Source organism: Megalops cyprinoides, chromosome 3 (genome assembly GCF_013368585.1).
Source record: "Megalops cyprinoides isolate fMegCyp1 chromosome 3, fMegCyp1.pri, whole genome shotgun sequence".
Lineage (NCBI taxonomy): Eukaryota > Metazoa > Chordata > Actinopteri > Elopiformes > Megalopidae > Megalops > Megalops cyprinoides.
In genome coordinates this window covers 45,853,143-45,997,321 of record NC_050585.1, presented here as the reverse complement: position 1 = coordinate 45,997,321, position 144,179 = coordinate 45,853,143, and the positions used below count along the sequence as shown (strand labels likewise).

Here is a 144,179-nt window from a genome sequence, read left to right as displayed (position 1 = left end):
GGTTCAGATAAACAGCAGGCAGGCAGGCAGGCAAGCAGGCAGGCAGGCAGGCAGGCAGGCAGGCAGGCAGGCAGGCAGAACAGGAACAAACGGCTTGTAGCGACACAGACGAACTGAGACGAACTCGCGATGAGACAAGAAACAAACAAGGAATATATAGGGCAAGGCAGATGACAAGATGGGGTTCAGGTGTGCAGGTAGGCAGGTGGAGCCAGTCAGATGACCAGGTGGGCGGAGACAGGGCGGAGAGCAGGGCAGGGCTGGAATACAGGGAAAAACAAAAGCACATGGACAGGGAAAACAAAAACCAAAACAAACCCGGCTAGGGAGCCGCAGTCCTGACATTCTCATCTGCTACAGGAGTGGACAGATCTTCATAGTAGCCAGCATTCCTTTTGAAAGAAAGCACCTGAAACAGAACTTCCAGGTAAATTCCAACAGGGCTAACATTACATATCACCTGTGGCATTTCAGTTCAGCAGAGCTTTCAGTAAAAGAGGGCCCCTACAATCTCCCAGGGCCAGTGCTGAGAAATACATTTAACTGTAGCTATATGGTTGGTTGACAGTTCTGTCCTGTCCAGCATTATAAGAATGCTTGCAATATATTTATATTAAATTCCCTGGAAACAATAGCCCGATCCCCAGCTGTGCTTTAAATTATAGTTCTCAACAAAACTGCCAATAAATAAATCAGAGGCATTTACCGAAACTGCTGATTTCCTGAAAGGTGCGTTTCTGCAATGTACTCATTGCTGAGCGTGGACCAGCAGGGAAAAACAGCATCATCACACTCAGTATCATTTCACAGTTTTTTTTTAACCCCTTAATATTTAAACTCTGTCTTCTCATTTAGGAGGAAGCCAAGTACAAATGGAGCATACTGTATGTCACATGCAGCACTGAATATGAAATGCACTTTGTGGTGGGGACAGTGTCACTTGAAATATTCTTGAGACAGGGCCGACAGGGAGGGTGTCACTGGGCTGGCAACCCTCCTGCTCACTCACCAGTCATCTCTGTCAGGCCAGTGCATCATTTCGCTGTCCCTTCGGTTTAGGCTGAAGAACACTCACAGCACATAGATCCTCCTCCTGTCTGTCTAATCCGTAGCAGGTCTGCTCTCTGAATGTTTAAAACTCATTTATTTTTCAGTGGCAGCTTCATTTGTTTGCCCAGTGTCTGCTGCCACCCCAGCACAGATGCTTTTCTATGGAAATTTATAACACCTTGCCTGTGGGGTTTGTAGCAAAGAATCTAAAGATGTCATTGAAATACAGTAGATAACCCTTTATTTGGTTAGGGACACCGACAGCAGTACGTTTTCATAGCGGTGAAATTGCATGCATAAATTGTTTAAGGACAGCATGAAATTGGATTTTTTTTTAATACACACAAACACCACCTATTTGTTGCTGGTTACATATTGATACATGTGCATTTTACCTGCTGTTTTAATTGAAGGTAATTTGAATAGATCACCCTTGTAAACTCATGTCTTTTCTTATTACCATTCTTGGGATTACAGGCACATGACATGAGACAGAATAAAAAAAAATGTTAGCAAAAATGTAAGTGAAATAATGCTGAAGGAACAAGCAATGTTTGTACGGGAAGTAAAGAATTTTCTGGGGCTTTACTGCTCAGGGGGCTCAACTCCCATGGCCTACTCATCCTTGCAATCAGTCTCAGCTAAGTTTCTAGTAATGTTGTTGCTCAACAATTATGTATGCAGACACATATATATTTTATATATTTATGTGTATATATTATTTGATATATATCAATATATCTGTATGTGTTTTCACATACAGATATATTGATATCAATGTTATAGCTAATCAAAGCTGGGTCTGGTGATTCTTTTGTCAAGTAGCAACATGGTAAGACTATCAATGCTATGCAAATAGGATTTTTAATTCTCTTTAAAAGTTCAATTAATTCTCTTTAATAGTTAACTAACAGTTTCATTAAAATGACATTAACGGTTAAGAATTTTTCTCAATCTCTTCATGTTTCCATGACACCGCACTTGAAAAATGCAAAGCAAAATACGCCTGCGTTACAATGAAGCTGCCAAATCAATCTCTCCACTAGGCACTCCTGTCAACTCAAGTGTAAGAAACCGACGAATCAAGAGAATGTATGGAAAGGAGAGTGATGTAGCTATTCACGAAAATACCGTCTTCCCTAAAATATCATTTTGATGAAATGACAGTGCTCCGTGGTTGAAGCAGTTGTGCTTGATTGCGGTTTCGCAAACTTTACCCTTGCTGGAGGTGGTGTTTCATCATCTGTTCATTTTTCATAACATGACCTGTAACAGATGGTGAAAGCTGATGAGTTATGTTTATTCGAGGACAGGAACGAAAGTAAACACTTTGCACACTGGAGTTTCATTTTTCTTTTTTCCCCCTTGTGTTTCCTCAGAGGCTGGAATCAGTTCTCTGTTTGCATAACAACCAGTGCCTTGAAAACAAAACCTTGGCCAACGCAAAAGTTTGTTGGAAACAAAACATGCTGGAAAAAGTTCAGCTTGGTGATAACAACAGTCCCCTCATACTAAAAATCATGGTTTGTGACTGCCAAGCCAAGAAATGCATTCATTTTTCTGGCATTATTTCCATAATAATTACTTGCAAAAGATTTTGAAAGGTGTAAAAGTGGTTTTAAACGTGACGGCTCTGTATATCTGGTGTCACGTGTGGCCTGCCCCCGATTGTCACAGTTTATTTACTCAGCTCCTGACACTTTTGTGTATCACTGTTGTATCACTGGTCCAGATAGAGTCACGTCTTTTTCCAACCAGCGCAAGGTGCGTGGTGACAGGGCAGAGTGCGTCATCAGCACACCCCCTGCATATATCTCATTTACACCGCCAGCCAGTCCCCAGAAACCCCTGCGACTCTAGAAATCGCAGCTTTGTTGCGCGTTAAAAATAAACCAAATGTCTCAAAATGAATCACAAAGACCACGCATATTATTTATGCTTCTTTCTTTTTTTTTACTTCGCATGGTTTACTGAGTAATGTTTTGAAGTTCGTGGAATTTAGCTACGTTCACCACGCAGGGCCCTGGCAGCTCAAGGGGGGGTACGGGGTGGGGTGGGGGGGGTGACCATTTTCACATCATACCCTTTCAAATTACAGTGAGACATCTGAAAACTTATTAATGACCATGTGCAAAAAAAAAAAAAGGTTGTGATGAAGGACAAAAAAAAAGCAAATCCTCTCTCCCATCTGTGTTTACTGTTCACCCGGCTGCAGCTCCTAAAGGAATCCCCCTGCCGGGTCCTCTAGCTGCTCCTCTCAGCGCATTAATTAAACACACTGCACCTTGCCACCTCAAATATCAGGGTACACGCGCAGGGAATTTTTTCACGTTTTTTTTTTTTTTTTTCCCTCTGAAACCTAGCAGATGTCTCGGCTGGCATTGTCCTCGCGGTGGAAGCTCAGGAGCTCGGAGCAGATGCGGCGGACACATGGCCGCGGAAGCCTTTTTTGCGAGAAGTCTTTGTCAATTCTTTATTTATTTACCACCACCACCCCCCACCCCCACTTCAGGTGAGAAGCAGAATGTAATTACGGGTAATGGAGTAACACCTCTCTCCTCCCACATGGTCTGCTCATCACTGACATGCTGATGTTGGCCTTGTTCACTTACCAATTGTACATGCATGTGCACACACACACACACACATACACATGTGTACACACACATTTAATCATTGAAAATATCTGCCTTCTTTCTTGAGATGGTGCTGATTGCTTACTGACTACTGCATGCAGGGCACATATATTAATCTGTGTTCTTTTTTGTACCTGCTCAGAAATAATGGTCTAACTAAGGGTACAAATGAAAAGAATCATGTTCTGCAACAGCAATTACCAGACAAATCTCTTCATGTTCTTTTTCTGGACATACTATATACATTGGACATGAGATTTCATCTAGCCAATGGTTGTAAAAATACCTGGGTACACACTAATTTCTACAGTGTGTTACAAGGACTCAGAGTATTTTATTTTTAGCTTTCCCTCCCTTAATTCAATTTCTTTTTCATTCATTATCCAGATGCTCAAAGGAGTTTTAAAAGCTTTCTGAATGAATAGGACTATTGTAAGAGAAAAACATCTGCTAACACAAATGTAAACTTAGTACGCCTATTGGTAATAGGAGGATTTTAAGATAATACATCTATTTTCTCACCCTTTTAAAACTTGGAGACTAGGTAATGACAATTTTTCTCCTATTTGAATGCCTCACAGTTATATTCAAGTTCGTCTTTCTCTGTTGTTACAATTACAAAGGGATCAGAATTTGGAACAAACAATGTATCAGAACATTACCCCAATGAATGCAGCAAGAGCACTGGACATTAAGCTGAATTCAGCTTGTAAGCACCTCTCTGTGGCGACACTCCCATTGGTCCAGGGGTCACCGGGGCAACATGAGGATGAGACAGAGGCAGAAGCGGGGATCAAGGGCAGGGCAAGGGAGATGGGCCAGTTCCCAAATCGGGCATGCAGGTCAGGTCTCCTCATCAGCTGTATAGATTGTAAGTGTCCCGGGGGAGTGGGTAAGGGGGGGGCCTCCTAATTCATCTTGAGCAAATGACCACAGAGTGGTAATATAACATGTCAGATTCAATCACTTCACCAACACCAGAAGTGGAGCAGGCCTTGTTTTACTCGACCACCTTCGATTGGGTTATCGATTCACACTCCCTTGTTAACCGGGAGGATTCACCCGGAGTGAAATAAATTTTAAAATGCCATCAGCTGCCTGTTTGCCTACGTGGCGCAATGCCAGGTGGGCTCTTACTCCAAGGGAACTAAAGGAAGACCTCTGACAGCATCAGGCCATCAGCAAGGGTACAGGGAGGGGCATATAAACATGCCACAGGTAGGAATGACCTCACCTGCCTCAGGGGTCACATTCCTAAACTTAAAAACTCCTGGAATTCATACCTCATTCATACCCCTGGGTGACTGCAGACTTTTGTGTAACTGCAGCTGAAGTGCTGTGTGTGTGTGTGTGTGTGTGTGTGTGCGTGCGTGTGTGTGTGTGTGTGTGTGTGTACGTGTGCATGTGCGTGTGTGTGCGCGCTTTTTATGTGTAATATCCAAGTTTCTATTCCACAGATGTTGTTGGCAGCTAAATATATGACATTATATTATATGCTGACCAGACACCTTATCAAGAGTGACTTGCATAACTTATGTTGTACATATGCTCCCTTTACACAGTTGGATATTTGCCAAAGCAGTGTCCTTTAAGTACTTTGCTCAGGGGAATAACTCCACTATCACAGCTGGGAGTTTAATAGGTAATCTTTTGGGTTACACAGCCTGCTCCATATCATACACTACTCTGCAATTCACGGGGTGAGTCGACACACTGTGAATCCGTCAGGGGTGGGCCACTCGTGATAGCAGATATACAAAATTGTCACTTTTAAATCCACTTTTACACCTTTTATAATCTTTTGCAAGTAATTATCATGGAAATATTGCCAGGAAATAATTTCACATAATTTATTGACGTATTGCTCGAAAAATGGATGCATTTCTTGTATTGTAGTCATGGAGTCATTGTTATCACTAAGTTAAACTTTTTCTGGCATATTTTTCAGTCCTACCTCTGGTGCATGTGAAACTTGCTTTCAAAGAGACACAGGCTGAGGTGTAATTTTTGCATATGCTGAAGTGAGACAGTTTGCCCTTTCTTCTTACTTCACTGCAGTATGATATTCTGGCCATGGCTATGCAATTTGTTCTCAACAATGACATTCAGGGAGGTAATTAAAAAAAAAAGCAAATTCCTCACTTTTAAGTGTTGTACACAGAAAGGCTTATCTTATCTCACTGCTGAAACAACCTATAAATAGCAGATCCTTTGAAGATCTCATTAAAATAATTGATTTTCTGCATTTCACGCGGTTCAGCTTTGCATTAGTGATTAATCAGTTCATAATTAAAGTTGCTTTTTTCTGTTAAGTTCTTAGGTAATTAGAAAGATACATATTTAATGTGCAACACCTGTGGTTTACCAAGACTGTTTTGGTTCAAACTCTGGAAGAATCTGGGGGTAATATCACTTTTAAAACTCACACATCTATTTTTTCCATGACTATCACATTCTGCAAATATACTAGCAGGGGATTAAAACTCTACTCTACTTTACACCTTTGTCAAGCTTGTTACTACCTGTATAAAGGGTTTAGATCCAATCCAGAGGCCATACAACTGGCTGCAACATGTCCTTAAAATGTTCCAATAACAATAAATCCCTTTCAGCACTATATATTCCCCTTTGGGCTATGCATGGCACCATGCTTAGCTCTAATAATCAGACCTAGGATTTGTGAAGCTCTGTGCTCCAGATAATGAGGCTAGTCAACTCTTTCAAGTAGTCAATCATCGACTAAAACCTTGCCCAAATTATTTGTGTTATTTGGAAGTCTAACCGATGGTTTCAGGAACCAGTGATTCATTATGTGCATAACAGGGAGAATTGCAGGCACTTGCCTTCCTTAAATTCAAGTTGAAACTGCTGAAATCAGTCTTGACGCCCAGCATTGCAAACTACAGTTACAGCTGAACTTTTGCTGGGGTCTCCAAAAAATTAACAATTGCATAATTTCAATTTAGCATTTACTCCCATGTTACACAAACTGAACCAAATTTAAGCTTTTGATATTCATGATATGATATTGGAAAATATCATAAAGGCTGAGACAGAAGAACTCTCTCTTTCTCTCAGCTGCATGGTATTTTGTTCCAAATTGTCAGTTTCTCCCAAGATAAGGAAGACAAATATCTGTCCATAACTTTCCCCTGCAATGTCTGCAATGTGTTTTGTTCTGGTAAAAGAAAACTACCCAGGGTGTAACCTCTACTGTTGTCATGCCATTCATTTCAATTCACTTGTATAGCTGCGTGGCTCATGTTGTTTTCGGAGACGTTGAAACATCAGATGTCGCTGTGGTTGTCACCACTCGCTCCCAGGTTTTCTGCTCACCAGCCCTGCCCCGGTGTACACGTTAATTTTTCTGTCTCTTCTGGAAGCCATCTGTTATGTCGATGACAGGGAGCGCGGAGTGCATGATTGAGGTGACGTCCCGTGACGCGGAGGGGAGGTCCCCTGTCAGGCCTCCCATCAGCTCCAAGAACTCACCTCATTAGCCATGGAGAAGGAGACCAATGGGGTTTGCGCCACGGAGGTAGTGCTGTACATGCAGATGAGATTACACTGCCAGATCTGTACTTGAATCGGGCTAACTGTATCAGTGACTTTATCCCTTTATTCCAATGGACAATACCTTTGCCAGACTATATATACAATGATAGCATGTTTAGGTCTATGGATGGATTTTATGTTATTCATATAGCATGTTCAGATCAGGGACAGGATGATCATCATCATTGGATACTATTGTACCTTCTATGACAATAAGAAAATGGGTTGTTTTTTATGTTTTTTTTTTTTGGTGTTGTTTTTTCCTAATTAGTACAAAGCAGTTATGTATTTAGAGCAATTTTCACTTCAGTTCAATAGGGGAATTGTGGCTACATAGGACCAGTCTAACTGGGCAGCTGTTCAAAGCTCTAATTCACTCAAGAGGCATGTATGACAGGAGGGGGAAAATTTGTCTGTGGAAGTGTTTTGTAACATGGTCAGCATGATTTTGTACTGATTGCAACTGCACACACTCTCTGTACAGAATGTGCGTAGGCTTCAGCCCATCATATCCTTTTCCAAAAATTGCCAGAGGTCTGTAGTGTGAGATACTGCCCATGTAAACAATTTTATTATGATGCCAATGAGTGATAATTGCAGAGGGGTGGGGGTTTCTAAGGGTGGGAATTTGTATTTTGCTGTAAAACATCAGTAAATTGAGCTAACAAACACCTACCTTATGCTGAAATATGGCATGTTTCCCTTTTGAAACATATCAAACATTGTTACATTCTGGCTGTGACACAATATTTTGAGTTTTTGAAACATTAGTTGTGTGTTTAAACAGGAGAAGCTTACAGTGTAACACCAACACACACACACACACACACACACACGCACACACACACACACACACACACACACACACACACAGTGTGTAGAGCTCATGACCAAAAGGATGTCGGTTTGATTCCCCATTGGAGCACTGTTGTTGTACCGTTGGGCAAGGTACTTAACCCCGAATTGCTTCTGTAAATATTCAGCTGTATAAATGGATAATATGTGAAACTGTCACCTATGTAAGTCACTTGGAATAAGAGCATCTGCTAAACGACAGTAATGTAATGTGCGTGCATGTGTGTAACGAATAAATGAAAAATAATAAATGAGAAAAATTAGACACATCAGATAAATCAGACACACCCATCAAAGCATTCTACCTCAAGAGATTTGCATTTAAAATAATGAAAGTTACTATCACCCAACATTTCATTTTCAAAAACGAGATGTCGCATTACTGAACACAAATGGATCTCAACTGCAAAGAAACATACATATATATATATATATATATATATATATATATATATATATATATATATATATATATATATAATGTAAATATATATTTGCCCAATGTGGCAAGGATGGCTCTTTAAATGAACTGTTTCCAATGTGTGCTTTCACAACCTTGGGTAGCGCCACAGGGAAAGAGAAATGAATGCTACCCCACACTAAAAGGAAGGAGTATAACAGCAGGGAATGACAAGGAGATGTGCACAATGTGTGACAGAATGTTACCCTCCTGAGTGTGGGGACCAAGGACTTTGCAGTGTGCAGCCATGCATATATGAATAATGTAGATTATATGCAAAATAAACATATGACAAGTTAGATAACAGGAGTGGGGGGTGTTATTGAAAATGTCTCATTGAAAGTGCCATGGTTCACTTCTTCTGCCAGCCTAAGTTTGTTTCACGTAAAAATCACTTTGTTCCCTGAACTCTAGTTCATACAAAGAGGTGGCAAGAGTTATTATTTTAATACAATCTCTTTGGGTTTTTCTGAGGTAAAATGAAAACACTCTCTTTTTTGGCAGAAGTAACCTTTAACCCATCCACAGACATGTTCAGTAGCATAAAATAGAAACACATTCATTCAATGTAGAGACTGTAGTGTGTTTTTTTTTTTTTTCAACTCATTTTAAAGTCCAGGGGTCCTTGACATCCATTTGGCATCGAGCTCCTCTTTATTTCTGCACACTGTTCAGTTTACCATGTCTACTGCACTGTTGGTCTCAAGGGGACTGAGTCAGAGGGTACTGCAATCAGTTAAAAACAATACCAACACACGATTAATGCAAACCAATGTTCCTGCACAGATACTTACATACCCACACATAAGCATGCTGCTTAGTATGTGTTATCGATTTAAACTGGGAGTGCTGCTTTTCTGCATTGTCAGTAAAAGAGCTGTCCCATGGGAAAGCCGTGCATTGAAATGTATGCATTTATGTATCAGTGTCAGTTCTTCTGTGCCACGGACAGTGAACACATTAACATGAAAATACAGCGGCAAGCTTATATGAGTGTTCCCCATTAGACGGGTGAGTGCAGTTCATCTGGGAGATTGACTTTGATTGCTTTTGTTTGATTAAAGATTCTAATGGTGAATTTAAATATGTATGTACATGTATTCACTCATGTAACTAAGAGGATTTTTCTGGATCAGTGGAGTGTGACCTATGCATTGCAGTGACTGTGGTGATCATCCCTTATTCGGGATTGGCATCTAGTGCATGTGAGAAGCAGATAATATAGGACCAGAGAGCGAACACATAACTCTGCTGGGGCAATAAGGCCGACCCCTTTTTTTCCTTTCCGGCATCATGGATTGTGTCTGTATTTCTCTGAGACTGAAAACATTAGCATATGCTGTTATCACCTAGAAAAGGTGCAATAGTTGTGCATATGTAAGCTGCCAGTGCTGTTTTTGGACAAACAAAGCCTGCCGTCCCCTCCCTTTTTAATTCAGGTTGTAATGTTTTGGTGGGAATGGATCAAGATGCTTTTCTTCCCCACATTTCCAGGCTGGTGGCTCTTTGAATACATAATCAGGCAGTATGCCTTTTCTAATTGGTAAATCCTCTCAGTGGATTGTCGTGAAAGAGCATTTTATTGTGAAGGAAGTTCCATCTGTCTATTAAACGCGGGCTTGATGTGCGTATTGTGGAGAAGTCTGAGTGTTCGCCTGTGCATAATGCACCAGGTTCAGGGGCAAGGCTAATGAGAGCATTTTTATGTACACATTAACGAATAAGTGAGATGTGCCAGTTTTATGAAAAGAAGGCCTTTTGATTTCTCTCGCCATTTCTCAGCACTGCAGCTGCGGTCACACAAATTTTACCTCGCAATAGTATGCATCTATGTGGAGCAACTGTGTTCACCTTTGAAAAGCTGCTGCTTTTGAATGTGACATACAATTAGACTACAGTTTAACAATGTGCAGTTTAACCTGCTGCAGGGTGGTTGATATTAACAGTTACAGAGCTGACATATAGCCATCTGTTGTAATAGACTTGCTTTACCTGATTTTTTTTCCAGAGAATATAAAGTTCAAGGTAATGTCTGTGGCAGTTCTTGCCAAAATGTCCTAAAGGTGATCTCTTGTGGAGAGTTTTGCCCTTGAACGTGTGGCGAGCTTGAAATAACTCACTCTTCAATACAAACAACTGCGGCAATTAAAGGCATTGGGTAGTTCTTATATGTTACCACATTTAACCGTATTACAACTGTCAATCAATTAAATCATTCAGCTGAACACAGCTCTAGAAGATTTACAAACAGCTTTCAACAACTTTGCTTAATTTCTTTTTCACAAAGCAATTTTACACAGAAATGAGCTTCAGCCAAAATGTGTTGTGTAATTACATGTCAGGGAAAAAGAGGGGTTATGCATATGAGAACTGACAAATAATCATCATTTAATGAGATTTTGTAAAAATGCCTTTTCCTTGTTTACTTAAGCTACAGTACATGGTCAATTTAATTTCTAAATTCCCTTTGATTCTCTCAGTAAATTTGAATCAATTCCCCGAGGTCAATCCCTCCCTTAAATATGCATAAAAAAACATTGGACATTGACATAAGAGAGATTAAACACAGTTAATGGCACCACTCTCTTAAACAAATTGCCTGTACTGGTTTTGTATAATGTATTTACCATTGGGACATACACAAGCCCAATTGTCTGTCAATATATTTGGCAGATGCTCTTTTCCAGCAGGACCTGCAGGACTAATATACAATAGCATGGAACAATAAATACCTAATAGCAGAAAAAACACAATAAAAAAGTACAGCACAGCTAGAATTATAATAGATATTAAATAGCATTTACAACAAATATCAGGTTACAATTATTACTGCAATCATTTAATGAAAAGGGATATCATCCTAACGGGTTTATTCTCATTCAAAACAGCAAAACTTGTGAATGGAAGATTTGGAATGAGTTCAGAAGGATTGATTTATATAACATCACAATATCTGTTTTCAGCCCAAGTATGAAGAATGAATCAGAAATGGAGGACAATGCATGCAACTGTCCTCTTGACTGAGGTGTGAGAATATACTGGATGGATGAATTTTGGCTAAAGCCATAATAGATGAAGAATGATTCCCATTTAGCTAGTATCAGAATATTAAAAAGTCAAATAGACACTATACTGATAATGTTTGCAATGGTATGTTTTTGATCAATTTTCAAACCACTCAGAATGTTTTTCTAAACTTTGTTCCTCATCATCGCTTTCTTTAAGCATTTATGAGCATGTTATTGTTTACTCTGTTTAACAATCTGTCGGCTCTCCTGACAAATTGTTCATTACACTAATGTTGGCTTTTTTCATGCACCCTTCAGAAGCTATTCTGGATGATCTAAACAAATGGAAAAAATAAACAGATGGATTAATTAGCTGAATTAATTACCCACACAAGGTAAAAAGTAAATTTTACTTTGACACAACATTTTGACCCAAAAAAGTAAAACGCTACTTGTTGTTTTTTTGTTTGATTTGTTTTTTTATCACTTTTTTTCAGTCACACAAACAATGGAAATCATTTTTCACCCAAAGATGACTGACACAGCAGCCATCAGCTGTCTCCTGTGCTCTGATTAGCCACTTAGACAATAGTGTGGAAAAACATGAAGGTGATGACAGACTCAGAGGAGAAAATTAAAAGCTTAGCTATACAAAAAGGGGCAGATAAGTGAAAACCCATCAGACTCACAGCACATCCATTGGCAGTACAATGGCCTCCAACTCAAGGAAGAAAAATCAGATGGGACTTTTTAAAGATGAAAAGAACTGTATGACAAAGTTGACCTATGCTTTTCACAGAAAAAAAAAACACAGAAGGTGTACAATTATCAAAAAGAATCAACTAAATTAAAGAAAAACACAACAGAAACCAGCCAGCTAGCCAGATAGTCAGCCAGCCAGAACGCAGCTAGCCAAATTACTCAAATGTATCTCCAGCTCAGCCACACACCTGTATTTAACAAGCCTCTGATTAAGCAGGAGAGGCTCGTTAACCAATGGCTGGTCAGCTGCAATTAAACTACAAAGACAACAATAAAACAATTATACAATTACACACTGACAATTAAAAACTTACATGTTTCATTGCAATTGGATGAAATGAAAGTACCAACTCGAAATACAACGATTCATGTTAACAAACATACATTAGATTAAAAAAAATACAATAAAACAGTTTTGGGGACAGGTGAAGGGTAGTCTTTTACATTTCCTTCCCTCTCTCCCAATCTCATGAACCATGAGATTGCAATTGCTGTGAGTGAACCCCAATTGAATGTGAACGTCCACACACACAGCAGGCCACGATAACTCTCTGGTCACTGGGAATCTCTTCTTTGGCCCCCTCTGCTCCCGGGATCATCTCTCCCTTTTAGCCCTACCAGCTCCTGAGAGTACCTAAGATGCTCCCTCTCCTGGGCACCACAGTTTATCTGAACAGTTTCCTTTCAAGTGCACTTCCAGTCCACAATGGTAACCTCACATGGATATTCACACCTCTGGCTTACTTGGCTTTGTGGTTCTCCTTCTGTCGTCTCTGAGCCTCTTTCACAAACTGAAACATGAACCTGAGGCCTATTTATCAATGTGTTTTTTTGTTTTCATGAGAAAAGTTAATCAAATCAAAATGGTAAAAAAAAGAAAATCAGTTCTGTACGATTGAAGACATCTCTGTACAGTGACAGTGAGCGGGCTGTAAATGATGTACAGACACAAAACACTCTTTTCGCACCTTCTGCCCATTAGTCCCCCCCCCTCCCCTATCCGTCCAGCCATCTAATTCCTTTGTGATGTAGGTCAAACTGTAATCAGCAAGAGCCTCCCTGAATCCTAAAGACACTATCATTTTCTCCCCGCGTATCGGATTAACATTGACTGCTTGCCACAGACCGGAGAGCAGATAAAGAGGAGTCTGTTTGAGGTGACTGACTCGCTCTCACCGCCGAGATTCACAGTTTCAGGTCGGTCTCAGCTGTCAGAATATTTGGCTCTGAGCAGGTGGTGCAGGGGGGTTGGGGGGGAGGCACTTAAACTCCTTTTACACTTGAACCGAAAATCCATTCTGAGGCAAAAAATTCAGAATTTTGCGCTTCAGTTGAACATAGGTCTTAGGCATTTTTCCTCAAACTTTCTGTCCTTTTGAACTCACGGTGGTTGGGGGGGGGGGGACCACAAATAAGAAGACAGAAAGTAAAGACTCAGGCATCACAGGTGATAGGCCATAGGGCATGTACACTAGTCAGCATTCAGCTATATATATGCTCAGGCTCATTGTTGCATTGTATTTCCCCCAGATTGGAGTGTGACTAGTCTGTCTAGGCTTATAGTCCAATCACATACTCGGCATGGCCAAACCAGTCTGAGCAGTAATACACATGTATGTGGCATGACAGATCAGGATGTTTTCATCCTACAAATAAACAGCTCAGCAAAAGTACAGTATATGTACCTTTTGTTTTATTTAACTACAGTAAAAAATCTCAAGACTGGGGAAATACCTTTGATAGGTGTTTGTGAGGCATTGGTGACATGCATTTTCATGTGGTTGGGGAAACATCATTCACAAAATCATTGCTGTTTCTTATTGTATAACATAACATAACTTTACTTCCGTCACATGCGTTCAGCACAATATATCACAAATTGAAGGCTAATTTCATGCAGTTTTACTGTAACCTGATTAATTATAATTTATATATGGCCACAGTAATTAATAATGACAAGACAAAGCAGGTCCTGCTCAAAGCGTATTCGGCCTGGGTTTGATAGAGCAAAAACAAATAACCTGTTTGAAATTTTACTACATCTAGCTCAAAGCACTGTGCATTTCACCAGAGGCATTCTGTCCTGCATAAAGCAAGGTGTCCTCTAACTGAGCTGTCCCAAATGAGCTTGTGACGGAGATCTAATTGTGTTTTATAATTCTCCGTCCCAAAGGTCAGCATCCGTCTTGCTATGAGGAAGCGAGGGAAAATCTGATCTATGGGGTGCCAACCTGCAGCTTGACCGCAACGCCAAAGAGCCTGGCCAGGGTGGTGACTGCTCTCGCCCTTCGCTACAGTGGTTCACACAGTGGTCTGGATTTTTTGTGGCAGAAAGGCTATAAGAAGATGTTACATGGTCTAACTTTAGTCTATGCGTGTGTTATTTTGTCATTTCATGTAACAGTAATATTATTGTATGTAACAGACCAAATATTATTGTGGTATACTGGTCCAAACTGCACTAAACACTTTCACAACAAAAATTCTATCTCCAGGTACTATTAACAACATTAATGTACATGCATTTACCTTCACATCTAAACATGAAAGGCATGTCTAATCAAACACTGTAGTGTAACTATACTTGCAAAACAAGAAATAATTTCCAATGGGAGTAAATGTTATGTTAGCATTCCCTTGCAGATGGCTGAAGTAAAATTGAGTTCCAACTGTGAATGAAAAAAAAATCAAATTGGCTTTACTTAAAAGCATCTAATGGTTGCAAATTGCTACAGTTCCATATTTATGCCTTTGCAAGCAACATATTGCTTTTTTACATGTTCTTTTCATAATTCTAATCATGGTCGTAACAGAAACAAGAACACAGATTAATCTAGTAGATTATTCAGTCAAGATGAGCCATGTGATAAAGCACTGCCCTTAATAGTGAGGGCTTTCATTTGAAAAGGAGGGAGAGAGACAGAGAGAGAGGAGAGAAAGAGAGAGAGAGAGATTTTCTCATAAAGCAGAGTGTTGAATTGAAAAAGACTGGGAGACTTCAGTATGTCATGGTTCTCTGCAGGTGCGGCATGATCCGTGCCTTAATCTCAGGCATAGAAATGAAACTCCCCCCACCCGCAAGCTGCCGAAGCCTCACATTACTGCCACATGCAATTGCTCTAATGGAGGAGAACATTCTATCGATTGATTTCTCATCACTTAAGGATAAATCAGCAGGACGGAACCCAGGTTTTCTCTCCCGCCTTCCCCTATAAACACCCACAGGAGGATTAGCTGCAGGCAAACCAGCTTCCTGCATTGAATGTACATACAGTATGTACAGGGTGTTTACCTTTAAATCTACACATTAAAACATTTATTTTTTGTTGAGTTTCTGAAACTATTATTTCTTTTATGATTATTTCTTGTATTATTTTATTTTTCCCTGAGTTGCATTGGGTATTGTCGCGTGCATCACATAGCTGCTAGTATAGTGTGTAGTGTGTAGTGTAGCTGCCAGTGTAGTGTGTAGTGTATCTGCTAGTGTAGTGTGTAGTATGTAGTGTAGCTGCTAGTGTAGTGTGTAGTGTAGCTGCCAGTGTAGTGTGTAGTGTATCTGCCAGTGTAGTGTGTAGTATGTAGTGTAGCTGCTAGTGTAGTGTGTAGTGTGTAGTGTAGCTGCTATTGTAGTGTGTATTGTGTAGTGTATCTGCCAGTGTAGCGTGTAGTATGTGGGGTAGCTGCCAGTGTAGTGTGTAGTGTATCTGCCAATGTAATGTGTAGTGTATCTGTCAGTGTAGGTGTAACGGGTGGTATCTTACTGCGTTGTGTATTAGATTTAATGTGATGTTACGTGGGTCGGCGAGCGAGCGAGTTTCGAACCGAGGTTCTTACTGCTCGCTGCCAACCCCTTAAAGCCAGCGTCGTTGCCAGTTGAGCTAAAGGCAAATTGCCGTTAGCCTGTCGGCGACAACGCTACTTAACCAGGTCTCAGAGGGAGTGACGTAGCCGCTGCAACCACTCGGCTACCTGCTACCCGCTACCTAAGGCTTTACGCAGGACTCACACGAGCTACTTCAGCTCCGCTACACTCACCCCCCTTTGACCTCCTCTGACTCCTCAGCGACCACTGGCGGCCAAGCTGTGCTTTAGCCAGTGATCCGGGTCACGGCACCAATGTAACGGGTGGTCTCTTACTGCTTTGTGTATTAGATTTAATGTGATGTTACGTGGGTCGGCGAGCGAGCGAGTTTCGAACCGAGGTTCTTACTGCTCGCTGCCAACCCCTTAAAGCCAGCGTCGTTGCCAGTTGAGCTAAAGGCAAATTGCCGTTAGCCTGTCGGCGACAACGCTACTTAACCAGGTCTCAGAGGGAGTGACGTAGCCGCTGCAACCACTCGGCTACCTGCTACCCGCTACCTAAGGCTTTACGCAGGACTCACACGAGCTACTTCAGCTCCGCTACATAGGGTGTATTATGTAGGGTAGCTGCTAGTGTAGTTTGTAGTGTATCTGCCAGTCTGGCCTGTGCTCAGTTTGCATGTGCATAACTTTGCCCACCTTGTCTTTATTTTATTTATAATGTGCTGCTTCTGAACTGACTATGCCACATAGACCACTGCCTTTCTTTTGCTAGATTCACATGAAGACGGTTGAAGAAGGACAATCAACAAAAAAAAAACCTGGATAAACTTGGTTTACGGAATGCAGAGATATGAAGATATTACTGGTAAAACAGTCTAGCTGCCCTGTTATCTGTCTGTTCCTATCTGCTCCTGTCTGCATTCATGTATGTGCTGTACGATTGATTTCATTTTCTGAAAAGTTATACTTTGATACATGCAGCTAGGTTTTAACCCACCCAAACACCCAGCAACAGTCTGGAATGGAAATGAAATATTACTTTGTAAGAAGTAGTTCAGAGTAGTTTTTCATTGCTGTCATAATCAAAATACATTTAGCTGACTTGCTCCAATAATCCAATCCTGTTTGTTGTGTGCTGTTGTGTGTTAGCATCCATGGTAACTTTTTGTCTGGGTCGTTTAGAACATCTTGACTGAATGAGTGATTGCATGACTAACACCTTGCTGTCACCTGTTATGAAACCCCGTGTTTGATTTGGGAGGTGTGGCTATGTGGAGGGAGAGGTACAGGTGAGAGTGAAAGGAGGTAACATGTATTGTGAGGTTATGTGGGAGTTGAAGCTGTCAGTTGGTCTTTTGGTAATGTTGAGAGTGTATACAGAAGGATCCCAGTGGCAAGCTGAACCTGGAATGACCTGGACCTCCCTGGATCCAGCATCACTCCTTGCGTTTGTGTTATCCTTGTTTGGCTTTAGTGGAAGTTTTGTTTAGGTGATGCTTTAAAGTGTTTGTACAACAGCACAGTTACACGTATTCCACACAGCTGTGAAACTGAACACTGTTTGTGCTCTAGTTATAAATGGCATAACTTGGAATTTGAACATGTCGACCCATGCAGTAGATTATATTGTACGGTATTTTAACTTTTAAACCACAGAAATTTAAGCCTGCAGTGCACAGACAGCGGCTTTAGTCCTTCCTCCCCCTCGATTCTCCTCGACCCAAAACAAAGGCCATGTGGACCTCAGCTGAGGGTTAACAACGGCTTTATATATTCATGGGTTTGTAAAAAGGCAGTTGAAGAATATGAAGAAATGGGATTTCTTTTCTCATTGAATCCGTGTATCCACTGTTCTCCGACTCTGTGGCTTGAATGAAGTTGTGTGATACTTTTTTCATATATAATCTGTGTGGGTGTATGTGTGTGCACGTGTGTGTGTGTGTGTGTGTGTGTGTGTGTGTGTGTGTGTGTGTGTGTGTGTGTGTGTGTGTAATTCATTCCCCATTTTGGAGGATACACAGTCTCCTAAACATCAGAAAGACACCTGCAGGGCAAGCCAATAATGGAGCTTCTCCATCCCCCGCTACCACGGGGCGGACATGGGTTTGAGGAAATCGCCACCCCGCTCCCAGTCCTATCCGCACGGGCGACTGGGAGGGTGATGAGAAGCACCTCCAGTGCCTGAGCTCCAAATTAACAAAAAAAAACGGGAACACGTCTCTCGTTTTCTGCAGGCTGCTGCTGGCACACGCAAGTAAACAGCGAGATTAGGCCTGGCCCAGCTGCGGAAAGCTCTTCCTCCGGGCTGTGGCAAAGTAGGCCACTGACAAGGACACCGCAGCGCCGTGCTTCCCCTCTGCATGCAAATGGCAGCTCCACGCCCTGGAAGAACAGGGCCAAGATGCCGCTAATGTGTTATTTTGTACGAGGGCTGTGATGGGAGCCAGATGTGAGAGATTACGCCTCTGGAGGTTTTTGCGGGCTCGAACGGTCGGGTTTTGTTTCTCAGGCAGGCGTTCTCAGACTCCCAGCGCTCTCTCTCGACTGCCTGCGCGTGACAGTGTGATGTGTCCCCGTAAGAGGACAATATGATGGGTCAATATGTTGCCTTCAAGAGGCGCAGGTCATTCTGTTTCACGTTTTGTTTGATTCATCCCCCAGATTGTAATTGTGTGTGTGTGTGTGTGTGTGTGTGTGTGTGTGTATGAGAGAGAGAGAGAGAGAGAGAGAGAGAGAGAGAGTCTGTGTGCATCTGTTGCATTAAATATAATTTCTTTATAATGTTTGGAAATTTGATGGTGAGAGGTCAGAGACAGACTTGGTTAGATGTTTTTTTTTGGACTCTGGATAACTGGATAAAGAATACATCAGACCTTCTGACAGGAATAAGAAACATGTTCAGCCCTAGATGCAGCTGTAAATTGGATCTGATGACATTATGGCAGACCAGCTACATGTATAAATGAATTTGTTCCAAAGCCAGACACACAACATTGTCAGCATATATGTATGGTAACAATATACATGGACTTTTTTAACCTCTTACCATCAAATTTCCAAACATTATAATGAAATTATATTTAATCATATTTAATGCAACAGATGTACACAGACACAGTGTGGGCAGCAGTGTGGTGTAGTGGTAAGGAACAGGGCTAGTAGCTGAAAGGCTGCTACTTCAAATTGTCAAGAGACACTGCTGTAGTACCCCTGGCAAAGGCACTTTGCCCACAGTTGCCTCAAAATATCCAGCTGCATAAATGGACAAAATTTTACGTCTGGATAAGAACATCTCCTAAATGACTGTAATGTAATACATGTCCCTGTTGTACAGCCCTATGCCGCGGCATAGCAACCACTCTTCTCATACATTCTCTCTTACATTCACACACCAGCAGCAACCATTTTTTTTGCACTGCAAGTTACTCAGGCCACAACAGTGAGCTAAAGAGTCAAATGGCTTCACCGACTTCATCTTTGCAACCTGCTGGCGCCTGATGTGTCACAGGGTGTCTCAGAGCGGCGAACGCCTGCTGACGCGCCCACCTCAGTCCCGGCAGCCAATTTGAGCCCTGTTGTGGGCTTGCAATCATTGATGACACAGCTGGTACATAGCACTCAGGCATTTCAGGCATTAAGAAACAGAACATTATTCGCTTAGCAGAAGCTCTTATCTGGAGTGAATTGCATAGCTTACATTTTCACATATTGTCAATTTGCAGTTGGATATTTTTCTGTAGAAATTCACAATAAGTACTTTTCAGCAACAGCAGTGTATCCACCTGGGAAGCAAATTAGTAACCTACGGGTTATGAGCCTTGCACCTTACCACTATGCCATACTCCTGTGAGATAAAATTGTTCTTTGTGGTTTCTTTTGGGGAAAAGTCTAAGAATGACATGTAGTAACTGTGTATACAGAGGAATTAGGTGGACGAAGGGAAGGCAGAGAGCTTTGAATCAAGACTGACAAACACTGTGACCATCACAATAAAAATAACAAATATAATTTCTAGAACATTTTTGTTTGCATAGTTTTAAAGGATAATTAGCTAGGGAAGCGCAGTAGACGAAGGCTTATAATTATCACGACACTTTGACTTTTCCTGTTTCTGTTTATTCTTAGTTGTCATCTAGTCAGGTTGTCTGGAATAGGCAGCAAAATGGCAGACGGTGCAGAGGCGAAAGAGTGCTGTAGATCAGCAGGTGGACATTTTGTTCCTCACATTGTATTATGGTGATGAAATGCATCTCAAACCTGACAGGAGATCGAAGTCTGTCATAAGTACCAATCAAGGTATGAGCCCAGAGCCCTTGGTGTGTCTTGTCACAGAGAAATCAGACAACTGAGTGGGAGTAGCACAACTAATGGCCACTGCAGCTGGCTATGTCTTCTTAAATGCCCCTCAAAGGTCTCTCAAGTCAGCTGAAGAAGTCTTAATGAGTTTGACTCTGTATTTCTGCTCAGACATTCTCTCAGATGGATGTGTTTTAATATAGTACACTTCAACAGTAAGTTGTGGATGTTACATTCTGTAAAACAAGATCTAAGGTGTTCAGAGGTGGGGAAAAACAGACACAGCATTCAATACTTCATTTATGAAGGTAGCAAACCTGACAGAGAATGGAGGGACTTTATGTTTCTGTTTTACACAATCTGAACATGCAGATTAGCCATTTGCTTAACTATAGCAACAAGCAGGAAGTTGCTGTAATTTCCTTTTACATGACAACATTTGAGGTTAATACTGTGTAGATTTAAATTGCTGAATTATTCAGCCACCAATAACAATGCGCTAAAAGTGACTTGATTATTAAGGAGGATAATAAAGAAAAAGACACACAAAGGGTTAAATATTATTTCAGCGATTGTGTGTCGTATTTATTGGTCCTTTGTGAAATGGCAGATGTGGCAAACTGTTCATTGGATGAATAATGGTACCTATTTGCTTCTGAATAAGGGCCCAGATCAACAGAGCATGAGAAGTTATCTGACACTTTCAGCTGTGGAGGGACTCTAGGGCTGTTTCCAATTACCAACACTGCCAGGGCAGCACAACACGTCAGCTGTGTCTTGTAATGATCTTCCTCCATTGACTCTCATGTAGCTTCATAAGTTTATTCTCAGACAATCCGAAGTTCAGGAACCTTTTAGAGTATTCTCTCTCTTCCTATCTCTCCGTCTCTCTCTCTGCTTCTGTCTCTGTCTGTCTGTCTGTCTGTCTGTCTCTCTCTCTCTCTCTCTCTCTCTCTCTCTCTCTCTCTGTGCCACACAGCACACACACACATGCACAGCTTGCTTGAGGAAAGCTTCTTTACTTTATCTGCATCCCACTGGCTTTGCATATTAGCAGCCTCACTCCCAGTTAACTTAGTTAAGAAATCTTGTAGAAAAAAGGAACAGCATTTGGGGAAAGTATTTTGTATTTTTCAACGGGTATCTTCTTCAGTAGGGTTTCTAGGAAATGCAAATATACTGTATCTACTGGTGAGCATAGAGCTTGGCTGTTTGTCAGGGGTATGGAACCAACTGTCATAGGCTTGGAGTCTCTTTAAGGGATCTCACCTGTTTGTTAGGATAAGGCTGTTAACCCATAATTTGGACATCAGAAACAGGGAGAGCGGGAAATAGCAGGTGGGATTGTCATGCTCGTAGATAAAAAAGCAGCTCATCTACATTTGGTTTGCTGCACAGGTCTGAAAACTTTCCCCCTGAGTCTTCATTTGGAAATTCAATAGTGGACATTTCATCTCAGACATAAATTGCATGTTTGTTGTGGGTGTTCATGCTCTTAAACAAGTAAAAACACGTTCATATGAAATGGGTCATGTTTAAGGTTTTGCTTTACAGTCTAAGCTTACATTTTTGTAGTCTTCATCATTGCTCCCAAATTTTTGCCTTCTCATCATCAATCTTACACTCTAAAAGGCTTGTGACCGATTATTACAATTAGCCTAAGGTTTAGTCTTAGTCTGCTTCATATGTAAATGCTATTCTGCAGTAATTTTTTTATGAATACAGGTGCAAATGTCTCAGTGGAACCACCTGGTTTTATATATTTGTGCTCTGTTATCAGGTAGCAGTGTGGTGCACGGGTTAGGGTGAATAGGTGGTAACCAGCAGGTTGCCATTTCCATCCCCAGTGGAATTCTGTCATTGTGCCTATGAGAAAAAGGCAACTTCAACTGTTTGAGACAACATCCATCTGAAAAAAATGGATGCCAAGTAAATCATATTGAATAACAGTGTCTGCTAAGTGGCATAAGTGTAATGTATATTCGTCTCTGTGATCATTGTCATTCCCCTGTAGCTTACTAAATTATGTTCTGTTTTATTGTTGAATTTCCCAATTCAAAAATTACAAATAGGAAACAAAATGGGGAGAAGAAAAAGTAATTGTGTAATTAAGGCTACAAAAAATACAATGAAACATATTTCTCACCCTTCTGTATATTTTTGATATTGATGACATAAGAAATCTATTTGCGTAAATTTGTTTCTCATTTGATTATACTGTATATCCTTAGGGGGTTGGGTTTTGATTTTCAGCTACAGAATATTCTTACAATGCTCCTTTTTTTCCTATGATACTGCTTTCCCTTGGACATGGGAAAGGAAATAAATATGCATTGCTATGCATATATAAAATTATTCACCTTAGAAATTTGATGGATAATTAGATCTTTTCAGCTCTTTATACAACCAGGACAACCTTTGTCAGCGTTCACTTTAGTGTGATAACCATGCTCTGCTTTTCTCAGAATTGTACGTATTATTTCACAATTGAATTGCTGAATGTTTCATGGATGTGTCAAGGCCTCGAATGGCTCCGATTTTTTCCTGGCATTGCTTCAACTATCAAAAGACTGCGGGTCTTTTCATTCCAGTGACAATCGGAATTCTTATGTCACCGCGAACGTGAGTCATGTCTATTTTTCTTCCTCCCAGCAGTTATAAAGTGATGCCGGAGAAGCGGGCTGCACAGCTGTGGTAGTGGTGGTGGTGGTGGTGGTGGTGGTGGTGGTGGTGGTGGTGGTGAGCGTGCAGGTGAGGTACGGAGCAGCTATGGAGGCTTATCAGATCTCCAGACTTGCATTAGTGTGGGAAGATAAACAACCTCTCCTTACCCCGTGGCTAAGAGATTCATTACATCGGAGGTGTTTCCATCGTCAGCTCGACCTCTTTGCTATGATGCCATATGAGGAAAAAATATTTGAGAACTCAATAAAGGCCCATGTCTCCAGGCCAAGAGGAAAAAAGAGACTCTATTTCATGGTATGATTTCAATGTAAATTTGAATGCATTTGCCAGAGTGTAACGCCTCAAAGTCTTTGCAAATGTATTGGTCAGGTTCAACAGGAGGATTGGTAAAAAGGGGGAAAAAGACAGAAACTGTTGAATTCCAAAAATATGGAGTGAACATGTATATTTAATAAACACATAATATTAAAAATAGACATTGTAAAATGTTGCTGATGATGCAAAGCTTTGCAGTCATAAATTCAGTCTACTGCATTTTGAGTTTTATATTACATTTTCAGGGCATTTTCTTGCCCTCCAAATCAGAGCTGGATGTAAAAAAGACAGTATGAAGGAAAGAAGCAGACATGATCAGGGGAAGCTTGCAAATGTGTGTGATTAACAGATCTATAGTACAAATGTTAGAAATCAGTTTTCTTTCCCCCAGTTTAAATGCTGTTGTCTGCACTCAAAGAATCAAAGCATTTTTCTGAAGTGCTTTGAGATCCCTGAAATGGGAAAGGAAGGTGTTATATAAATCCAGCTCGTTATCGTTACTATTAATGTTTGTTGAGGGTGGTGAGAGAGCTTGGCTGCAGCAATGTGATTCATTAGACAGCAAATACATTGCCTTATTTTTGCTCTCCCTGTGAGTTGTTTGGTATTGATGAACCAGAGCACCCTCACAAATGAGCCTGAGAATAGAATTCTATTAACCCTATCACACCAGAGATGTGCGAACAGCCTTCTTCCAGAGGATGTTTATTTGGGAATTACAGTACCAGTCAAAAGTTTGGACACTCCTACTCATAGAAGGGTTTTTCTTTGTTTTTTTGTTTTCCCACATTTTAGAATAATGATAAAGACATGAAATGTATGAAATAACACAAATGGAATTAGGCAGTAAACAAAAATGGGTTAAACAAGTCCAAAACTATCTTATATTTTAGACTCTTCAAAACAGCCAAAAAATATTTTTTAAAAATAAAAATTTTTTGGAAAGCAATTCATACATAGGCATCAACTTCACTATTTACATTTGCCTAAGAAACACATTTCAAACATTTAAACATAAGTCCTTAGATCAAAATGTCTTTAAGCGCAAGTTTCCCATAATCTTAATCAGGCGTATCCAAACTTTTGACCGGAACTGCATAAGCCTGGTTGCTGGGCCGATTCATACCCTGAGTTTATCCGAAGCTGGGAGCGGACTGAAAAGAGTTAACTGACAAACTCGCTCTCTCGGAAAGGAGAGCCGTGTCCCGGACAAGGCCGGCATTGAGAGCAGCCCTGTTTCAAGCGCACCGTGGGGAGCGGAGAGAGGATAAAAGGCCAGTCTGACGCTGTCCCCGCTGCAGCAGCTGCCATCGGCGGAGACAGAGGACCCCTCTCACCTGGGGTGACACGCTGCCGCTCATGCATATTGATAGGATTTCATGTATACCGCATTAACGCCCAGCGCCGTGTCTGTGAAGCTCTATTAAAGATTCATGCGCTGTTCTGGAGAGATAACCCATGACGGGGCTTGGGGCTGGTTAATCAAGGTTTCATTTAAGGTCTTAACAGGACATGCTCTTACTAAAAGATGCTTTCAGCGAGTGTTTTTGAATCAAAAACGTGTATACTGTACCCATAGCTTACACAAATGGACCCCATCTTTTGGTAAGACAGACATGCCTATATAATAAGGACATGGGTGGCCTAACGTTTGTCCTGGAATCGATTATTATCTCCTCTACACACATGGTATTCAAACTCAATCCAGAAGTCGCTAAGAATCCTGAGAGTGATCACCTCATTTTTGTGTACAAAAATAAAATATGAAAATAATTTAATAAAGTTCATTCTAATAAAATATGAATAATTTGAAAACGTTTTATATGTATATAATGACACTTTGGTGTTTACCCTGATTGTCCAGACAAGGAAAAAAAACAAATATTCCATCTTTTAGTGAGAGATAAGTGAGAATTAGTACCTCAGAACTCCCTCTTACTGCTTTTTAGGACAGTAACAGTGACTAGTGCAAAGTAAAAATAAGCTCCATGACATTTAGCTGCGCTTCTGAAACAAACTCATACATATTTATGCTCCTTGTTTGAATCACTCAGAATTTTAAACCCATATTTGAGACTTGATTGCACATTTCTGCACAGCCCAAAACAGGTATTGCACAAATTAATGCCTGTACTGGAACTACCGTGGTATAATTCATCTTACCATATTCACAGTGCACATGAAAAATGTTTGATTTCTGGGAGCCATATTTAGATACATTTGAATGTTTGGCAGAAGTATTTCTTCTGATACTCTCTGCAGAGAAGGAAACCTTTGTTAAAGACCAAGCTGTTGCTTTTGTGAGCTCTTCACTTTCCTATTTTGCAGGAATAACAAAATATCTCACAGTGTTTGAATCCAGTGACTTCTGCTAATGAGTCAGGTTTTGCCAGAAGAACTGAAGACTTTCCGTTTCACATTACATTATCTCTCACCTCCTGTGTTTCTTTCTTCCTGAGCCTTTATTGACTCAAAAGACGCTGGGTGTATAGAGGAGAGCAATCAATTTAAATGAAATGAAAATTGCTTTTGTAAATATCTCCGAATGCAGAACTAACCAAAAGCAAACGTAGGAAGCACACACCACAGAGCTCTAAGTAACATTTATTTAAAAGCTAAATACCTGCCGCATATTATTACATTATTACATAACATATTATTTGCAAAAAAAAAAAAATCAGACTGCAGTAAGAGGAGCTTCTCACTCTCTTTCTCTTTCTCTCTCTCTATCTATCTATATATGTGTATATGTGAAGCTTATCTATCCTGTGAAACTACTTTAAAGTTTCAGCAAATGCAATTACAATTTGATTCCCAAAATATCTGGCTCTGCCTTGACCCCCCAGCTCACACAAATCCCCAACATATTGAGGTACCGACTCAGATGTATCACTGTGTGTCACTCTCTCCATTGCACGGTGTGAAATGCCTATCACACCTGGCATAACAGCTGCGGAGACCGGCATGTTACACTGTTTTGTTCTGTCAGCGAGAGAATAAATTAGCAGCTCTGTTTCAAAGAATGCGGGTTCAGTGATTTAAGGTGCTATTTATATTCAACTGAGTACATTCAAAGTTGCGACAAACCTGAACTAGTGGGTTGAAAACTGAAACCTGGAAACACAGTTATCAAAAGAGACCCTGAATGTGTGAAATTGCTGAGCAGCCTCGTGGCCCGAGGCCATGACTGTCTATACCTGACTGAGAGAAGTTTTTGAGGACCTGCCATTCCCACCTGACATAGTGGAACTTGCCCTCACAAGGTGTCAGTGTCTCTTAGCCAGCAGAGATCACTTCTCTTCCCTCCTCATCCAGACAGGCATCAGTTGATTCTATCTGACTTGGTGTTTTGCCAGTGGTCTCTTCCTCTTCACTTTTTCGCTTTTTCCTTTTCAACATACCTTACTTAGAATAGAGGTATTTAATTAGACAAGGTGTGTTTGGGTGTTGATCTCCCTCTCAGCTCCCTGCATCTCCCAGTAATATGAGTGGGAGGGTGTTGTATCCTATCACCCTTTTGAAACATGTAATGAAGTTGTTAATTAAGATTACTGAGGATCTGGCCCATTACAGGCTGGTTTTTTAATCTTTCTTTTCCTTTTTCACACTGTGTTCCCTTTGGGTTCCTTTTCTTTTGGTTCTGCCGCTTATCTTGACCCTTTGTCTTTGTTTGGGGTCTCTGCTTCCTTTTCTCCTCATTTGCCTTTTTTACTCCGTTTTATTCTTCTTTGATTACACAGTTGGCAGCCCGAGAAACACTGACTGCCTCGGTCTGGTGAATCAAACACCGCAGCGTTTACCATGAAGCCCAAATTGGCTTGAAATGAGTAAACTGAATTCTGAAATAAGTCCTTACCTATTTCTCACCTAGATATTATATTCAGCTGGATGACTGTGAGGTAACATCCATAATCTGATTTTTTTTTTCTATCTTGCTGTTTTAAGCTTGTATGTTACAACATTAGCACACACCTCATACCTTAACCTCATGTTTTCTTTTCCAAAACTACAATCAATCCAGAAAAAAAAGGTGTCATAACACTTTTGAAGGCATTTTTCTTCTGGCTGTTTAGCCTCTTAAAATAGACTGTGACTTAAAGAAGACTGAGTGTGGTTGTGTGTGGAATACTAAGACTGCCAGTGTGTGTATGTGTGCATAATTTAGTAAACTAAAGCATAAATGTTTATGTGCATGTGCCTGATAATTTACAGTTTTGTGAATGTGCTTCGGCTGTGTTTTTAACCTGCAACATATAATTCTTCTATAATGGACAAAATGCCTGTTGTTGAGGTGCTGATTGTTATTGTCAAACTCTAATTATTTAATCATGGTTTAAATGACCTCTCAACAAGGCTATCAACTCCGGAAAGGCCCTTGAAAGTTTGCTTTAATGGGTGCACAGCATGCAAAGGCATATTTTTCACGGCCTTCACCTTGCTAACCGAGGAGATGCATTTATTTATCATTTTCCTTTGATGACTCAAATGTCAAGCTATCAGGTACACTGCATGTGCAGGATTAAAAATATAGGCAGAGGGAATGAGAAGCCATTAGCTTTTTATTCAGGATGTCATCAGCAAAAGAGAGACTTTGAACTGTGAGAATGTACCTGTACCTTCCCAGTGTCCCAGGGCTTAGCACTGGAGATATGGAGATTGTTGGAGGTGGGCCTGCCAAGTTCAGCTTTGATGAATAATAGATTGAAGCTTCAATTTAAAACACTTTCTATTTGATTTGAAATATTTATACCTTTTTCCAGAAAAGACAGGCAGGTAGGAGAACCGGGGCTGGAAGGCACTGAGGTGTTATTTTCTCTCCGGATCCTCTCTGTGTGCTAGGCATAATTAAACGCCCACAGACTGGTGTTTACAGAGGATGATGGACTTAACAGACAGGAGTGTCTCAGGTGAGAACTGAAACTCAGCCTCAGGAGGACTTATGGTAAATTCTAGACAAGATACACATAAAAATCTGCTAGGATGGATTAATAGTTTTACAATTTTAAAAATAAAATAAAAACATACAGCAGACAAAATAATTTTTACTTGTAATAATTTAACAGATTTAGTACAAAGTGCACATGATAAGACAGATTGTACTGGCATATACACAAATTGGATACAACTATACAAAAAAGTCCACTACGCAACTGTGCAAACAGTGTCACTGTATAGCACAATGTTACAATCAACATGCAGTTATATGCACAAGTGCTATTGTGAAGGGATATAAAGTCAATCAAATTTAAAAGCACTATTAAATCAATCACAAATTGCATTAGTGATCTAGAACCTTTGGCAGTAAATGTGTTAATGCTAGGAGAGAGGAGATTCTAGGTTCAGTGAGCTAAGATCTGAAGTTAGGTTTTTGGTTTTGGCAGGAGCTGGAGCCACTCAGTTCTGGCTAGGTTAAGCCTTAGATGTTGATTAGTCACCCAGTTTGAGATGCTACTGAGGCATGGCGGGATGCCTGACAGCCTGTCGGGGGGAGGAGGGAAGAGACAGAGCCGAGTATCATCAGCATAACGATGATAAGAAAAGCCATGAGAAGAAATAAAAACAACGTGTTTTATGTAAAGGGAAAACCAATTGGGGGCCAAGAACAGATGCTCGAGGGATGCCTGTCGAAAGGCTGTGTGGCACTCAGATGAACCCTCTCTAGATCACCTGGTTGGTGGGTCCACAGCGATATCATGAGATATCATGATAAAGTAATTCTATGATATGGTAAGATATAATGAGAGCAGTGCCTAGGCTACCCTCTCTGCCAGAGACAGTAAGATGATCTGATGGTCAGCTACTGAACTTGAAGCAGGCAGATCCAAGAGAATCGGGACTGAGGACAAGGGACAAGAGAGGCCACTTTTGAGAGAGGATCTATGTGGCCAGCTTTGAAGCAAGGCCTGTTGGAACCAAGCAGATTGTTTTACACAAGGAAGCGGGGTGCCCCCCCATTCCACAGGGTGAGGGTTGGCTTCATTGTCTGGGGTCGCCTCACTACGCCACTCTCAACTCCCTGCAACTTATCAAGTGCCTCAGTTTATTTCCGGGGAGATTCACCTCTCCATCGTTCAGTGTTCACTCTCCTGATGTACCGGGTTATTGTTGGTGTATCGGAGGCTCGCATTTGCCACACCCCCAGTGTTCCTGCACCGGTGCAGAGGATATTGCAGTAAGATAAGACTAATGCACAACTGGCAATGCCAAGCATTTCAAACATACTGTACATATGAAGACATGAATACGTCCGTTTCAGATTTCAAACCAGCAGCATTATAAAAGACTTGAATGCAATACACAATAACAGCAGGCTTGCATTATTTATGGAACCATTTATTTTGTTGAAAGACAGAATTCTTTGTTGCACATTTCTCATGAGACTCTCATGGTCATCACTGCTGCTTTAATGGAGCATGAATCACAGTCGCTTCTTCACATTGGCCATTTCATTGGCCATGTCTGCACTGTTTTAAGCTGCTCTTATTTCATTTCATCTGGTCTATATATATATATATATATATATATATATATATATATATGAAGCTGCAATTCACAGTCTTTGACACTCAAACATGTCACTTATTGCTAACTTTAAAAGTGATGGGAAATATCAACCTTCATACATATGCACCATAAAACTTTGCTATTAGGGGGAGGTCATTATAAATGCTTTCAGAGAAAATGGGGAGCGCTGTAGGAGTCCACTTGCTGTCATATTTGTATCTACCTCAGAAGGAGTAACTAGCGCACTTTGTGCCTATTAGGACGTTATCAAGGCATCACAGCATGAGGACATGATTGCAGTGGCAATGTGAAATGCCATTATGCATAATGAAAAGGAATTAGAACTCTGGTGTAACTTTGTGTCTTTCACTTATGCTAAAGTAAAGTTTGGACCCAATCATACGGTGCTTACTGCCATTATGAACTTCATCTACTTCCATGGCTTCTATTACTGCTGTTACAAGGTACTACAGCAATTACCGCTGCTGCCAACAGTATGTTAAAATGGTTGGACATCCATTATAATGCGTAATATATGTTTAACACAACAAAATAACAGTTGTTTTGCTGCAATATTTTATATCATACGACTGTGTCAATAGCCAGGTTTTCAACATCATCTAACTACATTCTCATTTGAAAATGGTTTGATTTTTGTGTTCATATTTTTACAGTGTCATGTAGTCCACAGGCTGGAAACCTGGTACTGTGTTACTGAAAACATGGTCTGCATTTGCATAATCAGTGTGCAACAGTAGCATGTGTGTGTAGAATTCTGTTACACCATTTTCCATTTCAGTGAAATTAATGAAATTCAGAGAAATTAATGGCACATTCAACAGGAAAGATTGTCATTGGTCAACTGAACTCAATAGCTCCCAGTTAGACTGCAAATTGAATATCTTCTCTTGCATTTGATAATGGTAACCTCTGAAGCTGTGAAATGTGTTTCTAAGTTTTTTTTTTTCTATTCCTGTTCTTCGAAGTGACTCTCAATTGTCTGTTTTGTCCCTAAAACCCTAACATGCATAAATTTGTGATGGATTGGTAGATGTGGGGCTCTTTCCCTTCTTGGATTTCTAATTGGACTGTGATAAGAGGGAATTATTAACCATACAACACCAGTGCCTTTTGTTTCCACCAAGTGTTGTCGTCGCTGCATCAGATGTTGTTTTTTTGTTGAGGGTAAACAGAGAGAGGAATTCTCCGTGCGTCATAAACTTAACACGACTCTGAAAATGACACAGTGGGAAACAACAAACAGAACAAGATGAAACGGAAGATAAAAGGTAGAAGACAGGAGATGGAAATCGGATCCTCCAACATGCCTTCCACACCAACAGGGGATTTTGAGTCATCTTACATGATAGTCACATGCGGAGTAGCTGGTAATTAAAAGGGCTTCTAAACCCAGAGGGTTGCCAGTTCAATTCCCTGGTGGAACACTGATGTTGTACCCTGGGGGCAAGGTACTTAGTAAATATTTAATTGTATAAATGGGTAATGTGTAAAAAATTGTGGGGTATGAAAGTTGCTCTGAGTGAGAGTGTCTGCTAAGGAACTGCAATGTTAGGTAACCGCCTCCATTGGTAACTGCCGGTGTTGGTGTCATGTGATTTTTTTCCCTTGATGTGTGATAGGCCAGTTTGGTGAAATTGTTGGTTGAAAATTTCTGTCCTACCAAGGTAAGAATTTGTCAGTAGCCTCATAAACTAAACCATGAACCTACCCCAAAATTGGGTGTGGCAAGCAATTCTGCTGTGGAAACACAATGTGACAATCATGGCTTTTATTAATAAAAATGCACTGTCACAGGCTAACGTTGCTAACTAACGTTGTTAGCTAACTATTAAGTTGCAGTGTGTTGTTGTGAAGCCAAGGTAAGACACTGACTAAAGGGATTTATTTGGAAGTGCAGAGTATGTAACAGTTGGAAAGAATGTGTGAAACTAGACTTGTTCAGGCTACCCTTTTCCAGTCATACACCTCCATCCAACCCTTCTCATTTAAACTCATTTATATTTACATTTGTTCATTTAGCAGATGTTCATATCCAGAGAGACTTACAAAAAGTGTGTTCAATACAGTAAGTCTTGCAACTGTGTAGATTGATTGATAGAGTGCCATTGTCTGAAATCATATGTGTCCAGAGTAGAGAAGAGACCCCTCCAGGAAGGAACAACTTTGCATTGTGAGTGTGACAGTGTTATTCTTGTTACTGCTTGGTAGGTTAGGTTAGAACCGGATCGTAGAGTTTTTAGAATTCTTGGCCATAACCGATAGCCAATGTAGAGTGATGAAGATAACATAACAGAACAGTATCTCGGCTGGGTGTTGATCAGTCGAACACCAACACCATCACATCTGGTTGGCATACATTCTGCCACTACATCTCCTGACCTCTATATGAAAGGATGAATATAGCTGATCCCCCCCACCTTTAAATCTGTCCTTCCACATAGCCCCTCCAGATGATAGCCCCCCCCCCCCCCCCCCCTTTTATGCAGGATGCACTGCTGTAATATTAATTGATCTCTTCACAAATAGGCCTCAATGGCACCATCTGCTATATCTTTTAATGTGCATTTGTTCTGAGACTGGTTTACCAAAAAAGGCAGGAAGAGCAGGAAGCAAGTGATAACTCTTGAGTGAGTGGCTAGGCAGGATAAGCAGGCTGACATTATAATTCTGGCTGGCTGATAACAGATCTCCATGCTCTTAGGCTCTTATGGAGTCTGTGCCATCCACAGGCTTTTGATTGATTTTTTTTTTTCTTTTCTAATGTCACCAAGCCCTTGCTCCTTTCCATTTCCTGTGCAGGAGAACTGCTTTCCTATGCTGAATAGATATTTCAATCCCGACGACTCCAATTAGAGAATCACGACTGAAAGACGCGTTGATCTGCCGGGGGGAAAATACCCAGTAACCCCTAATAAGGTTTAATCAAGCAAAAGACCCAGACCATGTTCGAAGGACATCAGCGGGCAGGCACATTGTAAGCAATGCTATTCATCTGCGAATTTTTTAAATATAACATATAAATATAATAAAAATATAATACGAACATAAAATCCATCCTCTCATTTTATAAAGGTTATTAGTACAATGAAAAAGTTTTTACTTTCTGTTAAGTTTTCAGAGAATGTGCTCTCCCGTTGTAAGATATTGTTTTAGGGTTTATCAAGTCTGTTATGACACCAGCACTCACACCAGCCATAGGAGCACCTGCCTTACAGTAATTAGGAGGGAGATGCAGTCAGTCAATACATACATATTTTCTGTGTGTCTGTGTGTCTGTGTGTGTCTGTGTCTGTGTGTCTGTGTGTGTGAGAGAGAGAGAGAGAGAGAGAGAGAGAGATGGAGAGGTGTGTATGTCATCAAGTAGCCAGGAAACAACCAGCCAGCTAGCTGATAAACCCTTATAAACTTGCATATTACACTCATCAATAGTGTCAATTTAACCCTTGACCATGACAATTCAGCATTAAAAGAAGTGTGTGACCCACTCTGAGGCTCCGTTTAAATGTGGGATGACTTGGTGTGGCCAAGTGCGTGAAAGAGGCTTTGTCCCCCTTAAAACAGGCTATTCATTCTTTTGAAGGAGGCCCAGTTTTAGTCAGTGCCATTTTGCCATGGTGAAAATGAGCCCTTGTTTTCTCCTCTCAGCTCCAGCAATACATGCTGATGTCTTCTGTTGTTCTAGTTTTTCACTCTTGTAATTCACCAATGCAGTGATTAATGCAGTTGTCATTTTGCTTTCGACTCGAAGCTGCAGGCTCTATAAAATCAGTAAAACACCGGTTAGGATCTTGTTCTTTCAGCATGTGACTCACACTTAGTGATGCCAGGCAACCGGACTGTGGATTTGTTTTGATACCACAAATTATTTTTATCATAATACATTTTCTCTTTGTTCTTTGGATTCTACACAGATCTCACAGTTGTTTTTCTATTGTTTGGTTCGCTAATTCCGATAACAAGACTATTAAGGATGAGGCTCAGAGATGGATGAACTCGTAATGGCATAGAAATTAAATGCTGTTGTATTAACAAAAATGCAACAAAATGTTCCCTCGTTGTTCCTAAAGCCACTTGTTTCTGAAGATCGGCTTGCAAAACGGTGATTTTTTTGCACAGTAAGGGATAATCCCTTCCTATTACTGGTCTCATTCAAAGTCCCTTGTATGACTCATCCCATTGTTGGTGTTCCCAGTGGCTACCTTGGTAGCCCAAATGCCTTGCGTGCTGGGTTTGAGAAGCTAGCTGTGACTCGTTTTTGACAGCTTTGCTGTAGTCCAGCAGGACACACTAAACCCCAAAAGATTTCATTCATTCTCTAAACCAAAAGGACTCAAGTGATTGAGAGGACAGTATACTTCATCCCAATGCATAGAAAATGTATTTTGCACTTGACCTCCATCTTCTGTCTTCCTTAAACATTCAAGCAGTGCCTGCACTATGCTAAGCTGAGATGCTCATCCATGACCACCATGAAATATGTGATTAGACTGGATAGCAATGAGTTGTGTGGGCTCAGAAAGAAAAACGAGGCCTTTTTGAGTGCAGCAGGCTGGGTATGTAAAAGCCTGTTCTTTTTTGAGCAAGAGATTCTATGTCTGGACTGCACTGACTGTTTCTTTATTAATTGCACATAAAAGACAAAAAACATTTCGCTCTACTGAACAAGCCTCACTCCTGAAGACATCAGCGCTGTAGATAGAAGTAAAAGTCTAAGGCTGAAAAAAGAAATTTTAGGAGACTGTTTACAAATGCTAACCATTGATTGCTTTCAGAGTTGCGGTTATAGATTCAGACCCTAGAGGAAGGTGTACTTTGAATCTTAAATTGTAAAAATGGATATGAGGGTACCTGAGATGTTCTTTTTTTCCGTTTGTTTTTCGTTATGCTTCTGCAGTCTCACACGGAGTAGTTACACTGACGTCTCATTGCCTCTTGAAAATGACCCACGCTGAAATGCAGCATAATTGTAACAATAAATAAGTGAATGCCAAAAGCAACAGTAGTGTATATGGCATCCGGGGAAATTATCTTGCATTAATGTTTGAGAAAAGTTTATTTTAAGACTATCAGTCAAGCGGAGGATTAAAGCAATAAAAAACCCTGCAACGAGAAGTGACAAGAGAAGGATATTAGAAAGCTCAGGGCGGTGGACGTTTCTACACGACTTATTTATAAGAGACACTCAGTGCAGTAATGAACAGTTCGCTCCATAGCCCTGTTGTTGGATAGAGAAGGTGATTGAAAATGTGGTGAACGACTAGAATTCATGATGAGCTCTTTATTACAATACAGTCAGGAGTCAGGCTTTACATGCTAATCACAGCTACTGCATGTGTTTCAAGGGTATGACAAAAACACATAGCTTTATATAACACACACATTACACTGGGTAATATAAAGCGCATATACATTCTGTATAACTAAACGTGCACAAGTGATGCAGCAATACAGCCTCTGTAACCTATAATTTCTTCTGCGAGAATCGTTATGGATGTTATCCAGTTGCAATGACTATGTTTCTATTTGATCTGCTGAAATCCACATCACCTCTGCTGGAGTTAGGATAATAAACCTGACGTTCGATCTTTGCTGGTACCCCTTGTTATTCCTGATAAATGTCTACAATGTAAATCATATGTAAATGATATGAATGGCAATTATGGAAGTTACTTCTGTCTCCACCTCATTCTTTACAATTGAAATTATGTCCCCAAGGAGGGGGGTTCAACACCCTCCTCCTTACAACCAGATGGGAATCCTTCCTCAAATTCCAAGTCTTGAGCTGGAATGCAACAAAACCAACATGCTTTACTTGCAAATAGGCCCTTTGGAATGCATTTCATTTTTCTGGAAATTGCTGCACTGAAATAGATTTTGAAGCGCAAACATCCAGTATCTTTGTTTATTGTTTCTTTATCAACCGCACTGTGGCTGTTTCGCCCATATTGCACTTATTCTCTGTGTAAGTACTACTGTACAATTTATCTTTTCCTTCATAAAGTTTTTGTAAATTGTCCTCTCTGCTCTTCACCTGAACGCAGGCACAAGCACATGGTCTACCTCCATTTTTGAAGTGTCCCTCACCTGATGTCCAGCTCTCCTGTCCTGCTTCCCACAAAAGTGCAAGCCAGCTCTCCCTGATCTGACTTTCACATCCATCCATAACATCTCTTTGATTCAGGAAGGCTTTGATTTCAGGTTCTAATAAAGTCTAATAAAGCATAACACAAACAGCAGCTCTGATGGATTAAGCCACATTGGGCTCAAATCAAAAGTCACGACTGTAGTTATTATGCATAATGAAAACCCTCTCATCCTCATGTACGCCACAGATTAGTGCGCACCTGTGCATGGTGATCTCACTCTGTCTGGAGAAAAGGCGTCAGCTGGAAATTCACAATCACGCTCCTTTGAAATGGTTTCGGCATTGAATGACAGGTTGTCATTGACTACCGATTATTTCCCCTTTCATGCAGCAGAGGTGTCTAAATGTGATATTTCCACTGCAATGTTTCTGACACCCCTGTTAAATGGTACAGACTTTACCCCCCCCCCCCCCCCCCCCAGCATCCCCCCCACCCCACCCCCCACCACCATGTATAGCCTTCATAATGTGAGGGACTGGTACCACAAAGGGATCTGATAAGCTTGTTTGTGCTTAGACCTCAGCAGTGCAATGCACACATCAGTATTAAAAAGCTGAAATTATCGGCTCTCTGCCAAAGGCGAGAATGGGAAACAGGAATGGTGCGTCACCCACTTCAGAACGCTCGCTAATCCTGCATCAGCCTCTGAAACGTGTCCAATTCTCACTCGTCTTAACAGCATTTTAGGAGCGTGCGCAGAAAGAGTAAGCCCTCACTCCTGGTTCCGCACGGGTGAATTTACGATATGTACACAGCGCCATGCTTGTTCATTTACGTGTATTTATCAAAATGACATCAAGTTAATTACTGAGCCTTGTTTGCATTCCATGGTGTTGGCCTTTAATTAAGTAGTGCGGTGGAATTTTGCCCATTCTTTTCTGGCTCAGGCAAATACGACTGTCAGATGCAATGGAAAAGCCGTGTTATCCTGCAATGCCACAGTGACAGTGACCCACCACTGCCACGGACTCTAACGGTGTTCAAACAGAATTCACTATTAATTTGAACTGGAAATGCATGTCATACATTTCAATTACTTTGAAAATGGCAATGCACTCTCAGTTTCGATTATGCAGGATTGCTCCATTGCACAAAACATAACTCAGAGGGGTAGCTATTAATAATCTCATTTTGCCAGTCACGATTCACTGCATGTAGAGACAGTGAATATGGGGCAAAAGATACAGGGCTTCTTGAGACTTTGATTCCTCCTTCCCTAAATGTGAATCATCGATTCCTCTGAGTATGGATCAAACACTCATCTTTCTGTGCCGTGTCACTCTGAGAAAAAAAGAGTGTCATTTATTGGGTGACGATCTGGATTTTACCTTTCAGCAGGATGGGAATTGAAGGAAAGCACTCAGTGATTTATGGCAAGGAGGCCCGGCCAGGGATTGTTAGCAATCGATCATTATGATAACTTAACTCAGCAGAAGAGGAGAACATGTCAGTGATGGTCTTTATTCTTTACTGTATGAGCTTTGTTAACTTTAAGATCCATAAAATCCTTGAGGCAATATGGATTTAACTCATGTGCACAACTGTATGCAGCGTACCCAAATCTCAGAAGCAGGCACAATATTTTAGGCTCAGTTCTAGGAAACTCAGGAGGGTGCCCATAACCTACTGTTGACTTTGAAAGGCACGAAGAAAATAAAGAAAGTTTCAGTTTTTAAAGTTTTACTCTTCACAAAATACAAAGAATGAAAGAGGACTACATTTCCTCTAGAGGCGTTGATAAATAAGTTCCATTCCCACCAAAATGTATTGCTCCCATTACCAGCCAGGGCATAATAACAAAACAGTGCTATAAAATTAAGTTCAGCCAGAACTATACATAATACATCAGCCTGGTCAAGTTCACAGCCCTGCGTTTCATCACAGAGTTCCTTGTTGATTATAACTCCGCCACAGTGCTTTCAGAAGAAATGTAGCCTTAGGCCTTAAACGGAAACTTAAGGCCATCGCGCACTCAGCCGGCGTTTCCCAAAAGGCAGCCATCAGCCTACATTGGACTCTTTGGAGTGGAGAGAGCAGTGCAATGAACTTCATAAGAGCATGCCACCAAGGCACTTCTGGAATAATGACAGGGGAAAAAAGTATGGAATAATAGGCAAGCTGTTGGCAGCTATTTCCCTCTAAAACAAATGTACCGCATTGAGAAAACCGCAGTTAAAAAATGGAGTTTCCTACAATATTTCTGTTTCCATTGCAGACATATGAGTGCAGTCTGCTAATTAAGAAAGCAAACCCACAGTTTGTCATATCATTTAGTATGTGCAAGAAGGGCAGCAAGAGGGAAAAACAGAACTAACCTTGTGTTGTGTACATATTTAATATGTAGGACAGACGTTGGAATAGTTTTTTGCTGATATTATAAGCTACTGTTCCAAGCTTTTCTCTCACAAATGAACAAACATGTGATACCTCTCCAAAAGCCTGCCAGTCTGAATAACACTTCTCCCTCGATGTTGAAAAGCACACGATAAAATGCAGAGGCGGCAGCAGTGGTGATAGTATGCATGTAGGTGGGCTGTTTTGAGAACGGTTGATGATCTGAAGATACCTTGATACATTATATCAATAGACATTTCACAGGGATCTTGAATATGTGCAGCGATTCAAAAAGTCCAGACTTTTATGTGAGGGCGAGAGGGCGGTTCCATGAGGCCTTGAATCTGTAGGCAGGTGCTGCAATGTATAATTTGCCCCTGACATTTTTTCAAAAGGATGCTTTCGGAAATGCTTCGCTGTCAGAGATGCTTTGTTATGAGACAAGTGAAATGTTGAAATTCACAGCAGGAAGATCAAAACATAGAAGACAGAGGTCAGTGCATTGTGTTAACAACAACAACTAGGCAATAGTATCAAATAACTAGTAGCTAGGTAGATGTTAATAATGGCAAAATGCTCCACACACATACATATTATACTTTGCATTATACATTCAAACATGTTGCAGGGCACCACCATAAATCATGATAGCTTGGGTACATCTGGATGCAATTAGTGACCATATTTAGGAAAAGTCATACATATTTTGTAAGCATGGATGTTTTTGCTATAACTCACACATTTCTGGCCCATTTTAAGATTAATTCATTGCAAGATAATGCAAAAGTCCATGATAAATGATAAACAGCAGCCAGAGTGCAGGAAAGGCATAACTACAGTGCCTGTAACATGGTGGAACTGGACACAGGAAGATTACCTTATGATAAAAAAAAAAATCTACCCAGTCTCTAAAGTATCATTATTAAGGGAATTTCGAAATCCACAGATTTTCAAACAGGTTGTCTCTGGCCCTGCCAAAAGGATGGTGGCAGTCCAACATCAGCCTGGAAGGTTGGTAGAATTGGAAATGAGTCCAGTCCTCAGGGGCATCCACTAAGCCATTGTGTTCATTTTTTATATTATTATGGGTAGCTTCCAGACCTTTCCAAACCAATCTCTCTTTCTTTTGGACCAATTCTTCGGCTTGAACTAACAGAATGATCTGTGGGGCACTGCTTATTTGGGCTTCCTTCCTAAAACCCACTTTTCACATTTCATTTACTACCTGTTTTCATGCATAAGGATTAAAACTGTTATGCTTTTGTGCTATTATTCCCACCACTACAGCACGCAAAAGGCTTGTTTAGCTTTATTCTGGTTTATTACATTGGGGCAGCGTTGGACAGTCATCGCTTTTTGGTAAGACTCCAGTGCTCATCAAAATTACTATTGAGTCCTCAGAACTGTGAGGCAGAAGTTCTTGTAACCAGAGGTCCTCTCACTCCAGCAGCAGCTACACAGACTCACTATGTTCACATCTGGTCTTGAGATGAAAGCTGCCATCAGAGCCTCCTCTACCTGTTGTTATAGCGACAGAGCAGTATGATGGCAGAGCAGCAGCACTCCAAATCTCTTCCAAATATTGTACATCCATCGTACTGACAGCCATTTTCTGAGTCCAAAACCAAGGTCAGAAGTGTCATTTCAGTGGTGAAACCCATTGATACTTGGAACATGGTATTTGTATTCTGTAGGGGTATCATCAGTACCTACAGGGGATCACACCTTCAGTCCCTTGAGTCTGCCTCAATGAAAGCATACACATATTTACCAGATATCACAAAACCTGGAGCTCCTGCAAGGCCATAAAGAAAAAATGTGATAACTGCCTTTGAAACTGAGACTGACAGTTTTATACCTTCTAGATACCTCCACCAGCACATCAGACAAATAAGAGTTAGCTACGAAGATGCAGGTCCCACAAAGACAACTGTAACTTTTCTTCCCCACTGATATTGTTCTTTAGTCGAGAAAGCTTATAAAACTCCTTGACTGGTCGTACTGTCCCCTGATTTTCAAACCCACCTGTGTGCATGTCCATCCGTGAATTGATTCAGCCAACAACTAAAGTCTTTGTCATTTACTTTTATGTCTCTAGCATTTATTTCTTGCTTTATTTTGGTTGCTGACCTTAACAAGTTCACCACAATGTTCAGTCATGGCTTTTAAGATAAATTCCATTGAGAACAAAAGCTACGCTCCTCAGTTGCACCAAAGCTGCACCAGCTTCCAGTATCCATTTATAAACTGCTGTAGGGTCAGCAGAGGCTACCCTTGTTTCAGGTACCTCCTCATTATCTGCATTTCCATGTTACAGTATTTACTTTAACTTTTCCTTTCACCATCAAACCTTGATGAATTACCACCTTATTTTCCAACTATTAAAAGTTTTTTTTTTTCATTTTTATGTTTGAAGGACAATTATTACTACCTTAGTTATACTTTTTTGAGGAGGCAGCGAGCCTTTTACACATCTGGAACTTATCAGTTATCAGGCCTGCAGTTCACCTTTATTTTCTGGGCAGCAGGCCAAGCCTGGTGTGGTCGCCCCGGCAACCCTGATAAGAGTCTCACTCTCTGTACCCTCGGCAGTTCTGAGACACACTGCAACAAGTCCTTCGCTCATCTCCTCACTCTTAGAGTCAGCCATTAATGAGAAAATCTAAAAGCAATGCAACACACTGTTATGATTTTCAATTCTTCTGTGTGGGATGGTACAGTGTGTTGCATTCTGGTGCTAATCTGTTTCTGGTGTCAAGCTTGTGTCTGATTACTGTCAACAAATAACAGATCAGACAAACATGTATCTGCTTAATAGTAAATATGAGCTTTATGCTACCAATTTGTGTTACCTGCTAATGATAGTATATCTCTGTATACCTGCTACTGTATATCTCATTCCTGACACAACTCAGACCTTTCCAATGATTTACCTAACCATCTGTATTAATATAAATGTCTGGCTCCCCTTGTGAACCACTCAGTTATCATTATTACTCAGTTGACATTACTAGGATGGACGGTATGCCATCTGCCAAGTTATGCCTTGGTGGGGCATACCCCATATTAATATCACTAGCAATATTGATATTACTCTTCTCACGTTCCTCTCAGTATTATAAAATGTGACATAACTCATGCCCAATGTTACGCATCATAAATGTTAGCTGGGGATTTCTGTGGGGTGTAGATTCATATGTCTGAGTCAAGACTTTGTTCAAACCAAAACCAAAGCTAAAATAATACAATACAACTTTTACTAGTGAATCACTGTAACACTTTTATTATTATTAAGTACCTTTACAACATTTAAATTAATATTTTAATGTATTTAACTTCAGCTTTAACTTCAATAATTTATTGAACTGCGGTTTTCTGAGACTGTGGGAAATAAAGTTGGCAACAATGGTGCATTACCCATCCAACTCATTCTACACTGGCATATTCCACTGATACAACTGAAAGATTATGCTTAATCCAGTCTCAAACACCGAGAGCTAAAGAACCTGTATTTCAGATGGTTGTAGCTTCATTGCTTCAGAACATGCATTTGACCGGGTTTCACGGATCCTGTGTAAACCCGTCAGAAGCATTTTCGACTAATGAAATCAGCTTGTAACACCCCTGCCAAGAGGCGGAAGCTTGGCATTTCAGTTACGAAGGACATAAAGCAAATAGATGGAACTAAATTCCTCCTGGGATTGATAATTCAAGAAAACATGACTCACATATTGATTTTGCATAAAACAAAACACCATCAATATTTGTGCAATTTGGCCACCAACGCCAGATTCCATTGCAGTAACATAGATTTATGTGTCATTGATGAGGCTCGGGAATGGATGTCCCTGCTTCTTCAAATTGTTACACCCCCTAGGTCTGGAGATAGTATAGTGATCTTGTTGTCTCGTTTCACTTCAGAAAAGATCTATCCATAACTGCAGAGAATGCAAAACAATGGTTCTCATCATGAAGGATACACACTTCCTTATTTTCTTATGCCTCAAAGCTTCGAAAGATTGGGGCTCCGATGCACTCCTCTCAGATATTTGTCAATGTTCTTTGCAATGCTGTGTTGCCCCTCCCATTCCCCTGGTGAGATCATAGAAAGCAGTCAGGGCTGCAGCCACTTACGAAAACATTTGTATTCATACACCGTGCTTACCAACGGTCAGCTCTCAGCATTTATCATCTTTCCTTTCACATAAACACCTTTCAGGCCGTCTCAGAGGCACAGGCAAAAGCGGTTGCTTTTACATTTAAACCACATTGTTTGTAGCAAATTTACTTGCAGGAATTGTTTAACACTGTATGCAGATTTTACTGTCCTTTTTATAATTCTCCTTGTTTGTTGTTTATTCTCTGCTCTAATGAGGTTCAGCATCTGCGGAAATCCACGTTAACAGCATCCAGTAATCTGTATTCAAACAAGACACAAATGCAAAGGGTATTCATATTGTATTATATATGTTATTTTTATAACATTGTATATTTCATACATCACAGAACCATAAGAAAAGTTTCCCTTCGTTTATGCATGTTTTGTTTTTGTTTCCTCATTGTTGTTGTTGTTTTAGAGTGTAGACAGACTCAGAATCAGAATCAAAATCAGACTTTATGGGCCAAGTATGCTTTTACACCTACAAGGAATTTGACTCCAGTTCCAATGTCTCTTGTAGTGCTTGTCAAGGTGTCAAGGTGACAACAACAAATACCATCCAACAGTAGTGGTACAACAAACAACAGTGGTGCAGGACACATACGTAGAATGAAGTAAGGATGGAATGAATGAGGTATATATAAATAAATATGAACAGATACTGAATACGTTAGCAGCTACTGCACAATACGTTAAAGTGCATAAGTGCAGGCTGTAGGTCTGTAGAGCAATTAGTTATAGACAGCTATTGCACTGTGTTATATACAGCTATTGTACAATGAGCATGAGATAAAGTGTACCTGAGTGCAGGCTATAGATGTGCACAACTGTAGTTGTACAGCTATTGCACTGTGAGCACACAGAACAGAGATGCAGTTGAAAAGTTGCTAGTTTAACAGTTCAAGAGCGTCGTGGCGTGTGGGAAGAAGCTATTCCAGTGTCGGCTTGTTTTGGTGGGTAGTGATCTGAAGCGCCTGCCGGAGGGAAGGGGTTCAAATATGTGGTGGCCAGGATGCGAGGGGTCAGAAATAATTTCGCCTGCCCGTTTCCTGACTCTGGTTTTGAAAAGATCTCAGAGTGTGGGCAGGTTAACTCCAGTGATCTTTTCTGCAGTCCTGGTGGTGCGCTGTAGTCTGTTGATGTCTTGTTTGGTGGCAGAGTGAAACCAGACTGTTAAAGAGGTGGTGAGGACAGACTCGATGATTGCTGTGAAGAACTTGACCAGCAATTCCTCTGGCAGGTTGAACTTCTTCAACTGGCGCAGGAAGTATATCTTCTGCTGGGCCTTTTTTGCAGTGGAGACGATGTTGGTCTCCTGCTTCAGGTCTTTGGATAGAGCACTATGCTCTATTCAAAATAAAAAAAATTAAGCGATTCAATTTTTTGTCAGTCTCTGTCTATTTATCCTTCAGAACTAGACCACAATATGCTAAAGTGATTTTGACAACTGCATAAGCACTGCACCAGAGAGTAGGACAGGAAGCGGTGATTGATTGATTGAACCAGATGCATGTCAAATTGAAGTATAATGAAAGAAAGAAAAATGCAGGAAGTAACCATGTTATTTTCATGAAGAGAACTTCTTTCAGCTATCTTGCAGGACTGATTGTAACTCGCTGTCAGGGGTGTTCACAGCCTGAGAATAAGCTAGCAAGATATTACAGCCAAAGATATAGTCAATGACAGACAGCAGGGTATGGAAGACCACACTTGGGTCACAACACATTGCCAAGATCAAAATATTATCGCACTACCCCTTCATGGTCATCACACTACCAGCTCCAGTGTATCAACAACAACTGAGAACAACAGAACAGGTCTTCATTAGCATAGCACCTCACATTGTTTGCCTACAGACTGGTCAGCTTGGTGAATGCCACATTAACAATTCTGTCACTGCTGTTGTTTAAGCTAAAAGTGTCATGGTTTCCTGGCTGAATATGAACAAGAATGTTCACATTCAGCCGGTCTAAGTTCATAGTCTAAAACAGAATACCTTCAGTCAGCATAAGGATATTGATAGCACCAGAAACTCCTGTTACTCCGAGAACTAATTAGATGAATAGATGGAATGCTGGAGTTAAATATCTTGTCATATTAGAATGTCTGTGGTAGCACCATGTGGTCAGTTTCTCATTGATGACTAAATGTGGAGCTCTCTGGGATCTAGACAATCCTGCCACGACCGTCACGGTTGGTCTTCCCCATGTACAGGTATGTCACGCACAACAATTAAAGGCTCATTCTGCGCGTCTTCACCACACTCACCGATGTCCCTCCAGGTGGTCTGCACCAAACCCTTCATTCATTGCTGAAGAGGTGTTGTATTCTATATTGTATTCTATCACCTGGATGAACATCGGGCTCCTGTGAGGTAATCCAGTCTGCACATGATGAATGACGCCTCAGATGTAATGACTGTGTGTAACGCCTCATTGCTGATGCTCGGGTTGTTGCAGCCCAGCAGTTCTGATGCAATGGAATGGGCAGTGTGTGAGGGGCCACAAAGTCGGAACAAGATGTTGTCTCTATCATGGTGATGTGTTGTGACTCCTGGTCTCCCATACCCTGGGCTGTTATTGATGATGTTATTGATGGCTGTAGTATTTTTTCGTCTTTGATATTTGTGGCTTTTGCCAGGTTTGATCCTCAGCGGGTGAATAATCTCAGCACAGCTGTCTTAATAATAAGGTAATGAAGTGCTCATACAACTACCACTGTCACTTCAGGATATCAAAGTCAATGATGAATGATCAATTAATTGAACTGAATGTATGACTGAAATGTAACTAAAAAAATGTAATCAATATCCAAAATCCTTTAGCTTTATTTTTCCAAAAATATACATTCATAAATAGAATGACATGTTTGTTTTGATGGTAAGTATATTTTGTGTTGTCATTTTAAGAGTTTGAAATTCAAAACTGGTGATGCCACCTGCTTGACAATGACTGGGAGCCCACAGCAGAAGAACAAAACAGGCTTTGTTCTACAAGGGACAGAAGCAAGTAGGTCGGCCAGGTCTCCTTTTTACACCACTCTCGGCACACTAAGACTCACTGTGCCTGTGAATTGCTTGGATGACATCAGTGGAGAAGTGCCTTTCCTCCAGCCTGTAGCTACTTCACTGTAGTGCACTGTGTCACCTGCAATGCAAAAAATAGTTGTGTTGGCATATGTGTGTATTGGAGGATTGCATTCCCAACATAATTCCACCCCCAAGTGCATAGGTTGCTGTGTTGAGATGAGCTTGGACTAATAAAATTGGTAATTGCAAAAACAGTTTGATGAAAAGGGGGGAAAGGCAAAAAAAAAAAAAAAAAACATAATCCTCATTTGTGAATTTATATTTCATCTGCAGACGTGCCTTGCGGTATGAAGAGAGAAGACTGCCTTGAGAAAACTCACTCAACGGTGACATGTCCTGTTAAGAACATCAAAGCGCCCATCCTCAATAAACGGAGGCTTCAATAAAGAGAACAGAGCGTTCATCGACACTCTGAGCGTTTGTTCAGCATAATCTCTCATTGGGCTGTGGTGTAACTGTGATGATATGAATGCTGACAAATTAAATAAATGATGAGACACTACTTCAGGTTCTGATTGGATCAAAGATACGAAACTGAGAGAGAGCCACAGGAGATTAAAGATTCTGAATCCCTTTTTCTCCCTCTTTCCCTTAATGCTGTAATGAGGAAGGAGCTATGTGAGAGGGGAAAAAAACAATGCTAAATGGTTAGAAATGATCAATTATTCCTTAAAAACCACTGCCTTTTTTATCCATATTTAATATCAATGTTGTTTCTTAAAAAAAACATATGTTTAAGACACAAACTAATTATCATCTTCGTGGTTTATAATTCATGTATTTGACATGCATTGTTTTTGGTTTTTTAGCACCACATATGACAGATTCCGTGGTCACTATTGTAAATTTTTGTGGTCTTCTCTGATATCCTGGACAAATGATCTGCCAGGGCAATCCAATCATCCCCCAGTTTAATTGGCTAAATAAATCCTTGTCTCCCCACTACAACTGATGTGTGGGCATGCATGCATGCATGTGACAGTGATAGTGCTTCACATTGTGGTTGAGGTGAGTTACCACCTACATCCCCTCCCCCACTGTAAAGCACTTTCCACTCAGTCAGTCAAGTAATTAGCATTAGCAATATCATGTATGGTTCATTGTCTCTGCTCAATTAAGAAACACGCTTAGAAGTTTCAGTTAGCATGCTGTCCTCAGCTTCTTTGTCCTCCTATTGTACAATGCTGTTGTTTATTTAATAAGCCGGGAAACATTTGTTTCTGAATTCATCTTGTGGGAATCTCAGAGAAAATATTCTTAAAATAATTGTTTTTCATAATGTTTCGGTTTTCATTTAAATTACAACCGCGCATACAGTACAATGTGCAAACTTTAATTTCTTCCTGGTTATGTTTTCTGATGAAAACAAATTGGATTATCCAACTGTCAAAGATTTGACAATCAGAATGTAATAAAAAAATGATTTATATACTGTAAATCAGAGTTGCGTCACTCAGTCATGCTTTGCCTTTGTTTTTCTGTTCCCACTCAGCTTGGTATGGGTGAGCCAGACTGCTTGCATCTCTGGTCCCAGAAAATCTGTGTTCAGTTATTCACACAAGACGGGAGCGTGTTATTTTCTTTTCCATTACACTGTGTAAATGTTAAGAATGAATTGGTTTCTGTAAGGAAGTCATTTTAATTGAATATCTGATACATGCAGAGTTTACGAAACGTGTTTGTTGGCAGACGGGCCATGCACTTTGAAGAAGCCTGACCCCAAAAGGTTAAATGCAGTCATATTCTCACATACCTACCCACCAGAAAGCTCAAGGCGCAAGGGGGTAACTGCTACTCGTTACCCTTTTGTTGAGCCAAGATGTGGGTGGAAATGATGGAGGTGCGCTGTCATAACTGTGACCTGCCCAGTGCTCTCTATACTACTGCTACGTCATGTCAGCATGGGAAATCCACCAAGCAAACATGTTCTCAAACATTAAGCAGTAGCCACGAGCAAATTAATAACAATAAAGTAAATATGTGTACTAGAGAAAGAGCTGGACAAATCATTTGTGTAATGCATAGAGTATTCAGATGAAACAAAACCACCATGATTTCACCTATACATTTCAGTTTCCTGTCAAATTCACCCGTACAGTTCATAGTCTGCACTCTTTTTTTAACACAGTGAGTTTCTGTGCCTAGCTGGTTATGTCAGATGTTTCTCTCTAATCATGTTCTATAGTACAGACTTCCTCAGTATCTCTATCTGTTAGTCTCTGGGATTACTTGACAGATGCCCTCAATAGCACCACAGTGACATTTTAGTTGCCGTAGCATATCACATCATAAGACGCTTTGAGTAGTTTCTGGCTTTCTCTACTTGGACAGTAGAATGGAATGGTCATTAAGGCTTGTTACAACGGCACGTACCCAAATTGCATCAGAAAATATCCAGCTGCATCCAGCTACATCAATGGATCATATATACAACTACGTCCTGTTTAATTTGCCCTGGATAATAGCATCTGATAATTAAGTAAACATGCAATAATCAAGGGACGGTCTTGTGTTTTGGCTGGAATGGACATAATACTGCAAAACCAACAGCAGACTACATAGTCCACACTCTGCACTGTTGTGTTGAAGGCAGTGCGTCACCCACTGTGTAGGCTGATTCTGCATAGATGTACAAATGAATTGAAAATCAGCCAAATAAAAAACCCACAACCACAATATTCGCCTTTGACTGACAATCATGTCTCATTGAAACAAGGTTTTAAACAAAGAATTAGCATTTCGCTCACTTGAATGGATTCTACATCAAGCACTGATTTATTTTTTTTTTTTTCAACCTTTTTTTCATTGAGTATGTGCATTCCGCTCACAGCCAGCCTGCCAGTCCGGGCTGTAACAATTCTATCTGTGTAATGTTTCTGTTTTCATGAATTATGGATGTATTGAGCCACAGAATAAAGGGGATTTACATTGATACTGAAACTCTCACCCACTGCATCATGGTGTCTTGATTCCAGAAAAGGGCTATAGAATCAAGGTAATTTTCAGAACATCACAGCACAGGAGATGTTAGCATCCCCCAAACAGCTGATCCATTTACATCTGATTGACCCTGTTTGGCTGTAGTCCATTACCTCTAGTAATCTTGCTTGGTTTAGGCATAGACTTGTTCAATATTAGACATGAGTGTCATCCTTACTCTCTGATTTATAGATAGTTGTCGAAGGTCGAGTTAATAACCACAAGAATTGTACATGAAATATATTTTATTCAGTCTTCAAACCTTTATTGCTCAAGGTCCATTAGGAGAGGCACTTAACATCTGCACAGTTATTTAATTGGCCTTATTACACTATTATTTTTCCTAAATGAATCTGGTTCATAATTTTTTCAATCTAAAGGACAAAATTAAATAAATTTAGGATTTTCACTTATTCTCAGCACAAATGCTTAATGTTGACTTTTTGATATATATTGTGCTGTGTTAAATTAATTAGGGTTATCATTATTTTAAATGTTGAGAGAGATTATTTTTCTGCATAGTAATTTTTACAAGAGGAGCATAATGACTTTTTGAAGCTTTTTGATCGTTGCCTAGGTGGCGACCTTGATCTTTCCAAACAGTTTTCCAATCTCCTTGCAGAGTGGGGCTTAGTGGGTTGCATTAGATAATCGGGAATTAATCAATTCCTTTCCTTTTGCAGTATTAGATTCAGACTTAATACACTGAATCGAATGTGGAACCACTGTATCATAATTCAGGGACATTCATGCATCAGCTAGCAGGGAGCTATCATCTTTCCTAATAATTTTCTTTTAGGTCAGGATTGTTTCAGGAAATAATCTGCTAGAAAGATCTCCACAATAAGTATTAAGTCATTCTTAATAATACCGTTTACCATTTAATAACTTCAGTTCAATCATTTTTTTTTCCAATCTATGGAATAATCACAATTTCATGGAGTCTGTAAAGTTGCACACACAATGCGTTCAGGAAAATCCAGTCCAGAGTCCAGCTGCTGCAACCGTTTGGCATGCCATTCCAAACGGCTTTCTATTTAGAAGACAGGCACGATGGTCCAAAGGGATGCCCGCATGACTTCGCTGATGAAATGTACCCTGTTATTTTCTATTTCCCTGACAACGTGACACCGTGATTCTCCCAAATTTATCTCCGCAAAAAAAAAAAAATGCTTTGAGACAGAAGACGCACGTAACACAGCAGATGTCCCTTTTGTTCTCGTGCGTACACAATTGGCCTGCTGGCTGGCTTTTCTATCAGAGAGCAATAAGGATTCTTAGTAGCCTGCCACTGAAGCTCCTGCAGCTGCAAATGAGGCCTAAAGGATATTATGCCCCCCTGTTACGGGTATGTCACATGACGTCAGGTAAAGGGTTTTAGGGATTAGGGGTTATGGGTCACATGACGTCAGGGCCACGGGTGGACGAAGGTGTGCACCTCAGGGGGGGGTTGATTATTGTGAGTACCAGTGTGGTATATTGTGCCAATCTAACCATTCCCTTGTATAGAGTTCAAGTGCAACAGTATGTGTAAAGTCCGTGAGACGGTGGTGTGTTTTGTCGCATCTTATTTTATAGTTTTGTTTTGTTGTTTTGGGTAGGACGGTCTATTGCAGACAGGCCAGCCCCCACCATTTTAATTCATTCTTTTGCGCACCGTACTCAAGAACTCATCTTTTCTCCACTCCACATTCCCTTCTTCCCCCTCTCAAACCTCACGTTCTGAAATTCTTGTGCACCGCTATCTCTTCTTCACCTATCTTTTCCTCAGACGCATAAAAATACTAGCTAGTCAGCTAAGACTTTGCAACTCTTCGCCACTGCATCATCTGTCCAGCTGGACCAAAACACTTAAGAGACCACCGTCGGCGTGTGAGCAGCTGGGTTGATTTTCTTTTATGTGCGGAGTATTTATCCTGCTAACTGTCCTGTGTCTGCCTGTAGTCACCTTTGGCAGGAGTCTGGCCGTAACACCCCTTATATTAAAATTATCGACAGCTTTGACCTGTGTCGAAGGATGTTTTCAACGTATAATACCACAATACTAGTGTGTGCTCTGTAATATGCGCTGTGTGCAACCTGTAATATTGATAATATATTATGGATATATGATATATTACAGCGCACATATATCATATATCCATAATATATTATCAATATTACAGGTTGCACACAGCGCATATTACAGAGCACACACTAGTATTGTGGTATATATATTTATATATATATGTAATATACTCTTCAACCAACTGACCTGCCACCTTTGCCTTGTGCTGCATGTTGTTATTGCAGTTCTTTATATTGTGAAATTCCACCATTTGCAGAGTTGCAACAGATCTTCGGTGAGTGAGCATGACCTTATAATATACAACAGATTCTGCATAATGTCAATTTCTGTGACTAGATGAGATGCATGTTACCTGTATAAAGATTGTCGGGCAAATATTGGTCAGGTAATTTCAACTGGAGCACCAATCACGATGCACTGAAATGCAGATATTGCACAATGTTGTGATGGAAGACACGTGTGTTTGAAAACGACTGTTCTGGTTTTAGTGCAAAATGGTCCACATAGACTAGAAAGGAAGAAGGAATGCAGTAATAAGCATAAAATAGATTGCATTGTGCTCAATTTACAAGCTGGGTGTTAAATGGGAAAATGACTCGCCTGAACGAGGAAAGTGGGCATCACACAAATGACTGAAACACCTCTGCAAATGAAGACACTTCTTTTACTTTTAAGATTTGTGCCATTTCCTGTAGAGATGTGTACTATGATTGCACCATTAACCAGGATTCAGTGCACTGTCTGGCAGAAAATGGAACATTTATAACCTGCTACTGAACAGATCAGCTGTAGAATCTTCAACAGGCATGCGTGGGGTTCATCAGAGGGCCTTCAAATCAAGCATCTCTGACAGCAGTCATTCAGTACCACTGTGGAGACTCCCTGGAGTACTGCAGCAATGTTCATAGCCACCTGAAACAGAGCTGTTAATATACAACATGCAGAAGCAAATCCTGGTAGGCTAAGTTGGCATTATTAAGATGAGGCTTTTTCTGAGATATTTTAAAGGAAGCTTGGATGTCCAGTTGGTCTGTTGTGGTGCAAAGCTGTACCATTAATGTGTAATACTTGATTAACATGACGTTGAGCCTACACACTTGAAGAATTAATGCTATTGTATCAATTAGTCTAGATATAATCACTTTTTTATGCACATAAAATAAAAAAAATAAATAAATCTGTCACTCAAAACTTCTAAATGGACACGCGAAAAAAAAAGTTGTTTAGATACGTATTAGGCTATTTGATACTTTGATCAAGCGACCCCTTGTGGTCACTTTGCTCAAAATACATATACTCTAATTCTGACGCAATCTCAATTTGACAATTTGACCCTTTTGGACCTAGAAGCACTTTTTTATCTTCTGTTCACACTGCCACATGAATTCTTGCATGTGGTTATGTATATGTCATTTGCAGTAATACTGAAATTCAGAATAACTTTTTTTTAAGTATTTTTCTACAAGCACCTTTGTTAATTAGTACGTAGCCTATACTCTAGTGCTTTCTGGTGGTAAATACATTATTTCACATAAAACCTTAAAGGAGTCTAAAGCAGCGTGAACATTATTAATATTTCTCTTGGCATACCTGCCCGCATTAGTGAAATGTCAGGCCTATTAATATTTTACATATTTTTATGTTTGTAATTTGATCAATTGTATGTTTAAAAAATTAATGTACAGGAATATTTGCAACGTCACACTTGCAGCTGTTGCTCTCTGAACTTTTTTTTTTTTTTAAATAGATTAGTTTCAAAGCACTCACAAATAGGATGTGGGATCATACCATATTTAAAAGCGGACTTAGCCACCGAGAACGCGTTTGTTGCCTTGTTTACGTTCACAGATGTTTGTTGTCCAAAACAATCAATTTTCCCATCAAACCAACAGCATGATAACCTGTTTGGCTTCACCGTGGCAACTTTATCAGCGTTGAACAGTTCCATTTCTGTCACGCCCAAAGGGGGCTCGTCAAGAGGAGTTATTCAGTCGGTCTACAGCCGACAGGGATAATTGAATACTGCCAATGAATACTGTGTCGTTATGACATCATTTGGCAAGTAAAAGACTGCTTTTGAATCATAACTTAATAAAATATGTCAATCCTACTCAGACCATAGGGGACGCAATTATCTTTGAACTCCCCCGATCGGGACAGTGGTTCGCTCCCCCTAGCGGAAGTGCCCGCAGTGAGAGCAATCGTGTTTCAGAGTGAAAGTTGTCTCCACCTGGAACGAACTGGAATAACGTTAGTGTTTTTCTCGCTCTTAACATTTTCATCCAGGAGCAATGAGACGGAAGGAAAAGAGGTTGCTGCAGTTCGCCGGCTTGCTCATAGCGGCTCTCCTCTTCCTTCCAAACGTGGGTCTGTGGTCCTTGTACCGAGATCGGGTGTTTGAGAACTCGCCCGAGATAGTAGAGGGACCCGGTGGTATCCCCCAAATACAGGTAAGAAAAGACATGGTTCGCTTTTGCTAACAGGCAGGCTAACTAGCTAGCTACATTCCAATCGTAATGTCTCCACGCATTTTACTTAGCTAGCAAGGTTTGTCGTGCATTCAGCTACACCTACAGTGTCCAAGTTCAGAAGAACTACATTTTTGTTGGAGACACATTTAGCTACTGTAGTACTGTAGATTTCCTACTTAGCAAGCTGGCTAGATTCTTTAGCCAGTCAGCTAGCAAGCCATCTATGGGCTGGAGTTCTCAGAGTTTTCTGCCTGCAGTGAAACTGGCACATTAGTGTCCCTTTCGTTACCTGTTAGTCACAGTTGGTTATGCTGTAGTTAGATGTTTTAGTTTAGCTCTTTATTCCTCTTTTTACACATTTAGACGTCCCTGTTGAGACAGTTAGTGAGCTAGCTAACCAGATATAGACGGTTAATGAAAATCTTCTGATTGGAAAGGACAGGCCACGTCGCCTAATCGGTTACAGCAGGGCAATATAAGTTTTTAAGGACATCCTTCGGGAGCATCTGCTTGCTTAGTAAATTATTGACTCCGTAAGTGCAGGCGCAGATAACGTTAGAACTCACCTCTGAATGCTGCCTATACAAGTAGCTAAGACGAAGCGCTTGTAATGGTAGTTTAATGTCACTAGGTCGCTGGTGACAGTGTAGCGCAACCGGTCGTAACAGACACCAGTTAGATTGTCGCGTCCTTTCTCTTTTTTGGGGGGCGGGTGGTGAATATTCAAGTTCCGCATACAAGCTACTTTGATACACTTTCTGTGGTTCCTGTTTATGACTTGCTTTAAAGCGGTGATTTTCAAGCAACGCTTACTGTCTATTCCCAAATGCGTTGCTGCACGTTCAACTTGCCTAATTTATGATCTCTGTAAAATGCTTTTAAATTAAGTGTAGCTAAAGCAATTACGTGAGCTAAAACAGTGTTATACCTAACAGCCTGATTCATGCATTTATATGAATGTGATCAACTTTTGTTTTTGTTTTTGTTTTTTTCTTTTTATGTGTTGTTAACTGCGACAGTATCACGGAGTAATAACCGTTGGAAATATGCCCATTTACTCCTGTGTTCACGGAGACATTGTGCTGAACTCTGAACAATGATTGAGGTTGTGCTACGCAGAAATATGCATAAGCTTTCGATGAACGAGAACCGAAACGCATGAATCATCTTTTCTCTTGTGAAATGGAACGTATGCTTTGCCGCCGTTTCATGCCACATGTAACTAATTGTGTTCATGAGAAATTGTGCATCACTAGTTGCTCTTGACAGCGGTGACAGATGAGGTTGCCCAACTATTATGAACAAGATGGGTGGTTCTGGCAGCATGGGCTCGTTCCACAATGCCCCTTCCACGATCGCCTTATGAGACGATTTATTGAAGGGAAATACAGATTGCACCCACCTCTGCCCCCGCCCACCGAGTTATTCGCTTCTTTTTGTGCGTGTGGACGCTTAGCTACTGCTTGATTGTTATCAGTACCATTTAGTTTAATTACTTGGCATACAAATGTTCACTGCAGTATGCAATAACAATAGGGTCTTGGGATGGCCAAAAATAACTTTTGTTTTGTTTTGTTGATAGCTAGTCTTGGTATGAGCATGACCTTTAGGTAAATCATTACGTTGCCTAATCAGGAAATGATCGCTATTAACCTTCATGTATTTGCATAATATATGTCATGATCCAGGGTGCGTTACAGGCTTGTTTTTTTATTATTTGATTTTGCACAAGCAAAATGCACAGGAGAACACAAGGACAGAATAATGATGGAAAGTTCTCACTTATCACATTCTAATGTCCTCACTCAATATTGTGTTGACTGATTGCCATTCAAAATGGTAGCTTGCATTTTTATTGAACTTGTACGTGATGCTGGATCACTTCCAGCTGTGCCAGGGGTTGATTTTCCCTCAGTCTGTCTCAGTATGTTAAAATACGGGACAGAGAAGTGTTTGCAAATTTCATCATTTTGTGCCTGCATAATTATTTAGCCATATTTATTCAGGGTGGCAGCTAGCTTGAAAACTAATGAAGCATGGGAGTCTAAGCAGACAAAATGAGTATGCCTCTACTTTTGTCTTGACTGATGTGGAAGAGCAAGCCCTGCTGGTCCTGAAAGTCACTTGAGAATGAACCAGCAAATTCTGAAGATCAGCCCTTCGGTTAGCTGACATTATGATGGGATTAGAAAAGGCCTTGGTCTTAGTAGTGAAGCAGTTTGCCCATCTCTCAGAGGTGGAACCTTTTTTCTTTTAAAGGCTTCTTTTGCATCTCTGTAATCATGTTCAGAATATGTCACATACGGACCCCTCTCTCATCTCCCACATTGTGCCTGAGAAAGGCGGGCGTTTATGATATCAATTCCCAGGTTCCATACTGTGCAATGACCTCTTTTCTGTTTGTTTTCAGTGTCTTTCACACTTCAAGCTTGAAGTGCTCCAAAATAGCACTGATGTCAAACAGCACAAAGGCATGTTGGAGTTGTCACCAGGCATCTCTGTTTCTTTGCCTTTTCTCCATTGCCATCCTCTGTCAGGTTGATGGCTGTATTGAGGCCTCTCTCCCTCACTCTCATGTCAAAAATTGAAATTAATTTAAGGCCATGGGGTATGGCTCCCACTGTTGCTGTTGTAATATCTTGAGTTGATAATATGCTGTTCTGAAACTTCAGTTCTTCCTCGTAACCTTCGAAGAGATGATGCAGATTTGTACCATTCATCTTGTTTTTCCCTTGAGGAAGTCTCAACAGCCTGTGGTAACTTTTCATAGAGAATTTTATCTCAAAGGGATTCTCGCAGTGGTGGTGATTGATAACTTATGATTAGAAGGGCCTGAATGGGTGTATAAGCGAGAGAATATATTGCAAAACTGAGGAAGTTAAGAATGTAACAGAATTTGAATGTTTCACAGGTGTTTTGTAACTTAAGAAATTAACTGAATTTTGCATGAGTAGGAACTGGGGAAATTATCATTATTAAACTATGACTGCTAAATTGCATTCCATCCTCTCCAATTACAAAGTAATATGCTTTTTTAACACTACAGACATACCTTGTGTCTTGTATCACATTTCTCAGATTTTCAAAATGCCATAAATTCTTGCTCACATTTTACTAAGTAGAAGCCATTTGCAGTGAGTAAAAGAAACATCTTACAAACAAATTCATGGTGAAATGCAATGTTTTCAGGCCTGATACACGATTTTCCTGTTTAAGGTGGATTAGCAATTGACGTTCTCCTGTTCTGCAAGATGTGCTTTTCTGGTGTCTAAATTGCCAGCAAGGTGAAATTTATGGCATTTGGAAAAATAACTTGGGATTGTACGTTTGTAATAAATGTAGATCATCTACATATAGGATTGAGGTTTTCTGCTGGTTAACATGTGGGAGTGTTGAGTGTCGTGTGCTTCTGACATCACATGCTTTTCATAAACATTTTTCCTGGAATTTAGATGCCATGGGCACTGTCAACTTTCTCTTGTCCTGCAGTGATACTGCATATGAAGGTAGACTGGCTTTCTAGGCTGTATCTCTTTCTTCTTTCAAAACCTTAAGGGCACCCTCATTAAAAAATAAAAAGTAACCCTTAGCAGACTGTGAAGGTGTCTGTCTTAAAAATATTAGCGCGTCAACCCCGCTGTCCCAACACCTCCTTGTATTACATTGTGTAATGAGAGTTTTCTGGTTCTGAATTCGTTGATTCCTCTGAAAAAGGTCACGCGCTTGTCTCTTCAAAAGGGGGAAAAAGTTGAGGAGTCGAGGCCGGATTCGCATTCCGCATCACTGCGCGAAAAAATACCTCAGGAGTCGGGAGGGACGGGATTAAAGAGGTGTTTGTTCAGAGCAGACTTTGCCCGCAAAAGTGCCTTCCTCTCACCAGACAAGGCGGGCCTTCTCCTCCGCTGCCGGCTGCTCTGTATGCCTCTCCTGCCACTGGAGAGCGAGCTGGCGAATGGGAGGCAGGTGCACCAAAGCCCACGGAAAAAAAGAAAAAAACTGTGCAAACACAGACTAAGGGTTTTCATCGTTCTTCCCTTCCCTCATTTCCAAACGCGTTTAGAATATGCTGCATTGATCACGTAGCCGCTGAATCCTATACGGCCCGCTGTTTACATTTTAAATCATTATTTGCGCAGCGTATCGGGGATGACTTGGAGCTGCCAGTTTTGTGGGAGGGAGAGCTAGCCTCCAGACAAGTTGTCCACGGTTACGCATTTTGAGTTTTGTGCTGCTTTTTTTGTTTTTTTGTTTTTTTTTTAAGTTTTCAGCTTTCCAGTTGTGTTTTTTCCCCAGGTGTGCATGAGTGTGTTGCCATGGTCCTCTTGAATAAAACAAAGCCCGAAAAAGTTTCATTGTGCAGTTATTTCCAGGTGCATAACTCAGCTAAACAGAAGACGGAAGAGTACAGTGCTTGAGCAGATAGCCAAGCTGTAGAAAGGTTGAATGGTATCCCCTCTATCTGTAGTGACCCATGTGTGAGAGTGTGTACACTGTTTTGAAGACCTGGATACTGTAGTCTCTTCACAACAGACCAGAACCTATATCCTCGACTGTTTTTTTTTTTTTTTGGTAGTTAATCAGCCAAGCACCGTTGGAGAGCAGAGGCTACACTAAAAAGACTTCCTATGATGAAGACGGGGCGGTCCTCTGATTGTGAAGGGTGAAAATTGATTTGTATTCTTTGTGTCACAGAACTTCATTCACACCGCAGTGCTCTTGACCTAGGTAGCCCTCCTCAGCTTTGAAGATAATCAGAGCTTGTTCAGAACAGCTGTTTGAGGAGTGGAGAAACTACTTATGACAGAATTACAGGGCTCGGCGCAGGGATAGTCATTTAATAAAAAGGCAGAAATGGCAACGAGATTCACATTCACTGATGTTTCATGCCTTTGTCTATGAAGTTGGATGTTTTTGTGAAAGTCTTGTAGAGTGTCTGTGTTTCTCTATAGTGTGTCCCTCTGCATACAATTACTTTGTGGGTCCAACCAAGTGCATACTTGTGTGTCTTACATCTTCATTATAGATGTGATGTGTTGCTGCTGTGAGCATGCATCTATACAGATGTGTGTCTTGGGCCTTCAGTGTGAATGTATGTGTTGCAGTGCATCAAACCTCCCTGGCAGCTGGTCTCTAATCTCCTCTGTGTTAGGCACCCCAAAAGCCTTCTTCTCTTGCTTCTCCCTTCAGCACACTTATGGAACAATGAAAAATCTGTGCTAGAGACATTTACAGTCAGATTTACTATTACTATATACTTTATTAGGTATTGCCACATGGGCTTATCACACTGTCCCCCTGACAGCTCAGTATGGCGTGGTCTACTTCAAGGCTGCAGATGAGGGTAATGTCAATGAACCAGAAGCCTCAACTTCATTTGACATGGCAATGCAGGACACCCCTGGTTAACCAGCCTGCTTAAACAGTAAGAGGTCCTGCTCGTGCGGCAAGCTAGCCCAGTTTTTTCTTTGACTCGGAGTGCTACCACATGGGGAACCGATGTCCCTGAAGGAAAACAAGGACCGATCTCCGCAAATCGAGTGACCCGCAGCAGGCTGGTGAACGGGTGTAGCCGCCACAGAGGCACGCGGAGACGGAGGCAGGGGAGACACCGATTCGCCGAGCACTGCGCGGGCTGCATCTGTCTCTCGCCAGCGCCGCGCTTCTGGAACTGTGTCGCTCGTGAACGGAAGAGACAAGTTACTCGAGCGTGCTCTGAACCGGCCGCGCACTGGCACGCACAGGGTGGCCGGCGCGTTAAAAGGAAGCAAGAGAGAAAGGAAGTCGGCGGCTAGCTGGGTGGCCTGCAAGAGAATGCTAATGATAGGGCCATGTCTTTATTATTTTTTTTTTTTTTTTTTTTGGGCACATTTCAGACAAGTCTTAAGCTGCTATCTGTCAGAGCTCTTAATTGCTCTTCCACAGCTTTTGGGTTGTGCCGCTTCTGTACTGTACTGTACTGGGAGGGGGGGGGTCTGTGCCACTCTCCTGCAGGATGAGGTGATAACCGTACGGCGCGAGTATATTTAAACAGCACCTCTCTCGGCATCAGCCCCGGGCTGGTAAACTGCCAAAGAACACACTGAACCTGGCACAGCCAACATCACTCTAAATTATCAGGCTACTCTGACATTGATTGTCCCGTTCCTCATATTGAAATCCGATCGGTTCTGACCCGACCTGACCTGGCAGCGTTGTGGTCTGGAGCAATTTTCATAAAACAAGTTCCGTTTTTTTTCTTTTCTGTGAGGTCATGCCAATGCACGCTTCACAAGCTCTAATTATGAAGCCCAAAAGGGATGGGGAAGCTTGTAATGTCAGCTGTAATTGATGATATATCTTACAGTGTACGACCTGCAGCGTATATTTAAGCCCTTGGTAAAAGTATACCGTAGCCCATCAAATAGGTTTTGCCCTTTTGACTTGGATGTGAGACAGTTCCCTTATCTCCAACACCCCAGTCCTGCTGCCCCTACTTCGTGGGCTGCTCCACCTTGGTGTGTCAGAGATGGTAGAGAGCCGCCCTCCAGATGTTTTTCTTAATCTGTAGACTTGGACAGGATATTGGTATCATAGCTGGACTGGGATGTGGGGTGGGGGGCGGCGGGAGGAAGGGGGGGGGGGGGGGGGGGGGGGGGGGGGGGCTCTGTACTGCTGTGGTCTTGGCAGCCTCACACAGTGGATAAATCTACCCCAGAATCTTACAGAAAATTCAGTGCAGTCCTGTTCTGGGCGCTGTCCAGTTTAAATCTCTCCCTCTCTACCTGTCTCGTTTTCTACCTTCCCCTTCCTCTCCTCAACAAAACAAGAAAGCCCCCAGCAGAAATTGTCCATTTGGTTGCTGACCAGATATGTATGGTGTATCGCAATGGTGCGTGTGTGCGTCTGTGTGTGTGTGTGTGTGTGTGTGTGTGTGTGTGTGTGTGTGTGTGAGCGAGCAAGCACGCTCAAAGCTGCAACAAAGCTGCATACAGAAATTCAAGGCTAACAAGACACAAAAATAAATGGATTCTGTGCCTGGCTGAGATCAAACGGCCAAAGCAGAAAGTCCCACAAAGGCAGCATCCTGCTGCGTTGTCTGAAACTCAGCCTTAACAAGCAAAGAAGTGTAGCGGCGTGCTAGTGCACAAAAGACGCTCTGTTGTCAGACATCAGATGGCTGGGTTCAGGCTTCGGCTGACTCCGGTTAGATCCTGCGGTGCGGAGCAGGGCTCAGAATGAGTGGACAGGCAGGCTGTCTACTGCAGTCGTGATCGGCGTCCGCGGTCCTCGCACAAGACCCTGTTACGTCCGTGTTTTCAATTTGTTTCGGTCAACGCATGGACTGTGAGCATGCATGGTAACACGTTAAAAAAAAAAAAAAACACTACTTTCATAGTGTAATGGCACATAATGGTTAGTGATACATGTGTAGAGATAGGAATCACTTTAATTCAGTCAACATTGTTGCCTGTCAACATTTATTTTTGACTGTGAAATCAGTTTCCCAGCAGAGAGAGTGGCAATGAAAGCAAATGTTCCTCTACGGATAGACCCACTCAAAGTATTGGTACTGCCATGCCTAGGATTCAATGCGATTGAAAAGAGGATATTATTTTGGATAAATGAAATCATTATTTTGTATGGAAACCGCTGCGGACAGTGGCAGGCAGAGAGTGGTTGAATGGGACTTCTGTGCCCCAGTCGTTGCCCACGAGCCAGTGATGTCAGCCCAGGGGCTGCTTCCACAGCGCTGTCCACAAGGGGAAGGAAAGAGATATGCTTCACCCCACACAGTGATTCAGCTCTCAGTGCTGCAAGTCTCTGCTCATATAAATGACAGAGCTCCAGTCTTTCATACAGGTCGTACCAGCGCAGTTACATTTTTGACTTAAAAGAGCCTATTTATTAATACCCTAATATCAATCTGAGTCCCAGAGAGAGTCTTTTAGGAAGCTTATTGCATCTTGTGTAGATTATGAACTGACGTGACAGTGAAGAAAGACAAGCCTCCAGCATATGTCTGCCTGTGTGTGTGTGTGTGTGTGTGTGTGTGTGTGTGTGTGTGTGTGTGTGTGTGTGCGCGTGTGTGTGTGTGTGTGAAGGGCAGCAGTAAGTGCCAGTATGTCAATGGTAATTACACATGCACTATGCTACGCTGCTACCCCATTGCAATGTAACATTGCTTTTAAAGCTCCATTGTGTTTGCTTTTCCATATACATTGCTGATGTATGGAGAGGACAATTAAGGCAAATTTAATAAGATGTCATTGGGTCTGACAAGGGAAATGGACAGATCTGTTCTGGGGAGAGTGAAAGCTTAGGCAGAAGGTATGGCAGTGGGGAGAAACTAGGTCTGAAATGCTTTTATTTCATTTCATTAATAATTTACCCTTTGAAAAAAACAGATACTGGGCACTTAGACTCATCTGTATTTTCACTGTAAGTCAAGGTTATGCACAAAGATTGTAACTGCATGTGCGTTTGATATGGTGCCATATTGCTTAGTTGTCTTTAGAATGCACACGCATTTACGTGAAGAAAAACAAATAATTCAGAAGCGTCTGGACCGACTGGCCCCTCTTGCATGCGACCAGCGTGGGGCCTCGTTTTCCCATAATGCAAATCTGGCAATAAGACTCCAGCCTGAATAAATGTGATCATTGCTTCTAGCAAGCTGTTGATCACTCTCCGCAGCTGTATCTAAATATCCAAGCTGTACAAGTTGCAAACATTTTATGCACACTTTATGTCCATGAGCAGACTTTCTTGCCAGATATCTTTATCTGAGCGCCTTCCAGTGCTCGGAGGAGAAAGAGTTTCCCCCCCCAGCTTAATGTTATAATCTCTTCACTTCTTGTAGTAGTTTATTCCATTTGTATGTGAACGTATTGATGCTGATTTCTTCACTTGTCACTGAATGGTGATACCAGATGTCCTAGTGGCCCCGTTCTGGTGTGATTACTGGCGGTTTACACTTGGTCGTCATCACCCTGGCACTGTCTACCAGGCCGGCCGATGTCACGGCAACGCCTGGCAGAGCTACTCATGTGGGAAAATTCCACAAACCGGCCCGTGAACCCGACCCGTTCTCTCAACCGCCGCCGTCATCGAAAAAAGGACACCGCCGAGAGGCGACACAACAAATCCACCGTCCTCCAGCTGCACTCCCGGGTTCGAACGAAACTCCGCTCGCGGGAACGGCGACCCAGAAACGGCAGCCTCTGCCGCCGCCGCTCTGCCAGGGGAAACGCTGCGGAAATTCGCCGCAGCGGGGGGGGTTTATATAATGATTGCAGCTGGGAGATGGGCTCGTACAGGAGCCGTGCAGGGATGAAAGGGAAAGGCAGCTCCCGGAGCAAAAGAGGCTCGAGTGCGTGCTTAGACCCTGTGCAGAGGGGGCTGCAGCCTCCCGCCCGTATGGTGCGGCTCTGTACTTTGTACTTCTCTTGAACCCGCCCTGCCGCCCGCATCCGGCTCGCACTCCCGCACGCTGCCGGATAGCGCGCCTGCCCCCGGATGACCTCTGGAAGAGGAATTGAGTAACCCTGCCGAAAATGATGTGTGTATGCAGTGTTGGCAAGGGGACCGTCTTCCTTTTTTTTTTTCGCTCACTGGAAATGTCGGAGGAGATCTGTGATGTTGCTTTTTCAGAGCAGCTTTATTTCTCTCTGTGTGCAAGCACTGAAAACATACATTAAATGTAGTCACGGGTGGAAAGCGTGCCTGTGTTCCTGATCTCTGGTCTGCTCAATGCACCCGTGAGGAAAAGAGTCAGTGCCTACCCAACAGGCACCGGGAGAGCAGATTGACAGAAGATGTTCTCGTGAGTGCCATGAAGCCCGCTTGTTCTAAACCGTCTTAATCATTCATGGCTAGATGAGGAAAATAAAGACAGGCCCACACATCTGTCTGCTTTAAACCTGTGCTGGGGGGCTCCAACATGCTCTTGGATCCTTTCTCCCCTGTATAGCAATGCACGTGCACCAAGGTAACTGTGACAAATCCTCCACGTTGCCTCTCGGTCCTTTTCCATTCAAACTCAAAGAAATGCCAAGATGGGCAAGAACTGCAAAATAATATGTCCCAATGCATACAAAATGCATACAAGTGTGCCTCTTTGTGCCAGACTGTCGCCCTGCCTTGTGTATCTACCGCTACCCTGGTTAGCAACATACTGCTACAGGTGTGGGGCATTTTCCAACTGTACAGTTACAATGCACTGTGTTTTAATGATCCTCACATATCAGTATGCAACTTTAACTTTGCATGTCTAACCATTCTGGTTTTGGTAATGGCATTTATAATGACTGAAAAGAGTAATGGCACTATAATGTACATGTTTACATTCGGTGGCATTATAATTCAGTGGCATTAGAATGTACATGTACATATCCTGATCATGTAGATCACACATGTTTCCTGCAGTGAGCAATGTGTACATTTAGGTCCTAGGTTTGACGACCAACTAATTTTGACAGTGTTTTCTGTACAACACTAAAAGCAAAGGTAAGAAAAGAGCTATGTTTTCACAAATCTTCAACATTCCTTTGAGAAAATGCGTGCGTGCGTCCACACACACACACACACACACCCCACACCATGCCTCAAAAAGAAAATTTGTATTGTTTCATAGCTTCTGTATGTTCATTTGTAAAAGTTGGCGATGTCTTTTCAGAAGTAGACAAAATTCATAGGCACGCATCAGCTGCAAAATGGGGGCGGCTGTGTTCAAGGCTTCCTGTTGTAAATTTGCGTCAGTACACAGTCTGACAAATTTAACATTTATTCATGGACAAATCTATTTTTAGTTCTGGATCCCCCTCTGAAGCTACAGATCTCAGAACTGGAATAATTTGTCTCTGTTTGTACAGGAATCTGCTGCTCTGTCAATATTTAAATCCGGGTTTAACGTTCATCTCTTTGGAACTCCTAATTCTTATGTTTTTGAACATCGGGCTGTCTCGCCATTTGATCCTCTAAACTTTTTGTTGTTTATGAATCCCTCACTCAAGGAACGAAAACACCTTATTAAAACATAATTTAATTGTTATTGGCCATATACTTCCTTTGCTTTGTTGACATGAATGCCATTATTTTCTTGCAATTTTTGTTTGTAATTGTTATTAGATTTTAGCACTTGTGTGATGCAATAGGTGTTATATTGAACAAATTGTCCTATTCTTTCTCCCTCTTTCCCCCTTCCCCTTCTCTCTCACACGTTTCTCTCCTTCCACTTCAGTTCATGGTGGAAAGTTTACAGTCTCCAATCCGTCATTTTAATGATCTCATTTTTTTTAGGCAGAAGAAGGACAGTACATGTTGCTGATGCAGATTACTATGACAGTTACCTCACCCATGAAAGACAGCGATGCTGTCACCCACTAACATATTCATATGTGCGTGTGCATAACATGTTGTCCCACGTGTACCCAGAATTCTCCTGTGATCCCCGCAGGCTCTTTATGAAGCTTAGTCTCTCATGTTCATGCCATGGGCTGGCATGTCAACACAGGGGACATCTGGACATGGCTGTGTGACCCAGTAAAGGGGTTTCTACATGCCAAGCCGCACCGTGTTTGATGTGGTAATCTGTCACAGAGCAGTCACCTGATCATCTGGCGAAATGGGTCACCGAATCGAACGGCTCCGAACGCCCGCGTACACACGTGTGCTCGTTTGTGCGCACCCCGACGCAGTTTTGCGATCAGAGACGCCGGACTTGCGTGCCGGGCGATTTCAGCAAATCCACAGAAGTAAGCAAATAATAGTGCAATAAATCCCCCCTCCTTAATTCCTCCCATAATCTGGTATCAGTGAGATTAAGGACGGGTGAAAGCACCAGTGGGGAAATGAGGTGTAAATCCATTCAGAAGGCCCCTTCCTGATGTCAGAACCTGAAATCTGAAAGTCCCACCCCCGTTTCAGATCGGCCCTGCCGAGCGCTTCAGTCGCGCGGAGGCCGTGTGTTCATTTCAGTTATCTGTGTGTTTGCTTATTGCCCGTCATGCCTTATCAAACACGACTCGCTCATTAAAAATCATAGGCCCAAACCGGTGTCTGACAGGCCCTTTCACAGCAGACAGTGTGACGCAGGCACACAATTTGTTTCCAGCAGCCGTCAGATGAATAGACTGTTATGGGGGGGTACATTAAAGTTAATTAAAAATCACTCAGCCAGGTAAAATAGGCAGTTTTTTTTTTCCCACCCCCTCTCTCTTTGCTTTTAGTTGAATTCAAGCTTGAATGCTGATGCATTGCGTTGTGTCATTTAAAAGACTTAAGAATGCACGGGGGGGGGCCCAGCCCAGCCCAGCCCCTGTGTTTGATTGCCCTATTAGAATGTTTGCACTGTGCCTGGAATACGATGATGCAAATGGCATAGCTCGATTGTTGTTAAATGATCGCGTTCCATTACGCTAATGTTTGATGTGCCTTTCTCTCATTCCTGAGTATTCAAATACAAGTCCACATAGATAATGGTGCATTAGCCCAAAACTAGAATTTCCTTTTTTTCCTCAGATTTTGTTTATTGTTTTTGGTTTAGCAAGTTGACATCAATATGACACATACGTAATTTTATAACATTATAGTTGCATAGCGGATGCTGTTTTCCAGAGCAATTGACATAGCTTACAGTTTTGACATTATCTATTTATACAGCTGGATATTTACTGAAGCAGTATGGGTTAAATACCTTGCCCAAGGGTACAACAGCATTGAGCCAGCAACCTTTGGGTTACATGTCCTGTATCTGTTGCACAATGCACTTAATATTTATTTATGAGCTGCACACAAAGACATAATCCTCAGAAAATACTATTCACTGATTCCTTTCCAACTACAGGTGGGAATTGCCATTGACTTGTGCAGCAGAGTATTCTCTGAATTGTGCACAGAGTAGACATGAAACACAGCACATAATGACACCTCTATAGGACTGTAAACCTGTCAGTATGAAGGCAATAAATTCTACTGATACTAAAAATCAAGCACTGACTGCCATGTTTGAGAAAAAAGGTTTTAATTATGTTGACTATATAAAAGCATCCTGTCCATATGAAGCATTTTCTAACTCGTTTTCAAACAGTGTTAACATTTCCCTCATCTACAACTCGGAGCTTTGTACTGTCTCTCATTTCTGAAACTGAAGCCTTTTTGCTTTTGCTTCACTGCTAGAACAGAAGCTTGTTCCCATCCTTTAAAAAATATCCAAATAGAAGCTGCCAGTATGACTGGAGTCTGGGACAAGACAAAAGTTGACAGGTTAATCTGTCCTCCTCCATTTTGCATTTCTCACATAATGGTAAAACCTCTGAGGAAAATTGCCTTCAGTTTGATTTTCAAGTGCTGACGTCTGATGGAATCTTGAATTTAACCATGTTTGGTATTGCATTGATTAAGCAATGATGAGTGATTGTAAGATGGTTCCTCAGACATCCTGACAGTTACAAAGCTAGTTCCTGTTCCCATGCTTGCTTATGCGATTTTGATGTGTCAGTTTGTTTTTGTAATGCACAGCAAAAGTTAGAAAGAGGTCCTTCTTTGCTCTATACATAGAAACATCTAAAACTGTGCATTCCTGCCATGAATGCTGTTTTATGCGATTGATATTTCTAATGTATCGTTGTCATAAGGAGAGATTTGATGTGGGATTTCTGTAATCCTTATGGGGGGTGTATCAGCATGCACATGGAGATTTCTGGGTAATGGTTCCAGGAGCAGACATGATGTAAAAGGTGAGCAAACCCTTGTCAGGTTTCCTTACATAGCTGAAAGCACTGTGGTGTATATAGACTGTTAATGGCCAATGCCATAGGTTGTTCAGAGAGTATTTCAATCCATTCTATGGAAGGGGGACTATATCTAGTGTTCTAAAACCATAACCATGTAACTCCATTTCCACAATGCTTTCCCAGCACCAAGCAGAATAAACATAATCTTCTCTGTATGTCTGTGAAAAATGTATCTCTGTATTTGTTTGTATTTGTTCGGACTACATTTTCCTGCTCTCCAAGGAAACCATAAACCATCCATCTGATACGGGCAACGCATGCTTTCCAGATGCTTGAGGGATTGCATGTATTGACTTAAATATGGCTCAGTTGCATCAGATAGATTTAATGTAGAAATGTATAAAAAAAGAGATTCACACACATGGTGGGCAGTTTTTTTTTTTTGATTTTCTCACTTGCCTGATGATTTTGCGGTAGAATTATGATGCAGTGCTGTCTTTTTCCATCCTCAGAACAGAATGGAACAGGCTGTGGCTTATGGTTGGTTTTGATCATTACCCAGCCCGTGTTCTGCCTGTCAGCTACCACACATATCTAACCTCAAGAAGAAAAAAAAAAAGACTAGATGTTGGCTGGAAGTCCTCTTTTGAAGTTGAAGAAGAAAAGAGAGGCAGGAGTTTTGTTTGTGTGAGGATGGCCAGTCAGTTAGTGCAAACCTGTCACTCCAACTGTCCTCTCGCTCGGGTAAAGATAATAATCAGAAGAAAAAGTTGGAGAACTTTTGCCCTGCATGTGTGCATTCCCAAGGTCTTGTTAGAGCACAAATCCTGCCGGAGTATAATCTCTCTGTGTGCTGAAATTTTAATCAAAGGGAAATGGAATAGCGCAATCTCACTGCCTTTTATCAGGACCTGCTCAGATGGTCTCCTTGGCCATCCGCTGCGAGGAAAGGATCTTTCAGTGACATTTTGCGAACAACTTTCTTGAACCCCAGGTTTGATCCCTGCAATTCATTCAGAGCAGGAAATTCAGTAGAAAAAGCTTTCCTGAATAATAAGGTTACCTGTCCGTCAGCCTCACTCTCTTCACCTTGAACAAAAAATGAGCCTTATCCTGAACAAAGGTTCTCCAACAGATGATGGTGGTGATTTGAAGAATGGACTCTCATTACCGTAAAGCTTGTACACACGCTGGGGGGCTCGCTTTTCTGCAATCGTGGAATCGGCCTTCAGAAATTAATCGGTCTTCTTAACTGCTGATGCCTTGACCACAGTGAGAACAACTGGGCAGTATTGAAGCACAGTGCTGCCACATCCCACAATGCATTGCAATAATCATGACGGGGGAGTGCAATTATGAGTTCATTAACTACTATTTAATTGCAGGCGCTTGGTTAATTTAGCATTTGTTCCTTGAAAGTGTGTCTCCGTGGAACATTTGAACACTAGTGTTGTGTTGTTTTATTTGTATACATTCTAATGATGGTAGCTAGGGGAAAGTGTGCTTTTTTAAAATGGAAATGTCCTAGCTCCATGCGGTGCATTTCCAAATTATTTCATTATTTCAGTTTATTAAGTCATTTGTGTCAACTCCGATTCAGCCTTTAACAGCAGTAGTGTATTTTGTAAGATTTAAAATGAGAAATTCAGTGCAGATGCTCGCTGTTTAGTGGCTCAAATATACACAGTATAATGCATTCCAAGGACAGTGTTTGTACATACATTTTTGTTTTGTTTGTTTTTGAGTTGCAATTATAGTCATTTTGAGCACCTGCTATTTTGCCAACATGCATAGGTTTCTACGGAGTACGTTCCCCTCCAGATTGTACAGTGCGGACACGCAGTGCTATTACGCTGGTTTTATTTGTCCTCTGTTAGCACATAGTTTTTTTTTTTTTTTTTTGTCCTCCGGTAGCGCACAGCAAAGGGAGAATCTGGCTGCGGCAAGGGAAGCTTGTGCGAGCTTAGCTTCGGGTTCATTAGAATTCAGGGCCTCTGGTTCATCCTGTGAACTCATCACACATCGGCCCCCGAAACAACTTTTCAGGCTGGAGAGAGATGAGAACGCCGGGGAGAATTAAAGCAATCTAGAAGGAAGATGTTCTAACATCAACAGATGTTTTAGGGAAAAAAAGTGCTGGGAATTCGCTATGTCAAAGCTAGCTTTTCTTCCCCCCCCCCCCCCCTTCTTGATGCCGATGTGGTGTTTGAACTTCGGAATACGGCAGATCATTTCTATATCGAGGGCTCTGAAACAGAATTTGAAATGTCTCTCCCGTATATGCCAGTGCTGAGTTTTAACGCAAGAAGTCCTCACCTGGAAACCACTGTTGGAGATGGAGGGCCTGGCAGTTTGATTTGATTTGCAGCATTGCCCACAGCAACTTAAGTTAACGCCCCTTTTTTCACTGAGTAATGCGTCTGTGTGCTTCCATATGGGTTTCGGTACACTTCGTGGCACGCGACCTCAGGCAGAGGTGCTTTTTTTTTTTTACAGATGTGTGACAGTCTCTGCACAAGACAGAGGCACAACATAATGTTATGTTCAGTTGCAAAGGAAAGTTTTTGTGAATTGAAAGACTTGTGCTATTTTTGATGTTCAGCTCACAGTATGTCCACCTGCCAGTTATTATTGAAAAGGCGGGCGGGGCACTTGATTGCAAATTCCAGATAAAATGTGCCTTTGACTTATTTGGTCAGGTCAGGCCCAGCAGGAATTAAATGGATATCTATACCAGTTATAATGAAAATGAATCACAAGCAGTCAGTGACCTCTCATCTTCTGTCCATCCCCCCTGCAATTGTTTGGCTGTGGAAGTGGGACAGATTGCTCTGTCGTGGCTTGTTTCCCAGCAGAGTAAAACCACCACTTTTTCAGTGAAGAGCCGGTGTCCTCATTTGGTCTGCCAACGTGATGGACTCACTGTGGTTATTATCGCTCAGGCCGTGAGGTGGTCGTTCCCCACCCCCCACCCCCACCCCCTTTGTCTCATTTTGGGTTTCGGCGGCAATTTGTGAGGCCGCCCTGGCCGCTACAGTAATTTGACAAATGGGTGCAATAAGGGCTTTCTTGTGCTGCTGTCTTTCCCAGCCAGGTTTCATGAAAAGCCTCATTGGGAGTGGGGGCCTATAGTCGGTGAAGTGCCGCAGCAGTGGCAGCATTGCGGAGAGTAGGTGTTGAATTGATGGGCTCTTCAGCCAGAGTTTTATGGGTGTGAATAACAGGTGGGACCCTATTCTTTTTGCCTCGACCTAAAGCACATTTCCACAGCAACAGTCGAAAATACAGAGAATTTGCTGGTGTAGCTGAGGTTTTTTTTTTTAGGAACATGTTGTTAAAGGAATCGTTAGCATTAGAATAAGAGGTAGAATTTTTAGGAGTGTATGCTGCTGTAGATAAGCTTGTCTGCTGCCTCACGGACGTGTCGTACGGAAACGATAATGATCTGTTTTATTTATTCAGCACGTTTCATAAATGGTGTCATCTCAAAGCGCATCACAAAAGAAACAAAGATGAGCGAGACTCAAACAAAAACGCAGAGAGATAAGAATGCAAAACACACACAAAACGTCGCAGACGAGCAGCGGCTGCAAGATTACGGAGGAGTACGATGTTAGCGATGAGATTTCAAGCCAGACGTAAGAGTTGCCGGGGAGCGAGATTCCTTTAGCGCTAAGAGCTGACCCTCACTGGCATCCTCATCAGCAGCAACACTTCCTTTTAATTTAGTGATTGTTCTTGATGATATCCGTCGCGGGTTTAATAATGTAATCAATTTATGTCCCCAGCCTTTTCATTTGCATCAAGGACAAGGTTTACTAATTACATCCTGTCATTATGGAAATTATGCTCCCTTTGTGATGTGATCAAAATCTTCATATTTGCCACTTAAAAGAGGATTCGTAAATGGTAGGACAATTATTTGCTGTAATGCATACATTCATTATCTGTAATAAAGTGATAAAGGAGCATATTATTTTTTTTTTCTGCATGTCTGCATTGTTCTTCTTTCTGGGTCAAATAAAATTGAAGGCCTATGAAATTGAACAATCAAGATAAGCGAGCATTTTATGTTTTCATGGACACAAACCGGTGCTGTAAGGGCACAAATCTGCTGCTTCATTCCGCAAATTAAGATGATTAAATAGTTTAAGTGGGTAGCGTTTGCTGTTTTTGCTCAGAAAATACCTGGAATTTTTCAGTCAATGCAAGAGAGCTGGTTTTCGGCGAGGCAGGGCGGATTTGCTCCCCCAGCGTCAGGGGTGGTGCGTCTTTGAATGAGTGTCATTCAACCACTGACACGTCATTTGCCCTTCGCTGTATTCTAACCTGTACTTATTCAGCGAACATTTTGCCTCCCCCGCCGTGCCCGCCTCGGCGTCTTTTGTCTCTCAGACGCTCAGAACCAAGGAATCCAGCGGTGGCGTGCGAAACGTTTCCTATCTCAGCAAGAGGCCAGTTTAGAAGCTGTTGAATTAGGTGAGTCTGTTGGATCAAGGCGTTCGTTTCTCAGATCTTGTCAGAAGAGCTTACTAACTTCCTCGGCAAAGCGACACGGAAGGGAAATCTCAATTCGTCAGCGCCGATGTTCCTTTTTGACAGTTCTCTCTCTACGCTGGGGATGGATCCTATACTGGTTTGCTTTCATGTAACACTGTACATGTCATGATATGCTTAGCAGATGCACATATTGAGGACATCTTGCGTAACTTATGTTTTGCATACTACATACTGAATTTAGGTGAAGTACCTTGCTTAACAACGATACCAGCAGTGTCACATCTGGGATTTGAACCTGCAAATAAAGCGCTGCCGCACACGAATGTAAACCGGTGGTCCCTTTCATCCTCAGCAGCAGGTAGCCCAGCCACGAGCTACCAAGAGGTTACACACTAGCTATTAAGGCAACAGGGAGAAAAGCAAGGTACATCAAAGACATATTTTATCTGGACAATTCTGCCTACTTAGCTACAGGTTGTCAAATACATTGATTCCTGCCAAAAGTCCTGCCCCCCATCTAAGAGTAGTATTGGTCTTCCTAGCCTCTAGTGCCAGTGTGCTGCATCTTCTTTGAAACTCTTTACTGCCAACGCAATCTTCAAAGTTTTGTGGATGCATATTACCTCCAGATGGTGAGGACTGCATCCTAAATTCAGCCTTTCAGATTTTCTGAGCATTTCAAAGCTGCTGAACTGAAACTCAGTTGGCAATAAATGTGTATCATTTAACATGAGAACAATGGTTCACTGCCCTTTATGTGTTTCTCCAGAAACTATTGTCACGTTGTGTAAAGTTTAAAAAAAGAATGATAGTTGCTTAGAAGTAAGGAAACTAATTTAAAATCAAATAATGTTAATTTAATTGTAAATTCAAAGGTTGTTTCAGTCTAGCCGTTTTCAGAATAGATGTTTTCCCCGGAGGAGGCACGTGTTTGAAATTTGGATTGCCTTGATTAGACAGGATTTAGACCAAGCTGGTAAGTGGGCCGAAATAATGAGAATTTTGTTTCTGTTAACTGCATATTGAAAGAAAAACAAGTTTTCCCAAAAATCGCTATTTTTCAACATGGAATATAAAAATTGTTTATGATTTATTGTACTTATTGTACTTTCTTTCTGTATTTTCCATACATAAAATAAGGGCATAAAAGGTAAGAAAAACATCTAATATTTATTGAAGAATATCTATTTAAGTCAAAAGAACAGTGCCCAGAAATTTATGGTACATCCTGACTGTTTAGGGTATAAGAAACACTGAATGCTAGCCAACCCTATGTTAATAAATGGCCAGGTTTCTCCCTTGGAGAAATGACCTTGTGGCAGAAGTGCTTGAACAACAACAATCAACAACAAAAATGGAGTGTAATCTGCCAAAGGTAAAACTGATATGAATGTAAATCCTTAAGCATGTCATGACGGTAGCTGTCGTGCTAGTACAGCGTGCTGCTTTTTCTGGAGGAGAATGACTTCTCTGGTTTTAAATGTGCCACTGTCCTTTCCTTAATGGACAGAGTGCTTCGTCATTCTCCTGAGCATAGCTTGATAGGGTTATGTGCAGACGCTCTTGCTCCCTACCGGTTCCAGGTATTGGCTATTAAGGCAAATAAAGAGGCGGAGAAGCTGCCGTGGTTCGATTCGCCCGCTGGTCATATGGTTGCTCTGAAAGAAATTTGAAAATGGGTGGCGAAATATATGAAAATTGGTCACTGCATGCGGATGTGTGTAATTTAAAGAGTATTCATGTTTGAATGGAGGAAGAGGCATGTTGCGCTTTGCTTACGGAGTGCACTTTTTGCTGAAAGCATCCATTTGGCAGTCCACTATTACTGACATCCTAACAGCTCTTCTGTGCCCTGGCCTTTTATACTTGCGGGTGGCTGATCACAGAGGAACGAAGAAACAGGTGCATCGATTTTCTGTATTTATTTCAAGGTTTTTATCAGGTCCATCATTTTAGGAATGTACCAACCCTGTACTGCTTGTAAACATTATTGGTAATTATAATACCATGTTTTATTGTCAGGAAATCAAGAATAGTGAGGCAGAAAAGATGGTGTTTTTTGCTTTGCTGTGATTACGTAAAGGATCATTTGGGTTTAATCCCCAATAGCTAAAACATCCTACTAAGGAACCTTACTGAAGGATTCATCAAAACCTTTTGAATCTGGTTTCATATGTTCAGTGGAAGACCAGTGACTGCTTTCCATGCTTCTGAAGCACATATATCTGATAAATAATTACTCAATAACCCAGCATGTATTGGTCTCAGAATGTCAAACGTCAATTCTGGCAACGTTTGCACTGGCGGCAATGTAGCGTAGCGGTAAGGAGCAGGGCTTGTAACTGAAAGGGTGCTGGTTCAATTCCCCACTTCTGCTGCTGTACCCTTGGGAAAGGTATTTAACCCACAGTTGCCTCAGTAAATATCCAGGGTAACATGTATAAACAGGTAACAGGTAAAAAACTGTAATCTATAAGTCACTCTGGACAAGAGCGTCTGCTAAATGCCAGTAGTGTAATGTAATGCTTAAATGGGAGCTGGAGGAGGTGTTGGCAGGTGATGGTAAGAGTGTTTTGGTGCGTCTCTGTGTCGGCAGGGGGTGAACGTGAGGCCCCGGAAGGAGTCGCAGGTGGGGCGCGACGGGGTGCGGAGGAAGGACTGGCACGACTACGAGGCCATCAGGAGGGACGCAGCCCGCTCGGGTACGTCTCGCCCGCAGGTGCCGTGCGCCACCAGCCCCGCTCTCCGGGTGTCAGCACGCTGACGTCTCTGTTCCCCATTTCTCCGCAAGGTAACGGCGAACAGGGCAAGCCCTTCCCGCTGACCGATGCCGACCGCGTCGACCAGGCGTACAGAGAGAACGGCTTCAACATCTACGTCAGCGACCGGATCTCGCTGAACCGCTCCGTGGCTGACATCCGACACCCGAAGTGAGTCTTTTTGTGTCTGTTTCTTTAACCTACACTTTGCTACACTGTACCCTGCATGTCTATTCTCCTAAATCTACTTCCTCCCCCTTCCCGTCATCATTGAGAGAGACTGCTTCCCTGTCTGAAATAGGTAATGTTCACTTATGGCGCCCTAGTGACTAAGACATCCCCCTGCTATGGCACTTTTGGGAGCCGCTTCAGCAAACGGCACTATGGTGTCATTAGTCTCCACACATAAAAACCCACTTGTGTTGTATTAGTAATAATCCCATAATAATCCCATTTCAAGAATCCAACGGCTGCCTTTTTGTTTTATTTATGAAGCCGGAACGACCCCCCTTCACGAATCCCTTTATCCCAAATGGCTTTGCGGCGGTGCTGGCAGGCTGCTTCAGATGGCTGCTGTCATAAATCGCAGCCGAACTCTGAATGTTTCATGCGGAGCGTTTCCGAATGCCATGTTCGACCCCCTTCCCGAGCCGCTCCTGGGTCTCCAGTTGTACCAATGTTTGGCGGGGCCCCTACTTCCTCCACCTCCAGATGTGTGATGTCAACATTTTATCTCATGTCATCATAAATTCCCTTCCGCTCCAAACTTCTGCGGGGACTGGTCCCGGGTCCCACCACAGCGCAGACACCTCTCGGTGCATCTGCTCCGGTTGGCAGCAGACACACAGCGGCTGGCTCGTGTCCCCCCCACAGAACACTTTTCCAGCGTGTCATTTCTGTCCCAGCTCAGCCCCTGTAACCAAAGAGGGCCACTGTCAAACGTGACCCCGCGTGACCCCGTCGGAACGTTAACTTTAAATCGTCCTCGATTGCCTTTGATCTGTCTCAACCCCCACTTTGCTGCGAGCAGGCATTGCTGTCGGATCAAATACTCTCACGCTGGAGAACTTGACAGGTGCAAAGCCGAAATGAAGCTATGAACGGATAGTCCGTTAACCTTTTTTTATTGAATTTTAACATTCTTTAGAGAATAGAGGGCTTTAAAAAAAATCTGACCTTGTGTTTGTCATTAGTTGAGCTCTCAGGAACATTTTTCCATCTTGAGACAGATTCTTCTGGAAGGGTAGAACTGGCCTTTACATAACACAACCTGAACCACTTAAATTTAATTCAACCAGCTGGAGTCTGACTTATTGAATTCTATTTTTATTATTATTTCCGGTAATTGGTCATAACCATTTTATTTTATTATTTTGCTTTTTACAGAGTTGTGAATATGGGATACAAATTCTCAGACTTCTGAAGGTCTTAGCAGACAGCCTGATTCCATAAGAGAGGCTTGTGGTAAAGATTCCGATTTTAATTTGGAATTTTGAGTCTGGTTTGGAATCTGATTTATTTAATTAATAAAATAAATTTTTATTCTTTGGGATAGTTCCTTTGTTCATCACAACCAATACAGCATGTGTGTGTAATTATTCATACTGTATATAGAATTTTACACACACACACACATACATATACATATATATATATATATATATATATACACACATACCCATACTGTTTTGTGGGGTAAAGTTCTCTTCCTTTGAAATGGGGCTCTCTGCTAAGCGCAGTGGTGCCGTCGGGGCCCCTGAAGACTCCCTGTTCCGCCGGGCTCCCTGCTGCCACCGAGCCGCTCACTGATGTTCAAACGCGCATGGGAATCGCAGGCAGGTCGACGCTGCCAAGCCCTCCGCATCCCTCTGATCTCCCCAATTTGTACAGCTTTTAATAGCATGTAATGAAGCTTAAAGCCCCGCTCTCCCCGTCACTTCGCCGTATCGTGTCTTGCTTTTCCCCTCTTTCATTTCCTCTCAAGTCTCAGGGAAATTGCCTCGTTTCGTCTTCCTGTGTACTGCGAGTAATTAGTTCTCTCTTGACCCTGTCAGCTTCCCATGCCGCTGCCACTGCTATTTTGGAATGTAATGAATAATAACTAATCCCTGGTCGGAGCTAGTATCTCATTGGCAGAAGCCTGTTGCCCCCGTGGCTGCGCGGAGCTGGCTGAGGCCACCTGAGTGTGACCGCAGACCATGCCTGCCAGCCCACCGCGATCAGTTTCCCATCCTCCCTCTGGGTCTGCACTGTCTTATGAGCCCAAATGGATTGTGGGACAAGTGAGAGGGAGGCAGGGTCAACTGCTGTGAAGAGCGAGAGTCTGACAGGAGCAGAGAGACTTTGTGGACACCATCTGGGAAGTAAATGAAGCCGTGTGCAATCTTGCTGTGGCCGTTAGCACCCTCTTCTCAGACTGTGACTCTAAAAACCAGCTGCTCTTCCTCCAGCTCTGACCGGAAGGGTCTGGAGCAGGGTACGTTTACAGGACCCCAGTCCATATTGAAACTGGCAGTGGCGGCAGTATATAGCTTAGTGGTAAGGAGCAGGACTCGTAAGCAAACGGTAGCCAGATGAATTGCCTGCTGGGACACTGCTTTTGTAACTTTTGGAAAGATACTTGACCCACAATTGCCTCAGTAAATATCCAGCTGTATAAATGGATACCATGTAAAAACTGTGACCTATTGCTCTGGATTAGAATGTCTGCAAAATGCCAGTAATGTAATGTAAAGTAACAATGAAGGCATTTTTTCATTCCGCAGCTGCAAGCAGAAGCTGTACGCCGAGAAGCTCCCCAACACCAGCATCATCATCCCGTTCCACAACGAGGGTTGGTCCTCGCTGCTGCGCACCGTCCACAGCGTGCTCAACCGCTCCCCGCCCGAGCTCATCGCCGAGATCATCCTGGTGGATGACTTCAGCGACAAAGGTACACGCTCCCGCCGTGCGGCAGTGGCTCATCTGTTTACCGCCATCTCCGTGGTTTTCGCTAAGGGCTTGTCCCGCAGTCATCTATCAATGAAACAGACAGCGGCAGTCAAGCCGTTCAAGGTTTCACGACTCCCTAAACGAGGTTTTATAAGTAAGCGTTTAATTAAACTTTAATTGGATCTCACTGACGTTTCTCCCATTGAAGAAGGATGTGTTTACTCTTTGTATTATTAATAAATTGTTAAAGCAATGTAGGGTAACTGATGGAGAGCCATTAACCATACAAGCTCTCGGTCCTACTTAGCCACGGCGTTGAGGCAAGGTATATAAACTCAATTAAATTCAATTAGCTTCACAACCATCTGTGTGGGCACGCAATTCCCCACATTGGGTTTTATCAGTCTGAGTTATTGAGGCAACGTACCCCTTTGAACCCTAATATAATTAATCAGAGGCAAAAAGCCAATGTTTTCACTTTTAATTAAAAGCAAGAAGAGTTTTCTTTTTTTTCCAGTGGGTTAAAATTCTGAAAGTATGATGCATAATTTCCTTCCCACATTTTCTTTCTGAATTTTAAATGATGCTGTACTCCCTGGTTTAACATAGAATATTAACAAAGTCTTTGTAGAAGCAAAATCATGCATGTTCCCTTTCTAGATTCTCCAGTCACCCTTTTTATGAGCAGCTAGCTTGTCTTTTCAGTCTGTGGCAGAAAGGTACAGTAAGGTCATCAGCGGCTCATTGGGGGGTTTGCCACCCTTGTCATTGTGTAACCAAATGCCTGTGCCTTGCAGGCTGTGTAAGTGGCTCCACAACCAACATTGTTTTACACATACAAATTACCTACAAATGAGTAATTATCACAGCTTAGAAAAATGAATATATTTTAGGGCTTCCCTCTGCTCTTGAATACTCCTCTGTATGATTCTGGTTGCTTGTTAGGACCTATTTGTTTATTTTGGCTTTGTTTTATTTTTGTTTTTTTTCTTTTCTTTTTTCTTTTTTCTTATAAATGCATTAAGCTGCAAATGAGCCAAAGCAAACCACTTTATTGCTGGGACTGTTTTCACTTAACAAAGAAATAAAGGGACAATTGTCATACGGCTGTACATATTTCGCGAATGCGAATGAGGAACATATTTACTTGTTGAGTATTGTGTAAAGAGCCTTGGTTAAAAGGGTAAAGCAGGTTTCTGGAAAGAGAGAGAGATGTCAGTATGCTTTCTGGGGATTGAGACTTTGATTGCAGTGATGTTAGTCCCCATTCAAAGAATTCAAATTAATTAAATTCAATTAATTAAATAAATTAGTCACAATTTGCTCATTTAATGCCTATTAAAAGGGGGCTGTTTTGTGTGGATTCCTGTGTTAATGAAGCTGATTAACAATACATACATTTACTGTTTAAAAAAAGGTGTAATTAAGACCAATCACACTGAAACCCTTGAATAAACCGCTGTCCTAATAGCTTAATCAAATGGTTATTATGACAGTGATTCACATCTCCAGAATTAGACAATATAACTGTATACTGTTTGGAAATAATAATGTTAAAGTGAGCACTCATACCCTTCTTCAGGCCTCTTGCCTTCAATTCATTGAGCTTGCTCTCTTGCCTCAATAAACCCACAGGATTTCACTTTCTTTTCTTCTGGAAGACCTGTTACTTGGAGATTTCTCAAGTTCCCTCTCCAAACCACTTGGTTTCCTCTTTGGCCTGGCATGCAACATAAACAACGCAATTTTATTTAGTGTTGACTTTCAGTGCTCCTGTATTGAGGGAATCTTTTTTTTTTTTTTTTTGTTAACTTGTTGAGGTTGTTAGTTTTGCACTGAAGTCTGAAGTGGATGCTAATGTACCTGCATGAAGTATTATCAAAACACTGATGCAATTGCGAGCATAGTCAACCTTAGATCAAAAATGAACCCTGGAGCATGGTCTCAACATCCCCACAGCTTGAACGGACTCAGAGAGGAGCATGCACGGTTGCTCTGTTGTGACTGCTTTTAGCACGAACATCTCCCCTTATTAGCTGCCACCTTACTCAAGGATCAAAGAAATCTTCTCCATTTCGAGGACTGGTTTGCCTGCCTCCCCAGTCTCTTGTTTTGAAGCCTGGCCTTATGTAATTATTTCTTCCTTTTTATCCCCCACTTATATTTTCTCCTGCTTTGCATATGTACTTTTAAAGCAGGTCGGGTTCTGTTTCTGTTTGTTTTAACAGTTGACGGTTCAATTTTCAGAGATGATTCTTGATTTTAAAAGGAGGTGCCTCTCTTTCTGTGTTCTTTTTTTCCCTTTTTCCCCTGATGGCACAAAATTGGTTACGTAGATTTTTATACATTTTTTTTTTTGGTGGGGAGGGGAGGAGTTTTCAGGTCACACTGAGGCAGTAGAATACTTGTGATTGCAGTACAATAAGGGCAGGTATGGTATTGAGATGAGTATTCCATACAGTGGCCGCGTATGATGCTGCACAGGGTGTGATCAGTAGTAGTAAACACATCCTAAGGAAGGCATCTTTTTACCATTCCACACTCTTATCCCAGATTAGACATTATTATATGAATGTGAACGTTCTACAGGATTGCAATCTCAAAACACTGGAAGTGCCTGATATTAATTAGAGGTTGTATGATGAATGATAGAACTAGGTTTTCTGGATCTCGCTAAAATGCAGCTTTAGCTGTGCCCAGATTATAACTGAGATTGAGGTTTTTATTGTTGTCTTTGTGTAGATGCTGAGTAGTTCAATTGACGCTTGTTCCATTTTTGAAAAGTGTCTTCTGAGCAGGACAGAATAGCTGCAGACAAAATAAGTGGTTAGATGCTTTCAGCCAACCCTAATATAATCCTGTCTCTATGCTATAAACCTGATGGCCAACAGCCCTGCTAATAGAGTCCTACCTCACATGCTATAAACATAATTGGCCAACCAACCATGCTAATAGAATTCTGCCTCACATGCTGTAAACCCAACTGGCCAACCAAACTTGCCAATAGAATCCTACCTCCCGTGCTATAAACCTGATTGTCTACGTCCAATCATGCTCAATTGCCCGAGGCTGTTGTACATTTTGGTGGTTTACTTTAGCGATAATGGTTAGGCTGACTGTTTCCAGGCTGTTTTTAATTCAGGCTCTGTGCCAGTATGTGCAGTGTGGGCAACACCGAGTCGGCGGGCCCCTCTCTCCCTGCCTTCTTTTGGGCCGCTCCGATCCTCTGAAGCCGCTCAAGCGCGAGACTGAGTCACTGCCCGTGCGTGTGAAGCGTGATGCACACTGACACCTGTTCTTTTTTTATGTTTGAGCTTTTGCCCTCAGATGGAGGGAGCGTGTTTACTGTTTACTGTTTACCACGATTCTCAGCCTCCTAAAGTCTCCCAGCAGGCTGGACACTGCAGAGGTCTCTGTGCTGTGCTGGATTGGAAGCTGCAGGGGAAAGTGCGTGGTATATGTTGAGCATTATAGAGAGGTTGTGCTGTGCTCTGATGTTACACACTGCAGGGGAAGGTGTGGTATAATGTAGTTTTTGACATTTAAGAGGGAAGTGTGTGGTGTGTGTTAGACATTGTATAGAGATGAAAGGTGTATGAAAGGTATGGTATGCCGTAATGTTGGACACTGATGATGAAAGTGTGTGATCTGTGTTGGGCATTGTAGACAGGTTGCACTGTGCTCTGATGTTGCACATTGTAGGGGAAGGTGTGGTAAACCGTGATGTTGGACACTGAAGAGGGAAGTATGTGTTAAACTAACACTGGACACTGTAAAAGAGACTGCACTCTGTATATGAATGGTGGAACCTGCGTCAGAGATTTTCATGCACTGTCTGAAATTGCGTTGTGGTGCATCTGATGTAATCTTCTCTGGCTCAATCCCTTTGTCCTACATTGCGCCACATCATTCTTTTATAAGGGTGGTAATCACAAAGCCGTCAATCTGAACTTCAAAGCTCCAGTTTTTTTTTTGTTTTTGGTTTACCCTGATTTGAAACAGTTATATTGCTAATGGTCACATTACCTCTGTTTTAATCAAATGGGTGATATTTCAACGATGCTGCCTGACCTTTCTGTGATGCACCCGTGCTTGGTAAGAGAGAAGGCTGGCCGCTTTCAGGCAGCATTCGGTAATTAATGCTATCTCTTCAAACCGATGCATTCCCATTCCGATCATGCGCTGTTTTGAAGCCAGGGAGATTTGTCTTTTTTCCTCCTATCTTTCGCAAGAGCTCCATTATAGAATGTAACAGGCAGCAATACGTCAAGTGGACTCCTGAACGAACTTTCTAGAATCAGAAATCACTTTTAAAATGGGTTCCATTTTCTTTATCAGAAAGCATTAGATGGTACAGGGCCAGCGTTTGAAGGTGTTTCGGTCATTACTGATAGCCCGTTTCAGTGGCTGGTCTGTCTCAGATCAATGTGTATGTGGATTAAATGGCAGGCTGTGATTGAGGGCTCTAGGTGGGAGATTGATTGTCCAGCTGCTCTCTGTCAGGGGAACGGTCAGAATCCGATGGTATCATTTGAGTGAGCTCCTGCACAGCGGGGGACAAGTGCGCACACACACACACACACACACACACACACACACACACACACACACACACATACACACACACACACACACACACACACCACACATACTCACACTGCTCACTGAATGTACATCACATTGGCACAAACACTCTGTTTTACACTCACAGCTACCCACTATCTCACTATATACACTCACTCACTGTGGGAATGTTCCCCTGTTTACCACGCCACAGCTTGCTATGTACAGTCTGCACGAAGGTGATGCATCTTTGCACATAACAGGGTCTGGAAGGGTCTGAGGGGTGGGAGTTAACAGGCTCAGAGTCTCCCCCCTGAATGGTGGGTGGAGGTCCCTGTACAGGAGCCCCATTGAGAAACAGACTGGATCTTCAGCGGTGGATTGTGCATGGAAGCTACAGACAGACACAGGGCACACCTGAACCCAGGGGTGGGAGAGGGATGCACTTCTTTGTCAGGCTAGGAAAACTTCATCACACCTGTTTGAATGTGCGCACTCAAGGGGCATGTCCCAAGTGGTTAGGGGGTGGTGTCAGTGTTTGGGGGCGAGTTTCTCTCTAAAGGATGCAATGTCAAGGAGAAGAATTGTTCTTTCTGTTTGGTCGAGCCAATATGGAAATATGGCCATCCAGAAGGAATAAAATTCCAGGGAGGGGTTTTGGCTGATCCTGTAGAGGTTTTGAGAAGGCTTCTGACATCACAGGTTAGAAATATCATTCACCTACTAAGATTTATTAAAGACCTAGAGGACTTAGCTGAAATTCAAAGCGGTTCATTTGTGGGGTGATTTTTTGAGTCCTCCTGTACAGGGTTTTTTTTTGTTCTTTTTTGTTGTTGATGTTGTTCTCCATTGATCCTTTATTTCACTTTGGTTTTCTTGTTTTTGACTCTGTTTATACTTTTTTGTCTCCTTTTTTAAATTGGCGAATGCTAGTGTTTGTTGAGGTTTGTGGTTTATCGTTTTAAAAAAATGAGGTTTAAAGGTTGTTTCACTCTCTCTCTCTCTCTCTCTCTCTCTCTCTCTCTCTCTCTCTCTCTCTCTCTCACACACACACACACACACACACTCTCACACACACACACACACACACACACACACACACACACACACACACACACACACACACACACACACACACATACACACACATACACACACATACACACACACACATACACACACATGCATAAAGCCTTCTCAGTGCTGACATTAATATTGGTCATAAACTTTCCAGCGCATTCTATCCAGTTGGAGCCATGAATCAGATCAGTTGCTTCAACTCTTATTTTCCTTCCTCAGAACTATTGCTCTGGAGATTGCCCAACCTAATTTTTTAAGTGTTTGCAGCACCAGTATGATTTCATCAAAGGAAGTTGGTCTTTGAAATAGAAAATGGAAGAATCACACATGTACAGTCTCAAAAAATGAAAGGAACAGGCTGCGTTTTATCATCGCTCTCAGAGCCACTCTTACTGTGATGGACATTACCATTGTCTCAAAGCGGGGCCTCCCGCAACAAGGAAGCCTCAGCACCATACCTGCAACACAGGGTAGGTCTGGGCTTCCTCTGTATGCAGTTCAGCTTAGCCTCTAGCCAGCATTGGCTTGAAATGGCTACCAAATGTATAAACAGCTGTCCCACTGGAGTTCTGTTCTGAACTGCGTGGCCTGGTCAAATCAACGCTTGAATCTGAACATGAGACTTAAACATTCTTTTCAAAAGCCCAAAGAAAATGAGGGGTGGTGTTGGAGAGTGTATGTTAGAGGGGGATACAGGACATTTTATTATCGGTGGCACGCGTGGGAGAGATGCCAGTTTTTGGGTACTGTGTTAGACAGTCACAGAGAGAGCTGTTGGGAACAGTGTGTAATACAAGGAAAGAGATTCTGCTGAAAGGGGAAAGGGGCTAAAGAGAGAGGTGTTCAAGAAGGACAGGGGGTGCTGTACTGGGCAGTGTTTTTGACAGAGACATAGAGGCAGGTATTGGGGACAGCAATAGATAGGAACACAGAGTGAGGTTTTAGGGACAGTGTTTTTGAGAGGGACAGAGTATGCTGCTAGGAGCTGGGACAAAAGCAGGCCCATCCTTGGCAGCCAGCAGTTTCGAGTCTGGACACCTTTGTCTGCAGGTTTGTGTAGGGTAGAAAATTCCTCACTCCACATTTGCACCAGACCTGCCAACAGCAAATGCAAATCTGTTTACATAACCTTGCAGACGATACCTCTAAGCAACACAAACAGCTGTTGCAAGATGGCCGCCGTGACACAGAGAAACCAGCTCTCTTAACATGCGTCATTTCTGATGCGTAACGTCAGTCCAGACAAACTCTAATAAAGAGGCTTAAGGGTACAATTATGTGGGGGATGAAAACACAATTTTTTTTTTATTTTTTATTTTTAACACGACTCCTCTGTCAGCTGACGACTTATTCCTCCCAGCGTGTTTTGATTCCTCATTAATCATCATTAAAAAGTAAATGACAGACTCCACACTGGGCCAATTTGGGGATGTTTGTAACGCGCTGCCAAACGACAGCGGTCCCCGCCCCCCCCCCCCCCCCCCCCCCCCCCACACACACACCCATCCCCCCCCCCCGGTCGCCAACGCCCTCGAGCAGAGTGAGCACCAGCCAGACAGGAACGGCTGACGCCGCGTGTCTAAACTAATTGTCAGTGTATTTACATATTTTTGATGAGTGGTAATCAGGCCGGCCCTGCATTAATAAGCCCGCGCACTGTCATCACAGGGAAGAAGAGATGCCCTGAAGATTGCCAGCTCTGGAATTATTAAAGCCCCCCCCCCGTCTGCGGCCCGGCCGCATCTCTACGCAGGGCTAATTATCAGGTTGAGCCGTACGCTGGGGAATGGCTTGCTCTTCATTAGACTGTAATTGAATTTCGGCAGCCGCCCCCCCCCCCCCTTCCCATTCTACCCCTCGCTTGCAGCAGGCCCCTACCTCCACATTAGTGGCTCTCCAACTCGAGTTCCAGACGCCAGCAGCTGCACCAGGGATATTTAAACGCAGTGAGGTGCGGCGGGACGTTGCAGACCGTGATGACACCCCCCGAGGGCTCTCGCAAGACCTCGTTAGACCTCGCCATTAAAGGGACCTGGGTCTTCGGCGTAGCAGTTTAAATGTTTCTTCTTCACAGGCTATGTGTGCCTGTGCGTTTGCCCAGACCGAGTCCCCCCCGGGGGCAAGAGCACTACACAGACACAGTCCTGACTGGGTTTTGATCATTGCTGGCCCCCATGGTGATTAGGACAAGGAATCTGTTTCATGTCATCTTCACTGTACACATCTCATTTAGGGAAATGCCGGACTGGAACTGTGTTTAAAGCTGTAACCGTTGTTACTAAACAACCAGCTCAGTTTGCTTGAAGTGATTATTTTTTCACTTTTAATTTCACCTTATTTTGAGAGCGGGTTCCCCCCCCCCCCCCACCCCCCGTGGGGCTTCGGCTCATTAGCATCAGCGCTGTTTGAAACAACTGTTGAGGCGGTGGATTGTCTAAATGGGTGCAATGTTATCATTGAAACTAACTATTATGCAGGAAGTTAAAAGGCCTTCATTTCAGCGGGACGGCCCCTGGGAATAGAAGGCCTGATTCCAGCTGTTCCACAAACAGAAGCCTCTCTACGATGATACAAGCTTCAGTTGCAGAGCAGTGGGGGGGAGTAGTTGTTTGGCTACCAGACCCGGAAGGTTGTGGGTTCAAATCCCAGATGAAACACATCTTTTGCATGTGTGAGAAACTTTTCCTCCTTTTCTAATGTTAGGCAGTGCTATGATTTGTCTTCCAATTAGTCTGTTTTGTTCATTAATATTTCGTGAGCGCTCTTTCCAAGTAAGGAAGTCCATTTTAAAAGTTTAAACAGATTGCTGTCCAAACTGAATTGTACTTAAAGCCGAATGATCCTTCAAAACACCAGTTATTTAGTGTGTCTTAAGTGCATTTAATTCCACAGTTTATTCACTTTTTTCTTGTTAGCTGTCTATTTGTTGCAAATCTTGAAGGGAAAGCATTTTTTTCGACCGCTTGAAAAGGCAGTGTGTAAAAAGTAGCCAGTGGTAGCAGGTTGTGCAAAGACCCTTATGTTGTGCTATCTGCAGAATTTCAATAGAATCGTTCAATTGCCATTTCAAGGTAGCTGTCTTGCATTGAATATCTATACGTCTGCTGTGCCATTTAGATCTGCGTAAATACACAGGTGCACTAGCCTCCACTTCAAAGGCAAGTTCCGAGGACACATCCATCATCCATATGTGAAAAAGAAATCAGTGACATTAAAATTTCAACTGCGTGGCGTGGGTTTTCCAGAGATCGTGCGGGAATCACTGAGCAGCTACAACAAGGCTTCAAAACCATGAATCGTTTCTGGTTAGCCATTTACTCTCTCATGCTTGTGTCACTGCTGATTCACTGATTCTGTAACAGTTGAATATGTATGGTATTTCTCAATTAACAGGTCTCGGATTCTCGTTTCTTAAGAATTTGTAGGTGGAATAATTATTCTTTTTGCACACTTTAAAGCTCTGCCAAGTGTCTGGTATAAATCCACCGTCGTGCACAGATGCTTCTTGCCTTATTGCGCGCGCCATAATAGGAGACTAATTGCATAAAAACGTGATAAAAATGCATGGCTATGGGCAAGCGCCTCAGCGAGCGTCCAAGTACTCTCGAATCGGGTTTTCTATGCCGAAGCAATTCCAAAACGGAGGCAATTCTCAGGTCGTCTTGACCCTGAGAATAGAGCCGCGTTGCAGGAGACACTTTTGAGAGAGAGGCTGGTCCTTAAGAGAGCCGTCTGCTAATGCTCAGATTAAACAGAACTGTCTCTCTGGGCTGTTCAACACTTGGATAAAATTACACTTTAATGGAAATCTTCTAATGAAGTGCCTCCATTGTGCTGCGGCGATATGGTGAAAACAGAATTGCTCTGTGGTGAAAATTTAATCAGCAGCCTGATTTGATGGTCTTGTGGACCCTTGTTTTATTATTGTTCCTAAGCAAGTTCTTATTAGTTTTTGTTTTTATTTAATAAGCTCTTACAGTTGGGGAAAAGTGACATCTTGAAGCAGCATGCAGAGGTGCTTGCAGTGTTTGTAAGGTGATATCTTTATTTGTAGTTTTAATCCTCAAGATATTTGTAGCTTTTCCAGTTACATTGCCTTTTAATAAAGACTAATGTGCAAGCAAAGCAAAGGACCTGTCTTGTTCCGTGATTAATTGCCACTAGTTAAAGTAGACAGGATCAGTTGTGTAATATCTTCACGCCAAATTAAGGGTTTTCATATTTGGCATGGTAACCTTTCTCTTGGTTACTTTGCGAAAGTAGATTTGCATACTGATTTGCATGATCGGGGTGGTTGGGGGGGACGGGCGGGCGGGCGCAGAGTATGATATTTAATTCCTGTCACACCTTTTCACTTCAAATTAGCGGATTCAATCCCATAACGGCGCATTTATTGCCAGTGATTTATGGTTCCGCCCAATGAGGAGGCTGCTCTCCCATTCCGGACTGACACCGGCGGCGCAGATCCATTAACACACATCCAATCAAACGGTGGCAGAGGACGGCAGATTTAATGTGCTTTAATTGGAGCTGTCAACCGATCACAGAGTGGGTTGATGACAATTTTTTCATTAGTTGATCCGTCGGTAGATTAATTGGAGGGTTTTTAAAATGTTAGTTACACAAACATGCGCCCCTGTCCAGTTAAATTTGGAAATCTAACTGCCAGTTTGTTAAAGCAGCATTTAGCGTTTAAGTCCAGGAATATTTAGTCAGGTTGTTTGATTCAAAACAGCATTAAAACCTCAGATACAGAACATGAACTACTGCACTGTGAACAGAGGCAGCTAAGAAATTGATAGCCATTTTTTCCCCACATATAAAGAAACACCGATGCTATTAAGCTTGGAAAACTACCATATGCTGATAATCTCTCTCTTATTATCCAAACAAAAATACTTTTCTCTCCTTAGCAAATAGGCTGTGATTGGTTCAGATCAGGGAATTGCTGTTACTGTGTGATTATTCTATCCTTTCTGGGGGTTGTGAAGCCTCATTCTCCCATGACTACTGATAAACATGTCATAGAAGGCAGAAGAGTTGGTCTGTATTCCTCCACTGTCTGAAGACCCTATTAACCTGTTATAGTGACTCCAGTGCTCCAGTGTATAAAGGGGCCGTGTGGCCAAGACATATGGGGTGTATTGGGAGGTGGGGCCACATTGTTGGGGGGGGTGGTTGGATGATTATTTTCGTTCACTCTGGTTTGCCTTGTTCAAGAAAGAGTAAAGACAAAGATACATCTAGTGCATTCTGAAAACTGTTCAAAACAAGAGAACTGTTTAAAATGAGAACAGAAATGATGAGTTTTCAAAACCAGTCCTCTCGACAATATGTGGAGTGATACCATGTACATGGATCAGCATATCCTGACTGTTGTTAATGTGATGCTGAGGGTAGAAGATGTTGCCCAGGTATAAGTCTAAGAATCTCAGCCATTGACTGTAGCAGCAGTTCACCTGCTGTTCACCTGTTCATTCAGTTCATGATGTGCAGGTGCGCTGGTTCTTCCTGCTTATTGCGGGAGAATCTTTCTGCTGCATGGCTGACGCATTCCAGCCCGCTGTGAAATTGACATCCTGACATTCTGAAGTGCCTCTCCTTCTTCCACGGAAACATCATTAGCGCCGTGAAGTGAGAAAAGGGGGGGGGGGGGGGGGTTGGGGGGGCATGAATGACTTGTGTGCTTTCAAAACTGTAACATGCTTTTGGAAGCTCACCTTTTTAAGTTCTCCGCACCATTGAATTTTTTTGTAGTAACTTTGTGTAAATATTCTACATGTGTACAGTAATATTCTCTCTGAAGCCTTTGATTTTTATTTTTATTTTTTTAATTCAAAGTGAGCACACCTTTAGTGTTGCTCATACTCTCAAATCACATTTGGCACAATAAGCCGGGGGGGACCACTTTGAATGCGGTCACTGTGGTTTTCCTGACGGCTGCGAGACCACCTTGGCATTACCTCTGATCGTGACAGGGCTGCATACAACATTCCTGATGATTTTGTCTAATACAGCCTGTTGGAGGTTTTCCTGTGGATCGTTAAAAGGAAAAATAATGGCGGAATATTATGGTGATGGCAATGATGACGTCCCAGCTCTTTCGCTGGGCCTGGTTGGATTTGCGGTGCCCTTTTAGAGGTTATTTACAAGTGGTCCAGCTGTGTCTTTGGAACTTTGGAAGCCTCCCACGGTAATGACTGATTACTCTTATGTCCTTACGCCTCTTGGAGGGAAATGGTTAAGCCAGCTAAAGAGATGCATGGAAAAAGCTGAGGCAGGTGAGCAGTTCACCAGCCTGGTTCGAACTCTTATGAACTCGTGTGCCCTAGCTCCCTGTTGCAAGTTCAGAAAGAACGGTTTTTCCCAAAGATTAAGTATCCTCCTTGAGGTTGCGAATCAGGCGCACGGAAAAGTTGGGTGACAGTCGTACATTTATAAAGCACACTCCCGTTGACTACCGTCCTGGGGGCTGCTGCAAAGGTGATATTTTATTAATGTTGAGTCATTGAGTCATTTTGTGGTGGAGTTTTTCGTTCCTCCAGGGTAGAATATGAGATCGTTCTGTTTTGCTAGTTCATTTATCAGAGAAAGCATTTGAAATGATCCCTCCGGCGCTGGCTTTTCCCTCCTCTGCAATTCATTATTTCGTATTGCTTCCTAGCAGATGTAATTCCGTTGTCCTCTCCCGACTCGACCAAGTCAATTTTCTCCCTCCTTTCGACACAAAATGTGTAACGTGATGCACGGCGGCGGCACACGGTAGGAACGCATCCGGTTTCCGACGGCGACGTTTGGAAATGGGTTTTCCCCCCGCGTTGAAACTTGAGAAGTCTCGCATCCCCGACTAACGGGCGGGCAGACGTCACACCCTCTCCCCTGAAGGGCGCGCCGCGTTTTCATCAGCCCCGACCGCACGCTCCCGGTTCGGCTGTTTCCTCGGATGTTTCCCGGCTCGTGTCAGAATCGATAAGTCTTTAATGTCTTTGAGTGACAGCGCCGCTGTCACTGCCGCTGAGAGCGGGTACGGGAGAGCGTCCCTCAGCTGGCTGTTGGTGGAAATCAGTTTGATGACATTAAAGGCCTGCCGGAATATAATGAAGAGACTGGATATCGGCTTCCCCTCTGGGGACCGATAAGGATTGAGTCTTCGGTAAATGGTTGTCATGGCAGCCGCAAAATCCTAATATTTTTTTTCCCCCCACATTCTAATACTACAGAAATCAAGCCTGTGGATATTTCATTTGCTTTTGATTATGATTTTGATCACGTCTGAGCCCTTGCTACAGCGCAGGATGTTAACCGTAAACCTCTGTACCACGCTCGTTATGTGATTGACAAAAGGGATCACGAGAAAGCGGATTGAATGGGATTCATTAAAACAAACTCCGTATCATGCCCATGTTTTTCAGCCCTCGGTGGTAGCCTGTTGTTCATGTTCCAGCTCATAACTACATTCAAGAAAATGGACTATTCCATAAGAGGTCTAAGTGTAATGCAAACTCCCCCGGTGGGCAGCAGGAGTCAGACTCTGTTCTGTTTGTCAACAGGGATTCGGGTCAGGTAGACACCTCATGATTCAGCAGTTCAAACTGAGAAGAAGGTCGCGGCGACTGTCATTACGCTCTCTGTGTAGGTTTGTAATGACCCGAGTTTAGGAAAAGAATGGAAGACTCCCTCTGGCGAAAAAAAAGGGCCGCTGATGGTGCGTTCTTTTGGAAGATTGCTCGTTTTGAGCCGTAGCTCAAAAACTGTTCCACAGCAGCACGGAAGAAAAAGTAAATATATGGCATCTGGCTGCGTCTAATGGTGTTTTTTTTATTGACTTGTCAGGGCGAGCTTGATGCCGGGGCAAAGAAGATTTATAAACTCAATTAGGGTAAATTGATTTGTTTTTCGCCACCGCGATGGGGCGGAGTGTTTTGAGAGGTGCTGAGATGCATTGAGAAAGCAGCGGTGTGGTGCTCGCTCCAGCTCCCAGCACTCCAGGGAGAGGTGGTGAAATGAAAAAGCTTCGGTTGAGAAATCAGGGCTGAAACGCTGGTGTCCTGGAGCTCAGCCTCTTAAAAATTTTGACTTTCTTAAAGTGACACTATAAGTTCAAAGCATCTTCTTTCTGTTTAGATTTTTAACCTCTTTACAACAGAGTAATGAGGTATCTAGTATTAAGTAGAGAGAACTGCTTAGAGGTCATACCTGGGCGGTGTGGAGTTGCTTTGGAGGTTTACTCTTTACCTGCTGGAAGGTGTGACTGTGAAATGTTTCTGCAAGGGCGTGTCCCAAATACTTCATTATCATTAGCAGACACTCTTATCCAGAGCAACTTAAATACGTTAAATCTGTTTATACAGCTGGATATTTGCTGAGGTCATTGGGAGTTCAGTACCTTGCCCACAAGTACAGCAGCAGTGCCCCAGTGGGGAATCGAACCAGCAACCTTTCGGTTACAAGCCCTGCTCCTTACCATTACATCACACTGTTACCCACAATTCCTCTGACCTGTCCCCCCTCCCTTCTGTCACAGAGCACCTAAAAGCCTCGCTGGAGGAGTACATGGTGCGCATGCCCAAGGTCAGGATTCTGCGCACCAAGAAGAGGGAGGGGCTCATCAGAACCAGGCTGCTGGGGGCGTCTGCCGCCAAGGGAGAAGTCATCACCTTCCTGGACTCTCACTGTGAAGCCAATGTCAACTGGCTGCCTCCTCTCCTGGGTGAGTCCCCCCTCACCCCATTACCCTGCTGTCAGCTTCCCCACACTGCCTCTTCACCTCCAGTACAGGCAGAAGAGGAACACCAGATAAGTGAGGCCCAATCAATTTCCCGAAGATCAGTACTTCCTGCGAAGCCCTTTGTGGGTTCAGAATTGGAATCAGACCTTATTGGCCAAGAATGCCTCTACACATACAAGGATTTTGACAAATCCCAAACAACAGCAGTGTTACAACAAACAACAACAGTAGTGCAGGACAAATACATGGAATAAGTATGGAATGAATGAGGTATATATGAACAGCCAATGAGATATAATGCCAAATGAACATGAGTTAAAGTATACATGAGTGCAGGCTATGGATATGTACAACTATTAATAGTTGTGCATATCCATAGCCTGTACTCAGGTACACTTGATCTCATGCTCATTGTACAATAGCTGTATACAACACAGTGCAATAGCTGTCTATAACTAATTGCTGTACAGACCTACAGCCTGCACTCATGTATACTATGTTTGTATGCTCATGTTTGTGCTCTGGTGCCGCTTCAGCGACTGTATAGCTAAAATGCACCAGTAAAAGGAGAAAGTGGGAATCTGACAGGGCATGTTGTGAAGTGCTGTGAAAATCATGATTCCCTAAAGACTGCTCCCTCACCCCGATCGCACGTCGCCCTCAGACCGGATCGCCCAGAACCGCAAGTCGATAGTGTGCCCGATGATCGACGTGATCGACCACGACAACTTCGGCTACGAGACCCAGGCGGGCGACGCCATGCGGGGGGCCTTCGACTGGGAGATGTACTACAAGCGCATTCCGATTCCCCCGGAGCTGCAGCAGGAGGACCCCAGCGAGCCCTTCGAGTGAGTACCTGCAATAACATCGGTGACAACAGAAGCGATCCTGTCACTATATTTGGCAGCATTTCAATCTGAGCAACATTTTTGTCATTCTGTAACCCTTCCATAAATTTTACGCACTAGTACATTATCAGACATTTGAACTGAAGGAAATGCACTCAAGCACAGTTATCATTTTGGAAGGACCATAGGGAGGACCCCGAATGTCTTTTGTTGACAGAGGTGACGCTGTCTTGGTCCGAAGGGTTTTCAGGTCTGACCTCGGGATAATGAATTCTGCACCCTTCCGAGGCAAGACAATGCTTTTATGTACTTCAGGCTTGTGTGGGCACTCACTCGTAGATCAATACAGCGGAGTAGGTCGCCCACTCTGCAGTTCTAATTAAAAAGAAATTGTGACTTGGAATATTCATGGATGATTATGCAAAAATTTTTCAGGACAGAAAGATGTAAATCTGGGGCGGGGTGCAGGGAGTGGGGGGGGGGGTGGGGGGGGGAGGCAGAATTATCATAAGGAATAGCTGAGGATGAGCGGACGTTTTTGGGAAGTGTTTTACATAAGATGTCACTTTGTCTCCACAGCTACCTTCCTTATCTTTCTGGTGCAGCGAGTGGGTTCACAGCTGTTGAATGCCAAAGAGTTTGCTCTTTTTATCCTCCAAAGCAGATGTAATTCTGCATGCCAGACTGAAATCATTTGTCCTTGCGGAACTTCAATGTTACCCACCACCATTAGAATTCATAGCTTCCTCCGGATCCACATGTTTTCCTGCCTGTTGACCCCTTTAGGTAGCCCCGGCTGTTAATTGATCACCAAAATGGAGTAAAGAAATGCAACGAGAGATGATACTCGCTAGAGAAAGTCAAATGTTCAACTCTGCCTTTTTTTTATTCGAGCCGATTTGCTAGTACAGTTGCCATGGCAGCTGATGCAAAAAAAAAAAGGGACCCTTACACTTGCCTGTTCAGCATGGCCTTTAATACAGGAAAGCCTGGTGCAGGAGATGGTATCTCATTAGAATCCGCTGCCCGTTTAATTGTCTCTCATTGTTCTACAGACAGGGATTCCACACAGTGAGGATGTTTCAGTAATAAGATGCCACCCAACGCCGGCCTTTGGCTTAGCGTTGAGAGCAGTGCTGCTCACTGCAACATCCTTCAGTTCCCCTGTTTGCAGGGTGTAATATACAAGCCCCGTTAATTAACGCTGCCACTGATTTATCCCTTTCCCATTAACGACTCCGAAGGTCTCAGGTCTCGCGTTCGACCGCCCTGAGCCGCACCGGCTGCCCTTCAAGTGCAGGGCTGAAAATCCATGAAATCTTCATTTAGGGATGAGCCTGCTGACTTACTCCGTGCCACTTCAGGGACTTTACAACTTATCTGAAGTGCAATTATTTGTTCAGTTAATTGGAGCGTCAAAGTAATATTACTTATACAAGTCAGGTTTTACAATATCATTCAGGGGTTTAATTGCAGTACAGTTCTTATTGGAACCTAGAGGCGATGCATAGCCGTGCAAACCTAGCTCCAAATTGATTATCCTCTTTCAGTAATAAAGCCACTGCTTCTCACCGACAGTCAATAAAGATAACCATAAAGCTGTAGCTACGCATGCTGAATACAGAATTTGCACATTTGTGTTACGAGTTAAATGTGTTCTATGGCCTGTCTGGTAAATCGGTTCACTAATAAAACTGGCTGATAAACAGCTTTTTAATACCAAGAATCATTTGTCATGGTCCAGCTCTGACTGATAATTATTTCCTCTGTCTCGTGCCAATTGGCCTGTTTTTACTGCCATTTATTGCACAAACTATTTATTTCCATTTTATTTGGGTCTGTCTGCACTTCCTTGTTGAAGTATCCTATTTTCTATTTTTTTACTTCTACTATATTTTGTATCCCTTTTTTGTGGACAGTGGAGCGTTTTAACTGGTCTGGTGCTTCAGTCTAATGACAATGTTGTAACCTACTGTCCAGACCTTTTTTGTTTGATTTTTGTTTTGTTTTGTTTGTACATTCTTGTTAAGTTTTTAATTTGCTTTCTAGGTCTCCGGTGATGGCTGGTGGACTCTTTGCTGTAGACAGGAAGTGGTTCTGGGAGCTGGGAGGATATGACACGGGCCTGGAGATCTGGGGAGGAGAGCAATACGAGATCTCCTTCAAGGTAGGACTCCGGCAAGAGCAGAGAGACAGAGCTGAAGACATTAGGGGACCCAGCTATATGACTGAGAGCTCACGATGTTGCTACGTTTTGGTGAGACAAGCTGGCAATCTTCAATGTTGATGCCAACCTGCATTTTATTTTGATCACCAAAAGCCGTATATCGTGACTGAGAAAGCAAATTTAACATCACCCTATATGTTTTGGTTTATTTTAAGCATTGCGGTGATGTTATTTTAAGCATTGCATTACTGCACAAGACCACTGAGAGGGTGATGTGGTGTAGAGAGGAATCAGGCCTCCATCACATCCAGAAACATTTTAAATTATGTTTCAGCAAGAATTAGCATATTAAAAAGCTGTTTATCATGCATATTCGAATTTTCCATACAAAAGCACCCCTCCAACCCCATGCACACGCACATACACACACACAGTTATCCATTTCTCCATTATTTAAGTGCCAATGAAAATGGAAGATTGGCAAATGGCAATTAATGATAGCAAACACTACCTGCCAGGCACCCTCAATTGCTCCACATCCAGCCCTTAATAGTCGTGGACCCTAATAAGGTGTGGAATAATGCATTGCCTAGTAATATGTAAGTTTTCCTAAATTACTATAATGCATTGAAGCCTCTCTTCTTTATTAAATGGGGGGACTCTGTTCTGCATTCTGCATTTTGATAAATGGATTCGCAGAATGACAAGCAGTTATTAGGAGGTCATCCACGCCCTCATCCACTGCTAAAACCTCTATCTCTCAGCAACTTGCATCCTTGTCCACAGCTAAGAAAGCAGTGAGGTTTAAGGTTGACCCTCTGTAACCTCTCTGTCCTTGTGAGCTTCTGTGCTTCCGTCACAGAAGTGGTTTCCTATCTCCTTTCCTATCTAAAAAAGAAATGTCATTTGTGTCATAGTTTCATCAAATCACATTTCCACTGGTCCTCGGAGACATCACTATGTGAGCTTTCAGATAACAAGGTCAAAGGGCAAGCCCACAGAAGTCCCTAATTGACTGCTGATTTCCAATGTCCAAACATGTCAGGTTTTTCATTGAATGTGATGAAACTTAAATGTCACCCTAACTGCTCCAGCACACACAATCTCTTCTCAGGTCACATGGTCAGAAAGGCTGCAAATTTGCTTCTGATTTCTGGTCTCTATGTCAGCCAGTTATGTATGGATGTTTTTGAAGATTGGCTCAAAGGTTTTCCTTGCTATTGCAAAGAACACCATTGATTTTCAGGTCACAAGGTTTAAAAATCAAGGTCAGACAGGCTTCTAAAAGTTTTTGTTTTTGCTAACTTTGCCCGTTAATTATATGTGGGTACTGAATTAAATATAATGACTATTCTTCTATCTATGGATTTCCAGGTCACAATATCTAAAGTAAAGGTCACAGAGGTTCCTCATATATTTTATTACTAACTCATCCACCTTTCTATGAGTTTAAATTCAATTTACACAAAATTGCTCCCTATACCTCCACCGTTCAACAGATTAGTGTCAAATGTCACAGACCCTGTTGATATACAGTGCCTTGAAAAAGTATTCAGCCCCCGATACTGTTTTCACAGTTTATTGCCTCAGATTCCAAATTTGAAATAAATTAAAATTAAATAAATTAAAATAAATTAATTAATTTTTTTCCAGCTGGTCTGCACAGTATTGTACACGATGACAAATCAAAAGAAACATTCAAAACCTTTAAAAATTTTAGAAAAAAGTAAAACTTTGAGATTTAAAAAGTATTCATACCCTTCATAATTATAAACCTTGCTCAGGTGCAAGATATTGTTAATGGTCTCCACCTGCGTAGGAAATTAGTGCATCACCTGTTTTGAATTACTTCACGAGTACACAATACCTTCCTTCTCTATAATGTCAAACAGTCTGGTTGGATTTTCCATTGAACAAACCAAAATGAAGGGAAAAGAGCATTCAAAACAAGTGAGGGATATAATTGTGGAAAAGCACAAATCTGGGGAAGGATACAAGAATATTTCAAGGGCACTGAACACACCCTGGAGCTCAGTGCAGTCCATCATACAGAAGTGGAAGAAATATGGAACTACAGCCACACTGCCTAGAGCATGCCGTCCCCCTAAACTTAGTCACAAAACAAGAATGGCACTTGTCAGAGAGGCTACTGTGATACCAACTGTCACTCTAACCGAGCTACAGAAGTCAGTTGCTGCAACTGAAAATTACGTCCATGGATCAGCAATCTCTGAGCTATTCACAAAAAGAGCCTTTAACGAAGAGTGGCAAGGAAGAAGCCCTTGCTTGAAAAAAACACAGGCTTGCCCGTAATGACTTTGCAAAATGTCATGTGGAAGATACTACAAAGATAAGGCAGAAGGTCTTGTGGTTTGATGAGGCTGAAGTGGAACTTTTTGGTTCAAACACAAAGCGGTGTGTGGCTAATATTGCTCCATGTTGCACAAAATGTAGAGAGACTGAAAGACTGATGGCTGTAATAGCTGCAAAAGTTGGTTCAACCAAGTACTAAAGAGTGGGGATGAATACTTATTAATTGTTGACATTTCAGTTCTTGATTTTTTATTCTTTAATGGTTTATAATTTAATTTCTTCTTTATAATTTAATTGGTTATTAATTTTATTTTATTTTTTATTTTTTGGGTTGCACTGTTGAAGGGTTGAGTGATTCACAATTATTGGTAGGACCGGTAATTGTTGCCTGTGTAGATTTAGCAAGCTACTCAACAAGGTGATGAAGTCCATGTTCAAATTGATTTTCCCTGTGATCATCCAAAGACCATGTAAAGATATGCCATGTATACCATTTGGTATTGATTTTGGGAAAATGGGAATGTGCATTAAGCCTGCTTTTCAAACGTGGAAAAAAAATAAATACAATAGCAATTTGAGTGTGGCCTTAAAGATATAAAAAGGCTACTTAGTGTTCTATACATGAGGCCTTCACTGTTGTTACATGTTAGTAATGGAAGAGGCTAAAAAAAAGTACCAGGAAGCTTTGAGCCCTCATGTTCCACCTGTGAGCACAAGCTACTCTGCGTGGTTAATGCTGAACAGCTGCAGGTATTCGCAGCTAACACTATTGATTTTTGATAGCTACGGGGCTAATTGTGGAGCACCACAGCCAGTTCTCCTCCATGAATTTGCGTGACGGCTTGTCAATTACTGCCTGTAGAGGAGAGTGATGCAAATAGCACCCCTGCAGTGCATTTTTCCTCCTTATTCTCAAAGTATCTGCAAGTAGTTCAATGAAGTATGGAATAGGAAAGTCAAGGAGTATAGCATTTTTGCTTTTATTGTTATTCTTACCAGGCCAAATTCTTGATTTGGATGCTCCTGTGGTTATCTGGCCAGTATTAATGTTGAGCCTGCCAGTGTTTTTTTGCTGTTTTATAAAGGAATTGCATGGTCTGGTCAGTACAAATGAAGTCAGTTGGAAACTGGTTGGAATCAGTGGGACTTGTTTCATTAAGAATAAACAATACATACCCAGTGTACATGCTGGTGACGGCGGTGGCAGGGTCAGCAGAGTTCACATTTCCACATTTGCATAATTCTGTGACTGTGGATTTCAGCCACAAGCCTGCCTCACTGTTCCTTTTGATTTCATTTTAATTAGATCTGAACTGTACTGTCATACTGTAAAGAATGTGGTCATTCTTTGCAAAAAATAACCCAGGAAAAAAAAAAAAAACAAAAAGCTTTACAAAGAGCAGCAGTCAAATGTGGTTTTTTGGAGGATACCCTATGCAGTTGTTCGTTTAGAGTTACGTTGTTTTCAGAGGCAAGGGAATTTGTATGGTTTGTTATTCCCACTGGGGAAAATAAAACCGTCATCGATTGGAAGGCACCCCCCCCCCCCCCCCAGCCCCATGCCTAATCTCATTTCAGAAGCGAGGTGAAATGCCTGTGGGAGCCTGCATGCTGCGCGCGGAGGCGTTGGGGGGGGGGGGAGGCCCGCGTGGGGACAGGACGGCGTGGAGGTGTAGCGTGAGTGTATAAATAAGCCCCAGGCTCTGACTGAACTGGCTCAGCCGCCTCCCGAAGGCGCCCGCAAGCTGCTGCCGGCCAGCAGAGCAGACTGGCAGTGTCACGACAGACTGTGGCCCGGCACGCCTGTCCCCTCCTGTCTGTGAGCTGTTCGCCGCAGAGGGTGAAGTTATTGCATTACATTTACATTACATTACATTATTGGCATTTAGCAGACGCTCTTATCCAGAGCAACTTGCGTAGGTTGCAGTTTTTTTACAATGTTATCCTTTTATACAGCCTGATATTTACTGAGGCAACTGTGGGTTTAGTACCTTGTCCAAGGGTACAGCAACAGTGCCCCTGTAGGGAATCGAACCAGCAACCTTTTGGCTGTGAGTCCTGCTCCTTAACCACTATGCTACACTGCCATGTATTGCGCTAGGCAGTAGATCGTCATGACGAAGGGATGCATTTCAGAGGCCTTCTGTTAAGACCAGAGTAAGTTAGCCCCTTACGGCCCAGTCATGCTTGTCTGGCTGAATTGTAGTAATAATACCCATGCCATGCCTGTTTGGGTGAGCTGCAGTGTAGTAATGAAGTCAGTGCCATTCACACAGCTGTGTCTGTCTGAACTAAAGTAGTGAAGCCATTCTCATCCAAGCCAGCCTGTCTGATGAACTGTAGCAGTGGAATCAGTGTTGCTTCAAAGCAGGCATGCCTGTCTGTCTGATCTGTAGCAGTAAAGCCACTGTCATTCAGTGTAAAATTTTCGGTAATGGGACTTGCAGAACCTAAATTAATAGCAATCATAGACATTATGCTTAGTGCACCCTCTTTGTAATGAGTGTGTGATGCACAATGGTGCTAGATAATGTTACAACGTCGCACAGCCATTGCAAAGTTTCAGGAACCGTGGTATTTCATCTGTGTGCCGTAACTGTTCCCTGCGTACCATTTATACCTTGTCAAATGGTATTAACAATAAGTCAAATTATGTTAGCAATGATTCTGCCTGTTTTTTTCTGACATATTTTAATATTTTGGTAATGGGGAAGATTTGAACCGTGACAGTATGCCTTGCAGCTACATTTTTTTTTTTTTTTTCCAATTGATTATTTGGAGGATCTCAAATTTAACTCGCAGAGCTACTGTGGACTGCAGTTCTGCCCAGAGTGCATTAGGTATTGAATTCCTTTGCCAGTCCACCTCTCTGGGACAGGGCTGGGAATCAAGTGCCTCCAGTCACTGCCATTTCCCCTCAGCCCCAGCGTCTGCATTCTGATAGCGAAAGTGCTCTACAGCTGGAAAATGAGTCACGCTCTACCAGCCGTGCCTGTGTGTGTGAACCGCGGTGGTGAAGTTCGATATCGGTCTGCCGGCCGTGCCTGCCTGTCCGAAATATTTCAGTCAAGTCAGTATCGCTCCCCCGGCCATGCGTGTCTGTCTGAACTGTGGTGGTGAAGTCAGCGTTGCTCTCCCGGTCATGCATGTCTGCCTAATCTATGGCTGTGAAGCTGGTGCTGCTCTCCTTGCTCTGAATGACCTGTAGACCAGAGAAACCAGTCTCTCTCTCCTTGCTATGCCTATGTGAATGACCTATAAGCCAGTGAAATCAGTCTCACTGTCAGTTCTTCGGCCCCCTAGCTGTTTGTGTTTCTCCCTGTCTGTCAGTGTCGTCCATGTGCTTTTGTTTACAGATCCCATGTGTTCCTGCCCTGCCCCGCTCTCCGCCTTGTCCCCACCCACCTGATTTGCTGATCGTCTCCACCTGCCTGCCTGCCCACCTGCATTCCATCTCCTCTTTGGCTCAGCCTTTATATACCCTGCTTGTCTCTGTCTCGTTGTATTTGTTCCTGTGCTGACTTCCGCCTGACATCCAACTGACATCCGTCCCTGCCTGCCGCCCTGCCTTGGTTCCCTGTTCTGCCTGCCTGCTCCTGTTTTTCGATTCCTGCTCCTCGTTTATTCTGCCTCGGACTGGCTCTCTGGTTTTTGACCCCGCCTGTTCTACCTTTCGTACCTGCCCGGCGAGTTTCCCCTTCCAATAAAACCTCCTGGAACTTGAGTATGCCTGGTCTGCATGTGAGTCTGTGCCTGTGCCCTGACACTCACACTCCTAGCAGGGCCTGTCTGAATGACCTGTATAGTAGAAAAGCCAATCTCGCACTACCAGCAGATCCTGTCTTAATGACTTGTAAACCAGAGAGGTCAGTCTCTCTCTCCTTGCTGTGCCTATCTGAATGACCTCCAGACCAGTGAAATCAGTCTCACTGTCCTAACATTACCTGTCTGAATCACCTCACCTAGCCCTGCCTTTCTGAATGACCTGCTGAGCAGCGAATCAGAGCCTCCGCCTCTGCACTGCCCAGAGCTATACAGATCTGTGGGCACACGCAAGTTATGATGTATTTTTTATGTTATTGGTCATTCTGTGAGAGCTGAGGCCACCCAGATCCCAGCCTGCGTTAAACATTGATGAGGCAGAACCGTATTTACATACCGAGAGATGTATTCATTCAAACTGGATTATGAAAAAAAAATGTTTGTGGTTTTTATTTTCTGTTTCTCCAAACACAAATGCCCGCTCGCGTCCAGCGTCTCCCACACAGGCAGTGAAAGTTCATCCGCCACGCCGTCGTGTCCCGGCGCTTCGCCGGAACATTGGGCGTGACCTACTGGCTGTGCGTGTCGGAGGCGACCGCGCATTTGCAGCTTAAGGTTCCCTGTCATAGCACGCCAGACGCGAAGTAGCGGCGAGCGCGAGGAGACTGACTCGGGGCCTCACGCTCTCGTTATTTCGAGAAGCAATTAGGCAGATGAATGACAGCGGCAGGTTTTCGCGAGGCTGTTCGTTTCATCGGAACAGTCGGGGGTTCCCCTAAGGCCCCCCCAGCGTGCCGCAGATTTCTGTATCGCCCGCACGCGGTCAGGTGCCACCTCGATCGCAGCTGTTGCGCTCTCGCTGATTTATTTCATCTCCGGGTCCGCGGCACTCCGGAGTGCTGCTTAATTGCCCGGCGCCGCGTGTCAGAGCTGCGGCCTCGTGCAGTACACCGCTGCACCCCCTGCCCACCGCGCCCGTCTCGACACCCCCCCACACACACACACACACACACACACACACACACACACAAACACACACACCTTGCTGTTCGGGGAATAACCCACACTGTCAGCGTGCTGCGCGTCTCAGGGCCGTTTCCAGCGCCATGCCTCACTGTGAGGGGTTTGTCACGCTATGTCTCGTTTTTAAAGGTTCTACACGCGCTGGCGCTCCCTCTGCACTGCGTCTCACTCCCTGTCCCCCGCAGGTGTGGATGTGCGGGGGCCGCATGGAGGACATCCCCTGCTCCCGGGTGGGGCACATCTACAGGAAGTACGTCCCCTACAAGGTCCCTGGAGGCGTCAGCTTGGCGAGGGTGAGTTCCACATTCGCTTCCCCCCGCATGTGTTCGGCTCTGCCTGCCCTCGCTGAAGGCACACCTTTTCATTCCTGCAGTCTTAAATGAGTACAACGTGTGCTCCCCTTGGCAAGCATCATCCATTGATTGCTGCAGGTGTAGCACAGAATATACAATGGGCTTGCAGTGCGCCTGCTACTGTGGGTGGATTTTGCTTTAACTTTCCTCGGAACCTCTGCCTTACCAAGAGGTTAGAATCAAGGCAAACTGAAATACCCTGGAAGTCTGACAGGTCTCTACTCCCATTCCCCAACCCACCCCCCACCCCCCATACAATGGCGTGATGGGATCAATATCTTTGCCGTGAACCGTTTGGAGAGATTGAAGAACACATTGAGTGTGTCTCTCCGCTCCACAGAGACAAACAGAAAGGCTCTTCAGTCTCTTGAACTGAGGCGAACCCGGTGGAAATGTCTTGCTGGGCATTATGTTTGAACAGCTTGAGAATTTTAAAGCAACCTCGGGGAGTGGGAAAGAAAAAGAATACAGTCCTTGCTGGGTTCTCCTCTTTCAATCACAAAGGTTTCGGTCGCCGCTCGTCCTTACAAACAACTGTCGATTGATTTGCTCCTTTAAAAACCACACCGGATAAGTGACCATGATTGGGAATTCACTTTATTGATTCGGAGCTAGTACACATCTTTGTGGCAGTGAACCTGTTTTTCAGAAATTAAGTTTGGCGATTCTAGTCTGTTTATGCTCATTTTCTGTATAGGAATTATAATTTGATAAATTTATAACATAAGCCAGTCTTTATCTAAACCCTGTCCAAATCTTTGGTTGGGTGAGAAATCCTTGGTTGTTCCCTGTGTATAAGTGTTTGTCTCTAACATTTGCATCTTGGATTTATCCTAACAGTTAAGGTCTGCCACTATAAATTATAATCTATCATCCATATAACAATCTTTAATTCTTTTGTGAATGGAAGGAATGTTACTGACTGGTAATTAAATAAACTGGTAATTTTTCAGGTATATCCTCCAGTACAATTCTTAAATATCAATAGAAGCTCTTACTACATAAAATGTAGTATGATTAAGACAATGGCATTTTGATCTAAAGGCTTATGTTTAAATGGTTGAAATTTATTTGTTAGACATCAACTTCACTATTTATATTTGACTATGTATGAATTTCTTTCCAAAAAAATGTATTTTAAAAAAATTGACTTCTTTGAAGAATCTAAAATATGAGTTTTACTTCGGTTAACACTTTTATGGTCACTGCATAGTTCCATTTGTGTTGTTTCATAGTTTTGATGTCTTTACTAGTATTCTAAAACGTTGAAAATAGAGGGGTTTTTCTTTATTTTTACTTTGAGTTGGCATGTCCAAACTTTTGACTGGTACTGTAACACTATGTAATAGCTCCTAAGCATCAAAAAAAAAAATTGTATAGTCACTGTGTCCCAAAGTTCCATCATCTGAGTTTACCAGGGCGATTATTTCCTAGCCTGCAGCTTGGATTTTTACAGATTGCCACCCCCCCCCCCTTCCCCAAACTTTCCACCACTGCCTCTACCTCCTGCAGGCATGCTTCTCTCCTGGTCTCCCATCATGTTCTAAATTTGTTTGCTTCCAGATGAGTTGATGAATCAATTTACCCACACCATGCATGGTGCCAGTCCATTCATCTCTTTCTACTCAGTGGTGTTACACTTAACAGCCAGAACCAAAACAGGCCTCAGCGAAACCTTTTCCGCAGAGAACCTGAAAGGGGATTGGCCGAGGCTAATGCCGTGTGCTCGGAAAGCGCAGAACCCTGCAGGTGTCTGTTGCCGTGGCAGCGGTTGACGAGCGTGTCGTTTGCACGCCCGCAGAACCTGAAGCGCGTGGCGGAGGTGTGGATGGACGAGTACGCGGAGTACATCTACCAGCGCCGGCCCGAGTACAGGCACCTGTCCGCCGGGGACGTGACCACCCAGAAGGAGCTGAGGAACTCCCTCAACTGCAAGAGCTTCAAGTGGTTCATGACCGAGGTGGCGTGGGACCTGCCCAAACACTACCCCCCCGTGGAGCCCCCCGCCGCAGCCTGGGGAGAGGTGAGCTTCTCCATCCCTCCCGATCCCGCCCACAGGGTCAGCGGTCATCAAACAACCCCTTTTCATCAGATTTAAAATGGCAGTATGTACCCATAATTTCCTCCACCTCCTCACACTTGTGTCCCCTTTTCTGCGACCCGCATTCTAAAGTCGTAATTACATACATTACAAAGTTGGAGAGGTGACTTTTCTCGAAAGCAGGACCACTTACATTACACATCATTATCTCAGAATCAAGATTCTCCAGGTTCATTTCTGCATGATTACAGCGTTGGTGCTGCAGAACTACTCTCCTTTCTGACACCTGCTGGCATCTCTGACACTGAGCTGTTCCGCTTCCAGCTACGTGGGCAAATATGTAAAAGTGAATCCATGCATCTGATTAAGTTATAAATGGCCTACCTGTCAGCCCAGTCTTCTTACCCATAGTGCATACATTTCTTTCTGTTGCTTTCGATCTCCCATAATTTTCTTGAGTTTGGCTATATAGAGGGCTGTAAGGGTTCTTGTGAGAGTTTAATTGGTTGTTCGAACCGGGGACAGTTGATTACTACAAGGCTGCATCCCAAAGCCGCATGGTCCGTAATGCCTGTGCTCCTCTGTGATCTCAGATCAGTGCTCAGCACGTATTGCTGTGTGTTCCTTGGCCACCACTGTTCTGAGACCACGGGAGGATATGTTTTTCAGGATGCAGCCCAAGACCTGACCTCAGGGAGTCAGGAACTCAGTGTAGTGTCTTATCCAAAACACAGTATTTTCTACCACACAATATTACCATCACTACATTTGGGAATTATTTTGTATTTGTTCCAAAGAGAAGAGTGCCCCCCACTGGCTTAGTGATGCAACTTTTGGCAATAATCTGGTTTCTCATAGTCTCTCATGTAAATACTAACCAAGCCCAGCACTGGTTTGCTTCATCCGTTTGGCAAGAGTGTTCATATTGTAACAGTTGATGTTGCTATGTAACAACACCTGTTTTCTGTTTTCTAATCACAAGGGTGGCTTTGTAGACCAAAGAATTTTTTTCTTCTTGCAAGTGTGATTGGCCGATTGTCCGTGGCAAAACTCCATGCAGAGGAAGTGGTTTGCAACAAGCCAGATGACGCGTGCCAAAGTGTGATGCTCAAACAGTGAAAACCTGTTAGAGAATCTGTAGTCCTTTCCTGAGACCAGATTTTTAAACTACTCTCACAGTGATGAAAGCTGACATGGATTCTGCAATTCAGGATGGGCATCGTAGAACATGCTGCTCTTATTAAAATAAAGTATAAAACATTCCTGTTCTAGCCTTACATTGTGTGTGAAAAGACCTGCTGTAGATGTGCTGCTTCACAGTTGTGGGTAAACACATCATTTAGATAAAGATTTCCTAAAATGTTTTTGCTAACACACACTAGGTTTGGTCGATATGGACCAACAATCATATCTCTGTATTTTTAGGCTGAATGGCGATACACAGTATATATCTCGGTATTTTCTACAAAGTGGGCTAAATGTTCAGTTGTAAGTCAAAGCCACATGTGAGATGTCACAAGCGCTTTTATTAAAACAGACTGTAATCAAAATAAAATGCAAAGACAGGGTTTTCTTCCCTGTTTGAAAATATACAGCTGCTAAACATGTAAATGAGAAATTATACAAAATATATAGCCTATATTAAATAAAAATAGGCCTATCTCTGAGAATACTCCTTCAGTTGTTTTCAACAACAACAACAGACTGATTAAAATAGAGTACCATTACAGATTTTCCTCTCCTTCTTCACAAAACACACAGCTGTGCAAATAACAATAAAAATAATAACAGAACAAAAATAACAACAGGCCTCCCCTGTTTGAAAATATACAGCTGCACAATATATCAACATGTAAATGAAAAAATATATAAAATAGTTTGTATTAAATAAAAATAGGTTTATGTTGGTAGCATTTTCTGATAAGGTAATTCAGACTAATTCAGGTAAATCAGAACATTCTATAGTTATATCCTGGTAGTCTTTTCTGATCAGGTTAGAATATCAAAATATGCTACTTACAGTGTTACATTGGTATTGATTAGTGTGTGTTGATGGACAAACTAGACTACAAATTTACATGTCAGCATGTAAACTAGACTGTCAAAATACATAAAGTTTATGTGATGGATACATTGTAAGTAGGCTATGCCTTTGCCGGGGTTTGCGCTGAGAGTGTGAGAGAGGAGAGACGTAAACACTGGCAGGGCTTTACGGAAGAAACAAGTTATGTAACGCAACAGCAAACTATATTGATATAAACGGTATTGTCTTATCCTATATCTCGTTTAAAAATATATCAATATACCTTAAAACCTAAAAGTAGATATACCGCCCAGCCCTAATGCACTCCTCTGTGAGGTGATGAATTATGTTCCACAAATTCTGTCAAAGAGATGCTGGACTGGTACTCAATTAGTATTAGTGGTCTTTCGAGTAAATCACGGCCTATTTCTAACAAATCTAAATCTCACTTTGTGTTTCAGCTTCGCAACGTGGGCAGTGGCTTGTGCATGGAGAGCAAGCACTTCGCCTCAGGGTCGCCCATTCGGGTGGAAACCTGCCTTAAGGGGCGGGGTGAGACAGGCTGGAGTCATGGACAGGTAAGGGGGGGAGCCTAGCACTCGCTCTTACATACTGTCACAGACTCACTATGACTGTGACTCATTCTGTCCGAGTCATAACTGTCAGTCTCAGTGTATTCAATCTGAGAATTTAAAACACTATCAGGTTATTGACCCAGACGGAAAGGCTTGACAGCTTACTGGTACTGGTTTACATTTAGTAGATGCTCTTATTTAGGGTGACTTATAGTACATGAGATGACAGTGGATGAAGCATCAAAAAAACATGAAACAAATAGCGTCTGAATGAATCTGAATGGATAAAAACACAACGCTTGCATTTTAAATGGAGAAGCTGCCAGAATGCAAGAAATTGTATGTCATTTCATATTATTGCCTGAAAAGGCAGGAAATCATGGGTTATTGGAAGAAAGTTATTGTTTTTGTAATGCAGACAATGTCAATGATTATAAGGATAAATCTCACAGATTCATTTTCTTTTTTGTGCCTGTAGTGGCCCATGGTTGGCATAAGCAATGTGGACATTGCTCAGTGGCAATTTCCTCTTACCAGGGATACCCCCACCCCCACCCCAAAGGCCACCACTCCCAGTCATTCCCCTTATGTTACTCATGATGTCACTGGAGTAGTGTGGTGAGTTTGACCTGTTTGTGTGCGCCACCGCCAGGTCTTTACGCTGGGCTGGAGGGAGGACATCCGTGTGGGCGACCCCATGCACACCAAGAAGGTGTGCTTCGACGCCATCTCCCACAACAGCCCCGTCACCCTGTACGACTGCCACGGCATGAGGGGCAACCAACTGTGGAAGTACAGAAGGGTGAGGCCCCGCCTGGACCCGGGCGCCGCCATCTGCCGCGCCGCACATGCCCTGTGACAGAGCGTCTCGCGTCAGATGGGGATGAAAGCGGTCTTTGCATGCCGCGGCGGGAGAATGAGGACAGGCTGACTGCGGATCTCATCCGCGTATCTGCTCCAGCACTCTGCAGCTGAGCGGTCTAAATATGTATATGAATGCGGTCACGACTGTGATGGCGTTCATAAGGGCTATGTTGATCAGCAGTTATTCTTCTGAAGGCTCGTTCTGCAGCCTCATAAACAACATTAGAGAACAGTAAACAGGAGAATACAGGTTTTCCCAGATGGAGTCATTTACATTTTCTGCCCCTTTGAGTAAGATGCCTTTCTGAGTGGCCTCGGGCTAGATTTCATTGAGAATAGAGTTAGCCTGGTAATAAAACCTCTGTGGAGATGTTTCGGCCCGTGAATTCAGGCCAGCTTAACCTCTAACGAAAAATTTAAATGGAAATTTAATTTTAGGGAAAATGAAAAATATATTTCCTCTGGTCCTCTCCTGCTCTATCTTCACCCCCCCCCCTCCCCCTCTCTCCCTCTCTCCTCCTTTCTCTCTTTCTCCCTCCTTTTTTCTCTGCAGGATAAGAGTATATATCACCCCGTCAGTAATAGTTGCATGGACAGCAGCGCTACAGAGAAGAGGGTGTTCATGAACACCTGTGACCCCAGCTCCCCGGGCCAGCAGTGGACGTTCGAGAAAACCAACAGCACCGTGCTGGAGCAGTTCAACCGCAGCAACAACTGAGACCAAGCAGAGCACTGTGTACCTGGGATTGCAGAGTTTGTGATCAAGGGGGAGGGGGGGGGGGCACAGGCTGAGGACATTCTAGAGTTTTCTATTGACTAAGTACTGAGAAAGGGACAGAGCCTGGGTGTGATCGGGCAAGCCAGTCTAGGTGTATCCGAGAGACTATCGAGCGACACGCTTTAGCGGACAGGGCTGCGTCAGAGGAGCGGCGGCTTCGTCCGTCAGCGGGATTAGATCCGTCACACGCCGTGGCGGGCTTCCGTGTTTTCCCCTGCAGACTGCCCGGTTTTCGCGTCCGGCCCCCGCGGTTCCCGGCAGGTCGCCGGTGCCGTCACCTACACGTCCATCCTGGATTACGCGCGCCGGAAAGAGACCCGGGCCGGCTCCCTCACGACGCCGCAGCCCCTCCTGTGACCGCGAAAGTCCCTCTGAAGGAAACCAGCTGGCCACCCGTGTGATGTCCACTCGTATGCCTCCGCACGAGGCCCCGACTTTCGCTAATCCTCCTCTGACTTGCTGCTGAACAGCTTTCAATAAACAGAGCTATGAAGACATGCCGGGCAGCAGCCTCACTAAAATATAGATGTATTAGAAAACTACTTTGGGCTCTTTTCTTATTTATGTTTGGCTCTAGATTATTAAAAAAAAAAAAAACAACGATCTAAATAAAAATTGAATCCCAAGCCTCTCAGTCCATTCTGACTGTCGATCTCAAGTTGGGCTAGTCGCTTTGGGAAATTCCTGCAGCACTCTGTTTCATAATGCTGTGTTATATAGTGATATGGGAATCGGACTTCTAACCAAAAGGTTGCATGTTTGAATGCCCTTGTACACTTGAGGAAGCTTATTTTTCCTGAACAGCTTCACCAAGGATAAACAGTTGCATTATGGATTATGCGTGAAAAGGCAATCTATGTACTGTATGTGGGCCTTGGTAAGGGGTGTCTTCCAAGCAAACTAATAGATTAAAGTAAAATGTATTGTAGATAAAAGTAAAAATGTATTGTAAATTAAAGTAAAATGTGATGGAGTAGTGATTCTAGACTGGTTTGCATAGCTGGTAGCTGTAGGGGTGAGTGATTAAGGAGTTTCAGTGTAGAAGCACTGGTGATGATAAACTTGAATGAAAACTTAGTGCCTTGCTGGATAAGAGTGAAAAAGCCCAGCCCAATCAAAATCCTACGCCAGCCCTTTCAGTCTGCTGTAAGTGGGCAAGAAAAGGGTTGGATTTCTAATGGATGCTGTTCTTTTATGTACGTTTACTTTAATTCCATTTTAATAAGTGATGTTGATCAATGCACAAGTTACACAAGGTCACCTGTTAAAACTTCATTTCATCCGTCCCACTGTCACGGCTGATGTCACTGATTAGAAAGCCTATCATAGCAAACTATAGGCCTGTGTGAATACATTATAGAGTAATGCATTATATAAAAGTGTTTTTATAAAAGCAAAATGCAGGCAGTGCCTAATCAGTGCTCAGTGTTCAGTTAGCAGTAACTTTTCTTTCTTTAGCAGGTTTGTTTTGGAGAATCGTCTATTGATTTACACTCGTCTTAGTGTTTAGATTTTTTCAATACTGTCTGTGATGGATTGTTATAATCTAATTTTAATGTATCTGAGGAGTGGTGGTTATGCTTTTGACAAGGATGGCATATATCTTCTGTGTCTTTTGATTACTGTGAGATTTGCATAGGTTTTTGTGGTTGTACCTTTTATTTTAGTTAGCGTCATTTAGGGTAGTTTCACCATCCACTGCAGTTGTCCTTCTGAAGAGGAAAGATGTGAGGTTGGACTGTTCAGCACCATTTTTACCATTATAAAAGAGAAATCTTCTGCGCTCAACATGTGGCCTTTTCCCCATTCATTCATGCAAATTGCTGTATGTTTATGTATTATGTAAAAACCCGGTCTGGTTTCCCTCCGTAAAGGCAGACAGAGGGCCTGTGAACGTCCAGAGGGCTGCAGATGCACTGAAATCTTATTGAAACAACTTGCACGTGTATGTGAACAACTGAGAGTGAGGGAAGGAGAGATAAGGAGCACTGACATTTTCCTGTACCATTTACAAGTTAAAGAAATGGCCAGTGCTGAGATGGGATATGTTTTGATAAGGAATTCTGCACTTTTACCTGTGTAGCACATGAGTTGCCTGCCCTTCAGTCATTGATAAAGATCTTTTTATTTTTACTTTCATGACAGACTATGAAATGGGGCTTCTGAATAAAAGGATATTGACTAAGATTGAATTGTTTAAAAATAAGATATAGGTTGCCCAAGAGGACTGTAAAATCTAAAATATTTCAAACCAAAGTGTTTCATGATCAGCGAATCAAATTATAAAAGGAAGAACCCGTGTAGTGCTGTCTAGCTGGGGATGTCATTTTTTTTTCAGTGAAAGGTTTTTCATCATGTGACTTGACCCTTTTTTAGGCATTGTGTCAGATATTTCTTTTTATGTGTTTAAATATATCTGTACAGCTGTGTCAAAATACAGTGATCTAGCGCTAACAATCTCCTTTCAGAGGTATGTTTTGATGCAGTTTGTTCATACTTTTTAGACCTAATATTATAAAATTAATAATCAAAGGAACAGGTGTCGGAAAAACAAAACAGAAACAAAAAAACTGAGCTATGAAGATATTCTGGAAGGATGCTGGGTGGGTTTAACGAGGGGATTCACATACGCATCACTCAGCACCTGAATCTTGCATGTGCGCAAGGCAGGTCTGATGCACAGCTAGAAAACAAGGCTAATATTTCATGAGCTACTAAAAGCCAAGCGTGGGATGAAGAGCTTGTGTTAGCATGTTTAGAAGACCATGTGTTCTTTACAGTAACCGTGAGAGTGGGCCACCAGGACTGCCGTCTTGTAGCGCAAAATGTCCAGGTTGACTCTCTTTTTTTAACTGTTTTACAAGATGTTTTACCTGTGGATATCGTTTTGTTAGGTGGTATCTATGAATTTAGCAAATTGCGTTTTAACTCCTTAAAGAGAGTTTACTGAATACCCTTAAAAGGTAGTGCAAAGAACCTGTATTGCTTCACTGTATTGATCTTGTCCACTGCACATATGAAAGGTGTGAAAAATGTTGTTTTAGGTATGATTTGGAAGAGAGGAAAGAACATTTTTATAGATGTGGTTATACACTACATATTTTTACAGTGCTAATTCTTTGATAAAGTGATGGATATGAAATAATTAGCCAAAATGTGAAGATCAGCTTTCCTTTTTTGATACCAGTTTTTCATTTTTATGACCGTTATTGATAAATCGCACTATGCTGTGTGTACACGTGTGCAATTTGATGTTTAGGGAATCCAAGTGTACATTTTGTATGTCATAAAAAAAATCAGATATTTTTTTCTACTGACATGACTGTAAAAAAATGTATTTAGATATTTAACAAACTCTACAACTAAACTGGAATTGTATAATATTTTTGCTGAGATGTAAAATAAAATGGTTTTTATATTTGAATGACTGTGTCTGATTTGTTAGCTGGTAGATATTAAAGTGTTACGCTGTCCATTATTTATATTACTTATTATATTTTCTGTTAATTAAACCAAAGCCCATCTGGGCTGAGATCTGGAACATAACTATCTGGGACACCATCACTCCCCAGCTACATTAATGCTCATGAAATATTTTGACAACTTGCTTCAAGACATGTCTGGCTCTCTAATTTACCTTAATGACTTTTAGATTGATTGTCTGTGTGTCATTCAGTCCTTATTAATGGGGTGTGTATCTATTTCAAGTTAAATAAGCTCTCTGATAAAACCCATGCTTTTTTAACAATCGCTGGAGACGTGGGACGAGATGTTGACCTGAAGTAGACCAGATTTGATTGTCAGCAATGGTGTCATCAGTGGTGGATATAGAATCCTGGGAGCTCTCTTTATTCCAGCTGTACTGTGTTCATGCATTTTTAAAAACAATCCCTCTGTGAACAACGATGAATGAAAGCAAGCATTAGGCTGAAACGTTGCTGAAACGTTTAATCTACAAACACAGGCTGTCTGACAAGCATGCCCCACATAGGACTCGCATGGGAGCTCCAAAGAGAATAGGATTACATGGATGTATTTTTTTAAAAGAATGTTTTTCTTGGTTTTGTTTAATAAAATATGCAAGGATTGTACATCTTGCAATTGAAATAATGTTGTTTGTCCTATTGTGTTTTGATCAAGGCCCAAATAACAGATAAAAATCCCTACCAGCAAAGTGCATTTGGTTATTCTATTAGTTTCTTACCATTTCCCTTTTTCCCAGGTTGATCTCTTTTTAGATAAATAATGGTCTCACTGAAGGCATTTCCATGTGGGAGATGGCAACTCCATTACCACCCAGACTCTAGTGCCATCTTGTGATCAGAATAGGCAATTGCAGTCTTTCTGGCTGTGACATTCACTCTCTAATGAGGCAGCTGAATATAAAAATATTTCACCATATGAGGGATTGGATGCAATCCGAAGGTGCCTGTTTGATGAATTTCCTATTTTATTAAATCTACTCTGTTTATCTCATATTGGTAAAATATAAAATATTGCACTGTGCAGAAACCATTTTGTGATTAACTAATCTGGGCCTCAGATGAAAATTTGGTATATTGGTATATATATAATGGTAGCAAAATGTCCCATGGCAGAAGAAAACAAAGCCACACAGGTAGGATGGGTATTTTAATGCCACGAATCATTTGAATAGGACAACAATGGCACTTTCCCTTGTAGACGTATTTACAGCATGATGTAAAATGGAGGGGAAGGGGTCTTGTTTACTTGTTTAAGTCTTGTTTACTGAGAAATTATGCCACCTTTTTGATCAGAATAAAAGAGTCTGTTATTTGTAGGTGTTGTGTTCCATTACACGTCACTACAACATGTGTTTCGTTTTTCAGCTTCCTGGCCTATTGAAAATAGACTGTGAAATATTGCTATGATAATTTGGTGGTCCGTAAAAAGTTAGCACATACTGAGACCACTTCCTTTGTTCATGCACATAGAGGCTAGACTTCCTGTTACTCACAGAAGACAGGTTTTTGAGTCTTCTGTGAAAGTGCTATATTATGTAACATCAGGTTTTGCAAACCACACCATTTTGCTTTTTCATTAAAACTATGGAGGAGATAGAGTATACGTCTAAAAAGCTGAACCGTTAGATTGTAAGAAGCATTCCAATCAAATGCCTCCTGTATACTTTGACAAGAAATAAGCATGAACAGTTGGGGTACCATGCCCAAAAAAAATCAGTAAAATATCAATAATTATGTATTTTGAAGTGTCCTTACCATGCCATTTTTGTCTTGGTTCTACTCCTGCATTGTTTTCTTGACTTGCAGCCCAAATGAAAATAAACAGGACTTTGCGGGAGTGAGCACTTCTCATTTGTGTATTCGCTTCAGACTATGAAGCATAAAATCCCCATGACTCTTACTTGGACCTGGATTGGATGTGATAGAAGTTCGAGTCTCCGGCTGGCCCATTACTGTGTAGACCTTGTATGTAGAGACTGAGAGCAACTGTCTACATTTTGTGTTTGACAGTTTTTCTCTGGACAGCAGGGACTTTTAGCCTTGGGGGAAGGTGACCAGCAAGAGTCATGCAGAGATTGTTCACATTCTTCTACTTTCATCCCAAAAATGAGTACAATGATTACATAAAGTTTGTCTTATTTTTCCTACAAACTGAATTGCTTTCAATTCCAGGAGGTGCTATTCATCATTAGAGCATTAAAAGTGAGCCTATGGAGATTTCTTCTTTTTATGAGTAATGGACAGTTTTCCCACTTTAGCCTCATCGTGGGCTGGTCACATTATGAGTGATGAATGAGTATGAAATATTAATTCAGGAGTTATTAGTGGGAATTCACCTGCCAAATTCAAAGTGGAACAGCTACAGCTTTGGATAAATTGGTACAGAACAAAGCATACGCAATGGCATTACTGTCTAAGCCCACAGGAAGTGACCCACCAAAAAACATACAATGAGTACGATTACCTTGACCACAAAGTATTCTTAATTGTTGCAGAACGTGACTTTTGGCCATGTATACATTTTGATTGTGTATATATATATTGCTTTTTGTTTAAGGTAAAGTATGTTATAATTGTTTGATCTCTTGTAGCGAAGACCAGAGGCGTTAAAACAAGGGCGTGAGAGACAACTTCCTGAGGGGTCGACAGGACAGAGGAGATTTAAGATCCTCCTCTCACCCAGAACATTAAAGTGAAAGACTTGGCTCGCTTCAATGACCTACTTTACAACAAACCTGTTTTAAATATGTTGGGGAAAACTCTCTTTATTGTTTTTGTGTTGAAGATTCCATTTCAAATCCTTGCCGAAGGTAAGAGACACATCATAAAGGGTTTGCAAAGCTGTTTAATGAAATGTAGCAAATGTTATACTGTTGAAATGCTTACAGGTATTACGGACTAACACTTTAGTCTTGCTGTTAGCGTAAATATTATTTAGTTAGAGGAGAAAATTGGTACCAACTAACGTAAAATCTGTTTCAAAAGACAATCTGAAAAAAAGGGGGGGGGGGCTGCGGGCGTTGACTGTAGATGCAACAAAATTTATTTTCAGTTTCCAACATCAAAAATCATTTCAGTTGTTTTGGACTACAAATACACAATATGGACAAAAGTATTTGGCCACACCTGTTTTTCAGGGTTTGGGCTGGGCCCCTTATCTCCAGTGAAGGGCAATCTTAATGCTTCAGCATACCAAGACATTTTGGACAATGCTATGCTTCCAACTTTGTGGCAACAGTTTGGGGAAGGCCCTTTTCTATTCCAACATGACCGTGCCCCAGTGCACAAAGCAAGGAGTATAAAGACATGGTTTGATGAGTTCGGTGTGGAAGAACTTGACTGGCCCGCACAGAGCCCTGACCTCAACCCCACCGAGCACCTTTGGGATGAACTAGAACGGAGGTTGCGAGCCAGGCCTTCTCGTCCAACATCAGTGCCTGACCTCATAAATGCTCTACAGAATGAATGGGCACAAATTCCCACAGAAACACTCCAAAATCTTGTGGAAAGCCTTTCAAGAAGAGTGGAAGCTGTTATAGGGGGACCAACTCCATATTAAAGTCTATGTATTTGAATAAAATGTCATTACAATGTAATGGTCAGGCGAATACTTTTGTCCATATAGTGTATGTAGCATGTGGTTTACAACTGATGCAATGTTTACTAGATCTATTTTCACTGTAAAAACTAATCAGATATATATACACTGCTTGCAGGTGCTTAAATATCTTCTTTCTTGTTTTTTTTTTTCCCCCAATCTAAGCGAAAAAGACATTTAGAACAACATACGCACTTTGAGCTTGTATCCCAACCTTTTGTTTGCACATACATGCCGATTGACTAATATTTGTAAGGTTCTTATACTAATTTCATTTGGTTAGGGGAAGACAGAATTCATTCAAAGGGCACTTTACTGATATGCCTTTTCATCTCATGTTCATCATTTGCTTCTCTAAATAGAGTTAGTTGGCGACCATGTCCTGCCTTTCTGCTTGCCCTTGGTCCTGAGACCTATGTATGCCTACAGATGTAGTTAGGTGACTGCCCCATCAGTGGAAGAGCACAGTGTTCCAAGTACCTATCAGCACCCATCACTACATGCTGTCACAGCAGTTACTTGACCTACAGAGTAGCAAATTGCCTTGATCAATACTTGTCTTGCTTTTGCGAGAGTTGCGTTTGAGTGTGCTATTGCCGCTGTTTGTCATTTGTCAATGACCAGGTACATTGAGCCAAATATTTCAAGAGAAAGCATATATTCCCCCACTGCAACCACAATGCTGACCACTGGGCAAACTGAGATCGCAATGTCTAAATTGGCTGCTGTTAGGCTGTGAACGCTGTTTTGTGAATTGTGTTACATTTCTTGTAAATCCCTGCTCGTTGTCAGTGTTGATCAGGTTCTAATACAGTTTTTCAACGTGATTAAATTGATCATTCTAGATTCTGACATCCACATACTGAAGGCTTTCCAGCCGGCTCATATCAAAGTTGAGATGGGACGCCCGGTCACTTTGTACTGCACATTCAACCATACCAGAGATGGAAGCCACTGGATGTATGGGAAATTCTACAGACCAGAGCATGGGCTCAGAAAATACATTGAGGGGAGTGAAGAGAGCATAAAGTGTAGCAGACATGTCTCACAAGAGAGTCTTTGCACGTGTAAATACTCTCTCATCTTAAACAACTTCAGATCTACAGATCAGAATGTGTACTATTGTGAAGTGTTAATTTCACTGCCCACGGACACAATAAAAGTGGAAGGCACTGGGACAAACGTCTCACTTTATGGTAAGGGACAGTGTCAACAGATGAAAGTTATAATGCACTTTAGCAAGTCTCCATTTCCATATTTAACGTAACATCTGATAAACCATGAGTATGTAAGGACACAGAAAATTTTGTAACTATCTTCAAAATAGCACATAGATTTGTGTGTGTGTGTACAGAAAAGAATGATAGTATTTCCCAGGATTACTTACATAATTTTGTCAAACTATCTCCTGTGTTCCAGCCGAGCCTTCTGCTATAGAAATCCGATCACTGTCTCCCCTGGTTTCTGGACAAGAGGCCACCCTGGTCTGTATGGTCTCTGGTTTCTACCCTCGGGACCTCTCAGTGTTCTGGTTCCACAGGGATCTCCCCGCTCAGCCTGGCAGCATCGCCAACATTTTCCAGTGGGCCGATAATGACTATTTCTCTGTACACAGTCAGTACAGCTTCACGCCCACAGAGGCAGACGACAATGCAGTGTGTATCTGCCAGGTTTCTCACCCTGCCTGGTCCCAGCAGAAGACAGCCAGCATCATGCTTAACGTCAGCTGTGAGTGGTCATGATCTCCCTGCCCTGAGGCTGACACATTAGCTAAGGGTGCATTCCAAAATACTTTCCAGCCTCTGGTCAGTTTACAGTGACGTCAGATGTTGCTAAATGTTTACTGTGAACTGGTCACATGTATGTATATATGTATAGATATTATAGATAACTGTATAACTTAAACTTTTATGCAAAGGTCTTACATACTATCAGGAGTTAGAATATACAGATTCACTGTGAATATTGTCTTCAATGGATATGATTGCTATACAATTTTAATGCTCCAAAAAAAGGGAATACTGAGCAAAATAGCTTTCACCACTCTATTTTCAATGCATGATATCAGTACAATGATCAACAAGTACAGTGATCGACAAGCGAAAATCGTCTATTACTCACAAGGTCATGACTTGGAGACCCAAAAAACAGACAGAGAAGGGTTGGTAATATTTGAATATAAAATCTTTTAGGAGTAGAATTATAAGCATTGAAACAGAGCAAGTAAAAGATGTAGGTGTCCTCATCCATCCATCAGCAGTACAACAGACAATCTTGAAATCACAACTTGAAGGAGGTGTTGCAAGAACACCTCTGGTGAGACAGGGGGACAAGACTAAAAGGGTAAAATATGCTGACAAATTATTTGTTTCCTTGTGTGCCTGAGTGTAAAAATGCAAAAAGACTTACGCACTGTGTGTGTGTGTTTATAGCAAGTATGTGTCTGTTTAATGCACATACATAATGTGTGTGCATTGTACTCATGTCACAAATGTACGCCAACATCTTCCTCCCTTTCCAGATGCTCCCAGCTCTGTGACTGTGACCTCAACTTCAGTTACTGTCACTCCTGGTTCGATATGTCTAGCAGTTGGGGACCCCCTGATCCTTAGCTGTGCTGCTGATGGGAACCCCAGTGCTGAGACTCAGTGGTTTGGGGAACACAATGAAGTGGAACACGACAGAGGGAATCTCCATATCCGTGCATTGCAGGAGGAACATGAGGGGATTTACTGGTGTGTGGCACGGAATCAGTATGGAGAGACAAATACCAGTATCACCATCATGGTGACTGAGTGCAGAGACACCGGTAAGTGTTTAACAAATAGTTATCTCTGGCAAACAAAATGGCAGGAATATTTTGAAGGCAAACTGCAGACTCTAGAGTGTGTATGATATACACAGTCAGGGATATTTATAAATTAAAAAGCAGTGTAGTTCATATACTGTTTCTCACACATTTTTACTACAATGACCTTTTTGCAACCCTTACATTGATAAACAGTAATTTGGTTTGTGTTGTTTTTAATTTAGCAAGTTATTTCATCACTGCAGTGTAATCATTTTATCTGAATAATAGCATTGCATCAAACAAGTGACAGAACTACATTCTCTCGTCTCATTGTAGGATATGGTATGTCGACATGCCTGGTGCTAAAGCTGCTGGCCATTGGGAGTCTCCTTGTGGTGAATGTCGCCATGACGTGCTACTTCAAAATGAAAAAGGCCAAATCCGCCAAATTTGACGCTGAGGCACAATCCATGTCACGGGCTTTTCAGAAGCGAACACAGACGCAGCGTGAGAGAGACCGGCACTTTCACCTTCCTGTCATTACTTGTGAATCCACACTCCATCCCTTTCAATGATACCTCTACTATGCAAGTCATTTTCTGGAGACTTAGAATATATTTTTACCAGAGGCAATACGGTTTGTGTAGACCTTTCCTGCACACACCTGTCTTCTGACTTTTTGCCTATTTTATATTACCAGCAGCAAACTAGGGAAGCACAGAGTGTAGCCAGAGTATTATACTGCTTTGAGAGTGACTTGACATATCTCTATAGTTCTATGGCGTTTTCCTGAATTTGTTCTTTCAGGTAGGGGTGTGACCTCCAGCACACACTTAATTTTACAGTACTCATTTCCACATATTGGCAATGCTGCTGGCTAATTGCTGGTAGGAAATTAAACTGCTTCAAAAATAATGATGTTTTGTTCTTTCTCTCTGCAGATGTTTTATGTTTGTTAAGCTTATGTCTACTCCCCTGAAGAATGTAAAAGTTTATGTAAAAAGGTTATGTTATCTTTTCCATATGTGGAAAGTTCAATGTTTAGCTCCTGCAAAATTCTCTTGGCAATACTTTATCGATTAGGCCTCATCTGAGGCTGAGCTCTTGCAGAGTTATCACCAATTATTATTTAAGTTGGTCTGTGCTCCGGCTTTATGGTTGGTCCATGCACTCACACAACGTTTCGCGTGTATCACAAGAGTCCTGCATGTCTCGATTGGTGGAAACGCTTTGACTCTATGATGAGAGGGAGGTCAAAACCACTTCCTGACATGTTCGTCCTCTCTGTTTCTAAGAATCTTAAGTTTGCTTCTTATAACCACTTACCACACATAGTCCATAAAGGTAATCTCAGTCCTTTTAAACCTCAAATTCACACCCTGCGTTTGTGAGATGTGAAAACACTGGTGGGGTTGTTTTGTTTAATTTTTTGATAACGTAAAATTGTTCTTCAGATCAGATCTGCACTTTGGAAATTCATTAAGCACGTGTTTATATTTTCAGAGGTCTTCATCCATAAAGACAGCCGCACGTCTGAGACCCAGAATCCTTAACATTTATTTCTGTAAGCTTTCTTAAATGATTTGATTGTCCACCCAACACAACGTACGTAGTATTGTGATCCATCAGCAAGATCCATTCAGTACTTTAGTCAGACATTGAGGCTGAAGTTATTTTGGGGGCGGGTTGGGGATCCCACTGTTCTATATCACGCCAAAGCCACAGAGAATTCAAATAAATTCTTAAAACGTGTTTGAACATTTGGCGTGGTCTACGCTAAACAACTTATCGTCAAAAAAATCACATGGTCCCCACACTAGTTCGGAACAGACTGGAAGCGTGACCGTTCAATAGTAGCTCGGCTACATTATGTATTAGCCTACGCTCTTGCAATAAAGAACACTGGTGTCGCCGGGAAATCTATTGTGATTTTTCGGCAGCTTGCTGTTACCATTTTTCATCTTGCTTTGCTTTAAATTTATAAGTTTCTAGACGAACGTCACAGTAACCTTCAGGGAAACGTTCACATCGCCATGCATTGTTTTTATTTGCTAAAACTCCGCTTGCTGGCCAACAGTTACATGGCTACCGGCTACATATCTTCCAATCAGATCATGCTGCTTTGCACGTCTCCGTATTTCTGGTATTTAAATGAGCTGTGTCGTTTTTTGTGAATGGTACAGCACACAGTTCCACTCTGAGGTGTAAGAATAACGATTCGTCATTCTAATTTCAGATTCCCACATGTGTCAGAACATTAAACAAACCACTTTGAGGTTTTTTTTTCTCGCAAGTTAAACGTCACTTGAGATTCAGGAAGTAAACTGAACCAAGTGAACGGAGTGCGGGACGCTTCTCTTAAACCCGCCTACGTGCGAAATCGACCAACCGCGGTTTAGGGACCGGGCTTCCGCTACACGGATTAGACATGTTTCGTTGTGTGTAACGTTTAGAGAAGTGTAAAGCTGCAGCAATCGTTGTCAGTGTGTGGGAATCGGAACGCCAAGAATCGCGTTTTGCAAAATTATTATTTTTTTCTCGAGGCATCTGGCCGCGTAGCTTTTTGTTCCGTTAGAAAAATATACCGTTTAGTAGGTAGCTATCCGGGCGGCCGTATCGATCGATCGACAACTCAACGAATTGCAGTACTTGCTATGTTAGCGAGCTAGTCTGGGCTAGCTACTACTGTTTTTGAGTTGGTATCAAGTAACGTTAGCTCCGGCTACTAGCCAACTGTGTACCTGGCACAGCAACAGTGTTATAGCTCATGTTACTTGGTTAGCCCTATCTTACTATTGAGAGTGGTCCTACGCTAGTTTTCACTTAACATTTGCTAGTAGAAACGTGAGAGCGTCTAGCCAGTTAGTTAGACAGTCAACTGTACAGCCTCAGTAGATGGCTTGCAAGTTAGCTGCTTAGACAAGCTGGGGCGTTTCAGTACTGTACATGATGTAACGTTATAGCTAGCTGAGGGACAACTATGATCTGAATTCGGTTAGACTGACGTGAATTATTATAGCTAACGAGAAAGTCCTAAGTGAAAACAACGGTGTGTTAAACTAAGTCGGAGGCCTTAAGTCAAACGGTTAACTTTAACTTTTAGCTAAAGGTAAAGTACTGTTGATTTAAGTATATGTTGCCTGTGAAGTTGGGCTTATTGGTCAACTCAACCAGCTGGCTGGCTGGTGAAATTTTTTAACCAACGAGCGTCATTTACTTGCTTTGCCTGCGACATTATCGTTTCCGCTGTTGTGGGATAGCGAGCTACCTAGCAAAAGCTGTTAACTTACTAGAACAACTAGATAACTGGAGTTAGCCAGCTGACGTTGAATAAAACTCCTAAAGTTAGAGTAACGTTAGTGAGGGAATTGTCTGCGGTAGATCCGAGAATCCAGTATGAACGGGTTCAGTACGGAAGAGGACAGCCACGACGGGCCTCCGGCACCACCGTTTTACGGACAGAGTTGCTGTTTGATTGAAGACGGAGAGCGCTGCGGCCGATCAGCTGGAAACGCCTCCTTTAGCAAGCGGATTCAGAAAAGCATATCGCAGAAGAAACTTAAATTGGACATTGACAAGAGTGTAAGTAACCATTCATTTTCACTAGAGGAGTAACTAGCTGGTTTTGTACCAGGTCAAGTCGGGGACTCCTGTGAATATTTAGGCCGGTAGTTAGTTCGTTTACGTATAGATAAAATTGTAGCTAGCCTGTTATGTTTTGCTAGTTCGAGAATGTAGCGCCGTCATTTTGTTTACAAATAGAAATGTAAGTCATGATTAGCCATTTCGCAGTTTTTGTATGGTTCAGTGTCTAGCTCTTGTATGGTTGTTGTAATAGGTGTCTGGCTAGTGATGAAACCTCTGTCTTGACTATTTTCTTGTACGAAGGAACCTTCGACACATGAATAGCGATCGCATTTGATGCTAACTTGCAAAATCGCTCACTCTCCATGCGTCTCTCTGCCCCGGCCAAAGATGGCTGCTTGTTGCTAAGGAAGCCCTGGTTGTCCAGTGCGCTAGAGTGAATGCCACCACATGAATGCTAATGTGACTGCTGAAAAGAAAAATAACTGCCGAAGCATTGTGCAAACTCCAGTCCGACCCCCACAAGGAATTCAGTTTAACCAGCTATTTCAAACGAAAACGTACAGTACTGGTTTTCCGAGCGGAGTGGCCCAAATGGTGAAGTTCGGAAATGACTCATTTTATCACTGTCCAGTTAACGTTTGTCTCTCTTTCAGATTTTGTTATCTTGACTCAGGAATTGAAAATGCAGTCGATTAGAAATGTTTCGGGGGAAGAGCATGCTAAGAAATGTGTAACCCATGGACTGTGATGTGAATGCGCAACAATTACTGCAACTGGCCTTCACTTTTTATAAACGCACCAAAGACAAAACTCCGTATTTCTCTCCTTATACATGTAATTTGTAACTGTTCCGTATTGTTGTTTAAAATGTGATACAGTTAAAGTGTCCGGGAAGATGAATGTGCGACAATTCTGAATCTAAAGCTGTTTTCCAAATTGCAGCGATTCAGTTGTTCAATGCACAGTGGCGCACAGTGCAGTACAGTATGTGGGACCCCGTAAGAGTAGCACAGAGCAGGTTTTAGTTACCTACTTTGGATCTCTAGGATATACACAGGTAGGCATACCGGCCAGCAAATTTTTCATTCACTAGTGAAACCGAATAACCAAATAACAACTTATGTAAAAATAACAAGGTTATGAACTATAGTTCAAGTTGGCAGTGAGTTTGTATGCCCAGTGGAATTCTGAGCATATATGGATAAAAACTTGCATGCTTTGTTGAATGTGTAGTACTCTGCAGATAAAATCTTCTTCTTGGTGAGTCCGGGTATAAAGCTAGATGTGATTCAACCAAAATTGAACACATTCCGCAGCAACATCATTGTATTCTGCAAGATCCGCTGCTGTGCATTGGTGCTCTAATGATGGACATCTTAGTCCTCAGTGTTTCTCAATCCTACTCCTGGAGCCCCCCTGTCCTGCATATCTTCTATCTATCTTTGCTCCAAACACACCTGATTGAAATGACTAACATGCTCTTGATTAAATCAGGTGTGCTCAGCTAATCAAAAGTGCCACTGATGAGTTCAGTCAGGTAGGTAGAGCAGGGAAAGATGGAAAATGTGCAGAGCAGGGGGGGCCCAGGAGCAGGATTGAGAATCAGTGTCTTAATAGGTGCTCTGTGGTTTGTGGTTCTGTACCACATATACAGGTGAAATCCTGGCTGTCTTGGTATCCCCATTTGTTTAGGCACACTTTGGAACGTCCAGCGCAGATAAAATAACGGCAAATTACTTGATTAAAATTAGAAGGGCTTTAAAACAAGGCTAAAACTGGAACATTTTGTTACAGTACACTGAGAATAAGGTCGGTAGCCAGAAATGAGGTGTATTGAATATTTTCCCCCTCACTGTTTTCCTTGTACTGATTACTTTTAAAATACAGTAAACTTAATATAGGAAAATTTTGTGAAAATTTAAGGTATATTTTACTTACTCCAGTAGTCAGGGCACATGGATACAATCTCAAGTGATTGACAGACAGATTCAGATTGATATAGATGTGAAGTAGCATATATTATGTAGCACATGGCATGGATCTCTTATTCTCCAAGGCTGGGCTGTAATGAAAGTCTGTTTACAGGTGAGACACTTGTATATCTGCGACTTTCACAAGAACTTCATTCAAAGCGTCCGCAACAAACGCAAGAGGAAGACAAGTGACGATGGAGGGGAATCACCGGATCATGACATTGAAATACCAGAGGTAACATTGAGGGGAAGAAGAAGGGGAGTGACAATCCAGTTCAGTATACAGTTGCGCACAAGTGTTTGTTGAAAAAATAGATACTTAAAAACCAGATTTTCAAGCTTTTTTCTCTGTTATTTTTTTCTGTTGTTGCAGCATTTGGCAGTGTGATGTGTTTCTAATACTAAAGCTAATTTGTTCTTTGTTTATGGGAAAAATGTTGGTGGAGAACTGGCACTGCTTTGTGATCCAGTGTGTTTGTTCAAGTTAAATTGATGAGAACATGACACAACCTGGAAGTCTGTGTTTTTGAACGAATATGAGCATCTGCCAAATGAATAAATGTAAATAGGAAGAATAGACATCACATGTTGGCTTGCAATTAAGATGGCATTGCCCGGGCTCCCAAGCGGCTCTGTCGGCAAAGCACTCCACTCAGGTACAGCATGTATCGTACGGCCTGGGTTTGAACCCAGCTTTTATCCCATCCTGTTGTTAGCCGACAATGACCAGAAGCGGAAAAAATCGACACTGTTCAGCCAGGTTAAGGGTGAGCTTTTTAGCAGTGTTTTTCTGTGGATTGTAAGGTGTCTATGAGCCACGTAGATGACATCTGTGGAGCCACACTTGTCCTTCAGTTGGCGCTTCTGTGTAATGTAGTCTGAAAAAATTGGCTGCATGCAGTTGTTCTGGAGGACTGCTTTCATCTTGCTCCAGTGCTCCTGTGTGATTACAGAAGCTCGCTAAGATGACACGCGCTTAATGAGCATTTGGCAGTTCCAGAAAGCCAGACATGGTGGTAGATATCTGCTAACTGTAGAATCAGTCACTGCTCTTTGACTGCACACAGTTGTGCCTTGTCTATGAGTAAGCTCCAAGTCATGTTTACGGCTTCACAAAATAACTTCAGGGGATGAAATGGCTAACGTTTCTTAATTTAATTGCAGGTCGACCTATTTCAACTTCAAGTAAACACGCTGCGACGCTACAAGAGACATTACAAGCTGCAGACAAGACCAGGCCTGAACAAGGCCCAGCTGGCAGAGGTAACTCTCAGAGTGTTGATGATTCAGGGCGTCACCAATTACAGGGCTAATATGGTGGCATTCTCTTTATGTAATGCAACAGCCAGAGAGGCACAAATATGAAAACTGAAACTTCAGTTTTTTACCATCAATGAACTCCCTATGTTTTGAAATCTGTCTCTTTGACAGTAAGTACTTCATTTTTATTGTATTTAGCCAGGAGGTGCCATTGAGATGGAATACTTTACTTTCTTGAAATGCACTCCTAAATTGAAAAATATTTTTAAAAACTGGAATTTAAAGTATTCTACAGAGCATTCAGATATTTCCAGAATTGTGTGCAGTTTTTAGGCACAAAATGCTGAGTCAGCTTGCTAAAAGTGTTAGGCTTTATTTTTTAGGTTTGCAGCTCTGCTCTGTGGTCCATTCGGGAGTAAATGGTGCAGAAGTTGCTTTTGTATAATGCATCCATACATGATTTGTTTCATAATATCATATGTAAGGTTTTAAAGTCACTCACTGCCATGAGTGGATGTAATAATTAGTAATGGAGAAGTAAATACCTGCATAGTTTTTGAACTCCCAAGTGTGATTTGTTTTCTCATGTTGTGATCAGAGGTGATAGTTGGAATGATTACCCATAAGAGCATAGTGTGAGAAACACAATTTGATCCTTTGAATGCAGTCACCACAGTAGGTGGTATGAAATGAGCCTTAATTACATTCAATGTAGTAAATCTGGTTATATCGCCAACAAGTAAGTAAAGTATCTTCAGTGGGGTACACAGAATGTGGCCCTCAATTAAAAAATATACTAACTAACCAACTGAAAAGAGCTCTAGGTGCATCTCAGTTGGTTATATTCAGTGAGGACCGGACCACAAGTGTCAAAACGCATTCAGTTAAAGGGCTTTATTTTGAGAATCCACAGGATCTTAAAGCAAAGAAAGGAACATTTCCTTTCATCTGGAAGCAGCCTGGACTGTAGTTTTGCTTTCCCCAATGGAGACCAAATATTAAACGTGTTGGGCCAACTCTGCGGAACATCTGTTTTGTAGTCTGTAAAGGTAAACTGGCTGTTATGATGTAAAACGTCACTGGCTAAAAGCCAGTCCATCATAATAGGGAAAATGGCTCAGCTCTTTCGAGGGCAAACTTGTTTCTTGTAAAAATAAGCTTATTTCAATTAACTCTGCCGAGAACACTGTTTAGTATCAATATACCCAAATGACAAACAATCCTGTCTTTGTTGTCACGGGGACAGTAAGCAGGCATTTTGAAATATCAAACACTGACTTCCATCGCATGCAAGTTTTTAAAACTGTGATACATTCCTTTGGCTTTAACTTTCACACTATAATTACGTGTGACTCCACTACCGAAATGCAAATCTCACATGACTTGGGTCGTCTGTTCAAAAGTGAAACCCGATACCTGTAAAGTATGCGCGAACACAGGGTAAAAACGACACTGAAGTCAAACGAACAGGGCGAAAACAAAACTGCTTTTCAAAGTAAGGACCAGAAATTTTCCCAAAACGGCAACTGGTTCAAGGAGATTAGTTTAGCAAAAACTGGAACAAGTTAAAACTAGTTTTTTTCTTTATGTAAGATTAGTTTTGCATAAACATAAGTTAAAACCAACAATCTTGCATCCCACAAAGAAATTGCACCCGCTGCAAGGATGCCATTTTGACAATATAAAGCCATTTTGCACAATTCAAGGAGTTGTGGATTCTCAGTTTTCACAAAAAGCAAATCATTAATGCTGCCCAATTTGTGGTGTTTCAAGATTTATACCTGATTAATGAACCATTATAATATACAACCTGTGATATATGTAGTGAGACCATTAAATTGGAAAGTAATTGGTCATTCATTGATTGCTAAGAGTATTTGTGCAATCAGCAGGTGAACTCATTGCAATCCTGCAGCTGGCTTTAACCCTGTCCTCACAACAGCTCTCTCAGTTCTGTGCTTCCAGCCTGTTTGAGTGATTAGGAGGTTTGTAAAAATAAATTAACCCACGCTGTAAGTTGAATGTTTCCCCAGGCTGCCCAGAGGTCCAGACCCTCTGTAATGAGACTTGCACACCATTAATAACACGCAAGTCAACAGTTCCATCCAATTACGGCTCTGCTGTTGCTGCCCCGTTGAATGGAACTGTCAGATGTGAATGTCACCATTTAGACTGCATAGTGAATGTTCATTTCCTCGGGTTTGTTATTTGCACTATTTGAATGGACAGGGTTCTCCATTTTTCCTGTTTTTGGGTTTGTTGTTATTGTAGGGTCATGAGAAGACATTTTGTTTACCCTTGCAAAAACGAATAATAAGTAAGAAGTTAGTTTACAAGTAGGCTGTTCACCAATGGTGTGAGTTTCCACTCCTGTTACCTTTCCCCCATTCATTCTGATTTTGCTTCTTCTTTCCCTGCACATGTAGAACGCGTTTCCTTGAAACCACAAATAAAACTGTATTGTATTTTGTCTTTGGTCTCTTTTTTTTAGACAGTGAGTCGTCACTTCAGGAATATCCCGGTGAATGAAAAGGAAACTCTGACCTACTTTATTTATATGGTGAAGAGCAACAAAAGCCGACTTGACCAGAAATCGGATGGCAGTAAACAGCTTGAATAAGGTTGCACATTTTACAGCGATTCTTACTGGTGGGACTGTTAAGACATTTTGCTCTGCCAGATGTAGACTGCTGATATTCGGCAGGGTAAAACTGTTGTGAATGTGCCACTGTATGGCAAAAATGCAAGTTCAGGTAAGCCTCAGATTAAGGAGATCCAGAAGATGCATTGGGCTTATCTGTAGGTAATACATTGAAGGAACATTGAATTCTCTTCTACACTTTTTTTTCCATTTTAGCAGTCATTGAACTTCAGATATGATATAACAAACTAAAGTAACACTTGTGGAACATTGTTGCTGAAAAGTTAGACAATGTGTGTTGCAGTGAAGATAAATATGGGCCTACATATGACTGGAAAATAATAATGTTATTAATGTGGGAATACTGCCTTAGTGTTTTTTTTTTCTTTGCCCAACGCACACACACACACACATATCGACTTTTGAGATGGTTCCAAACCATAATGTGACAAATTTGAATTAAAATGTGCATATGGCAATTTTTAATAAAGATAAAAATGGCGCTGTCATCAAAAAAGCTTCTGCCCTTCAGCTTTCGAAATTACTTTAATATTGACTCATGCACTCAGAGGAAGCCTTATTTGAATCGGACTCTTGCACTAAGAGGGAGGGTTATTTGAATCGGACTCCTGCACTAAGAACACTGTTTTTGCCTTGTTAAGCAATCTGTTCAAAGACTAAGGACGTTGAAAGGTGGAGCCTGCCGTTTGTCTGACCCAACAGGCTTCCACCAGTATTTTTCCCCAGTTTTTTTCCAGCTTTTTTCCAGCTTATACTTTCTTTTTTCTTTTTCCTTTCATTCTTTGAATGATGTAACCCACAGTATATTTTAGGCTGCATTCCTTCATACTGATATGGACTTGCTCTTATTGAACCATGTTGGCTATTTTATGTCCTCTGCTTGACCACTTTTGTCTTTGCCATTTCATATGTGTCTCGTGTGAAATCATAATGTTTCTTTTACTGTGTTTTCAGTGTCACTGCGTTTCAAAAATGTATCAGATTAAGGTGCTTTCATACAAGAATTTTGCTCTTCTGTACCTCTCACATAATGTAAAAGTGCTCCAAAACCTCATCCCCCTCTCAGCTGTGTCTGTTGGGGTGCAACATTGTACTTATGTACTTATTGTCTTATGTAGTCACCCTGTTACAGCTGTTAATTAAATCACTACCATGTGTAGTTGATTTTCAGGTAATGTTAATTTCTCACAGTTAAAAAAAATCTAAATGGTTGCCTTGAATATTAAGTGAAACATTTGCATTAGTGTTTTATACCTTGAAAACTGATGATTCTTATCAAACAGTGCAAAATATATATATGAAATTGCATTCATGAAGGTAGCAGCTGTTTTGACATTTTTATTGTAAATACTGCCAAAAGGAGCACAAGGTGCCTTTAAATCAAAAGGCCGTGTAGTCAAGTTAAAATTTAGGTATTAGCCTGTATTCAAGCTTTTGTACTTGAAGCAGAGGCTTCCTTGACAGTTTCAGAGTTGAATGCATGACATCTGCCAAGAATTGTTTTACCAACAGCAATGGAGCTTTTTTTTTTTATTAAAATACGTCTATATTAAGAATTGACAAAAGTACTGGCACTTAAACTGTATTTAAGAAAAAGGTTCTGTGGTCCATTTTTAAAGTCATTTTGACAACTGTGTTGTCAGAGGGCAGCAGGTGTTACAAAGCAAGAATTTTACATGTTAAACCAGTGTTTAGCTCATCCTATCAAACCTTGGTTTTCTTTCAGTTAACCAATCCAAAGCTCGTAGTCCACAAAGCATGATGTCATCTTTAAAATGTTTTTGTTTGTTTGTACGTCATTAATTTGGATTCAGAAACATTTGACATTGATACTTGTGTGTCTGTTGGAATAATTGGTCTCAGAGGCAGGGTTAGGATTGTATTGTGATGGTATGCCTTTGTGCTTAGTTTTTTTTTTCTTTCTTTTTTTCTTTCTTTTTTAGCCCTTTTTGTATTTTACTTTTCATTTAAGATCCATGTAAAATTGGTGTCTTTGTTATTCATCTTGTGCTATATTTGGCGAATGCTGAAAAATGCCTGAGGTAGAAATGTTTGTAGATTTCTTCTTTTGAGTGGTAAGTAAACCTTTCTTTAAAACGCAAACTCACTGGCTGTGGTGCATTGACTAAATTGCTGTACAAGATAACACTTAAGAGTACATACCTGTAGCTATTTACTGCATTTAATAAATGGCATGTTTTCAGACCAAGGATTGCGTTATTTTAATAGAGCAGCAGTGGCTTGTTGGTGATTAAAACAAAGCGCAGTTACTTTTTGTTGCGAATAGTTCAATTAAATCGCAACTATTTTGTAAGCTATGACACCGATGACACTATGACAAATACAAGTTTCATATCGAGAAAATTCTATAATTTTGAGAAACGTGGTATAGGAGGTAAAGTCTTGAAAACGGAACATGGCTGCAACAAATACAGTCGTTGTGACATTGTGCTTAGTGATATGCTCGGCCATTTCTGAGTGCTTTGTGGTGTCAAATACAGTGTTTTCTGCAGCTTTGCGCAGCATTGCTGTAAATTTTTCTGCAAGTCATAAACGCATAGTAACCACTGATTGTGAATGAATGCACTACCACTTGGGGGCACCATTGTATTAATTTGGGTTTCTGTCGCCCATTAGTGGACCCAAATAAACGATCAGCGGTCCAAATTTGAAAATATATAAAGTAATGCGCAGAATTTCCGAACGGATATCTTTGCCTGACCGCCTCTACCAGCCGCACAACAGCGTTTACATTTGGAAGGTGGCAGAAATCCATGTCTGTGACGAATGAACGCGGCTGGAATCCCTTGAGAGTCACTAGTTAGAAATAAATGTTATATGTAGAAAATGTTCACAGACTAGCTTTGATATTATTTTGCTAAACAGCCACCAATAATGGACCGCTTGTCTGTAGCCAAGTGTAATTCGAGGAATCCGGCTGCACACCTGTGGCCTACCAGGACAGAACCAAAATATGCATCTATATGCATGTGATGTGTCTGATTCTTACAAAAGGAGAATATATTATTTCTATGCGTTGTTCCTGTTGTCCAAAAAGGTGTATGACAGGATGTATTGGAGTGGCAAAGTTGTAAATATCTGTTGCCAATTAATATATGACTAATTCACTTATTGAAAACATTCCGTTTCTGTATTTGTTTAACAAACTTGAATGTCTAAAACAATCAATACAGTTGACTTTAAGTTTAATCTTAATTGGTAGTTAAAGGGTAGTTACTTTGTACGCAAAGTACGTATGTTTGATGTTTTTTCATTTAAAATATCTGCTCGCATCTTGTACATTGCTGAGCTGAGCTTCGTCAATAATTTCGAATTCTTCAGTGAGGTAGGGCTGGTTTTCTTTGCGATGCGGGGTTCGCGGTTTTGAAAATGTACCAATGGCGAGCCAATCAGTTACTCTGACGCAGAGATCTACCTACGACATCTCTTGCCACCTGCCACCGTTTTAGTGAAGACAATTCTGAAATTTGTGATAAGACCTAAAACTCGACCATTTTGTCAATTGTCTGTTTACCTGACAGAAAAGGATATCATTAACCCAAAGAGTTTAAATTTGATTATTATAATTTCCACGATTTTATATATGAGGGGATCGTTAGTATAGTCACCCATAGGCTGGTTTTGGTTATGGGTATTTCGATTAAAAATAAATATATAAAGAGGGGTCCGAATGTAGAATCTGCGAAAAAAAAATCGATTGCGAGTTGTGAGGTTATGTGGTTTATCAATGTATTTACCATAGTGTTTCGGTGTTAAGAGCTTCTTATCTTTCAGACAGGGCCATCTATAATTTAGCGATCGTGGTTCTAATGAGATTTTCAACTTTAGAGTTGGCCGCGTTGGAGAGTTTTGGTTATGTTGTCTCTGTTTTCGTCCTAGGATCTTCAAAAGCCCACTAGCTCTTAATACGACCAGCTTACATCTTTCGATTGATGCAACCATTTGACATTGATTGATGGAAGGTGTTAACCTCGTGGGCAGCTCAGTCAATCAAAAGAGCTCTATCTGTCCTGGCTGGGAACTAGAGATGCGGTACATCGACAAGCATGATAAGAAGGCCATTCGAGTTTGATTACTAACTTCATTTAAACGAGGTTATATAATGCGACAGAGCTCTTGTATACATCTCTGTGTTTATAGCTACCTGTTGTATTTTGTCAATGTTAAGCAAAGTTCGATAGCTTCTTCTTTCTTTTCAAATAAATAAAACAGGTCAATGTTTGTTTCTTTTCTTTTTAGGTGGGGTTTTCGAAAAGAATAGTTTTCATAATGATAAGAGGTAGCTAGGCCTATATGTATTCGATAAAAGTATTGTAGCTGTTAATAACGTGCCATTTGGCTCGATGTTGTTGTTTTTTTTTTTTTCAATTTCGCGTATATCCTCTGCGCGCGAATAAATAAAAGTTTAATTCTACGGATTCAATCTTTCTCGTGAAAATCAAGGCAAAACGTGACACATAAATCAATTTATTAAAATTTAAGGAAAAGGACGCGTATTATAGAGCAAGGTAACTGAGTCTTCATCTCTCTGTCAAAACACGGCTGTTGTTTCTTAGCAGGTTTACCTCTCAAGCTAGATTAATTTAATGGAATGGAATTTTATGTGGCTCCATTGAGTCTCGTGGCTTCGCGTGTTAACCCTTTTTTGTGTTTCGTCAGCATCACGCAAGAGATAAGAAACACGTAAATAAACACGGAATTTATCAAAAGCAAATACTCCTACTAATTCATTGATGGGCAATGCGATGGACAAACTCCATCTGCTCCATATAAGAACCTTTTCGTGCACGAGATGCTTTGAGGCGAGTATCGCCTGAAGACAGTTTTTTTAAAATTGTTTAGGTTTAAAATATAAAAAGTACCAAGAATCAATTCAGTAGGAACTGATCAAATTAGTGTACGCGTATTATTATTATGACAAATAATGTAAGATTCAAAATAACAGCAATGCGAATTCCACCAAACTTTTTGCATTGTATTTAATAAATTAAGATTTTAAATTATTTCGTGTCTTGCACAACAATTTTGTTATGTCCAAACGTAAGTATTTTAAAGAAGGGAAACGTGCAACTGACTCACGTGTTAGTCAAATATTAAGAACGCACTCTATGTGGGTGTATTTTGATTGTAGTCTAAGATATAACAGTCATAGCCATCAATAATTTATGAATCTCTTGAAACCCTCCTGTGCATCATCGTTATACTTACTGTTTTACAAAAAAAAAAAAAATACTAGCTCTTAAACGTCATGGAACGTCAAGCCCGCATGCTTAACGTTATTTTCTGAAAACCCAACAAGGGGATAATTCTCGAACCTGTGCGGACACGGGGTATTTCGCATCACTTGGCTTGTGGTGTACCTGCCATCCCAATTGTGTCTTTATATCAACTGATAAAGTAGGCCTATTACCGTCGTCATAATTTATTTCATAACTATTTTCTTAATACAGCTGGCGAATGAGGTTTCTGTTTAACCCTTTAATGAAATTAAATGAACGTATGTTGATTTAAATTAACGAAATGTAAGTATTATTATTTTTATTTTTTAATTAATAAAACGTTCGTATACCTGAACAAACTTTTAGATTTAAAAGATGCTTGAGTCTGTACACGTAGTGGTGACAGTAGATATTCCATAGACTATGTTGTGTTTAGAAATACGAATACTTTGAAATGTATATTTATTTCATTAGCCAAAATTACGGTGACATGAATTTGAGGTAGATTAAAACACTGATACATACAGGATACAGTACGACACATACAATATATGCCTGTCAGGACCACCTCAGTAGAAAAGTAGTGCTATGTTGACAATGACATTAAGATCAAGAACATCTCTTAAAATCACCACTGTGTGATCACTAAAAGTCATAACACAAAAAACACTGCGTTTTCCATTATTTTATGCTTTAGTTTTAAATTATATGTGGGAAATATCACAGTTGGGTACAAATATTACACAAAACAATTAAGAAAACGGTTAAATTATTCGCAATAATGCTATTTCTCGAGTCCTCTTACTTTCCCCAAGATTCAAATTCTGAACATTGCACGTGGAAGTGTACAAGTGGTTGTATTCCCAGGCGCGATCGCTTGAATACCGAGTCAGTGTGCTGCGGGTGGTGTTCCGCGGGACGCGGGGCGAGGGGCACGGGGCGCGGGGCGCAGGGCATTCACTGGTTTAGTTCCAGAGCCCAGACCTGCTGAGGCCAACCCGTCCTTCCTTTGAACTTTTTCTCAGTTCCTATTGATTCTTGAAGGCCGTCGTTCTGTGAAAAAAATAATAAAACAGATTAGAACAGGGGCAATATAGGCCTTTAATTCTGACTAATAGAGCCTTCACGTCATGATATTAAATATTTCCTTCTGAAGAAATACGATGTTAGTTAATACGAACAGAATGTGATCGAATACAGATGTATACAGATGTATACAGATGTTCAGAGTGCCGTGAAATGTATATGACAATGCGTACACAAATCTATCATAATTTTAAAGCGTGTGTATTTAGATGCGGAGCAACATAATTCTGGTTGCAATACATGCACTGTGTGTTCGAAGAGGCCTAAATTCGTGTGAGACGTATGTTGTGATGCTTAGAAAGAAATACTGAGGTGACAAATTTAGATTATAACAAAGTTCGATAATTACGTCGCTGCTCAGTATTGCCTTCACCTGGAAATGAATAGAATTTGGAATTTTGTTTTTGACGAAAAAATAAGACCTGCACACCATATACACGTTACTTTGTGCCATCACAACTCGACGTACTGCATTGTTTTATTTTTGTTTCGAGTTGTCTGTTTGCCTTCGTTTCATTATTTTACAACAAAACAGTTTTGTGAATAAGCACAGGCCTGCTACCCTGACTAAACGGCTTCAGAATAGATGTATTCGTATAGATTAATACGACCTTCATGACCCGCGCTACTATGGCATAAGCGCACTATAGCTTCTGACTACTCTGACGAATGCTGGGTTAAGAATGCTGGAGATTTTGTAACTAAAATGATTATTACTCAATATAGTATTTCTTTCAAAACCTCCCCTATCCCACATTGGTGATATTTAGAGTGCGTTATTCGCATTTTTAAACTCCATTGCAGGCACTTATCAAAATATGAACTCACCACTTCTCGTTTCCTTTTTAAATCTCTATTGTCAAATTTCTTGATTTCAGCCTTGAACCCCTCCGTTTCACCAGTGTCCTTTGCTAGCACGTCCATCAGATAAGCAATGTAACTCGTGGCCAGTCTTAATGTTTTAATTTTAGATAGTTTGGTGTCCGCAGGCACGTTTGGTATGCACTCTCTCAGTTCAGCGAAAGCAGTGTTAATACTCTCGGTCCGTTTTCTCTCTTTCTTGGGTCCCGACGTTCTTCTTTTCCCCATTCGCCCAGACAGCGCATCAAGCTGGGTGTCATGAGCGGTGCCCGGGGCGCCAAACTCCGAGGAGTAAGATGGCTGGATCTGAAAGTCCGGAGGGACTTCTCCGTGATTCACCACCCAGCTCTGGAAGTAGGGAGTATCGGGGTGACACCTTTGCACAAACGGAAAAGTCTCGTGCATCAGGTGATGGTGCTGGTAGCTCCCAATGAGATTCATCTTAAAACACGGGAAAGCTCCAAAATGATTCACTTTAAAGTCTTGGAAATGGTCGCCCGCCGATGCTTTTCAAGAGTTCAGAATGATTCCATACGACGCGCTGTCTGTGCAGAATTTCCTAATCGGATATACATGCGCCACAGAATCACGGAATCGTCATGGATATAGTTGCAACCATAAGAGGCATGCTTTAAATTCACTTTAACGATATATCGATGAAGTTAATGGAAGAGAATGACGCTGTCATTCTGCTCAATGATGAAAGTGAGATCAACGATGAATATAATAACTCCGGATAGGTCTATGCAGTCTGCAGAAAAGCCTTCCTCCCAGGGATTAGACTCATTTGTGAAGGAAATTTGACCCCTGCCGAAGGTGCTGAGGCCCAGGTTTATATCGTCCTGAAAGGAGCACAACAACTTCCCAGCCAATAAGATTAGAGGCTACGGAAGGAGGAGGAGATTTGGAGAGGCCTCGGTTTGTAACGGTACGGACGACAGACAGAGCCATGGTCCCATAGATTGGGTGACGTAGAAATGATGAGGTATGGCCTTCAAGGCAAGTGATTTAAACATTGCTGTATATAAGTCAGTTATGGAAATAATGAGCATTTTAACAGAATTTTGAATAGGCTACTTTCTTCTCCCTTTGACTAGGCCTACACTCTCATATTGCACAAAACTTGAGTTTTACGTCTGTTTGAATGTTTCACGGAGAGATGTGTTCTATTGTTTTCTTAAATGCTAATATTTTAGGCGTGTTGTATGTGATAAGTGCTGGCACGTATTTAAAAGTCAACATGGGATTTTTTTATATGTGGCAAGATTTATGTATGGGAACATTTCACGTATTAATTTAATCCCTTTTTTATAGTACCTGTTAAGGTTTGTTTTGCAGTAAAGAATATTTGCTGGAATATAATTAATTCTCCCATGTTTTAAAAGGTGTCAGTAGTGAATTGTACATTCATTTGGATCGATTTTAATTCATCAATTAATTTATATTTTGCAGAGTTTCACAGAGAGTATACTATTCACAAAAAACTGTTAATTCGACAACGAGTGTAGTAAATACTCAATGTTTGTTATACATAAAAAAACGAATTATCAGCTACCGTCTGCCCTAATTCACATTTGGATTTGTTTGATGAATTTATAATGGATTATTCAATATCTTACAGGGGTATTAACGTAACTCAGTGTTCAGTATGTTATGTAATTCAGTTCACCGTGTGTTGCGCCATACTCCCACTCGAAAGCGGGGTGGTACTTGTCAAGAGATCATTCCGTGCGAGGTTTTGATGTGATCCCCGTTTCACACTGTGCGTGTGCAGTTACCGTTGCGAGGGCAATGGCACAGTGTTTGAAATGTGCGTGTGTGGGATGTGGGTGGGTGGGTAGGGGGGTCACCTTTATCAGTTGACAGGGGCGAGGGTCTAACCACACGAACGTTTTATGAACAAGTGAGCAACTGCATCTACTATGATGACATGTGTGCAGGGCATCCTCGCTTAATAAATTTACTTCAAAGCCCAGCAATTAAAATAGCTAACGCAGAGCATGCATGGGAAAAATAATTAGCCCAACATTTATACGTTGGTGAATCAGCTATTACAACAATTGTTTTGTATAGTTCGCGGGCAGTATCTTTTTTTATATAACATATAACATTTATATATAACATTTATTTCACTATTTTAAAAGCTGTTCAAAAAAGTAAAATTCCATTTAAATGATGTCGAACGTTGTGTAGTATGTACTCAACCTGAATTGTGTATTTCCAAATGAAGCGAAAGACTTTTAGACATTTTAAATGTTATGATTTATAGTAATTTGCAATGCTGGACAAGCGTGCATGCACGCATGCATCGATACATTTATACATAGACGGAATAATGAATTAATACTGTATACTTACCCATACATAACTGGAATATAGTGTCGGGCTATTACACATATTTTACAACACATGTGAAAAGCAAGTGTGATCATCACTTATTTTGCTTTCGTTTTTAAATAAAATTTAAAAACAAAAAAAAAAAGAATATTTCATATGTGCGTTATATTAGGTTCGTGACAACATTTGCCCGTCAAACTTACTCATGCTTTTAGAGGCATAAACATTCTTACAATGCGCATTTTAATTGCTTTTCTGCAAATATAAGAGAAAATCTCTTTTTTTTCAGACGGTGAAAGTATTTAGACAGCAATAAGCGTTCGATAATCCTTCATAGGCCTATCTCTCAGGAAAAGTATCTGGACTTCTAGATGTTTGCAATAATTAGATCTCCTACAGCCAAACAACTTCAACTGGAATATAATAGATAAGTTTCAGTTTCTCGGCTGCTAAAATAATGACAGCATTGGAGGTTTTTAAATTCCCGCTCTCAAGAGTGATGTGAAAATAAACGGCAAAGTTGTTCGTGGCATAGCTCTTATAGAATAGGGTTTTGTCCTTTGAAAGATAATCCCATATAAGAATGATATGATATTGGTACAGATGACAGGGTGCGGGAGTCACACATGATTGTGATAAATGAAGTCTTCGATGTCATCTGATCAGTTCAACAATGTTGTCAGTTGTCATTCAGAATCAAATATAGAAGCTTTAGCGTAGAATATAATTCTTTTTAAAGGGACTCTTTTTAAACCCACGGATCCATTATGTGAACCCATCAGGCGTACTAATTTATTATTCATCTATGTGAGTCAAAAAATATATAGTAAGCTATATAAAGCTAATAGGCCTATGTAAAGTATATAAAGTAAATATGTGATAATCACAGTAACTTCCTCAATTGCATTGGTTTCTTATTGGAAGGGTCTATAAGCACATCTATTAGGAGGCTTGTTTTAATCATAACGTGGGAGCCATCTCGAGACAGCTGAAAGGAACGCACGGGTTATCACCTCTCGCGCTGGGCATTGTTAATTCTCCATACCTCATTCAAGTAGCATTCTTCATCGCTGTAGCCCATACACTATCATCTTATCTCTATCAGACTAAAACATTATCCCATTACATTACATGACCTTGACGCTATTTAGAAACCATTTACTGCATTTCTTATCTAAATATAGCAATAAATCAGAGGTGTCAGGTTCCAGTTAAACACACATATTCCATAAAAAGCCTCGTAGCAAAGCCGCTGTTTATATTAAAGCAGTTAGCTACATATTTTTACGGTCCTCTCAGTAAATGCCAGCCAGTACATACTTGAATACACTGTTTTTATTCCATGCAAATTTTGGAAGATAATGTCGGAACAAATTTAAAAATAAATCCATTTTAAAATGCCATGGTGGAGGTTGCCAGGTCCTAGAGGGATGTGCAGCGATCAGATAAGACATTTGGCGACCCCAGCACTGTATTGGTTACTGGTCCTTCTAGTGCAGGGTGCAGGTATGTGTCTGTTACAGAACTGTGACGATATACGCACACACACACGCACGCGGACACACAGGGTGGTCATAAACGTCCCAATCTGTTTCAGTGAAAATGCAATATTTCAACACAAAAGAATAACATTTACTTCACATGTCCAAAATGAACACAGCAATCTATTTTTGCTCCTCTTTGGTTACACCTAGAACTGGAACAATTTTAAAAACTTAAACACTTTCATGTAATTTAGAAGGAAGTATTAAGTCTTTTACCCAAATAGATTGGGGCTTTATTACTACCTTGTACATACAATTTTTATTTTTCTTAGAAAAGTAGAAATTAAGCAGGTACAAAAAATGGGTACAAACTGTGGTAAAAATCCCATTTTCTTTTGGCACATTTCATTTTGCATTCTAATGTTTCAAAGGAAGACATAATTTTCTGAGCCAAATGTTTTTCTCCATTGTCTCTTTGGCATTAATAAGACTTTGTCCATAATGAATAGTACCGGTAATAGTACCAGAGCAAGCACTGTAATCATGCCTAAAAAGTGAGCATTGTAGTCATATTGAATGGTTGATACTTAAACCAAATGATGAACATTGACTTTGCTACCCCCAAACATTTTGAATGTCTCCATCTGAAATCTTTCATTTGGGTCTCATTTCTTTCCATCTAGCTTCCTGTAGGCACCAAAGTCCCATGCACCCACATATACACAAAGAAACCCCTGACATTGTTGATTAAGACATTCACTATCCAGATATGAAATGCTATACTGGTCATATTTTCCCATAGCTCTTTATAGCTGACACTTCTCAGCAACGTGAAGCATCGTCGCTTTCATTGACTTGGATAGGGGTCGGCTTTTTTTTCTGTATGAGTCAATGTTTCATTAACGGCAGCACTTAGAGATGTTGGCAGAAAAGGAACCCCACCCTCTCTCTTTCTCTCTTTCAATGCTTAGGCGCCCATGAAAATATCCAAAATAGGTCACCAAAAGGCATCTTGGCCATGTTATGAATTCTCCTCATAATTGTTTGTGTCATCATGTAGATTTTTCAATGGCCGTGCTTCCCCCCACTTAAAATTGCTTACTCTGGGTTTCAGATTTTAAACAAATATTCCTCAATTCAAATCTTAACATCCTCAGCATGCCGGCTACTCTTGAAGAATGTTTTATTTTCTCTCTCTTTTCCCGGTCCTTGACTTTCATTCTTTTTTTTTTTTTTTTTTTTGCTTATCCAACCCTCACATTCAATGCTTGATTGCAGTTTGTGAAATTTACACGCAACTGTTGTACTGTTGCAGCTTTTCCCCTTCACCATACACCCTTCAGGTTTTCTTCTTCTTGAGAATTCCACACGTCCTCTGTGTTGTGAGAATTTGCAAATCGCTCCCATAGCCATGGTAGTCTCTTTTTTTTTTCGTCTCCACCAATAAAGATAAGAGCTGGGGGGGATGGAATGTGGTGAAGGTGGCTTTGCGAGGCACTTTTGGAGCAGATTCCTCTGTTTGTTTACAGCAGTAATGAGACCATGTGATCCCCCCCCCCATGCCCTGTGAATTGATTTATTCTGTGTATACCGCTGAGTGCTGATCTGGACAGAAGCCTGCCCCAGCGAGCTAACAGCCATATGGGACGATCCCAGGGCAGACAGCATGCAAATCCTTTCCATTTTACTGTCCGTCCTCCTGGACCACCAACAGCATTGGCACTAATGACTCTGAAGAGTCTCCCAGACAGAGGAGACTGTTGAGTATCAAAATGGATCAAAATGTTTCTGGGAAGACGTTTAGAATTGTGAAGGCATACGAATTGTTGTCACGCGGACTTATGGCCGCGTTGTAGAAGTGAGCTCCTTGGGTGCTGGAAGTATGTTTCGATACAGACTGAATGTGTGTGATTGAGTGCGCATCATTCGATGAGAGGGCGGCAAACAGGGCATTGGACTGTTCATGTCAAGACCTCACAGATTTGGGGCATCTGGGCATAGGTTTGAACTGAGAAGTGGACTCCTTTTTCTCATTAACAGCAATGGATCATGTCTCAGCCAGGCTTTACTGTCCACTCCTTTGAATGATCTATTAAGAAAAAGTGCAAAACAAATGCAGATATGCCTTTATCTGGATGCACAGTAGTGACTTCATTTGGAATCCAGGGACGAGGTCTCAGTTGAGACAATTGCCTGAATGAATTTTTATAATAATAGCACAATTTCTGTATCCAGTTTTGAATGAATTTATCAAAAATGGTCCGTTGGATTTCGAGACAAATGCACGATTAGAAATGTCCATGATTTTCTTGCTGAAGTTAACATTGATGTGGATTGTTATAAGCAAAGACTATACATAAGCATCTGAATAAAAGACCGTTTTACAAAGAACAGATGTGAAACAACAAGATGCAAAGGTACAAGCCAAATATGTTAACTCTGTATGGCAAAAAACACTGCTGATTTTATGTTCATTAAGCCATTTCTGTCAGGACTGTGGCAAATTGCAGTCTTGTCTGAGACTCAATCTGTTGTCTCCCCAGAGAACAGAGAATACTGTAGTCTTAGTCCTTTCTTTCTTCACTGCTACAAAGTGAGTGACTTCCAGAATGAATAATGCCATCAAGGAGTATAGAAATTCTCAGAATCAAAAATAAAACATTTTCCATCACACACCACTTTCCACTTTTTCCTTCTCAGTGACAGTTCTCCACAAAACCAGCTCAAGTCTTAAATGTGCAGAACAAATCCACTTATGCTTACAAAACCACAGTGCACTCAAATCGTCCTGCAATGCCTTTTGTCAAGGAAGTCAGGCAAGTAAAGATCATGAAACGATAATTTAATCCATATAACAATGTCTAACAGACATCAAGGTTTCTTAATGCAGACTTTTCATTGTTGTCCACATGAATGAACATCAGTTATCTGCTCATGAAACAATTCTGGAAGGCAAACGGTGTAATTATCTGTAGACATTAATGTTCTTAAGTCTTGGGCTGTGTGGCCATCTGAATCCCAGCCCGGGGCCGGCCCTGTGACCCGGTATCAGCGTGACCTGGCAGTACCACAGTGGTGCCGGCACTCTGTCTCCGGGCCTCGGACGAGCCAGGAGCCAGCCTCTGCCCCTCTCCCTCCGCCGTCCCATTCCCTGGCTTTTCCACGTCGGCTTCACTCCGGAGGCTCGCTCCTGAGAAAAAGCAGACACCTCCGCCACCGCCACCCCCCTTTCCCCTCTCAGCTTTCTTCTCCTTCGCTTTTTCTCTCAGCCTTTTTTTTATGGCAGCTCCACTGACACATGACCTCTGTGATGCATTAGACAGCGTGTACATTATCATATGTGAAAAAAATGCACAGTATATATTTATAAAGGAATATACATAGCCATCCCGCCCCAGGGAATCTACTCTACTTACTTTAGCTGTGCCCGTTTTCAACAGCGATAACAGGCTTAATTTATACCCCTTATACACGGATACACTTTAATCCAATCAGACTACATTTGCTTGGATTTTCAGTATCCTTGGCAACTTTATAAAGTAAGAAATCACCACAGCAAATGCAGGCCTTTCAGTGCAGTCTTTTATTGCAAACTTTAGCCACGTCTGTAGACTGTTGTCTAATTTCTGCAGCATTTTATTGAACAGTTCCTTTTAAATGACATGCACACAAGCAGGGGCAATAAGGGTCGTTTTGTGCACTGGAGGAGGCAAGCTTACCTTTAAACTTCTAACTGTTCTGGGCCTGTTTTTAATTATTTTGCACGAATAACAATTGTGTCAACTGAAATATGGCCCACATATGTGCAGCTGACTCCATTTTCACTTCATTGCATCTCATGGGGTGCCTTTATCTTTATGTACAAATTTCAGCTTTAACAAACACAGTGGCTTAAAATGAGTTATTTTCGCTTACGAGAAGGGCACTATGTGTTGGTTTCAACTAATTTTTTTTGGGGGGGGGGATTTAAAGTGCACAAAGGTTTCCAATGTATGCGCAGAAACAAATCAGTTGCCAATGGGTGGTCGTTATTTGATGGCACACTTGTTTAAATATGGACAGCAGTCAGAACAATTAGTCACTAGCTCTCTATATTTCAGCATGAGCTTCCACTGATTGTCTTCCAGTTCTGTGCTCCTTTGCTGTTTCTCTGAAGACCAAACCCAAAGTGATGCTCATTGCCAGCTGCCATGAAAAATGCATATTGGGTTTTTTTTTTGTTTGTTTTGTTGTTGTTTTGTTTTGTTGTTTGTTTGTTCTTTAATATCTTAGTACAACTTGAGTTGCACAGTTCCAAGGATAGCAAATAATACATGCAAGCAAGCACTATGCCTTCAAAACGTAAAATAAAAATCCTTTTTACTAAACAAAGGTGTGCTGTCTTCTCCTAAAAATTTGAATCATATGTTCTGATTTGTGGAGAGATCTGACACCTATTTCAGCCATTTTCATACACTGTCATGTGACTGAGCTAAAATGGAGACCAGGCTCAATGTTGAGAGTAGGACAGGAGTGTATCATTTTGCAATTTCAGAAAACTGATTTACTAATATTCATGCAGCACAAGTTATGTTGAAAATATTAAGATGATCCAAATCAGCTGATTCACTGTAATTCAGACATCCTGAGCTGCACTGCAGTGCGATCAGTTAAAACGAGGTAAAATGAAAAAATACCACTTTTTTTCCTTTAAACAATGACATGTTGCCCTGAGTTGAAATACTAATGACATACTAATTAATATTTATATTGGACAACAAGATATAAGCCAGAAGAGTTGCTTAGAATAGTTTTTAAGGTTTTTTCCTGGATTACATTTGATGTTGGTGAAGTTGTCCACAGTGAGGGTACAGACAGTCTGTGAAAGAGGACATTGAATCCAGGCCAGATTGTGATGTGTGAGGCGAGGATTTGTGTGCACAGAGGCAATTATGGCTTCCCTCCACTGCAGACCTTATATTAGAGACAGACACGGACATAGAATATGCTGAGGGCCTCTGAGCTCATCTTGTGTGAGTTGGCGTATTCCTGCCCACGCTGTCATGAAGGACGTTGCCCTGTGCCCCAACCGCGGTTATAATTAGCAGGTCGGCCAATGGCTGCATGTGTCGAGTTTAGCGAGCAGGACCCAGCTTGAAAGCCCAATCACTGATTTCTCTAGCGTGGAAAGTAATTGCCTCTTGAGGGTCATACTTTACATGTAGTTTATTTGTGAAGAGGATTAAACTGTTCTGGCCGAATAATCCATTCTCAGCTTTAAACATGCCCCCTTAAAATCTATGGTCTGTTGTTGTGTGAACCGTGGGTCCGTGGCCTCACCGCCTCCGGTGAGAAATGCAGTTCGCTCTCTGTGATGGCGATGGATGCATTGTTTTATGGCACGATCTGTCTTGTGTGTCTCTGCCCAAATCCTATTTTTATGGCTTGCTTATACATTCCTGCAGCAAATGGTTTACATACCAAGGCAGGGAGCCCTCCTAAATCAGCTGGCAAGTCGAGACAGCTGGGACAAGGTGGAAACCCTGTCATCGGGCAGCTCGGGGCTGAATTAATGAACCCGAAATCGAGATAATAACATCACTGACTGACCCAGAGCAC

At 41.7% G+C, this 144,179-nt stretch overlaps 3 protein-coding genes across 3 annotated transcripts; 2 read left to right on the top strand and 1 right to left on the bottom strand.

Annotated features, from left to right (window-relative positions):
* The first annotated feature begins 52,953 nt into the window (after positions 1-52,953).
* Positions 52,954-108,207, top strand: galnt10 (UDP-N-acetyl-alpha-D-galactosamine:polypeptide N-acetylgalactosaminyltransferase 10 (GalNAc-T10)). Its single transcript, XM_036525245.1, has 12 exons — positions 52,954-53,175; positions 74,005-74,110; positions 74,200-74,338; positions 76,933-77,099; positions 91,266-91,451; positions 92,134-92,317; positions 94,367-94,484; positions 101,768-101,875; positions 103,737-103,958; positions 106,461-106,577; positions 107,227-107,376; positions 107,992-108,207. The coding sequence occupies exons 1-12, from the start codon at positions 53,017-53,019 to the stop codon at positions 108,154-108,156; spliced, it is 1,821 nt and encodes a 606-aa protein (XP_036381138.1). The 5' UTR covers positions 52,954-53,016; the 3' UTR covers positions 108,157-108,207.
* A 12,746-nt stretch (positions 108,208-120,953) lies between these two features.
* Positions 120,954-128,689, top strand: sap30l (sap30-like). The gene is made up of 4 exons (XM_036525374.1): positions 120,954-121,672; positions 123,764-123,886; positions 124,816-124,914; positions 127,403-128,689. The coding sequence occupies exons 1-4, from the start codon at positions 121,487-121,489 to the stop codon at positions 127,529-127,531; spliced, it is 537 nt and encodes a 178-aa protein (XP_036381267.1). The 5' UTR covers positions 120,954-121,486; the 3' UTR covers positions 127,532-128,689.
* A 5,081-nt stretch (positions 128,690-133,770) lies between these two features.
* LOC118773929 (heart- and neural crest derivatives-expressed protein 1-like) lies at positions 133,771-135,201 on the bottom strand. Its single transcript, XM_036522958.1, has 2 exons — positions 134,728-135,201; positions 133,771-133,866 (listed from the first exon to the last, which is right to left on the bottom strand). The coding sequence occupies exons 1-2, from the start codon at positions 135,199-135,201 to the stop codon at positions 133,771-133,773; spliced, it is 570 nt and encodes a 189-aa protein (XP_036378851.1).
* Positions 135,202-144,179: the final 8,978 nt, after the last annotated feature.

Excerpts from the sequence above, each read along its gene's own strand:
- LOC118773929 (XM_036522958.1), bottom strand. The coding sequence starts at position 135,201 with ATGAATCTCATTGGGAGCTACCAGCACCATCACCTGATGCACGAGACT. Across the intron at positions 133,867-134,727 it reads TAAAAAGGAAACGAGAAGTG|AACGACGGCCTTCAAGAATC; the intron begins GTGAGTTCATAT and ends TTTTTTTCACAG.
- galnt10 (XM_036525245.1), top strand. The coding sequence starts at position 53,017 with ATGAGACGGAAGGAAAAGAGGTTGCTGCAGTTCGCCGGCTTGCTCATA. Across the intron at positions 53,176-74,004 it reads GTGGTATCCCCCAAATACAG|GGGGTGAACGTGAGGCCCCG; the intron begins GTAAGAAAAGAC and ends CTGTGTCGGCAG. Across the intron at positions 101,876-103,736 it reads GAGGCGTCAGCTTGGCGAGG|AACCTGAAGCGCGTGGCGGA; the intron begins GTGAGTTCCACA and ends GCACGCCCGCAG.
- sap30l (XM_036525374.1), top strand. The coding sequence starts at position 121,487 with ATGAACGGGTTCAGTACGGAAGAGGACAGCCACGACGGGCCTCCGGCA. Across the intron at positions 123,887-124,815 it reads ATGACATTGAAATACCAGAG|GTCGACCTATTTCAACTTCA; the intron begins GTAACATTGAGG and ends ATTTAATTGCAG. Across the intron at positions 124,915-127,402 it reads ACAAGGCCCAGCTGGCAGAG|ACAGTGAGTCGTCACTTCAG; the intron begins GTAACTCTCAGA and ends TCTTTTTTTTAG.